The sequence below is a fragment of the Numenius arquata genome, chromosome 27 (assembly GCF_964106895.1).
Source record: "Numenius arquata chromosome 27, bNumArq3.hap1.1, whole genome shotgun sequence".
NCBI lineage: Eukaryota > Metazoa > Chordata > Aves > Charadriiformes > Scolopacidae > Numenius > Numenius arquata.
In genome coordinates this window covers 1141222-1278257 of record NC_133602.1, presented here as the reverse complement: position 1 = coordinate 1278257, position 137036 = coordinate 1141222, and the positions used below count along the sequence as shown (strand labels likewise).

The window sequence follows — 137036 nt, the reverse complement described above, 5'->3', positions numbered from 1 at the left end:
CTTTATCCCATCGTGCACCTCTCTCTATGACACCTCTCCGCCGTGCTCTGGCCCATGCCCAGCTGTGCAACTCCACCGTCGTCCCTCAGGCCACTTGCTTGTCTCTGCAATGACCACCGCCTGGCAGAAGCCTGAAGGAACACCTCTCCTGGAGCCTGCGGGGTTCAACCTTCTTCCTCTGCCTCATGTGTCTTTCTCCAGTCAATAAAACAAGCCTGCATCCTACCCCTGCCTCTGCCTTTTTCCTCACAAGGCCAGCAAGGGCTGCAAGGTTCCCTCACCCTCCTGCAGGACAGGCAGCCCTGGGGTGTTTGCAGGCCTTCGGCCTCCCTGTGCGTGAGCACGGCTGCCCGGGGCTGGGAGCCAGCCAGAAGAAATTTGTGCCGTGGCTCCAGCCCCTTTTGTGTCTCCAGGGCTCGTCTCTTCCCCTGGGACAGAAAGACCCTTCCTCTTCTTCCGTATCCCCTTCATTTTTCTGTCATTCATTCTCTTTTACCTCTTTCTCTCCCTGTTGTTCTTTTCCTTAGCCTTCTCCTTCTTGTCTAACTTGCCTCCTAAAGCTCCTTCCCTTTACCTTTAATCTTCTCCTCATTCCCGTTCATCTTCTCTTCATTTTCTCCTCCTACTTTGCCTGCATTTCTGTGCCTTTCTCCCTTCCCCTAACTCATGCCTTCCCGATTCTCCTTCAACTTCCCTTATTCCTTCCACTTCCTCATTCCCTTCCCTTCTTCAGCACAGACAAACACACCTGATGCTCCTCAGTTCAGTGAGGAAGACACAAAAATCACAGAAATCCTATCCTGATTCTTGCAGCAGGAGACTTTGCAGGACACCTTTTCCTGCTACGCCCTCCTCCAGGGTCACCCGGAGCCAGCTGCCCAGCAAAACGTCCAGATGACTTTTGCATGTCTCCAACGATGGAGACTCCGCAACCTCCCAAGGCAACCTGTGTCAGAGCTTGCTCAACCTCACAGTGAAAACAGTGGTTTCAGGTGTCTAGGGGAAGCCTCCTGTGTTTCAGCTGGTGCCCATTGCCTCTTCTCCTGGCACTGGACACATCTGGAAAGAGCCTGCCTCCATCTTCTTAACACCTAACCTTCAGTCATGTGTGCACCTTGATGAGACCCCAACCGGAGGCTCCACAGCACCAAGAGGAACAGTCCCAGCTCTCTCAGGTTCTCCCCAGACGAGACAGGCTCCATGTGCCTTCATCATCTCTGTGGTCCTTTGCTGAACTCTCTCCAGTAGCCCCACATCTCCCCTGTGCTGGGAAGCCCAGCACTGGACACAGCACCACAGAGGTGAGTGGAGGGCGAGGATCACACCCTTCACCTCCCAGCAACACTCTTCCCCATGCAGCCCAGCACCCCGCTGGCTGCCTCGGCCATAATCCACCTTGCCAGCTCATGCTCACCTCAGTGTCCCCCAGCATGCCGGGGCCTTTACTGACACACAGCTCTCCAGCAATCCATGGCCATTTCCCACGTCCTGGCTTGAACACTGGCTCTGGTCCAGCCTCTTCTGTGCGGATGCCCAGAGATGCTGCCGTGCTTCTCCAGAGCAGAGGGACCTGGCAGACGCGGTGCTGCTGCTGAGCCGAGAAGGCCAGGCAAAGAAGCAGTGCCAGCCCCTCTCCTGCTTTCTGCCCTTTCCCCACCTCCAACAAGGCCCAAGAAAAGCCTCTCTCTCCCTTCCCTGCTGCTTGCATCCACCCTCTCCAAAAACCGCCCACCCTCAACCAGCCTGGGAAGTTCAAGACCAGCCTGTGACCTCACAAAAAAGCTGGTCCCCGCAACCCGCGGTATTCTCAGTTTGGGACAAGGAGCTAGAAAGACATGACTTGTATGCAGGAAAACTTTATTGTACCCAGACAGGAAGGAGAGATTGTCACAGAGATGGTGGGCGAGACCCAGAGACGATGGATGCAAGGTCCAAAGGGAGGCAGAGGGATCTTCCCCAGAGCATGGCTTCTTGCTCCACATGACCCCTCGGTGCAACATTCCAGATCCCGAGGACTTGGCCCATCAGCCGCACACAGCCTTTCGGGGCAAGCTCCTGCCCCGACCAAGAGATGAGAGGAAAGGACAGGGGAGGAGAGAGAGGGCAGGAGAAGAGGGCAGGGAAGGGACAAGGGTGTGCGACACTGCCAGCTGCCCGGGCTTTGGCTGGGGCTGCTCAGCACTACTGAGTGCCATGTGCCCACCAGCTCAGCCCTACATGGGTGCTGGTGGCATTGGCGGTTGGTCTGGGGTCAGTGCCTGTGTGTGGTGTGGGTCTAGCAGGGCCCACAGGTGTCCCAGAGCTTCTTGGTGTAGCGGGGCAAGACACAAGGGCTGCAGGCAGGAGCAGCGTAGGCTCTGCCAAAGGTGCAGAGGCCCCCCGAGCCCTGGGTGGCACCGGCCCCGTAGAGGCCCCCCAGCCCCAGGTTGCCCCCAAAGGCGGGTGCTCCGGAGGAGCCCACCACGGCTTGCTGGGGGAAGGAGCTGAGGATGGGGCCGGGGAAGGTCACCACGACGGGGGGTGGCTGGATGAAGGCCGTGGAGTCGGGGCACTGGCGGGCGCACAGCTCGTTGCAGCTCTCAGCGATGGGCTGAGGGACGGCCACGCTGGTCTTTGGTGGGCACAGGTCGTAGCAAGACATCTTTGTGCGGGATCAGATGGTGCTCTGCAAGAGGGCAGAGATGGTAAGAGATCAGCAGAGGGGAGTGCCCGAGGCAGACGAGCCAGGGCTGCAGAAAGCAGGAAGGAGGAGAGTCTCAGACTTACCTTGTTCCTCAAGGAGAAGGCAGCCAGAGCAGTGGTTGGGAGAGCCTAGCAGAGGCAGAGCTTTTATACTGTCCCAGCCCTTGCTCAGCACCACCTGGGCCAATCTGCAGAGGTGACACTCCCTCCTGCTGAGGAAGATGGGGCTGTCCTTCTCCTGCCCCTCCCTGAGTCAGCATCCCGTCTCCACACCAGCACATCCCGCTTCCCAGTCTTTCCACAACTGTTTGCTTTGTGGGATAAATGAGAGCGGGCAGCACCATGGTGGGGTGTTGCTGTTGAGGCATCAGATGGAGATCCCATGTCCTCAGCACCTGAAGGGATGACCGTGGCCAGCATCATGCCCCAGAAATGGGGCTGCAGGGACACTTGCGAGGGCTTGGCAAGAGCCTGTGAAACATGTTGCAGTGTCCGGGTCTGTGTTCCTTGCACCATGCACCTTGGGGAAGAGCACAAGGGGTCTTTCTCCAGACTTGCAGAGGGCAATTGGCAATGCCTGCAGGCACATAAAGGCCGGTTATGTTGGACTAGCGAGTGATGCATTGTGCTGAGCAGGCAGTGCCCGAGAGGAGTGCCTTTCATTTGGTATTTCGTAACCTTGCATCTCAGCAGAGAATAGCCACACAACGTACGTCATGCAGGAGGCCATCTTCTTGGCTAGCGTCATGACCCTGGACTTCCCTGTATCTCTGCAAAGAAGGCCCGGGTCCACCCTAACACCAAGCCCTTGGCAAAGAGCTATGGCACGCAGGACGCTTGCAGTCAACCTTTGTCACACTGCGTGCCCTCTTACGCAGCCAGAAAATGAGAAGAGAGTGGGGCTCATTTGGCCCATGAGGTGGCAGCTGGCAAGCGCCCGAGCAGGGTAATTGCAGGGGCTGATAGAGCGGGTTGGGGCTGCTGAGGAAACAGCATCAGCAAAAGAGCCCCGTGTGACCCAGGGAGGAGGCAGGGGCTCGGCTGGCGTGGGCCACGTGCCCCCAGCGTGGCCAGCTCCTCCCCACGCTCGCTGGACCAGCATAAAAGCAGTGGCCTCGCTGAGCACTGACATCCACTGCTCCTGCCTCGCTCTGCTCAGGAAAAGGGTAGGTGGGTGCCTGTGGGTCTGTGCCTCCTGTGGCAGGGGCCAGCGTAGGGCCTCCTTGGCCAGGAGAGCTCTGACAGCAGTGGCCGTGCTGGCAACAGCCATGGATGGCCAGCGCAGGCTGATGCACAGCGGGAAGAGGAAGGAGCCCCGTGGCCGTGGCACCGAGAGTCAGGCTCTGCACAGGCTCTTGGGGACGGCTTGTGTGGCCTCTGTGTGTAGAGAAAGGGCAAGGGGAGGGGTGTAGAGAGCAGGGCACTGAGTAGGGCTGGCTGGGCAAAGGGCAAGCAGTGAACAGTACATGCAAGGCTGTGGCTCTGGCCCCTCCAGCTCCAGGGCAGCTCTGGGAACAGGACGCTGCTCAGCTGGGGCACCTCCTCCATGCTCATGACACCATTCCTTGTGTCCTTGTCTTTCAGGCTCAGCTCTCTCACACAAAGATGTCTTGCTACGACCTGTGCCCACCAAAGACCAGCGTGGCCGTCCCTCAGCCCATCGCTGAGAGCTGCAACGACCTGTGCACCCGCCAGTGCCCCGACTCCACGGCCTTCATCCAGCCACCCCCCGTCGTGGTGACCTTCCCCGGCCCCATCCTCAGCTCCTTCCCCCAGCAAGCCGTGGTGGGCTCCTCCGGAGCACCCGCCTTTGGGGGCAACCTGGGGCTGGGGGGCCTCTACGGGGCCGGTGCCACCCAGGGCTCGGGGGGCCTCTGCACCTTTGGCAGAGCCTACGCTGCTCCTGCCTGCAGCCCTTGTGTCTTGCCCCGCTACACCAAGAAGCTCTGGGACACCTGTGGGCCCTGCTAGACCCACACCCACACGTCCCACAGTCCATGGCACAACTCAGCTTCACGTCTTCTCTCCTTTATCCCATCGTGCACCTCTCTCTATGACACCTCTCCGCCGTGCTCTGGCCCATGCCCAGCTGTGCAACTCCACCGTCGTCCCTCAGGCCACTTGCTTGTCTCTGCAATGACCACCGCCTGGCAGAAGCCTGAAGGAACACCTCTCCTGGAGCCTGCGGGGTTCAACCTTCTTCCTCTGCCTCATGTGTCTTTCTCCAGTCAATAAAACAAGCCTGCATCCTACCCCTGCCTCTGCCTTTTTCCTCACAAGGCCAGCAAGGGCTGCAAGGTTCCCTCACCCTCCTGCAGGACAGGCAGCCCTGGGGTGTTTGCAGGCCTTCGGCCTCCCTGTGCGTGAGCACGGCTGCCCGGGGCTGGGAGCCAGCCAGAAGAAATTTGTGCCGTGGCTCCAGCCCCTTTTGTGTCTCCAGGGCTCGTCTCTTCCCCTGGGACAGAAAGACCCTTCCTCTTCTTCCGTATCCCCTTCATTTTTCTGTCATTCATTCTCTTTTACCTCTTTCTCTCCCTGTTGTTCTTTTCCTTAGCCTTCTCCTTCTTGTCTAACTTGCCTCCTAAAGCTCCTTCCCTTTACCTTTAATCTTCTCCTCATTCCCGTTCATCTTCTCTTCATTTTCTCCTCCTACTTTGCCTGCATTTCTGTGCCTTTCTCCCTTCCCCTAACTCATGCCTTCCCGATTCTCCTTCAACTTCCCTTATTCCTTCCACTTCCTCATTCCCTTCCCTTCTTCAGCACAGACAAACACACCTGATGCTCCTCAGTTCAGTGAGGAAGACACAAAAATCACAGAAATCCTATCCTGATTCTTGCAGCAGGAGACTTTGCAGGACACCTTTTCCTGCTACGCCCTCCTCCAGGGTCACCCGGAGCCAGCTGCCCAGCAAAACGTCCAGATGACTTTTGCATGTCTCCAACGATGGAGACTCCGCAACCTCCCAAGGCAACCTGTGTCAGAGCTTGCTCAACCTCACAGTGAAAACAGTGGTTTCAGGTGTCTAGGGGAAGCCTCCTGTGTTTCAGCTGGTGCCCATTGCCTCTTCTCCTGGCACTGGACACATCTGGAAAGAGCCTGCCTCCATCTTCTTAACACCTAACCTTCAGTCATGTGTGCACCTTGATGAGACCCCAACCGGAGGCTCCACAGCACCAAGAGGAACAGTCCCAGCTCTCTCAGGTTCTCCCCAGACGAGACAGGCTCCATGTGCCTTCATCATCTCTGTGGTCCTTTGCTGAACTCTCTCCAGTAGCCCCACATCTCCCCTGTGCTGGGAAGCCCAGCACTGGACACAGCACCACAGAGGTGAGTGGAGGGCGAGGATCACACCCTTCACCTCCCAGCAACACTCTTCCCCATGCAGCCCAGCACCCCGCTGGCTGCCTCGGCCATAATCCACCTTGCCAGCTCATGCTCACCTCAGTGTCCCCCAGCATGCCGGGGCCTTTACTGACACACAGCTCTCCAGCAATCCATGGCCATTTCCCACGTCCTGGCTTGAACACTGGCTCTGGTCCAGCCTCTTCTGTGCGGATGCCCAGAGATGCTGCCGTGCTTCTCCAGAGCAGAGGGACCTGGCAGACGCGGTGCTGCTGCTGAGCCGAGAAGGCCAGGCAAAGAAGCAGTGCCAGCCCCTCTCCTGCTTTCTGCCCTTTCCCCGCCTCCAACAAGGCCCAAGAAAAGCCTCTCTCTCCCTTCCCTGCTGCTTGCATCCACCCTCTCCAAAAACCGCCCACCCTCAACCAGCCTGGGAAGTTCAAGACCAGCCTGTGACCTCACAAAAAAGCTGGTCCCCGCAACCCGCGGTATTCTCAGTTTGGGACAAGGAGCTAGAAAGACATGACTTGTATGCAGGAAAACTTTATTGTACCCAGACAGGAAGGAGAGATTGTCACAGAGATGGTGGGCGAGACCCAGAGACGATGGATGCAAGGTCCAAAGGGAGGCAGAGGGATCTTCCCCAGAGCATGGCTTCTTGCTCCACATGACCCCTCGGTGCAACATTCCAGATCCCGAGGACTTGGCCCATCAGCCGCACACAGCCTTTCGGGGCAAGCTCCTGCCCCGACCAAGAGATGAGAGGAAAGGACAGGGGAGGAGAGAGAGGGCAGGAGAAGAGGGCAGGGAAGGGACAAGGGTGTGCGACACTGCCAGCTGCCCGGGCTTTGGCTGGGGCTGCTCAGCACTACTGAGTGCCATGTGCCCACCAGCTCAGCCCTACATGGGTGCTGGTGGCATTGGCGGTTGGTCTGGGGTCAGTGCCTGTGTGTGGTGTGGGTCTAGCAGGGCCCACAGGTGTCCCAGAGCTTCTTGGTGTAGCGGGGCAAGACACAAGGGTTGCAGGCAGGAGCAGCGTAGGCTCTGCCAAAGGTGCAGAGGCCCCCCGAGCCCTGGGTGGCACCGGCCCCATAGAGGCCCCCCAGCCCCAGGTTGCCCCCAAAGGCGGGTGCTCCGGAGGAGCCCACCACGGCTTGCTGGGGGAAGGAGCTGAGGATGGGGCCGGGGAAGGTCACCACGACGGGGGGTGGCTGGATGAAGGCCGTGGAGTCAGGGCACTGGCGGGCGCACAGCTCGTTGCAGCTCTCAGCGATGGGCTGAGGGACGGCCACGCTGGTCTTTGGTGGGCACAGGTCGTAGCAAGACATCTTTGTGCGGGATCAGATGGTGCTCTGCAAGAGGGCAGAGATGGTAAGAGATCAGCAGAGGGGAGTGCCCGAGGCAGACGAGCCAGGGCTGCAGAAAGCAGGAAGGAGGAGAGTCTCAGACTTACCTTGTTCCTCAAGGAGAAGGCAGCCAGAGCAGTGGTTGGGAGAGCCTAGCAGAGGCAGAGCTTTTATACTGTCCCAGCCCTTGCTCAGCACCACCTGGGCCAATCTGCAGAGGTGACACTCCCTCCTGCTGAGGAAGATGGGGCTGTCCTTCTCCTGCCCCTCCCTGAGTCAGCATCCCGTCTCCACACCAGCACATCCCGCTTCCCAGTCTTTCCACAACTGTTTGCTTTGTGGGATAAATGAGAGCGGGCAGCACCATGGTGGGGTGTTGCTGTTGAGGCATCAGATGGAGATCCCATGTCCTCAGCACCTGAAGGGATGACCGTGGCCAGCATCATGCCCCAGAAATGGGGCTGCAGGGACACTTGCGAGGGCTTGGCAAGAGCCTGTGAAACATGTTGCAGTGTCCGGGTCTGTGTTCCTTGCACCATGCACCTTGGGGAAGAGCACAAGGGGTCTTTCTCCAGACTTGCAGAGGGCAATTGGCAATGCCTGCAGGCACATAAAGGCCGGTTATGTTGGACTAGCGAGTGATGCATTGTGCTGAGCAGGCAGTGCCCGAGAGGAGTGCCTTTCATTTGGTATTTCGTAACCTTGCATCTCAGCAGAGAATAGCCACACAACGTACGTCATGCAGGAGGCCATCTTCTTGGCTAGCGTCATGACCCTGGACTTCCCTGTATCTCTGCAAAGAAGGCCCGGGTCCACCCTAACACCAAGCCCTTGGCAAAGAGCTATGGCACGCAGGACGCTTGCAGTCAACCTTTGTCACACTGCGTGCCCTCTTACGCAGCCAGAAAATGAGAAGAGAGTGGGGCTCATTTGGCCCATGAGGTGGCAGCTGGCAAGCGCCCGAGCAGGGTAATTGCAGGGGCTGATAGAGCGGGTTGGGGCTGCTGAGGAAACAGCATCAGCAAAAGAGCCCCGTGTGACCCAGGGAGGAGGCAGGGGCTCGGCTGGCGTGGGCCACGTGCCCCCAGCGTGGCCAGCTCCTCCCCACGCTCGCTGGACCAGCATAAAAGCAGTGGCCTCGCTGAGCACTGACATCCACTGCTCCTGCCTCGCTCTGCTCAGGAAAAGGGTAGGTGGGTGCCTGTGGGTCTGTGCCTCCTGTGGCAGGGGCCAGCGTAGGGCCTCCTTGGCCAGGAGAGCTCTGACAGCAGTGGCCGTGCTGGCAACAGCCATGGATGGCCAGCGCAGGCTGATGCACAGCGGGAAGAGGAAGGAGCCCCGTGGCCGTGGCACCGAGAGTCAGGCTCTGCACAGGCTCTTGGGGACGGCTTGTGTGGCCTCTGTGTGTAGAGAAAGGGCAAGGGGAGGGGTGTAGAGAGCAGGGCACTGCGTAGGGCTGGCTGGGCAAAGGGCAAGCAGTGAACAGTACATGCAAGGCTGTGGCTCTGGCCCCTCCAGCTCCAGGGCAGCTCTGGGAACAGGACGCTGCTCAGCTGGGGCACCTCCTCCATGCTCATGACACCATTCCTTGTGTCCTTGTCTTTCAGGCTCAGCTCTCTCACACAAAGATGTCTTGCTACGACCTGTGCCCACCAAAGACCAGCGTGGCCGTCCCTCAGCCCATCGCTGAGAGCTGCAACGATCTGTGCACCCGCCAGTGCCCCGACTCAACGGCCTTCATCCAGCCACCCCCTGTTGTGGTGACCTTCCCCGGCCCCATCCTCAGCTCCTTCCCCCAGCAAGCCGTGGTGGGCTCCTCCGGAGCACCCGCCTTTGGGGGCAACCTGGGGCTGGGGGGCCTCTACGGGGCCGGTGCCACCCAGGGCTCGGGGGGCCTCTGCACCTTTGGCAGAGCCTACGCTGCTCCTGCCTGCAGCCCTTGTGTCTTGCCCCGCTACACCAAGAAGCTCTGGGACACCTGTGGGCCCTGCTAGACCCACACCCACACGTCCCACAGTCCATGGCACAACTCAGCTTCACGTCTTCTCTCCTTTATCCCATCGTGCACCTCTCTCTATGACACCTCTCCGCCGTGCTCTGGCCCATGCCCAGCTGTGCAACTCCACCGTCGTCCCTCAGGCCACTTGCTTGTCTCTGCAATGACCACCGCCTGGCAGAAGCCTGAAGGAACACCTCTCCTGGAGCCTGCGGGGTTCAACCTTCTTCCTCTGCCTCATGTGTCTTTCTCCAGTCAATAAAACAAGCCTGCATCCTACCCCTGCCTCTGCCTTTTTCCTCACAAGGCCAGCAAGGGCTGCAAGGTTCCCTCACCCTCCTGCAGGACAGGCAGCCCTGGGGTGTTTGCAGGCCTTCGGCCTCCCTGTGCGTGAGCACGGCTGCCCGGGGCTGGGAGCCAGCCAGAAGAAATTTGTGCCGTGGCTCCAGCCCCTTTTGTGTCTCCAGGGCTCGTCTCTTCCCCTGGGACAGAAAGACCCTTCCTCTTCTTCCGTATCCCCTTCATTTTTCTGTCATTCATTCTCTTTTACCTCTTTCTCTCCCTGTTGTTCTTTTCCTTAGCCTTCTCCTTCTTGTCTAACTTGCCTCCTAAAGCTCCTTCCCTTTACCTTTAATCTTCTCCTCATTCCCGTTCATCTTCTCTTCATTTTCTCCTCCTACTTTGCCTGCATTTCTGTGCCTTTCTCCCTTCCCCTAACTCATGCCTTCCCGATTCTCCTTCAACTTCCCTTATTCCTTCCACTTCCTCATTCCCTTCCCTTCTTCAGCACAGACAAACACACCTGATGCTCCTCAGTTCAGTGAGGAAGACACAAAAATCACAGAAATCCTATCCTGATTCTTGCAGCAGGAGACTTTGCAGGACACCTTTTCCTGCTACGCCCTCCTCCAGGGTCACCCGGAGCCAGCTGCCCAGCAAAACGTCCAGATGACTTTTGCATGTCTCCAACGATGGAGACTCCGCAACCTCCCAAGGCAACCTGTGTCAGAGCTTGCTCAACCTCACAGTGAAAACAGTGGTTTCAGGTGTCTAGGGGAAGCCTCCTGTGTTTCAGCTGGTGCCCATTGCCTCTTCTCCTGGCACTGGACACATCTGGAAAGAGCCTGCCTCCATCTTCTTAACACCTAACCTTCAGTCATGTGTGCACCTTGATGAGACCCCAACCGGAGGCTCCACAGCACCAAGAGGAACAGTCCCAGCTCTCTCAGGTTCTCCCCAGACGAGACAGGCTCCATGTGCCTTCATCATCTCTGTGGTCCTTTGCTGAACTCTCTCCAGTAGCCCCACATCTCCCCTGTGCTGGGAAGCCCAGCACTGGACACAGCACCACAGAGGTGAGTGGAGGGCGAGGATCACACCCTTCACCTCCCAGCAACACTCTTCCCCATGCAGCCCAGCACCCCGCTGGCTGCCTCGGCCATAATCCACCTTGCCAGCTCATGCTCACCTCAGTGTCCCCCAGCATGCCGGGGCCTTTACTGACACACAGCTCTCCAGCAATCCATGGCCATTTCCCACGTCCTGGCTTGAACACTGGCTCTGGTCCAGCCTCTTCTGTGCGGATGCCCAGAGATGCTGCCGTGCTTCTCCAGAGCAGAGGGACCTGGCAGACGCGGTGCTGCTGCTGAGCCGAGAAGGCCAGGCAAAGAAGCAGTGCCAGCCCCTCTCCTGCTTTCTGCCCTTTCCCCGCCTCCAACAAGGCCCAAGAAAAGCCTCTCTCTCCCTTCCCTGCTGCTTGCATCCACCCTCTCCAAAAACCGCCCACCCTCAACCAGCCTGGGAAGTTCAAGACCAGCCTGTGACCTCACAAAAAAGCTGGTCCCCGCAACCCGCGGTATTCTCAGTTTGGGACAAGGAGCTAGAAAGACATGACTTGTATGCAGGAAAACTTTATTGTACCCAGACAGGAAGGAGAGATTGTCACAGAGATGGTGGGCGAGACCCAGAGACGATGGATGCAAGGTCCAAAGGGAGGCAGAGGGATCTTCCCCAGAGCATGGCTTCTTGCTCCACATGACCCCTCGGTGCAACATTCCAGATCCCGAGGACTTGGCCCATCAGCCGCACACAGCCTTTCGGGGCAAGCTCCTGCCCCGACCAAGAGATGAGAGGAAAGGACAGGGGAGGAGAGAGAGGGCAGGAGAAGAGGGCAGGGAAGGGACAAGGGTGTGCGACACTGCCAGCTGCCCGGGCTTTGGCTGGGGCTGCTCAGCACTACTGAGTGCCATGTGCCCACCAGCTCAGCCCTACATGGGTGCTGGTGGCATTGGCGGTTGGTCTGGGGTCAGTGCCTGTGTGTGGTGTGGGTCTAGCAGGGCCCACAGGTGTCCCAGAGCTTCTTGGTGTAGCGGGGCAAGACACAAGGGCTGCAGGCAGGAGCAGCGTAGGCTCTGCCAAAGGTGCAGAGGCCCCCCGAGCCCTGGGTGGCACCGGCCCCGTAGAGGCCCCCCAGCCCCAGGTTGCCCCCAAAGGCGGGTGCTCCGGAGGAGCCCACCACGGCTTGCTGGGGGAAGGAGCTGAGGATGGGGCCGGGGAAGGTCACCACAACGGGGGGTGGCTGGATGAAGGCCGTGGAGTCGGGGCACTGGCGGGCGCACAGCTCGTTGCAGCTCTCAGCGATGGGCTGAGGGACGGCCACGCTGGTCTTTGGTGGGCACAGGTCGTAGCAAGACATCTTTGTGCGGGATCAGATGGTGCTCTGCAAGAGGGCAGAGATGGTAAGAGATCAGCAGAGGGGAGTGCCCGAGGCAGACGAGCCAGGGCTGCAGAAAGCAGGAAGGAGGAGAGTCTCAGACTTACCTTGTTCCTCAAGGAGAAGGCAGCCAGAGCAGTGGTTGGGAGAGCCTAGCAGAGGCAGAGCTTTTATACTGTCCCAGCCCTTGCTCAGCACCACCTGGGCCAATCTGCAGAGGTGACACTCCCTCCTGCTGAGGAAGATGGGGCTGTCCTTCTCCTGCCCCTCCCTGAGTCAGCATCCCGTCTCCACACCAGCACATCCCGCTTCCCAGTCTTTCCACAACTGTTTGCTTTGTGGGATAAATGAGAGCGGGCAGCACCATGGTGGGGTGTTGCTGTTGAGGCATCAGATGGAGATCCCATGTCCTCAGCACCTGAAGGGATGACCGTGGCCAGCATCATGCCCCAGAAATGGGGCTGCAGGGACACTTGCGAGGGCTTGGCAAGAGCCTGTGAAACATGTTGCAGTGTCCGGGTCTGTGTTCCTTGCACCATGCACCTTGGGGAAGAGCACAAGGGGTCTTTCTCCAGACTTGCAGAGGGCAATTGGCAATGCCTGCAGGCACATAAAGGCCGGTTATGTTGGACTAGCGAGTGATGCATTGTGCTGAGCAGGCAGTGCCCGAGAGGAGTGCCTTTCATTTGGTATTTCGTAACCTTGCATCTCAGCAGAGAATAGCCACACAACGTACGTCATGCAGGAGGCCATCTTCTTGGCTAGCGTCATGACCCTGGACTTCCCTGTATCTCTGCAAAGAAGGCCCGGGTCCACCCTAACACCAAGCCCTTGGCAAAGAGCTATGGCACGCAGGACGCTTGCAGTCAACCTTTGTCACACTGCGTGCCCTCTTACACAGCCAGAAAATGAGAAGAGAGTGGGGCTCATTTGGCCCATGAGGTGGCAGCTGGCAAGCGCCCGAGCAGGGTAATTGCAGGGGCTGATAGAGCGGGTTGGGGCTGCTGAGGAAACAGCATCAGCAAAAGAGCCCCGTGTGACCCAGGGAGGAGGCAGGGGCTCGGCTGGCGTGGGCCACGTGCCCCCAGCGTGGCCAGCTCCTCCCCACGCTCGCTGGACCAGCATAAAAGCAGTGGCCTCGCTGAGCACTGACATCCACTGCTCCTGCCTCGCTCTGCTCAGGAAAAGGGTAGGTGGGTGCCTGTGGGTCTGTGCCTCCTGTGGCAGGGGCCAGCGTAGGGCCTCCTTGGCCAGGAGAGCTCTGACAGCAGTGGCCGTGCTGGCAACAGCCATGGATGGCCAGCGCAGGCTGATGCACAGCGGGAAGAGGAAGGAGCCCCGTGGCCGTGGCACCGAGAGTCAGGCTCTGCACAGGCTCTTGGGGACGGCTTGTGTGGCCTCTGTGTGTAGAGAAAGGGCAAGGGGAGGGGTGTAGAGAGCAGGGCACTGAGTAGGGCTGGCTGGGCAAAGGGCAAGCAGTGAACAGTACATGCAAGGCTGTGGCTCTGGCCCCTCCAGCTCCAGGGCAGCTCTGGGAACAGGACGCTGCTCAGCTGGGGCACCTCCTCCATGCTCATGACACCATTCCTTGTGTCCTTGTCTTTCAGGCTCAGCTCTCTCACACAAAGATGTCTTGCTACGACCTGTGCCCACCAAAGACCAGCGTGGCCGTCCCTCAGCCCATCGCTGAGAGCTGCAACGACCTGTGCACCCGCCAGTGCCCCGACTCAACGGCCTTCATCCAGCCACCCCCTGTTGTGGTGACCTTCCCCGGCCCCATCCTCAGCTCCTTCCCCCAGCAAGCCGTGGTGGGCTCCTCCGGAGCACCCGCCTTTGGGGGCAACCTGGGGCTGGGGGGCCTCTACGGGGCCGGTGCCACCCAGGGCTCGGGGGGCCTCTGCACCTTTGGCAGAGCCTACGCTGCTCCTGCCTGCAGCCCTTGTGTCTTGCCCCGCTACACCAAGAAGCTCTGGGACACCTGTGGGCCCTGCTAGACCCACACCCACACGTCCCACAGTCCATGGCACAACTCAGCTTCACGTCTTCTCTCCTTTATCCCATCGTGCACCTCTCTCTATGACACCTCTCCGCCGTGCTCTGGCCCATGCCCAGCTGTGCAACTCCACCGTCGTCCCTCAGGCCACTTGCTTGTCTCTGCAATGACCACCGCCTGGCAGAAGCCTGAAGGAACACCTCTCCTGGAGCCTGCGGGGTTCAACCTTCTTCCTCTGCCTCATGTGTCTTTCTCCAGTCAATAAAACAAGCCTGCATCCTACCCCTGCCTCTGCCTTTTTCCTCACAAGGCCAGCAAGGGCTGCAAGGTTCCCTCACCCTCCTGCAGGACAGGCAGCCCTGGGGTGTTTGCAGGCCTTCGGCCTCCCTGTGCGTGAGCACGGCTGCCCGGGGCTGGGAGCCAGCCAGAAGAAATTTGTGCCGTGGCTCCAGCCCCTTTTGTGTCTCCAGGGCTCGTCTCTTCCCCTGGGACAGAAAGACCCTTCCTCTTCTTCCGTATCCCCTTCATTTTTCTGTCATTCATTCTCTTTTACCTCTTTCTCTCCCTGTTGTTCTTTTCCTTAGCCTTCTCCTTCTTGTCTAACTTGCCTCCTAAAGCTCCTTCCCTTTACCTTTAATCTTCTCCTCATTCCCGTTCATCTTCTCTTCATTTTCTCCTCCTACTTTGCCTGCATTTCTGTGCCTTTCTCCCTTCCCCTAACTCATGCCTTCCCGATTCTCCTTCAACTTCCCTTATTCCTTCCACTTCCTCATTCCCTTCCCTTCTTCAGCACAGACAAACACACCTGATGCTCCTCAGTTCAGTGAGGAAGACACAAAAATCACAGAAATCCTATCCTGATTCTTGCAGCAGGAGACTTTGCAGGACACCTTTTCCTGCTACGCCCTCCTCCAGGGTCACCCGGAGCCAGCTGCCCAGCAAAACGTCCAGATGACTTTTGCATGTCTCCAACGATGGAGACTCCGCAACCTCCCAAGGCAACCTGTGTCAGAGCTTGCTCAACCTCACAGTGAAAACAGTGGTTTCAGGTGTCTAGGGGAAGCCTCCTGTGTTTCAGCTGGTGCCCATTGCCTCTTCTCCTGGCACTGGACACATCTGGAAAGAGCCTGCCTCCATCTTCTTAACACCTAACCTTCAGTCATGTGTGCACCTTGATGAGACCCCAACCGGAGGCTCCACAGCACCAAGAGGAACAGTCCAGCTCTCTCAGGTTCTCCCCAGACGAGACAGGCTCCATGTGCCTTCATCATCTCTGTGGTCCTTTGCTGAACTCTCTCCAGTAGCCCCACATCTCCCCTGTGCTGGGAAGCCCAGCACTGGACACAGCACCACAGAGGTGAGTGGAGGGCGAGGATCACACCCTTCACCTCCCAGCAACACTCTTCCCCATGCAGCCCAGCACCCCGCTGGCTGCCTCGGCCATAATCCACCTTGCCAGCTCATGCTCACCTCAGTGTCCCCCAGCATGCCGGGGCCTTTACTGACACACAGCTCTCCAGCAATCCATGGCCATTTCCCACGTCCTGGCTTGAACACTGGCTCTGGTCCAGCCTCTTCTGTGCGGATGCCCAGAGATGCTGCCGTGCTTCTCCAGAGCAGAGGGACCTGGCAGACGCGGTGCTGCTGCTGAGCCGAGAAGGCCAGGCAAAGAAGCAGTGCCAGCCCCTCTCCTGCTTTCTGCCCTTTCCCCGCCTCCAACAAGGCCCAAGAAAAGCCTCTCTCTCCCTTCCTGCTGCTTGCATCCACCCTCTCCAAAAACCGCCCACCCTCAACCAGCCTGGGAAGTTCAAGACCAGCCTGTGACCTCACAAAAAAGCTGGTCCCCGCAACCCGCGGTATTCTCAGTTTGGGACAAGGAGCTAGAAAGACATGACTTGTATGCAGGAAAACTTTATTGTACCCAGACAGGAAGGAGAGATTGTCACAGAGATGGTGGGCGAGACCCAGAGACGATGGATGCAAGGTCCAAAGGGAGGCAGAGGGATCTTCCCCAGAGCATGGCTTCTTGCTCCACATGACCCCTCGGTGCAACATTCCAGATCCCGAGGACTTGGCCCATCAGCCGCACACAGCCTTTCGGGGCAAGCTCCTGCCCCGACCAAGAGATGAGAGGAAAGGACAGGGGAGGAGAGAGAGGGCAGGAGAAGAGGGCAGGGAAGGGACAAGGGTGTGCGACACTGCCAGCTGCCCGGGCTTTGGCTGGGGCTGCTCAGCACTACTGAGTGCCATGTGCCCACCAGCTCAGCCATACACGGGTGCTGGTGGCATTGGCGGTTGGTCTGGGGTCAGTGCCTGTGTGTGGTGTGGGTCTAGCAGGGCCCACAGGTGTCCCAGAGCTTCTTGGTGTAGCGGGGCAAGACACAAGGGCTGCAGGCAGGAGCAGCGTAGGCTCTGCCAAAGGTGCAGAGGCCCCCCGAGCCCTGGGTGGCACCGGCCCCGTAGAGGCCCCCCAGCCCCAGGTTGCCCCCAAAGGCGGGTGCTCCGGAGGAGCCCACCACGGCTTGCTGGGGGAAGGAGCTGAGGATGGGGCCGGGGAAGGTCACCACAACGGGGGGTGGCTGGATGAAGGCCGTGGAGTCGGGGCACTGGCGGGCGCACAGCTCGTTGCAGCTCTCAGCGATGGGCTGAGGGACGGCCACGCTGGTCTTTGGTGGGCACAGGTCGTAGCAAGACATCTTTGTGCGGGATCAGATGGTGCTCTGCAAGAGGGCAGAGATGGTAAGAGATCAGCAGAGGGGAGTGCCCGAGGCAGACGAGCCAGGGCTGCAGAAAGCAGGAAGGAGGAGAGTCTCAGACTTACCTTGTTCCTCAAGGAGAAGGCAGCCAGAGCAGTGGTTGGGAGAGCCTAGCAGAGGCAGAGCTTTTATACTGTCCCAGCCCTTGCTCAGCACCACCTGGGCCAATCTGCAGAGGTGACACTCCCTCCTGCTGAGGAAGATGGGGCTGTCCTTCTCCTGCCCCTCCCTGAGTCAGCATCCCGTCTCCACACCAGCACATCCCGCTTCCCAGTCTTTCCACAACTGTTTGCTTTGTGGGATAAATGAGAGCGGGCAGCACCATGGTGGGGTGTTGCTGTTGAGGCATCAGATGGAGATCCCATGTCCTCAGCACCTGAAGGGATGACCGTGGCCAGCATCATGCCCCAGAAATGGGGCTGCAGGGACACTTGCGAGGGCTTGGCAAGAGCCTGTGAAACATGTTGCAGTGTCCGGGTCTGTGTTCCTTGCACCATGCACCTTGGGGAAGAGCACAAGGGGTCTTTCTCCAGACTTGCAGAGGGCAATTGGCAATGCCTGCAGGCACATAAAGGCCGGTTATGTTGGACTAGCGAGTGATGCATTGTGCTGAGCAGGCAGTGCCCGAGAGGAGTGCCTTTCATTTGGTATTTCGTAACCTTGCATCTCAGCAGAGAATAGCCACACAACGTACGTCATGCAGGAGGCCATCTTCTTGGCTAGCGTCATGACCCTGGACTTCCCTGTATCTCTGCAAAGAAGGCCCGGGTCCACCCTAACACCAAGCCCTTGGCAAAGAGCTATGGCACGCAGGACGCTTGCAGTCAACCTTTGTCACACTGCGTGCCCTCTTACACAGCCAGAAAATGAGAAGAGAGTGGGGCTCATTTGGCCCATGAGGTGGCAGCTGGCAAGCGCCCGAGCAGGGTAATTGCAGGGGCTGATAGAGCGGGTTGGGGCTGCTGAGGAAACAGCATCAGCAAAAGAGCCCCGTGTGACCCAGGGAGGAGGCAGGGGCTCGGCTGGCGTGGGCCACGTGCCCCCAGCGTGGCCAGCTCCTCCCCACGCTCGCTGGACCAGCATAAAAGCAGTGGCCTCGCTGAGCACTGACATCCACTGCTCCTGCCTCGCTCTGCTCAGGAAAAGGGTAGGTGGGTGCCTGTGGGTCTGTGCCTCCTGTGGCAGGGGCCAGCGTAGGGCCTCCTTGGCCAGGAGAGCTCTGACAGCAGTGGCCGTGCTGGCAACAGCCATGGATGGCCAGCGCAGGCTGATGCACAGCGGGAAGAGGAAGGAGCCCCGTGGCCGTGGCACCGAGAGTCAGGCTCTGCACAGGCTCTTGGGGACGGCTTGTGTGGCCTCTGTGTGTAGAGAAAGGGCAAGGGGAGGGGTGTAGAGAGCAGGGCACTGAGTAGGGCTGGCTGGGCAAAGGGCAAGCAGTGAACAGTACATGCAAGGCTGTGGCTCTGGCCCCTCCAGCTCCAGGGCAGCTCTGGGAACAGGACGCTGCTCAGCTGGGGCACCTCCTCCATGCTCATGACACCATTCCTTGTGTCCTTGTCTTTCAGGCTCAGCTCTCTCACACAAAGATGTCTTGCTACGACCTGTGCCCACCAAAGACCAGCGTGGCCGTCCCTCAGCCCATCGCTGAGAGCTGCAACGACCTGTGCACCCGCCAGTGCCCCGACTCCACGGCCTTCATCCAGCCACCCCCCGTCGTGGTGACCTTCCCCGGCCCCATCCTCAGCTCCTTCCCCCAGCAAGCCGTGGTGGGCTCCTCCGGAGCACCCGCCTTTGGGGGCAACCTGGGGCTGGGGGGCCTCTACGGGGCCGGTGCCACCCAGGGCTCGGGGGGCCTCTGCACCTTTGGCAGAGCCTACGCTGCTCCTGCCTGCAGCCCTTGTGTCTTGCCCCGCTACACCAAGAAGCTCTGGGACACCTGTGGGCCCTGCTAGACCCACACCCACACGTCCCACAGCACAACTCAGCCTCACGCCTCTTCATCTTTATCCTTTCCTCTTACTCTCTACATGACATGTATTTGCTTTCTTCTGGCCCGTGCCCAGATGTGCAACTCCACCATCATCCCACAGGGCACTTGCTTGTCTATGCAACTGCCACCGCCTGGCAGAAGCGTGAAGGAACACCTGTCTTGAAGCCTGGGGGTTCAACCTGCCTGCCTCTGCCTCATGTGTCTTTCTCCAGTCAATAAAACAAGCCTGCATCCAACTCCTGCCTCTGCCTTTTCTCTCTCAAGGCCCCGCAGGGGCTGCAGGGCTCCCTCGCCCTGCCTGTGGTCCCCGCCAGGCATGCCAGTTCAGTCTCTCAGCCTCAGGAGAGCCAGGCCCAGCTGACTTTGGGGACAGCCCCCAGCCCTGCCAGCTCTGGCCACCCATGCTCCTTCAGCTGAGCTCCAGGGGTCCTGCCTGAATGCAGGCTCCTCCCCTTCTGCAGGATATTCAGCCCTGGAGTGTTTGCAGACCATCCAACCCTGCTATGCATGAGATGGCCAGCTCCAGGGCTGGGAGGCAGACAGGATCAATTCCTGCCAGATCTCTGTCCCCTCTGTTTCTCCATGTCTCTGCCCATGCCCTGTGAAAAAACAGATCCTTTCCCTTTTTCCCTATTCTGTTTAACTTTCTTTCCTCTTCTTCATCTCTTCTTCACTCCTTCTTCTCCCTATTCTTCTTCTCCTTCTCATTCCCCTTCTCTTTCCTCCCTATGCTCCTTGCCCTAAATTTTTATCTTCTCCTTCCCCTTCATCTTCCCTCCCTATTCTTCTCCTACTTTGCCTTTTTGTAATCCTTCTGGTTCCACTCTCCTTTATCCTTATTTCATCCCTTGCATCTTCTCCTTCACCTCCTGCCTAAAGTTCTGCATCCCATTGTACTTCCACATCCCCTTTTCACACCCCACAAAGACCAATACACTCAATGCTCCTCAGTTCTATGCAGAAGACACAGAATCACAACATTCAGAGATTAATTATTGTGGCAGCAGCCTTTGCAGGGCATCTTGTCACACTGCCAACTAAAGAAGCATCACCCAGAGCCAGCTGCCCAGCAAAACATCCAGGCAACTTGTATATATCTTCAAGGACTGAGACTCCACAACCTCCCAGAGCAACCTGTGCCATTGCTCGATCACCCTCAAAGTGAAAACATGCTTCGGAATGTTGAGGTGGAGACTCATGTACTTCAGGTGGTGCCCACTGCCTCTTATCCTGGCACTAGACACCTCTGAAAAGAGCTTAGCTCCATCTTCTTAACACCTACCTTTCAGTCACGTGTGCACCTTGTTGAGACCACATAGCCTCCTCAGCAACAAGAGAAATGTTCCCAGCTCTTTGCGGTCTACCAAGAGAAGATATGATCACTGTCCTTTCATTATCTGTGTGGCCCTTTGCTGCACTCTCTCCAATAGCCTCACATCTCTCCTGCGCTGTTGAGTCCAGTGCTGGACACAGGAACACTGGGGTAGTCTGGCCAGTGGGAAGGAGAGGGAAGGGCTCCCCTCCCTTGACCTCCCAGCCAAACTCCTCTCCATGCAACTCAGCACACCACTGGCCGCCTTGGCCACAAGCCACCTTGCCAGCTTATGCTCAACTTGGCGACCCCAAGAACATCCAGGGCCCTTTCCTGATACGCAGCTCTCCAGCAATCCACTGCTATTTTCCAAGCCCTGGCTTGAACATTGGCTCTTGTCCAGCCTCCTCCATGCAGAAACCCAGAGATGATGCCGTGCTTCTGCAGAGAAGGGGGACCTGGCAGAGCTCGTGCCACTCCTGGGCTGAGAAGGCCAGGCGAGGAAGCACTGCCAGCCCCTCTCCTGTCTTTTGCCCTTTCCCCACCTCCTGAAAGCCCCAATAAAAGGCTTCCTCTTCCTTGCCTACTGCCTGCATCCACCCTCTCCCAAAACCGCCAACCCTAACCCAGCCTGGGAATCTCAGGACCAGAATATTTACCCCCTCCCACAGTTTCCAGCCCCCACTCCCTGTACCTATACAACATGGGAAAAGGAGGGAAGGAGACATGACTTGCATGCAGGAAACCTTTATTGTGCCCAGAGGAGCAGCTGAGATTTTCAGAGAGACCATGGGCAAGACCAAGAGATGCTGGATGCCACATGTTGTGACAGGCAGAGGGATCTTCTGCAGAGCATGGCTTCTTGCTCCACATGTCCCCTTGGTGCAGCATTCCACATCCCAAGGCTTTGTCCCATCAGCCCCACACAGCCTTTTGGGTCCAGTTCTTCCCCCAACCTAGAGCTGGGAGGAGAGCAGAGGTCAGGAGCAGAGGGCAGGGAAGGGCCAAGAGTGTGTGACACAGACAGAGGCCAAATCCTTGGATGGCACTTCTCAGCACTACTGAGTGCCTTGTGCCCGCAAAGTCATGGGTGCTGGTGGCGTCGGTGGCTGGTCTGGGGTGAGTGCCTGTGTGTGGTGTGGGTCTAGCAGGGCCCACAGGTGTCCCAGAGCTTCTTGGTGTAGCGGGGCAAGACACAAGGGCTGCAGGCAGGAGCAGCGTAGGCTCTGCCAAAGGTGCAGAGGCCCCCCGAGCCCTGGGTGGCACCAGCCCCGTAGAGGCCCCCCAGCCCCAGGTTGCCCCCAAAGGCGGGTGCTCCGGAGGAGCCCACCACGGCTTGCTGGGGGAAGGAGCTGAGGATGGGGCCGGGGAAGGTCACCACAACAGGGGGTGGCTGGATGAAGGCCGTGGAGTCGGGGCACTGGCGGGTGCACAGGTCGTTGCAGCTCTCAGCGATGGGCTGAGGGACGGCCACGCTGGTCTTTGGTGGGCACAGGTCGTAGCAAGACATCTTTGTGTGAGAGAGCTGAGCCTGAAAGACAAGGACACAAGGAATGGTGTCATGAGCATGGAGGAGGTGCCCCAGCTGAGCAGCGTCCTGTTCCCAGAGCTGCCCTGGAGCTGTAGGGGCCAGAGCCACAGCCTTGCATGTACTGTTCACTGCTTGCCCTTTGCCCAGCCAGCCCTACGCAGTGCCCTGCTCTCTACACCCCTCCCCTTGCCCTTTCTCTACACACAGAGGCCACACAAGCCATCCCCAAGAGCCTGTGCAGAGCCTGACTCTCGGTGCCACGGCCACGGGGCTCCTTCCTCCTCCCGCTGTGGATCAGCCTGCGCGGACCGTCCAAGGCTGCTGCCAGCACGGCCACTGCTGTCAGAGCTCTCCTGGCCAAGGAGGCCCTGTGCCGGTCCCTGCCACAGGAGGCACAGACCCACAGGCACCCACCTACCTTTTTCCTGAGCAGAGCGAGGCAGGAGCAGTGGATGTCAGTGCTCAGCGAGGCCACTGCTTTTATGCTGGTCCAGCGAGCGTGGGGAGGAGCTGGCCACGCTGGGGGCACGTGGCCCACGCCAGCTGAGCCCCTGCCTCCTCCCTGGGTCACACGGGGCTCTTTTGCTGATGCTGTTTCCTCAGCAGCCCCAACCCGCTCTATCAGCCCCTGCAATTACCCTGCTCGGGCGCTTGCCAGCTGCCACCTCATGGGCCAAATGAGCCCCACTCTCTTCTCATTTTCTGGCTGTGTAAGAGGGCACGCAGTGTGACAAAGGCTGACTGCAAGCGTCCTGCGTGCCATAGCTCTTCGCCAAGGGCTTTGCTGTTGGGCTGGACCCAGTCCTTCTTTTGAGAGATACAGGGAAGTCCGGGGTCGGTGTGCTGGCCAAGAAGGTGGCCTTACAAAGGCCTCCCTATTGACTTTATGTTGTGTGGCTATTATCTGATGAGGCACGAGCTTAGGAAATGCCAAATCAAAGGCACTCCTCTCGGGCACTGCCTGCTCAGCACGATGCATCACATACCAGTCCAACAGAGCTGGCTTCCATGCGCCTGCAGGCGTTGGCCATCAATCTCTGCAAGTCTGGAGGAAATAGCCGCCTTGTGCTCTTCCCCGAGGTACATGGTACAAGGAGCACAGAGCTCCATCTGGGGAGACGTGGCACAATCTCGTGCCCAGCTCTTGCAAATGTCTCAGGAACCCCACTGCTGGGGGACGGTGCTGGGCAGGGGCTCATCCTGTGTTACTGGGGACATGAAAGCTTTGTCTGGTGGCACGAACGGAGCTGTCCCAGACTGGGCTGGCCCTGCTGGCTCTCAGGACTCTCCTGACTGCAGGCACAGGGAAGAGGTGTCTCTGCGGGGCAAAGCACAAGGCAGGCAGCGATGAGCTGCAGAATTAGGGCTCTCTCCTGTTGTGCACACCCCCAACAGGGAGATGCCCACTCTCATTTAGCCCACAAAGGGGAAAGGGGAGAAAAAGCTGGGAAGCGGGATGTGCTGGTCTGGGGAGGGGATGCTGACTCAGGGAGGGGCAGGAGAAGGACAGCCCCATCTTCCTCAGCAGGAGGGAGTGTCACCTCTGCAGATTGGCCCAGGTGGTGCTGAGCAAGGGCTGGGACAGTATAAAAGCTCTGCCTCTGCCAGGCTCTCCCAACCACTGCTCTGGCTGCCTTCTCCTTGAGGAACAGGGTAAGTCTGCATGAGCACCTCCTGCGTACCCTTTTCTTCAGCCCCAGCTCCTCCGCCTCACGTGCTCCCCTCTGCTGCCTTCTAACAATCTCTGCCCTCTTGCAGAGCACCATCTGATCCCACACAAAGATGTCTTGCTACGACCTGTGCCCACCAAAGACCAGCGTGGCCGTCCCTCAGCCCATCGCTGAGAGCTGCAACGACCTGTGCGCCCGCCAGTGCCCCGACTCCACGGCCTTCATCCAGCCACCCCCTGTTGTGGTGACCTTCCCCGGCCCCATCCTCAGCTCCTTCCCCCAGCAAGCCGTGGTGGGCTCCTCCGGAGCACCCGCCTTTGGGGGCAACCTGGGGCTGGGGGGCCTCTACGGGGCTGGTGCCACCCAGGGCTCGGGGGGCCTCTGCACCTTTGGCAGAGCCTACGCTGCTCCTGCCTGCAACCCTTGTGTCTTGCCCCGCTACAGCAAGAAGCTCTGGAACACCTGTGGGCCCTGCTAGACCCACACCACACACAGGCACTCACCCCAGACCATCCGCCAATGCCACCAGCGCCCATGAGTTTGCAAGCACGGGGCACTCAGTAGTGCTGAACTGCCCCAGCCAAGGCCTGGGCAGTTGGCAGTGCAGCAGACCCTTGGCCCTTCCCTGACCTCTTCTCCTGACCTCTGCTGTCCTCCCTTGCCCTCTCCTTCCAGCTCTGGGACAGGGTAGGAGCTGGACCCAAAAGGCTGTGTGGGGCTGATGGGACAAAGCCTTGGGATGTGGAATGCTGCACCAAGGGGACATGTGGAGCAAGAAGCCATGCTCTGCAGAAGATCCCTCTGCCTGTCACAACATGTGGCATCCAGCGTCTCTTGGTCTTGCCCATGGTCTCTCTGAAAATCTCAGCTGCTCCTCTGGGCACAATAAAGGTTTCCTGCATGCAAGTCATGTCTCCTTCCCTCCTTTTCCCATGTTGTATAGGTACAGGGAGTGGGGGCTGGAAACTGTGGGAGGGGGTAAATATTCTGGTCCTGAGATTCCCAGGCTGGGTTAGAGTTGGCGGTTTTGGGAGAGGGTGGAGGCAGGCAGTAGGCAAGGAAGAGGAAGCCTTTTATTGGGGCTTTCAGGAGGTGGGGAAAGGGCAAAAGACAGGAGAGGGGCTGGCAGTGCTTCCTCGCCTGGCCTTCTCAGCCCAGGAGTGGCACGAGTTCTGCCAGGTCCCCCTTCTCTGCAGAAGCACGGCATCATCTCTGGGTTTCTGCATGGAGGAGGCTGGACAAGAGCCAATGTTCAAGCCAGGGCTTGGAAAATAGCAGTGGATTGCTGGAGAGCTGCGTATCAGGAAAGGGCCCTGGATGTTCTTGGGGTCGCCAAGTTGAGCATAAGCTGGCAAGGTGGCTTGTGGCCAAGGCGGCCAGTGGTGTGCTGAGTTGCATGGAGAGGAGTTTGGCTGGAAGGTGGAGGCAAGGGATCCTTGCCCTCCACTCAGCACTGACCAGGCCACCCCTGCAGTGCTGTGTCCAGTGCTGGGCTCCCCAGCCCAAAACTGATGTGAGGCTACTGGAGAGAGTGCAACAAAGGGCCACACAGATGATGAAGGCCCATGGAGCCTGTCTCCTGCTGGGAGAGTCTGAGAGAGCTGGGACTGCTCCTCTTGGTGCTGAGGAGGCTCTGGGAGGTCTCAAAGTACACGCATGCTGGAAGGGAAGGCATTAAAACACGGAACCAGGCTCTTTCCTGAGGTGTGCAGTGCCAGGACAAGCGGCAATGGGCACCAGCTGAAGTACATGAGGCTCCGTCTCAACACCTCAAACCACGGTTTTAGTGGGAGAGTGACCGAGCACTGGCACAGGTTGCCTTGGGAGGCTCTGGTGTCTCCATCCTTGGAAACACGCAAAAGTCGTCTGGACGTGGTGCTGGGCAGCTGCCTCTGGGTGACGCTGTATGAGTTGGCAGTGTGACAAAATGCCCTGCAAAAGCTCCTGCCACGTATTCAAGCAGTGATTTCTATGATTTTGTGTCTTCTGTGTAGAGCTGAAAATCATTGAGTGTGTTGGTCTGTGCTGGGGGACAGAAGAGAACGTGGAGCTTGAAGGGGTAAGAGAAGGTAAAGGAGAATGTAAAAGAGGTGAGTTTAGGGGACGGGATATGGGAAGAGAAAGGAAGGAGAAGTAGGAAGAGAAAAAGAAGGGCTGATGAAGGGGAAGAAGGCAAAGGTTCAAGGTAAGGGGAAGGAGCCTTGGGAGAATAGGGAAAGAGACGGAATAGGGTAAGGTAAAGAAGAGGGAGAAGCCCACCAGGGACAAGGAGTGAAAAAGAGGAGGAATGTTAAGAAAGGGAAGGGAATAGCGAAGAAGAAGGGGAAGGTTTTCATTTATCCCAGGGCCTGAGCAGAGCCGCAGAGATACAAAGAGGCTGGAGATGCCGCAGGAATTGCTCCTGCCTGGCTCCCAGCCCCTGGAGCAGCCGCGCTCACGCACAGGGAAGCTGGAGGTCTGGAAACACGCCAGGGCTGCATGTCCTGCAGGAGGGGAGCAGCCTGCATTCAGGCAGGACCCTTGGAGCTCAGCTGAAGGAGCATGGGTGGCCAGAGCCGGCAGGGCTGGGGGCTGTCCCCAAAGTCAGCTGGGCCTGGCTCTCCTGGGGCTGAGACTGCCCTGGCGCGGCTGGCGGGAATCACAGGCAGGGCGAGGGAGCCCTGCAGCCCCTGCGGGGCCTTGAGAGAGAAAAGGCAGAGGCAGGAGTTGGATGCAGGCTTGTTTTATTGACTGGAGAAAGACACATGAGGCAGAGGCAGGCAGGTTGAACCCCCAGGCTTCAAGACAGGTGTTCCTTCACGCTTCTGCCAGGCAGTAGTCATTGGAGAGACAAGCAAGTGCCCTGTGGGATGATGGTGGAGTTGCACATCTGGGCACGGGCCAGAAGAAAGCAAATACGTGTCGTGTAGAGAGTAAGAGGAAAGGATAAAGATGAGGAGGCGTGAGGCTGAGTTGTCCCATGGGCTGTGGGACGTGTGGGTGTGGGTCTAGCAGGGCCCACAGGTGTCCCAGAGCTTCTTGGTGTAGCGGGGCAAGACACAAGGGCTGCAGGCAGGAGCAGCGTAGGCTCTGCCAAAGGTGCAGAGGCCCCCCGAGCCCTGGGTGGCACCGGCCCCGTAGAGGCCCCCCAGCCCCAGGTTGCCCCCAAAGGCGGGTGCTCCGGAGGAGCCCACCACGGCTTGCTGGGGGAAGGAGCTGAGGATGGGGCCGGGGAAGGTCACCACGACGGGAGGTGGCTGGATGAAGGCCGTGGAGTCGGGGCACTGGCGGGTGCACAGGTCGTTGCAGCTCTCAGCGATGGGCTGAGGGACGGCCACGCTGGTCTTTGGTGGGCACAGGTCGTAGCAAGACATCTTTGTGTGAGAGAACTGAGCCTGAAAGGCAAGAACACAAGGAACGCTGTTATGAGCGAGGAGGAGATGCCCCAGCTGAGCAGCGTCCTGTTCCCAGAGCTGCCCTGGAGCTGGAGGGGCCAGAGCCACAGCCTTGCATGTACTGTTCACTGCTTGCCCTTTGCCCAGCCAGCCCTACTCAGTGCCCTGCTCTCTACACCCCTCCCCTTGCCCTTTCTCTACACACAGAGGCCACCCAAGCCGTCCCCAAGAGCCTGTGCAGAGCCTGACTCTCGGTGCTACGGCCACGGGGCTCCTTCTTCCTCCCGTTGTGGATCAGCCTGCGCTGGCCGTCCATGGCTGTTGCCAGCACGGCCACTGCTGTCAGAGCTCTCCTGGCCAAGGAGGCCCTGTGCCGGCCCCTGCCACAGGAGGCACAGACCAACAGGCACCCACCTACCCTTTTCCTGAGCAGAGCGAGGCAGGAGCAGTGGATGTCAGTGCTCAGCGAGGCCACTGCTTTTATGCTGGTCCAGCGAGCGTGGGGAGGAGCTGGCCACGCTGGGGGCACGTGGCCCACGCCAGCCGAGCCCCTGCCTCCTCCCTGGGTCACACGGGGCTCTTTTGCTGATGCTGTTTCCTCAGCAGCCCCAACCCGCTCTATCAGCCCCTGCAATTACCCTGCTCGGGCGCTTGCCAGCTGCCACCTCATGGGCCAAATGAGCCCCACTCTCTTCTCATTTTCTGGCTGTGTAAGAGGGCACGCAGTGTGACAAAGGCTGACTGCAAGCGTCCTGCGTGCCATAGCTCTTCGCCAAGGGCTTTGCTGTTGGGCTGGACCCAGTCCTTCTTTTGAGAGATACAGGGAAGTCCGGGGTCGGTGTGCTGGCCAAGAAGGTGGCCTTACAAAGGCCTCCCTATTGACTTTATGTTGTGTGGCTATTATCTGATGAGGCACGAGCTTAGGAAATGCCAAATCAAAGGCACTCCTCTCGGGCACTGCCTGCTCAGCACGATGCATCACATACCAGTCCAACAGAGCTGGCTTCCATGCGCCTGCAGGCGTTGGCCATCAATCTCTGCAAGTCTGGAGGAAATAGCCGCCTTGTGCTCTTCCCCGAGGTACATGGTACAAGGAGCACAGAGCTCCATCTGGGGAGACGTGGCACAATCTCGTGCCCAGCTCTTGCAAATGTCTCAGGAACCCCACTGCTGGGGGACGGTGCTGGGCAGGGGCTCATCCTGTGTTACTGGGGACATGAAAGCTTTGTCTGGTGGCACGAACGGAGCTGTCCCAGACTGGGCTGGCCCTGCTGGCTCTCAGGACTCTCCTGACTGCAGGCACAGGGAAGAGGTGTCTTTGCGGGGCAAAGCACAAGGCAGGCAGCGATGAGCTGCAGAATTAGGGCTCTCTCCTGTTGTGCACACCCCCAACAGGGAGATGCCCACTCTCATTTAGCCCACAAAGGGGAAAGGGGAGAAAAAGCTGGGAAGCGGGATGTGCTGGTCTGGGGAGGGGATGCTGACTCAGGGAGGGGCAGGAGAAGGACAGCCCCATCTTCCTCAGCAGGAGGGAGTGTCACCTCTGCAGATTGGCCCAGGTGGTGCTGAGCAAGGGCTGGGACAGTATAAAAGCTCTGCCTCTGCCAGGCTCTCCCAACCACTGCTCTGGCTGCCTTCTCCTTGAGGAACAGGGTAAGTCTGCATGAGCACCTCCTGCGTACCCTTTTCTTCAGCCCCAGCTCCTCCGCCTCACGTGCTCCCCTCTGCTGCCTTCTAACAATCTCTGCCCTCTTGCAGAGCACCATCTGATCCCGCACAAAGATGTCTTGCTACGACCTGTGCCCACCAAAGACCAGCGTGGCCGTCCCTCAGCCCATCGCTGAGAGCTGCAACGACCTGTGCGCCCGCCAGTGCCCCGACTCCACGGCCTTCATCCAGCCACCCCCTGTTGTGGTGACCTTCCCCGGCCCCATCCTCAGCTCCTTCCCCCAGCAAGCCGTGGTGGGCTCCTCCGGAGCACCCGCCTTTGGGGGCAACCTGGGGCTGGGGGGCCTCTACGGGGCTGGTGCCACCCAGGGCTCGGGGGGCCTCTGCACCTTTGGCAGAGCCTACGCTGCTCCTGCCTGCAGCCCTTGTGTCTTGCCCCGCTACAGCAAGAAGCTCTGGAACACCTGTGGGCCCTGCTAGACCCACACCACACACAGGCACTGACCCCAGACCATCCACCAATGCCACCAGCGCCCATGAGTTTGCGAGCACAGGGCACTCAGTAGTGCTGAGCAGCCCCAGCCAAGGTCTGGGCAGTTGGCAGTGCAGCAGACCCTTGGCCCTTCCCTGACCTCTGCTCTCCTCCCCTGCCCTCTCCTTCCAGCTCTGGGACAGGGTAGGAGCTGGACCCAAAAGGCTGTGTGGGGCTGATGGGACAAAGCCTTGGGATGTGGAATGCTGCACCAAGGGGACATGTGGAGCAAGAAGCCATGCTCTGCAGAAGATCCCTCTGCCTGTCACAACATGTGGCATCCAGCGTCTCTTGGTCTTGCCCATGGTCTCTCTGAAAATCTCAGCTGCTCCTCTGGGCACAATAAAGGTTTCCTGCATGCAAGTCATGTCTCCTTCCCTCCTTTTCCCATGTTGTATAGGTACAGGGAGTGGGGGCTGGAAACTGTGGGAGGGGGTAAATATTCTGGTCCTGAGATTCACAGGCTGGGTTAGGGTTGGCGGTTTTGGGAGAGGGTGGAGGCAGGCAGTAGGCAAGGAAGAGGAAGCCTTTTATTGGGGCTTTCAGGAGGTGGGGAAAGGGCAAAAGACAGGAGAGGGGCTGGCAGTGCTTCCTCGCCTGGCCTTCTCAGCCCAGGAGCGGCACGAGCTCTGCCAGGTCCCCCTTCTCTGCAGAAGCACGGCATCATCTCTGGGTTTCTGCATGGAGGAGGCTGGACAAGAGCCAATGTTCAAGCCAGGGCTTGGAAAATAGCAGTGGATTGCTGGAGAGCTGCGTATCAGGAAAGGGCCCTGGATGTTCTTGGGGTCGCCAAGTTGAGCATAAGCTGGCAAGGTGGCTTGTGGCCAAGGCGGCCAGTGGTGTGCTGAGTTGCATGGAGAGGAGTTTGGCTGGAAGGTGGAGGCAAGGGATCCTTGCCCTCCACTCAGCACTGACCAGGCCACCCCTGCAGTGCTGTGTCCAGTGCTGGGCTCCCCAGCCCAAAACTGATGTGAGGCTACTGGAGAGAGTGCAACAAAGGGCCACACAGATGATGAAGGCCCATGGAGCCTGTCTCCTGCTGGGAGAGTCTGAGAGAGCTGGGACTGCTCCTCTTGGTGCTGAGGAGGCTCTGGGAGGTCTCAAAGTACACGCATGCTGGAAGGGAAGGCATTAAAACACGGAACCAGGCTCTTTCCTGAGGTGTGCAGTGCCAGGACAAGCGGCAATGGGCACCAGCTGAAGTACATGAGGCTCCGTCTCAACACCTCAAACCACGGTTTTAGTGGGAGAGTGACCGAGCACTGGCACAGGTTGCCTTGGGAGGCTCTGGTGTCTCCATCCTTGGAAACACGCAAAAGTCGTCTGGACGTGGTGCTGGGCAGCTGCCTCTGGGTGACGCTGTATGAGTTGGCAGTGTGACAAAATGCCCTGCAAAAGCTCCTGCCACGTATTCAAGCAGTGATTTCTATGATTTTGTGTCTTCTGTGTAGAGCTGAAAATCATTGAGTGTGTTGGTCTGTGCTGGGGGACAGAAGAGAACGTGGAGCTTGAAGGGGTAAGAGAAGGTAAAGGAGAATGTAAAAGAGGTGAGTTTAGGGGACGGGATATGGGAAGAGAAAGGAAGGAGAAGTAGGAAGAGAAAAAGAAGGGCTGATGAAGGGGAAGAAGGCAAAGGTTCAAGGTAAGGGGAAGGAGCCTTGGGAGAATAGGGAAAGAGACGGAATAGGGTAAGGTAAAGAAGAGGGAGAAGCCCACCAGGGACAAGGAGTGAAAAAGAGGAGGAATGTTAAGAAAGGGAAGGGAATAGCGAAGAAGAAGGGGAAGGTTTTCATTTATCCCAGGGCCTGAGCAGAGCCGCAGAGATACAAAGAGGCTGGAGATGCCGCAGGAATTGCTCCTGCCTGGCTCCCAGCCCCTGGAGCAGCCGCGCTCACGCACAGGGAAGCTGGAGGTCTGGAAACACGCCAGGGCTGCATGTCCTGCAGGAGGGGAGCAGCCTGCATTCAGGCAGGACCCTTGGAGCTCAGCTGAAGGAGCATGGGTGGCCAGAGCCGGCAGGGCTGGGGGCTGTCCCCAAAGTCAGCTGGGCCTGGCTCTCCTGGGGCTGAGACTGCCCTGGCGCGGCTGGCGGGAATCACAGGCAGGGCGAGGGAGCCCTGCAGCCCCTGCGGGGCCTTGAGAGAGAAAAGGCAGAGGCAGGAGTTGGATGCAGGCTTGTTTTATTGACTGGAGAAAGACACATGAGGCAGAGGCAGGCAGGTTGAACCCCCAGGCTTCAAGACAGGTGTTCCTTCACGCTTCTGCCAGGCAGTAGTCATTGGAGAGACAAGCAAGTGCCCTGTGGGATGATGGTGGAGTTGCACATCTGGGCACGGGCCAGAAGAAAGCAAATACGTGTCGTGTAGAGAGTAAGAGGAAAGGATAAAGATGAGGAGGCGTGAGGCTGAGTTGTCCCATGGGCTGTGGGACGTGTGGGTGTGGGTCTAGCAGGGCCCACAGGTGTCCCAGAGCTTCTTGGTGTAGCGGGGCAAGACACAAGGGCTGCAGGCAGGAGCAGCGTAGGCTCTGCCAAAGGTGCAGAGGCCCCCCGAGCCCTGGGTGGCACCGGCCCCGTAGAGGCCCCCCAGCCCCAGGTTGCCCCCAAAGGCGGGTGCTCCGGAGGAGCCCACCACGGCTTGCTGGGGGAAGGAGCTGAGGATGGGGCCGGGGAAGGTCACCACGACGGGAGGTGGCTGGATGAAGGCCGTGGAGTCGGGGCACTGGCGGGTGCACAGGTCGTTGCAGCTCTCAGCGATGGGCTGAGGGACGGCCACGCTGGTCTTTGGTGGGCACAGGTCGTAGCAAGACATCTTTGTGTGAGAGAGCTGAGCCTGAAAGGCAAGAACACAAGGAACGCTGTTATGAGCGAGGAGGAGATGCCCCAGCTGAGCAGCGTCCTGTTCCCAGAGCTGCCCTGGAGCTGGAGGGGCCAGAGCCACAGCCTTGCATGTACTGTTCACTGCTTGCCCTTTGCCCAGCCAGCCCTACTCAGTGCCCTGCTCTCTACACCCCTCCCCTTGCCCTTTCTCTACACACAGAGGCCACACAAGCCGTCCCCAAGAGCCTGTGCAGAGCCTGACTCTCGGTGCCACGGCCACGGGGCTCCTTCTTCCTCCCGCTGTGGATCAGCCTGCGCTGGCCGTCCAAGGCTGCTGCCAGCACGGCCACTGCTGTCAGAGCTCTCCTGGCCAAGGAGGCCCTGTGCCGGCCCCTGCCACAGGAGGCACAGACCCACAGGCACCCACCTACCTTTTTCCTGAGCAGAGCGAGGCAGGAGCAGTGGATGTCAGTGCTCAGCGAGGCCACTGCTTTTATGCTGGTCCAGCGAGCGTGGGGAGGAGCTGGCCACGCTGGGGGCACGTGGCCCACGCCAGCCGAGCCCCTGCCTCCTCCCTGGGTCACACGGGGCTCTTTTGCTGATGCTGTTTCCTCAGCAGCCCCAACCCGCTCTATCAGCCCCTGCAATTACCCTGCTCGGGCGCTTGCCAGCTGCCACCTCATGGGCCAAATGAGCCCCACTCTCTTCTCATTTTCTGGCTGCGTAAGAAGGCACGCAGTGTGACAAAGGTTGACTGCAAGCGTCCTGCGTGCCATAGCTCTTTGCCAAGGGCTTGGTGTTAGGGTGGACCCGGGCCTTCTTTGCAGAGATACAGGGAAGTCCAGGGTCATGACGCTAGCCAAGAAGATGGCCTCCTGCATGACGTACGTTGTGTGGCTATTCTCTGCTGAGATGCAAGGTTACGAAATACCAAATGAAAGGCACTCCTCTCAGGCACTGCCTGCTCAGCACGATGCATCACTCGCTAGTCCAACATAACCGGCCTTTATGTGCCTGCAGGCATTGTCCATCGCCCTCTGCAAGTCTGGAGAAAGACCCCTTGTGCTCTTCCCCAAGGTGCATGGTGCAAGGAACACAGACCCGGACACCGGGTCATGTTTCACAGGCTCTTGCCAAGCCCTCGCAAGTGTCCCTGCAGCCCCGTTTCTGGGGCATGATGCTGGTCCTTCAGGTGCTGAGGACATGGGATCTCCATCTGATGCCTCAACAGCAACACCCCACCATGGTGCTGCCCGCTCTCATTTATCCCACAAAGCAAAAAGTTGTGGAAAGACGGGGAAGCGGGATGTGCTGGTGTGGAGACGGGATGCTGACTCAGGGAGGGGCAGGAGAAGGACAGCCCCATCTTCCTCAGCAGGAGGGAGTGTCACCTCTGCAGATTGGCCCAGGTGGTGCTGAGCAAGGGCTGGGACAGTATAAAAGCTCTGCCTCTGCCAGGCTCTCCCAACCACTGCTCTGGCTGCCTTCTCCTTGAGGAACAAGGTAAGTCTGAGACTCTCCTCCTTCCTGCTTTCTGCAGCCCTGGCTCGTCTGCCTCGGGCACTCCCCTCTGCTGATCGCTTATCATCTCTGCCCTCTTGCAGAGCACCATCTGATCCCGCACAAAGATGTCTTGCTACGACCTGTGCCCACCAAAGACCAGCGTGGCCGTCCCTCAGCCCATCGCTGAGAGCTGCAACGAGCTGTGCGCCCGCCAGTGCCCCGACTCCACGGCCTTCATCCAGCCACCCCCCGTCGTGGTGACCTTCCCCGGCCCCATCCTCAGCTCCTTCCCCCAGCAAGCCGTGGTGGGCTCCTCCGGAGCACCCGCCTTTGGGGGCAACCTGGGGCTGGGGGGCCTCTATGGGGCCGGTGCCACCCAGGGCTCGGGGGGCCTCTGCACCTTTGGCAGAGCTTACGCTGCTCCTGCCTGCAGCCCTTGTGTCTTGCCCCGCTACAGCAAGAAGCTCTGGGACACCTGTGGGCCCTGCTAGACCCACACCACACACAGGCACTCACCCCAGACCATCCGCCAATGCCACCAGCGCCCATGTATGGCTGAGCTGGTGGGCACAGGGCACTCAGTAGTGCTGAGCAGCCCCAGCCAAGACCTGGGCAGCTGGCAGTGCCGCATATCCTTGGCCCTTCCCTCTTCTCTTCTGCCTTCTCTTCTCCTCCCCTGCCCTCTCCTCTCATTTCTTGTTCAGAGCAGGTGCTGAACCCAAGACTGTGTGGGGCTGATGGGTTGAGTCCTCGGGATCTGGAATGCTGCACCAAAGGTGCATGTGGAGCCAGAAGCCATGCTCTGGAGAAGACCCCTCTGACTCTTGGAACATGTGGCATCCAGCTTCTTTGGGTCCTGCCCGAGATCTCTCTGGCAATCTCTCCTGCCCCTCTGGGCACAATAAATTTTTCCTGCATGCAAAACTTGTCTGCCTCCCTCTTTGTCCCAAGTTCAGAAGACCGGGTTGTTTGGTCCAGGAGCCATGAGAGGGGTAAATATTCTGTGCCTGGGATTTCCAGCCTGGTTGAGGTTTTGGCCATTTTGGGAGAGGGGAAAACACAGGGAGCAGGCAAGGGGGAGAAATCCTTTTGGTTCGGCTTGCAGGGGGTATGGAAAGGGCAGAGGGGAGGAGAGGGTTGGCAGTGCTTCCTTGCCTGGCCTTCTCAATCCAGGAGAGGCACCAGATCTGCCAGGTCCTGCTGGTCTGTAGAAACATGGCGGCATCTCTGGGTGTCTGCGCAGAGGAGGCTGGACCAGAGCCAGGGTTCAAGCCAGCGCTTGGGAAATGGCCATGGATTGCTGGAGAGCTGTGTGTCCGGGAAGTCCCTGGTGGTGCTGGCGGACACTGAGGTGAGCATACGCTGGCGAAGTTGATTGTGGGCAAGGCAGGCATCTGTGTGCTGGCCTCCATGGTGGATGGAGGGGATCTTTGCCCTCCTCTCAGCACTGACCAGATCACACCTGTGGTGCTGTGTCCAGTTTTGGTCTCCCCAGCACAGGAGAGATGTGGGGCTACTGGAGAGAGTCCAGCAAATGGACATGCAGATGGTGAGGCACAGGGATCCTGTGTCCTGTGGTGAGAGCCTGAGAGAGCTGCAACTGCTCCTCTTGTAGCTGAGGGGGCCCTGGCGGGGTCTCATCAAGGTGCACACGTGACTGAAGTTAAGGTATTAAGAAGATGGAGCCAAGCTCTTTCCAGAGGTGTCCAGTGCCAGGACAAGAAACAATGGGCACCAGCTGAAACACAAGAGGCTCCCCCTCAACACTCGAAACCACTGTATTCAATGCAAGGGTGATCAAGCACTTGCACAGGTGTCCCTGGAGGTTGTGGGGTCTCAGTCCTTGAAGATATATAAAAGTCGTCTGGACGTGGTGCTGGGTAGCTGGCTGTGGGTGACCCTGCTTGAGTTGGCAGTGTGACAAGATGCCCTGCAAAGGCTCCTGCCACAAAAATCATCAGCCTGGGATTGCTGTGATTTTGTGTCTTCTGCATAGAACTGAGGGCCAGAAGGATGATCCGGGAACCTATAGGCCTGTCAGTCTGACCTCGGTACCAGGAAAGATCATGGAGAGGATCATCTTGAGTGAGCTCTCACGGCAAGTGCAGGGCAGCCAAGGGATCAGGGCCAGCCAGCATGGGTTTATGAAAGGGAGGTCCTGCTTAACCGACTTGATCTCTTTCTATGACCATGTGACCCGCCTTCTTGATGCGAGGAAGGTTGTGAATGTTGTCTACCTGGACTTTGGTAAGGCCTTTGACACTGTCCCCCACAGCGTTCTCCTGGAGAAGCTGGCGAATCATGGCATAGATAAGTGTACTCTTCACTGGGTAAAAAACTGGCTGAATGGCCATGCCCAGAGAATTGTAATTAACGGGGTGAAATCCAGTTGGTGGCCGGTCACCAGTGGTGTCCCTCAGGGCTCAGTTTTGGGGCCAGTCTTGTTTAATATCTTTATTGATGATCTGGATAAGGGGATTGAGTGCACCCTCAGTAAGTTTACAGATGACACCAAACTAGGTGGGAGTGTTGATCCGCTTGAGGGTCGGCAGGCTCTACAGAGGGACCTGGACAGGTTGGATCAATGGGCCAAGGCCAATGGGATGAGGTTTAATAAGGCCAAGTGCCTGGTCCTGCATTTTGGTCACAACAACCCCAGGCAACGCCACAGGCTTGGGGAAGAGTGGCTGGAAAGCTGCCCAGCAGAAAAGGACCTGGGGGTATTGGTGGACAGCCGGCTGAACATGAGCCAGAAGTGTGCCCAGGTGGCCAAGAAGGCCAACGGCATCCTGGCCTGTATCAGGAATAGCGTGGCCAGCAGGAGCAGGGAAGTGATCGTGCCTCCGTACTCGGCTCTGGTGAGGCCTCACCTCGAGGGCTGTGTTCAGTTCTGGGCCCCTCACTCCAGGAAGGACATGGAGCTGCTGAAGCGTGTCCAGAGGAGAGCCACCAAGCTGGTGAGGGGTCTAGAGAACAAGTCATATGAGGAGAGGCTGAGGGAACTGGGCATGTTTAGTTTGGAGAAGAGGAGGCTGAGGGGGGACCTCATTGCCCTCTACAGCTACCTGAAAGGAGGGTGCAGAGAGGTGGGTGTTGGCCTCTTCTCCCAGGGGAATAATGGCAGGACCAGAGGAAATGGTCTGAAGTTGCGGCAGGGGAGGTTTAGATTAGATATTAGGAAGAATTACTTTACTGAGAGGGTGGTCAGGCACTGGAAGGGCCTGCCCAGGGAGGTGGTGGAGTCACCATCCCTGGAGGTATTTAAGGAACATGTAGATGTGGCACTTCAGGGCATGCTCTAGTGCCTGAGATTGTTGGTTTGTGACTGTTTGTGGGTGGGGTGGTGTGTGGTTGTGGGTGTTTGTTTTGGTTTGGTTTTGGTGTTTGGTGTTCTGGGATTTTGGGGGGGGGTTTTGTTTGTTTTTGGTGGTGGGTTTTTTTGGGTTTTTTTTTTTTGTGTGTGTGGGGGTTTTTTTTGTTGGTTAGACTCAATGACCTCAAATGTCCCATCCAATCAAAAATATTCTGTGATTCTGTGTGTTGGTCCCTGCTGGAGGAAGGAATGGAACGTAGAACTGGAAACACTAAGGGTAAAGGAGAATATGGAAGAGTTGAGTTAAGGGGCATGGAGAAGGAGAAGCAGGAAGAGAAAAAGAAGAGATGATTAAGGGGAAGAAGGCAAAGATTAAAGGTAGGAAGAAGGAGCTGTGGGAGAATGGGGAAAAGGAAAGGAGAAGGGTAAGGTAAAGAAAAACAGGGAGAAGAAGGAGTGAAAAGAGGAAGAATAATAAGAAAGGGAAGGAGATAAGGAAGAAGGGGAAGGCTTTGTTTCTCCCGGGGACTGACCTGAGCCATTAAGAAACAACAGGGTTGGAGCTGTAGTAGGAATTGCTCCTGGCTGGCTTCCAGCCCCGGGGGCAGCCATGATCAGGTACAGGGAGGCTGGAGGTCTGGAAACACACCAGGGCTGCATGTCCTGAAGAAGTTGAGCAGCCTGTGTTCAGGCAGGACCCTTAGAACTCAGCTAAAGGAGCATGTGTGGCCAGAGCTGGCAGGGCTGGGGGCTGTCCCCAAAGGCAGCCAGGCCTGGCTCTACTGGGGCTGAGATACTGCTCTGGCACAGCTGGCAGGGACCACAGGCAGGGCGAGGGAGCCCTGAAGTCCCCGTGGGACCTTGAGAGAGAAAAGGCAGAGGCAGGGGTTGGATGCAGGCTTGTTTTATTGACTGGAGAAAGACACATGAGGCAGAGGCAGGCAGGTTGAACCCCCAGGCCTCAGGAGAGGTGTTCCTTCAGGCTTCTACCAGGCAGTCATCGTTACAGAGACAAGTGCCCTGTGCGATGATGGTGGAGTTGCACATCTGGGCACAGGTTGGCGCAAAGCAAATACATGTCATGTAGAGAGGAGCAGAAGGGGATAAAGAAGAGGAAGCATGAGGCTGAGTTGTCCCATGGGCTGTGGGATGTGTGGGTGTGGGTCTAGCAGGGCCCACAGGTGTCCCAGAGCTTCTTGGTGTAGCAGGGCAAGACACAAGGGCTGCAGGCAGGAGCAGCGTAGGCTCTGCCAAAGGTGCAGAGGCCCCCCGAGCCCTGGGTGGCACCAGCCCCGTAGAGGCCCCCCAGCCCCAGGTTGCCCCCAAAGGCGGGTGCTCCGGAGGAGCCCACCACGGCTTGCTGGGGGAAGGAGCTGAGGATGGGGCCGGGGAAGGTCACCACAACAGGGGGTGGCTGGATGAAGGCCGTGGAGTCGGGGCACTGGCGGGCGCACAGTTCGTTGCAGCTTTCAGCGATGGGCTGAGGGACGGCAACGCTGGTCTTTGGTGGGCACAGGTCGTAGCAAGACATCTTTGTGTGGGACCAGATGGCGCTCTGCAAGAAAGCAGAGATGATAAGCGATCAGCAGAGGGGAGTGCCCGAGGCAGACGAGCCAGGGCTGCAGAAAGCAGGAAGGAGGAGAGTCTCAGACGTACCCTGTTCCTCAAGGAGAAGGCAGCCAGAGCAGTGGTTGGGAGAGCCTGGCAGAGGCAGAGCTTTTATACTGTCCCAGCCCTTGCTCAGCACCACCTGGGCCAATCTGCAGAGGTGACACTCCCTCCTGCTGAGGAAGATGGGGCTGTCCTTCTCCTGCCCCTCCCTGAGTCAGCATCCCGTCTCCACACCAGCACATCCCGCTTCCCCGTCTTTCCACAACTTTTTGCTTTGTGGGATAAATGAGAGCAGGCAGCACCATGGTGGGGGTGCTGCCATCGAGGCATCAGACGGAGACCCAGTGTCCCCAGCATATGGGGCTCCCAAAACTCTTTTGAGGGAATTGCATGAGCCTGTGCCACCTGTTTCCATGTGGGAGTACATGTTCTTTGCACTATGCACCTCAAGGAAGTGCAAGATGGATATTTTTCATCCAGACCTGCACAGATCAATGTACAACATTGATCAAAGGAACATGGAAACCGGCTCCGTTAGACTGGCAAGTGATGCATTGTGCTGAGCACGCAGTGCCCAAGAGGAGTGCTTTTCATTTTTGATTTCCTACATCGCACCTCGGAAGATAACAGCCACAAAACATACATCATGCTGCTGGCCTTTGCAAGGCCACCTTCTTGGCCAGCGTCACGGCCCTTGACTTTCCCATATGTCTGAAAAGAAGGACTGGGTCCACCCCAACACCAAGCCCTTGGCAAAGAGCTATGGCACGCAGGACGCTTGCAGTCAACCTTTGTCACACTGCGTGCCCTCTTACGCAGCCAGATAATGAGAAGAGAGTGGGGCTCATTTGGCCCATGAGGTGGCAGTTGGCAAGCACCCGAGCAGGGTAATTGCAGGGGCTGATAGAGTGGATTGGGGCTGCTGAGGAAACAGCATCAGCAAAAGAGCCCCATGTGACCCAGGGAGGAGGCAGGGGCTCGGCTGGCGTGGGCCACGTGCCCCCAGCGTGGCCAGCTCCTCCCCACGCTCGCTGGACCAGCATAAAAGCAGTGGCCTCGCTGAGCACTGACATCCACTGCTCCTGCCTCGCTCTGCTCAGGAAAAGGGTAGGTGGGTGCCTGTTGGTCTGTGCCTCCTGTGGCAGGGGCCGGCACAGGGCCTCCTTGGCCAGGAGAGCTCTGACAGCAGCGACCATACTGGAGCAGCCTTGGACGGTCAGGGTGGGATGAGCCGCGTCAGGAGGAGAGAGCCCTGTGGCCGTGGCACCAAGAGTCAGGCTCTGCACAGGCTCTCGGGGATGGCTTGTGCGGCTTCTGTGTATGGAGAGAGGGCAAGAGGCGGGGTGGGGAGCAGGGCACTGAGTAGGGCTGGTTGGGCAAAGGGCAAGCGATGGACAGCTCAGGTAACATGGTGGCTCTAGCATTGGGGCAGCTCTGGGAGCAGGGCACTGCTCTAATGTGGCATCTTGTCCTGACTTATAACAGCGTTCCTTGTGTCCTTGTCTTTCAGGCTCAGCTCTCTCACACAAAGATGTCTTGCTATGACCTGTGCCCACCAAAGACCAGTGTGGCCGTCCCTCAGCCCATCGCTGAGAGCTGCAATGAGCTGTGCGCCCGCCAGTGCCCCGACTCCACGGCCTTCATCCAGCCACCCCCCGTCGTGGTGACCTTCCCCGGCCCCATCCTCAGCTCCTTCCCCCAGCAAGCCGTGGTGGGCTCCTCCGGAGCACCCGCCTTTGGGGGCAACCTGGGGCTGGGGGGCCTCTATGGGGCCGGTGCCACCCAGGGCTCGGGGGGCCTCTGCACCTTTGGCAGAGCCTACGCTGCTCCTGCCTGCAGCCCTTGTGTCTTGCCCCGCTACAGCAAGAAGCTCTGGGACACCTGTGGGCCCTGCTAGACCCACACCCAGATACTCCATATGTGTGTGGAGTTGACAGTCTAGAACCAGCTAGTCATCCAAAGTGTTGCTACTATTGATATTTCCCTTAACACTTCTCTTTTGCTGTTCTTAATCTTTTATTTTTACTCCAGTTTAACTCTTCTCTTCACTATTATGCTTTTTTATTATATTTTACCTGTCTTGCATTTTCAGGGTTCTTCCACTCCTGTATTTTTTTACGTTTTGAACATTATGTAAAATATTCTATTTAGCTGTTGTTGAATTTTCATCTTGACAGCTGTATGTGTACAAATTTCTAACTTCATTTTTTCATTGCTTGTTTTTCCTCTTGTCTTCCTGTATTTTATATGTATACTCCCATTTATTCAACTTGGTTTTCCAATAAATGTTTCATGCATCAAATTTCTAGTGGTTTTTTAATATTTTTTGCATTCTAAATTTCCTTGAGGATTCACCTCACTTTATACCTCTTTATAATATAGATGTTTTTCTGCTCCACTGCCGTATTCCTTATTTTCTGTTTCCTTCCAATCATGTATTACATTCCATCTTGTTATATTTTCCTGTATCTATCATTTTGAGTAGTACTTTTCATTCATGGCCAATTTAGTATATATTTAGTGGAGAGAGAAGCAGAGTTAAAGATTAAAAACAGCCATTTCCATCCTTTACATATTTTCATTCTCTTACTTTTTTTCTTTAACTTCAAAAATCTTCTCCTGCACCTTATTCCAATAAGGTTTTTTGTATACAGTTGATATTCATTAGCATATAGTTGATGAGAAGCTCAAAAGGAGCCAGCAACATGTGCTGGTAGCCCAGCAAGCCCCCTGCGCCCTGGGCTGCATCCTCAGCAGCATGGCCAGTGGGGCGAGGGTGGGGATTCTGCCCCTCTGCTCCAGTCTGGGGAGACTCCTCCCCAGCTCCACTCTGGGGAGACCCCACCCCAGTGCTACCTCCAGTTCTGGGGCCTCAGCACAGGAGAGACATGGAGCTGTTGGAGCAGGGCCACAGGAGGTCCTGGAGATGCTGGGAGGGCTGGAGCCCCTCTGCTGGGAGGACAGGCTGAGAGAGTTGCGGGGGTTCAGCCTGGAGAAGAGAAGGCTACGGGGAGACCTTCGAGTCCCTTCCAGTCCCTAAAGCGGCTCCAAGAACGCTGGGGGGGGACTCTTGATGAGGGAGGGGAGCGATGGGACGAGAGGGAAGGGTTTTAAGCTGAAAAAGGAGAGATTTAGGTTAGATATTGGGAAGAAGTTCTTTATTTTGAAGGTGGTGAGAGCCTGGCCCAGGTTGCCCAGAGAAGCTGTGGCTGCCCCATCCCTGGAGGGGTTCAAGGCCAGGTTGGAGGGGGCTTGGAGCAACCTGGTCTGGTGGGAGGTGTCTCTGCCCAGGGCAGGGGGTAGAACGGGAACCCAATCCAACCCATTCCATGATTCTATGATATGATTATCAATGTGTTTTCAAATACACAGTGAATTTTCTCTGTTTGATGCTGTTCCTGTTATGGTACAAAATCTTCACTTTCCTCATTTTCCATGAAAATACATTCTAAATTCCCTCCTATGATAAATTTTGTCACACTTCCTTTAGCTTTAAGAGATCCTTTGAGACATTAAAAGATCTCCAGACCAGTGAAATCCTCTGGTCTCTAATTTAAAATGCAGATACTACAATTAATTTCGAAAATAGCACTTTTCAACTCTCTTAATCTTGTCTTTAACATCAAGCTTTTCAACTTCATCCTTTCTGGTTGCTTGAAGTTTTAGAAAGACACTGGAAAGAGTAGGAAGGTTTTATCACAGTTTACCAGGCTGCTGCTGAAGGCAACTGTAGACACTCTGTGAAAGGAGCAGACTATCCTGGATGACACAAAAGGGAAATTAGGGCAGGAATAGACATGGCCAGTCCCAGTGGCTGTGAGCCACCCTCTGATTAGCGGAGTGAGATGACTGACTGTGTCTCCCTGTTTAGACTGATGCTATTACTCACCATTGGGACAGGCGAGTGACATTCTAACAACACAACAGCATGCATAAATCATTAGTCAGTGTTTCTATAGTGCTTTGATATCCTTTGTTCCTGAGTGGCTTGAGAAAATCTGCACTAAGCTCTTTTTTTCCCACGGGAACCCCCCAATAGACATTTTTTATTTGGGGTGCATTTAAATCACAGTGTTATTAAACACAAAGTAACCCTACTAAGTGGAGAGAGGAAATCGAGGACTTTGATGTGGAGAGGGTTTGTTGCCCTGAGACAGAGTAATGAGGCACAATTTGCTCTGACTTGCAGACTTTGCTGTAAAAATGTAAATCTAGGCAAAGAAGCCACCCCCAAGCTGGGAGATATGGATTGCAGTAATTGCCTGGAGAGTGTCTTTTGTCTTCCCTTGCAATAAATGCAGGGCTGTTTTTGTTGGGGAAACAGCCACTTTGGCCAGCTACTGTTTTCAGTAGCCTCCCCAGGCAAAACTCTTCCCAAACTGCATCAATACATGTCAGGGAAAAAAAAAAAAAAGCAACCACAAAACAAATAAACAAACAAAAACCCCAAACCCAGAAACCTAAACATAATTCCTTTATCACCTGAAGAGAAAAGGAAAACATCGGAGTGAAGCCATATCACAAGAAGAAATATCCAGCTTAGACACTCCAGGAATTAAGACATGGTATTTCAGCTCTGGGGTGTCTTAGGGATGACAATGAAAAAGACATGTAAAATGCCTTGGAGATAGGTAAAACCCTAGAAGTTGTAATAAAAGGTACCGACTGTCCTCTGAAAAAGCACAGAAAAGGGGTAAATAATCACACATATATGTAGATTTTTTTTTAAAGTATGGTTTGAAATAACAACATATTTTTACCTGATAAAAATCAGGTAGAAGTGTGACATCTTACACTAACAGAAGATTTGATCAGGAATGATGAAAGGGTTTTTTTTAATGAAAGAAAAGAAGAGCTATGTTAGTATTGACCCATGACTTCCAAGGGCACAAATCATGATCTAATTAAAGTAATGGCATGCACCACCTTGTTTCCTGCACATTAAAGCAAATGTGATTGTGTAACACTGAAGTGTCTAAATCACTCACACATTTTCATACATTAACACAACACCAGACACTAGTTGGGTTGAATACCAACTAATGAATGTTTCTGATATCATTACAAAACACGTTTTTTTTCCAGAAGCCTCAGATGATCAGATTGATAAGAGTTAACGCCTGCAACATCTAGCAAAAAACATTTATCTACTTCTTTGTTTTTCCTCCAAATTGTTACTTGTTTTGGTGGATCATGGGCAGGGGTGGGACTTCATACATTTCTGGGTGGTGGCTTCTTTGACTTCCTAGATCAAATCACTGTCAGCGGAACCATGGGCCCCTTTAAAGCTGAATCTCAATTCCCACTTAAAATCTTTTACTGAAACAAAATGATTTTTATGTAGGATTGAGTTGCCACTCAAAGGACTGTTCCTCTCAATGGGAAGCTGTTGGGGAATTGTCATGTATTGTATGATCCCAGCTCATATTCATGACCACTTGAAATCCATCTTAGGTCAAAGAGGTCTATTTAAGTTAGGGATGGAAAAGACAAATTCCTGGGTAGTCCTAGGATAAGCTGCACTCTGTCTGCAATCAATTTACTAGATAAATTGAAATGGCTGTTAAGGAAAAATGTACATGTCAGCCAAAGACGAGTCTTGCAAAATCTCTGAGCAGACAAGCTTATGACAGCTTTGTAAAGGGAGAAGTAATATGTGGAGTCAGCTTAACGCTCGTGGTAATTCCAGTGAGGTCACTGTAATGATACCAGGAATTACACCAGCCAATTAAGACCCAAGATCTTAATCAGAAAATAAAGATGGTGTAACATGGACACCACATGGTGTGATAATTTGAGTAAAATCATAACCACGATAAAGATAAAACTTTCATCATTCAAAGATATTAATCTGTTCATCAGTCAAACACAACCCCCAGCACCAAGCGAGTTTCAAATCCCATAGGAATGTGAGAAACTCTATATAAGCTCCAGCCCCCAAATTCATCCAGACGCTTCTTTTGGGCTCGTTCGCCTCACTGAGCTTAGTGAGTATGATTTTTTATTTCTTTCTATGTACTTAGTTGCAACCTATATCAGAGTAGAGGAAGAAGATCCCTACAGGTATTCTCAGATTTGGGGCAGCATTAGATTGTTTCTGTCTGAAACTTAGTGAAAGCCGTGGGAAATGCAGGATTTAGAAGACTGAGGGGAGCGCAGAAACTCTGAGAAACTGAGTGTTCTAAACCAATTAGAAGCTTAAAAATCACAGATGAAAATACTGATATTTCACATTATTTTAATACCCTATAACATTTCAGATAAAGAAATATTAAGTGTAAAGATAGCCAACTTTTCAGTGGCATTCTGGGAAAGATAAATAAACCATCCTATTTCAAGCAAAGCCACATCTAACTTCAGTCTGTTTCCCCATTATGGGGAGCACTGTGGTAGATTACACTGAAGTTCTTACACTGTTCTTTGGGACGTGTGTTTGCAGGAAGTGTAAGACACATCCATGCAAGGGTAGAAGAAAGATCCATCTATGGGGTCTGATCATTACTGGGCTAGACCTTATACAGTCAGAAAATTTGGATCCAGGTGCTCAGTTAGTGTTAATCAAGTTGATCAAGGCTGCACATAAAGCACAGGCTGTATCACAGGAAATCACAACAGTGTAATTTCACTCATATCAACATTATGAAATTTATCTCATAAAACTTCTGCCGTTTTTTTTAGTCTTTTCCATCTCTATCTGTTGGAAACCAATCTCCACCCTTGCGAGATGTCTTGCTATGACCTGTGCCCACCAAAGACCAGCGTGGCCGTCCCTCAGCCCATCGCTGAGAGCTGCAATGACCTGTGCACCCGCCAGTGCCCCGACTCCACGGCCTTCATCCAGCCACCCCCCGTCGTGGTGACCTTCCCCGGCCCCATCCTCAGCTCCTTCCCCCAGCAAGCCGTAGTGGGCTCCTCCGGAGCACCCGCCTTTGGGGGCAACCTGGGGCTGGGGGGCCTCTATGGGGCTGGTGCCACCCAGGGCTCGGGGGGCCTCTGCACCTTTGGCAGAGCCTACGCTGCTCCTGCCTGCAGCCCTTGTGTCTTGCCCCGCTACACCAAGAAACTCTGGGACACCTGTGGGCCCTGCTAGACCCACACCACACACAGGCACTCACCCCAGACCAACCGCCAATGCCACCAGTGCCCATGTAGGGCTGAGCTGGTGGGCACGGTGCACTCAGCAGTGCTGAGCAGCCCCAGCCAAGACCTGGGCAGCTGGCAGTGCCACACACCCTTGACCCTTCCCTGCCCTCTGCTCTCCTCCCCTGTCCTCTCCTCCCCACTCTCGGAGAGGGCAGGAACTAGACGAAAGCCATCTGTGGGCTGATGGGCCAAGTCCTCAGGATCTGGAATGCTGCACCAAGAGGCATGTGGAGTGAGAAGCCATGCTCTGCAGGAGATCCCTCTGTCTGTTTCAACACATGGCATCCAATCTCTCTGGGTCTTGTCCACCATCCCTCTGACAATCTCTCCTTCCTGTCTGGGCACAATAAAGGTTTCCTGAATGCAAGTTATGTCTCCATTCCTCCTTGGTCCAAGTTGGGAAGAACCCAGGGGCATGGGCCCAATAGCTGTAGGACTGGTAAAAATCCCAGTCCTGAGATTCCCAGGCAGGGAGAGGGTGGGCTTTTTTGGGAGAGCAAGCATGTGGATGCAACAGCTGGGGAGGGAGAGAGACTTTTCGTGGCTCTTGCAGGAGGTGAGGAAAGGGCAGAGGGGAGGAGAGGGGCTGGCAGTGCTTCCTTGCCTGGCCTTCTTAGCCCAGGAGGGGTACCGGTTCCACCAGGTCCCACTGCTCTTTTATTTCTGGGCAATGGGGAACCCTTTCAGTTACCTGTATGACTTCAAGGCCCCTCTTGGCTATGGGATTTCAGCCATCTCCATGCTCAGCAGCGAGTACTGCAGCCCATACTCCTCACACCAATACAGCCAGTTCCTCCGCAGCAGCTTGGGCCATGCTAAAGGGAGCAGGAGCATCCCTGGTTAATCTCCTGAAAGTGTAAATCTCCTTTCTCTTTGGGTTAATGATCTACATTCTTCCTATCTTGGTTCTCATTTTATGCTGATTGAGGATATTTGTTACAGAGTAATTTAAGAAATGTGGAAGTCTGTCAATGAAGGAGAGATTTGTGTTGTTTTCTGTCAACTTTCATTCTTATTCAGATTCTGCTCTATAATACAATCAGATTTCTGCTTCCCCCAATCCCCTTTGAAGCGTGGCTTTGGTAACACTCTTATAGATTGTGAAGTTCATCCGCTGGTATCAGGTTTCCATCCCCATCACTGCCAGACAAAAGAACTTCACAAACCCTGCAGAAATCCCACTCCTACCTTTCATGGCACTTTCCCCCTCTTCCTTTGGCTACTGTTGTTTTACGGTAAGAAGAACTGAAAGATAATCTGTGTGTGCAATGCGTTTCAACCTAATATCACAAAGACATAAAACTGTTTTCAAGCTGGTTTTAGATCACTTTGCATGGATAGAAAACATGCAGAGTACCTATTGAATACAGTCCTGCAAAAAGACAAAAAACTAAACAGAAACACTTAAGAACTGCATAAAGGGTGGAAACAAAGTTCATTTTTTGTCATGGCTGCTGAGGGACTCTAGAAACTTCTGCCCTGCACAAGAATGAATATTGGTCCAGAAGGAGGCTGAAGAACAAATGAAAACCAAAGAGGTTCTTGTGCAACACCACAGGGTTTTAATGTGAAAGAGAAGCAGAGCAACCCATTACAGAAAATCAAGGCAATACAAGGGGAAACGCATGATGCAGGTGTCACGCTCAGGTACCAGTGCCCTGCTCAGCACCCGGGGGACAGCTGAAGTGATGGAGGAATGCAGGGGGGACCGAGGCTCAGGGTAGTGGGCTGCTGGGCACACATAGCCTCCTTCTGTGCCATGCCAGGGCAGCTGGTGCAGGCTGCTGGTCCCCGTGGCTCTTGTTCTATGTCCTCATGCCATGGTCCTTGCTTCAGGGCTGTTCCTGGTCCTGGGCACCATCCTGGGGGCTTTAGAAAGACCCACAGCTCCCACGGCGGGATCTGCCACACCTCTGGGCACCAGGGATGTAATTGCCCGTGCCACAGGAGGAGAAGCCAGAGCCATAGGACCTCCTGCTATTGCCAAAGCCACTGGACCCATAGCCCTGGAAGCCTCCGTAGCCCATGTTACCTCCATAACCAAGGCAACGGCCATACCCACGTGAGCCCCCGTAGCCTCCAAAGCTTCCTAAGCCAAAGGAGCTCCCATAGCCCTGGGAACCCCCATAACCAGAGGAACACCCAAGGCCCAGGGAGCTCCCATAGCCCCCCAAACCAAAGGAGCTCCCATAGCCCTGGGAACCCCCATAACCAGAGAAGCCCCCAAAGCCCAGGGAGCCTCCGTAACCCCCATAGCCTCCCAGACCAAAGGAGCCCCCAGAGCTCCCATAGCCCAAGGAACCCCCATAACCCCCCAAGCCAAAAGAGCCTCCCCCATAACCCTGGGAGCTTCCGGAACTAAAGGAACCCCCCAACAAGGCTGGGCCGGATGATCCCACAACGCTCTCCTGAGGAAAGGAGCTGAGGATGGGGCCTGGGATTGTCACCACAGCTGGTGGGGGTAAGATGACTGCTCTGGAGTCAGGGCATTGCTGCACACATGGCTCATTGTAGCTCTCGGCAATCGGCTGAGGGCAGGTCACCCCACAGGGTCTGGAGCACTCACTGTAGCAAGACATCATTCTTGTGGTGGATGAGAGTCTACAATGCACAGCAGTAAGGAAGTTTAACGAAAGTAAACAGATACCAGAGTTGGGCTGGAAAGAGGTGAACCAATATTATTAAGCAATGACTCTATGTTTGAAGTATCAGAAGTTAACTGGGAAACAGATAAATTTATACATGCTAACAAATAAAATTCTTGTATCAATTCAACCTTTATCCTTCCTTTCATCTCATCGTGATCACCTTTGTAAATAATTTGATGTGAAACACAAATTCAACACTGGATAAATTAGACAGACACTTCTGTCTGTAGCAACTTGGACCATCGATGGTGCACTCACGAAGTGTACAAACTAGTGAAAAAGAAGCCAACAGAAGTGGAGAGTATATATATTAGTTCAGACTTTTTGAGGTTTAAGTCACCTGAAGTATTTCTATAGCTTGGAGATCTACTTCCTATCCTAATAAAGGACAGAGACATATTTTCATAAGGATATAAAAGACATAAGTCTATAAAAACACATGCAGGAGTCACCTCTGCGATAAAAGTATTGTTAAAGGTAAATGCTAGCAACAGAAAGAATGGGGGAGACCACACTTACCTTGTTCACTGCAGCGACTGAGAGAAGAGAAGTTGATAGAAGGGCTATGGGTGACACGAGCTTTTATATGCTTCTTTCAGGCACCCTTTGTGCCTCTGGTCCTAATTTGTTACAAAACAATCGTGATAGTGGGAGCTTTAATTTTGCCACCTCAGCGCTGTCCCTCCCAAATGTCAGTGTGGGTGTGATACAACTGCTGACAACAATCAGTTATAGGTGATTGTCATTTTAGGGGATTTGGGGAATGTGCAGCTGAAGGTTTGCCATACAGTCATCGACTGAAAACCAGAACGAGAGTCTTGCATCATGTTAGTCCCATTTTCATGTTCAAGGTTGTGCTCTCATGGCATGGAGCCCTTTATGGTGCCATGTGCACAAACCAAGTGAAGGTCATCCAACATGAGCTAGAAGTTTAGTGACGGTTTTTGTCAACGTTGGGTTGACGATTGGAGTGGATGATCTGGAAGGTCCCTTCCAACCTGGGAAATTCTATGATTCTATGGTTTTATAAGTTCTCCCCACAGCTGGGTGGGGATGTATAAATGTTGTTGTACAGCAGAGGAAAGACCTGACATGGTGCAGGCTCACTCCTGATGGGACATCACTATTGATAATAACAGCATGAAAGCAGTGAGCCGTAGCAAAGGTTTTCGCTTGTGCTCTAAACTTTTCACTTTACCCACAATTAACCCAGAAGGGATGATCAAGGTCTGGTTTACTGCACCTGTGAAATGATAGAGGGGAGTGATACAGCTCCATCATCACTAAAAATATTAACTACAACCCAAGTGGAGCTAGAATCAGTCCATTAAAACCTCTCCCAACATCCATCTCAGATCTTCTGAGACAATTCAGATGCCACCAAGTTAACAGAGGAATGACACCCCCAATCAGGCAGAAAAGGCCTTCTTGATAGAGCCACAACTGTTGAGAGTCCCTGCCTAAAGCTAATACCAAAAATTTCAAAATTTCTTTTGAAATCCCTGCTTCTAAAAGTTCAGTTAGAAATATATTTTTAAGCCATCCTAATTTTCTTCCTCCTCCCCGCGCCAACCCCTGAAGTACTGAGCACTTAAGAAAAAGTGAGAAATTAAAAAGGATATATTTTAATGGGATAATTCTGTAGCATCATACAGTTATTTGCAGATCTCTTGTTTTATAATTTTACAATATTGCAAAAGATAGGCTATAAATTGCCTCTAAATTGTAAGGTAGCTGTGCCTTTGAAGTGTCATCAGGATGCACTGAAAATAATGAGAGGCACCTGGAAGATAATGACTTTAAGCTGCTTCACAAAGACTCATTAATACTTAGTGCTTGCAATTTCGGTTATTATCATATTAAATGAAGAAGGGCCGGATTTAGAAGCTCCCTTGTTATGAAACAGCATCATTAAAAAATATGACAACCAATGGCACTTCTTCTGATTCCCTAAACAGACTGTGATTCAGAACTTCAACGCTTGCAATGACTTGATTTTCATTCATGATATCAAGTTCTTTATTTTATTATTACTATGTTTGGGGAGATTATGACATGTCCATGGTACAGACTATAGCCAGTATTTTGCTAACATGCCTGAAATATTTATTACCTTAAATTCTAGGGGAGGGAAAAAAGGAGTCCCATTAAAAATTATCTGATTTTATCTGAAATTATCTGAATTATCTGTCCTGAAAAACAAGGGGTTTCAAATTGCTGTCCTGAAATCTCTACCTTAGACTTTCCAGATTGCTTGCTCTCACCTCTAAACAACTCCCTCTCTTCTGCATGAAGCTGTACCTAATGACACAGAGCACTTCAGTCACACGTCTCTGAACTGATGCACTTGCACAAGATTTTGCGTGCTGACAGTTGGGTGTTTGTGTATAACAATGGTACAACACATCAAATATGAATTTTTGGTAGGTGTTTGTAAAGCCTCTTATCATTCCTAGGGGGATCTGGAACATCTCTGAAGCGTTAGTGCCTCCATGACACTTCAGAAGACAGCAGTAAAAATAACAATGGAGTCCACCTGGTAATTAAAAAGTAATTAATGGTATTTGATCAGCAAATACAGAGGTTAAAAACCCCATTTCTGAACTACATGCAAATACCTGAAATTCTCCCTCTTCCTATTATCTTTCTCCCTCTTCTTACCCAGCTTGCACATATTTTCATGGTATTCATTTAAATGGCACTATTCTTAAAAGACAGATAACTTGAATTGATCCTCACTCATCCACCCTAAAGCTCAAATTTACTAGCTTGAAGCTTAAAGTGGAATTAAATAGCAGATGCTCCAGTGCTGGTGCTGGGTACCAGATGTCTGAATGATCTCATCATTCACCAGGCCAATGCCCACAAATTGGTACTGACATTGTGTCGCGCTTGGTTTTGTGGGTGGGGAGTGGCAGTGCAAAGCAAGCAAAATTAAATCCCTCAATGGGAAGGTTGTTTTGTTACTATGTAGGACCTGAGGCACAAGGGGTGTTTGAGAAAGGTATAAAAGCTGTCTCCACTCCAAGCCTCTCTATCCACATCTCCTGCCTTATTCTCCTTGGTGAACAGGGTAAGTCCGATTTGGCTCAATCTCTCTCCTCCTCAAGCCTTTTCCTCTTCGTCAGAAGGTGTTATCCTTAGAACAAAATGGGAAGTTTTACTCTGCCACTTTGAATAACCAATTCCCAGGCATTTCAATTCCGATTCAGGATCTACATGCAATATAAAATTTAAAAATATCAGCGATCATAATATCTACCACCTTGTAGTAGTAACCCCATCAGGACAAAGATTCCTATTTGGAAGTTGAGTGCACCTGGGGAGGCAATAGGAAGCTGTAGAAATAACTGGCTCTGATACTTTTTTTCATAACTTGCTGTAAATACCATACTTCAGTCTGTTCCAGATGGTCTAACAAATTAGATTCTTCATGCTAAAAGCAAGAGCACTGATATCAAGTGTAGGACTCGCCATACATGACATTAGATGGCTGCATCTGTGCATGCCATCTAGGGGATCTTGACAGAAAACAGAGTCTAGGATGTGATGTACGTGACCAGATGTAGGAATACTTTGCAAGATAATGAACTCTGGGCTGGCACAATTTCCACAAACTATAAAGCAAGCACAGGCATTTAGAGTCAGGTAAAACTTTCTGCATCTGAAAACTCCTTCCTGCTCTGCATTGCAGATTCACAGCCACCTCAAGAACGATGTCTTGCTACAGTGAGTGCTCCAGACCCTGTGGGGTGACCTGCCCTCAGCCGATTGCCGAGAGCTACAATGAGCCATGTGTGCAGCAATGCCCTGACTCCAGAGCAGTCATCTTACCCCCACCAGCTGTGGTGACAATCCCAGGCCCCATCCTCAGCTCCTTTCCTCAGGAGAGCGTTGTGGGATCATCCGGCCCAGCCTTGTTGGGGGGTTCCTTTAGTTCCGGAAGCTCCCAGGGTTATGGGGGAGGCTCTTTTGGCTTGGGGGGTTATGGGGGTTCCTTGGGCTATGGGAGCTCTGGGGGCTCCTTTGGTCTGGGAGGCTATGGGGGTTACGGAGGCTCCCTGGGCTTTGGGGGCTTCTCTGGTTATGGGGGTTCCCAGGGCTATGGGAGCTCCTTTGGTTTGGGGGGCTATGGGAGCTCCCTGGGCCTTGGGTGTTCCTCTGGTTATGGGGGTTCCCAGGGCTATAGGAGCTCCTTTGGTTTGGGGGGCTATGGGAGCTCCCAGGGCTTTGGGGGTTCCTCTGGTTATGGGGGCTCCCAGGGCTATGGGAGCTCCTTTGGTCGGGGGGGCTCTGGCAGCTCCCGGGGCTATGGGGGTTCCCAGGGCTATGGGAGCTCCTCTGGCTTAGGAAGCTGTGGAGGCTATGGGGGCTCACGTGGGTATGGCCATTCCCTTGGCTATGGGGGCTCCCAGGGCTATGGGGGCTCCCAGGGCTATGGGGGCTCCCAGGGCTGTGGGGGCTCCCAGAGCTATGGGGGCTCCCAGAGCTATGGGGGCTCCCAGGGCTATGGGGGCTCCCAGGGCTATGGGTCCAGTGGCTTTGGCAATAGCAGGAGGTCCTACGGCTCTGGCTTCTCCTCCTGTGGCACGGGGAATCATGTCACCAGTGCCCAGAAGGAGGGCAGGTCCCGCCGTGGGAGCTGTGGGTCTTCCTAAAGCCCCCAGGATGGTGCCCAGGACCAGGAACAGCCCTGAAGCAAGGACCATGGCATGAGGACATAGAACAAGAGCCACGGGGACCAGCAGCCTACACCAGCTGCCCTGACATGGGCACAGGAGGAGGCTGTGTGTGCCCAGCAGCCCACTACCCTGAGCCTCGGTCCCCCCTGCATTCCTCCATCACTTCAGCTGTCCCCCGGGTGCTGAGCAGGGCACTGGTACCTGAGCGTGACACCTGCATCATGCGTTTCCCCTTGTATTGCCTTGATTTTCTGTAACGGGTTGCTCTGCTTCTCTTTCACATTAAAATCCTGTGGTGTTGCACAAGAACCTCTTTGGTTTTCATTTGTCCTTTAGCCTCCTCTGGGAGCAAAACTCCCCGTTGTGCTGAGTTACCTTATCAAACAATCTGCCCTACTCAATGTCTCCTTAAAATGTGGAATGAAAGTTTAATTGGGATCCTTAAGGCATCCACAGCACTGTGTTGATGAATGTTTGTTTAGCAATTTAGCAGTCATTATCTTCCCCAAGATTCAGAGGCGGCTGGTTAATTGTTATTGCTCTGAAGATTTCTGGTGACACCCCAAAGGCCCCCAGATCACCACATAATTTAGCAACCAATTACTACCTAATTGCAGCATTCCTATACTAATAAGCCAACAAAGGAAGAATTATATGTATTTTTTTTCTTTAATTTGTTGATTTTTAAATGTTCTTCCTGGTATTTACTGCTGTTCTTTGTTAATGGGAAAATCTTCTTCATAATCTAAAAAGTGAATATGAAAATAATAACAGAGATTACTGGGATTTTATGAGCTCCAAGGAATTGGAATACCAAGAAATGAAGTTATATATTGCCTGTAAGACAGTGTGTGCGTTCCCACCTCTTTCACCCCATTGACTCTGAGCCAGGAATGATTATTTTATATTGTACTTCAATAAGTGTGACTAAAGGAAAATATACCCTCTCAAAAAAAGGGGTATTACTCATTGCTTACATTTATCTAAGATTACCTCCTTACTAATTGCCATGGTATGATTTAAATGAAGGTCTGCCTGGTACTGACAATTTATGCACAGGCAAATTTCTCCCACAGAAAGCTCCAAAGAGGAAGAACTTTGCAAGACACATATTATGATGCACCATAAATTTAATGGGTGAGTAGAATCAAAAAAAACCAAAAACCTAAAACATACAGCATAAGAAAGCAGTAGGGCTGAATATGGATAAAACTAATCATCCATTTCAAGGCAATGCTTTACAGCTGGACACCCAACTCCTACATGCAACAACAAAAGTTACATTTTTCACCTCACTGATAACAGAAAAAGGCATTATATGAGAAATGCCAAGCTCCTGCAGTCCCATTAGCTTAGGGAGAAGCTGAGGGTGGTCAGCAAGCACACGGCCATGATCATCAACTCAGTCCTGCATCCGGATCACACTCTTAAGTTTCTGGTTGTTCCTTTGTGTATTTTCCCCCAAGGCTTTATCACGGCCCGCACCGGTTGTAACGACGGTAGGATCTCCCAGAAAGGCCACCAAGACCTGAATATCCAAGGCTCCCAAGTCCCAGGGAGCTGCCAGAGGAGATAGGAACCCCCCCAACATTGAGAGCATCCCCTACAGCTGCAGATGCTGAGGATCCCACCGTGGTATTTTGTGGGAAGGAGCTGAGGATGGGGCCAGGCAGGGTCACCACCACAGGAGAGGGCTGGATCACGTACGTGGAGTCCTGGCACTGCCTGACGCAGGGCTCATTGCAGCTATTGGCCAGTGGGGTTGGGCCACAGGAGGTGGGAGGACACAAGTCGTAGCAGGACATGGCTGAGGGATGGGAGTAAGTCTGTAACACAGGGAAGAAAGTAAATACAAGAAAGAGTTTATAGTCACGTAATTAAGCTGCTAGACGGAGAGTGCGAGAAACTAACAAGAGACTGTGGAGAATGGAATAATGTGTTAGTCTTAGGTTTAAAGGAGACTTCAATGAAACCCAAACTCCTCTAGACTACTGAGGACACCTCAAGGGGTGAGTCCACCAGCTCCTGGACAGTCTTCAATATCTCAATTCCCACAACACTCCTGCAGAGTAGGTGCAGCCTTGCAATAGGTGGGAAGTGAGGGACAAGGCTTATGATCTCCTGTATGATACAGCAAGGAGAATCTTCCTCTGGTGACAAGGAGAAGAAAAAAGTTCCTCAGCCGATAGAAGTGAGGAGCATAACCTGATAATGTGACACTCACCCATCAAAGGGAGCTGGTACCCTCCCAGAGATGGGCTTGTCTCTTAAACAGCAAAAAACCCAAATATTCTGCCTAATTCTTATTTAATAGTCCCCCTTTCTTTCTGCTTAATTCCTCCTACATCAGTTTTACAGAGATCAACTTTCTGCCTGTTTCTGAAGAGGAGGGTGGGGGGAATGGAAGTTGACGGTGTCCAAAATCATTTGATAAGCAAATAGAACAGGTGGCAGCTTTACTATTGATATTTCAGCTACAGGTTACTGCCAAAGTATTCAGAGCATTTTAGAAGAAGATGATTCAAATCTTTCTGGTCCCAAAGTGCTTAGGAACAGAGAAGGATTATTTTCATGGTATCCTGGTGCAAGAAGGTATGTACTTCCAATATTGCTCAGCACACTTTTGAAAATTTGAGCCCACTTACTTGTTTGTCTACAGAAAAAGCTCCTAGAAAGCCAAAAATCTCTGCACAGATTCTCCACAGCCACTTCTAGTTGTTGAGCAATCCCCATGCAGAGATTTGAAGCACTTGGAACGGAATGATCCAGTGACACAAATTTAAAATGATCTGAGGTCCTGTGTCCAGCAACTGCCGCCCTTCAACGAGCAGCTACCATCTTTAAAGAGCTACTTGCAGGTCTCACACACACAAAAAAAGAGCATAAACCTTAGACTGCTCTAGATAAGACAGTGTAAAAATAAAGTACAATGAAGGCAACAATTCAGGACATTGAAAGAAAGTGAGAAGATTCAAACTTACCCTTTCCAGCAAGAATAAAGCAGGAGAAGAGGACGGCAGCAGCTCTCCCTGTGCTGGCTTTTATACCATGTCCTAGAGTGCCTGAGGACCTAAGACATGCTTTGTGCATATAGCTATTTACCAGCCAATTGCTAAAGACTTCTTGTATGCAAAATATTCCCAGCCGATGATTTACTTTTTCCTCACTGTTTGTACTTATTGCCCTGATTTAATTTCCTCACCATAATATATGCATTCCACCATAGAGGTTTCTTTTATCTTAAAATCTTCTGAGCCCAGTTAATTCCTGGTCAGATCAACTGATTCATCTCAGTTACTAAAGAAATTATTTTGCATCCTAAGGAAAATATATGCAATGTACATCATTTGACACAGATGAATATATATATATATATATATATATTAGGAATGACATATATAACTCCCCTGTGAAATACCCCTTCATGTAGAGCACAAGCTTTTGACACATCTCTTTCTGAAAAAGCCAGAAGTTACTGTTTCTGACTCTGAATTGGACTGGAGGTTTGCCAAATTCCTCTCAAACAGCCAGACAAAAATCAGAAAATAATATTGCTACAGAAAGCACTCTGATGAAGTGCAATCAGCTCTGCAGTCTCAAAGGTACTTACTGGGAAATAGATATATTTGAGGAACCATATTATTTTACTTTCCTGACTCAGGAGACAGGATGAAAGGGTATCAGCAGTCTCATCTATTCATTTTAATATTAAACTACTACACTTCCGTGAAGGAATTTGAGACACAGCTCTTCAATTTGGGAGCTGAGTGTCAAAGTCCTTAATCTAAGGAGTCTGCAGTTTTAGCTTTCTTCCTACATCAAACTCCAGGAAAACAATTTGGGTCAGACTGAGGATGTACATGAATCTTTGGCTAGTCAGAGACACTGGTACTCCGAGTCTTGCACAAGCTTCCCAATGGGGTCATTAAAGTCACCAAAGAGTTTTACATTTGCCATTAAATTATTATTTTCCCCTACTGCGTATTATACAAAATTATACGCCAAATTAATGGTAGCTACTTAGAGAAGTTTATAAGAGTCTTGTTCTTTTTTCCTCTTTTGAAAGCAAATAGCGTTGTCTTCGTTTTGCATGGTCTTAAAGAACATCGCAACGTACTATAATTCAATTTCTTTTTCAAAGACAATTTCTAGATTAAAAAGGAATTGCATACGATGTCTAAGAAGAATTTAGGAGAGGAGAGATTGAAATACTGATCCCCTCCCTAATGTTTAAATCGCTTAGCTAGAGACATGCAAATTGTCTCTGAACTGCGAGTATCTTCAGGAAGATCTCCTGGGAAATAAATGCTGATTGCACACTTTTGAAGAACAAAAGGCTTCAAAGTTCACAACACATCTTCATCAATGGCTCAGGCACGCAAATAATGCATTATCAGAAAATGTGAGGGTATGTGACACTATTTGAACATCATCAGCGCTTAAAATTTTTGGCCAGGATTCCTAATGAATCTCACAAACTTCCTCACATTATATGGTGCCATAAACAGGAGTCTTTTTATTTTTTACTTAAAATACAAGTATTTGCACAAAATCCCATGTTAAAACCCCCAACTCCAATCAGCAGTCACTGGACATCCTTAGGTATGTGATGACCCCCATCGGTGACACTACTGACTGAACCTCTCCTGTCCCTTGAGATTCACTGGTTTTTTTTCCCCAGTGCTCTGACCAACACACACACACAGACACACTACAGCAGGATCAAAATGTTAAAAACCATATTTTTTTACAGCAATAACCATCTATTGACCATAAGACAACTTGTGGTTTTGAAAACAAACTCAGCAAAAGGTGTCGTGATGAGAAAAAGAATCACAAGTCTTCTGCTGAAGGTGATCATATGTCAGGTTGGCCTGGCTGGCTCAATTTCCTCATCCCAGGAGCTAAAAGCTTTGGGATATCACTCATCGGAGTATTACAAAGAGTAGTGATCCTAAATCTCACAGTCACTTATCAGGGATGAAATTACACATTCAGGACCTAAATTAAAAGCTCTTGCTGTGACAGCAGGTGGTGCTCCCATGGGCCAGTGTGACCAAAATGCTAAAGAGCAGAAAAAATTCCTAAGCAAATTGAATTTTGACTCATCCGCATGTTGGGAAGGTGGAGTCGGTATAATGGAGCCAAGAATATTTAATGGATGCAAACCAGAAAGATGAAAGAGACACCACGGATCGTGGTTTTCATCCAACGCCAGGATAAGTCCAGGCAATAAACATAAACAGTAAACACAACAATTTCACTAGTGGGAACCAAGCCATATGCAAAAAAAATTTAAAAAAATTATGCAGGAACTAGTTAGTAAATGTGCAAGAATGTCTCAGATCCTCCAGGCAGCCTGAGAAAGCTATAAAAGCTCTTGCTCTTCAGAGCCTCCCTGCCTCTACACTTGTCTCCCTATGCACAGCAGACACTATAATTCTGGTTTCAGCTTTACAAAATTTGGTATTGGAATACATTTTCACTGACAACAGCAGCAAATACTTAGTGTCCTGCAAAACCAGTTCATGTTATCCTTTTCTTCTATGGGACCAACTTGTTCCGGTTATTCAGCAATAGATATTAACAGATGTAAGTTTATAAATTGAGAAAGAGAACATAAGAGTTCTTTCGCTCGGAGCACATGTACTCTACCATGCACCGGGTTTTATGCCGTTGTTTTATTGTCTGGTACTATGTGTTATTGCACATGGGCTGCCTGATTACGTAACCCACAGTCTATCATGCTACGACATTTCCAAAGCCAACACAATAACAACTTGAGAGGCAGCGCCTGGGCTTGTCTTGCCTACAGAATTCTCTCTGTAACACAATAAAGTAGTTCATATTCTGCAGCAGTGAATAAAACACTTTCTGACTATCTACAAAACCTTTTCCTTTGAGACTCTACTTGTTGCTACGATAAGTTTTAACTCGAAGGCAGTTTGGGACCAGATTAAGGGGAACAATGATGCTTGAGGATTGGTTTTGCTTCTTATTTTGAAGTGAGCTGCACACCAACCTTTCTGCTACAATTTCTGAATGCCTAAAGGAAAGACCCCAACTTTGGAAAGAGTGTACATGCCCAGGGGTTACCTCTGCAGAGAGGTTTGGTGCATTTGGTTAGAAGAAAGCTTAGCAGAGAATGGCAGAAGGGGATTGCAAGAGTAGGAAAATGTACTTTGTCACGGGAAATGTCATTCTCTGTCCGCCTGAAAACGTTAAAGACACCTTCACTGCAGTGCCTCAGCCATAAATCTTTCCAGCCATATCAATACCATGGAACTGTAACTTCTCTGCTGTGTTAGATACATTAGATACTCTCTCCATAAGAGAAAACTATTTTGCAACAACTGCAAAAGAACGATGACTCCTTTGGAATGCATCCGCTTTGATCAAGCAATAGCTTCAGTTGAGATGGCAAAAATATATTACACATTTAATCCAGACCAACCTTCTGCTGTATTATAATATCAAACTGCTAACTTTCCATTCTCTTCTGTTGCGCATTAATAAAACCTACTCCTTAAAAATTATTAATTCTTTCATGGATGGAACTGATGTACCGCCTTTAATTTAGCTCCACTAATGACTGTAGTCAGTATAACTTTGTCAACAGCTTTCCCTGGCTTTAATTACAGTTCAGCATCAGGCTGTACAGACACAGACAGAGACTCCAAGCCAGAAATTTCCCAGATATCAGGCTGTGAGCTGACAAGACACTGGATCATCCAGAGCCTTCAAGTAGAACTTTTCAAACCTTTTCCCTTTGGAGACTAAAGCTCCCAGTCTCTAAACATGACATTTATTGCAACACAGATGATCAAGCCAGAACAAAGCAATGCCTGATAAAGTCCACATCTACTACGCACGACAGGTAGGAGTCAGTTTATAAAGACGCACTGAGAAAGGGCTGGACCTTAAAATCTTTTATTCTCTTTCTCCTAAATGTACTTTCCAGGCCTGCAAGTTTTAAAAGTCAATTCCTTTGCCAAAACACCACAAAACCTTCTCTTCCTCCCCTCCAAGACTTACCCAAGCCTGCTATCAGCTACCAAGAGGTTCTGCACCCATGAGAAAGCTCCACTCAAAGGTCTGCACCAGCTTCTGCCTCTCTCCCACCAACTCTGCCCTGAGTAAGCTCAGCTGTGCTCAGGAAAAGCATCATCTCCCCCTTCTTTCAAAGGGGTCTTCCTAAGTATCACAGAGAGGGTAAAGAAAGCCACGATCTTCTTCCAGGTTGCCCAGGTAATAGCACATGTATCCCATTTGTGCAGCAAGCTGAGAACAGATGAGTGGAGTTAGCGCTTCAGAAAAAAAGGGTTATGCCTATAATTTCTAGTGTTCCTCATGCCCCTGTAGATTTTCCTGCTGCATCTCTCTTTCCTCTTTTCTGTGTAGACACTTTTGTCTATTACATCTACAGAAGGATAAGGAGAAACAGTGTTCCCCTCAGTGAGCTTTTCCCTGAAATTAGGCTATTCCACTTCTCAATGAAGGGGAGCTAATTCCCCTCCTCAAATCAGCTTATTGCCCCATTCTCATCCCTCTTCAAAAACACCCATCTCAAAACAAACACTTTGTCATAAAAAAGCAATATTAAGACAGTTAAAGGGCCTTTTTCTATCTCCATGGTACAGTAAGTAAAGGGTCTTTAAAGTGTAAAGAGAAGCATCTCCCTTACTTCAAGATTTCCTGCTTATGCCACAGCAGGAGATGCACCCATTGCAGGTGAACATCGTCTCTTTCTAGCTTTTGATAAGTTGTTTTGGGCTGGATTTACCATGTTTAGACAAAAGAAAAACTTCTTCCACAATTGAAATCAGACTCATTCTCCCTTGGCAATTGGCATGAAGTTATTTGCACAGTGTTTTCTGGAACTGATGACTTGCAAAGGGACCTGTTTCACCACAGACAAGCTGGAAAGTGGGCTGGAAGAAGAAAAAAGTAAAGGCAGACTCAGAATATGATGCAGCACAAATTTAATGAGGCTGAGGAATGGGAGGAAGCAATGTAAAGTGTAGGGAATACATTTCCATGGTCCACTAAGGACAGTACCCACTCAGCCCTCTCACAATGACACACTCAGTAAAAAGAGATCTTCCTTCTTCATTGTTTAAGTGGACTGTACTAATTCAGTCATGCAGAATAATTTCTAATAATTACATATTTTACCTAGTCATTGTCAAATACAAAAAAAAAAAGCATAAGAGAACAAGACATTTGATCAGAAATATAAAGTAAAGCATAACAAAAGTAAGACAAGCAAAGGCCTGATTTTAGGAGATGCCGAGCTCCCACAGATCCACTAACTTCAGATTGTGGGTATCTAACATCGCATCTGAAAACCATGGCCATGAGCTCAGTCCTGTGTCAGGTCGTGCTTCAACATTCCTGGTCATTCCTTCTGCTTGCTCCTCACGCTTTAGCATGGCCCATAGAAGCCACTGCGGTAGGTGTTGTAACGACGGTAGGGCCGGCTGTACCCACTGCCCAGGCCTGGATACCCAAAGCTCCCGAATCCCAAGGAGCTGCCAGAGGAGATGGGGACCCCTCCTGCACTGAGGGCGGTCCCGACGGCTGCAGATGCTGAGGATCCCACGGCGGTGTTCTGGGGGAAGGAGCTGAGGATGGGTCCAGGCAGGGTCACCACCACAGGAGAGGGCTGGATCACCACGGTGGAGTCCTGGCACTGCCTGACGCAGGGCTCATTGCAGCTATTGGCCAGTGGGGTTGGGCCACAGGGGGTGGGAGGACACAGGTCATAGCAGGACATGGCTGTGGGGTGAGAAATCTGAAACACAAAAAAAGAAAGAAATGCAATATAAGAATTTAAATACAACTCTATTTGTACAGCTGAAATTCTCAGATAAAGGGGAGTATATAGCAAACTAACAAGAGATTCCATGAGGAGCAAGAGGACATTTTTCACCAGATCCACAGGAATTACTTTGCAAACAGGGTTGAGCCTGCATCTTCTTTAGGAGACTGCAGGAACAGTAGCCCTGGTGCATCTCAGTCAGGAACTTACCCTGAAGCCTCCTTGGTTAGTCAGCTCACACAGGAACCAGGGTACACACTGGTGCTGGAAACCTCTTCCTTCCCGTTGCAGAGTGCCCTAACCGCATACATAACACTATGCCATAACACTGCCCTTGGGAAAAGGCACTTCCAACACTTCCCCTTGCAGTTGTGGCCGCACACAGGAAAACTATTAGGGTTCTGTGTGTCCTAGAGAAATGGAGGTTGACTCTGTAGCCTCCAGATGAAGGTGCTCTGCTGGAACAGGTAAGACTCAGCTTGTTATTCCTGATCCAAGGCTTCCCTCTTTGCTAAACAGTCAATGATGACAAACATGCTACCTAATGCTAATACAGCAAATAACCTTTCCCATTTTGTTCCTATTGCTTCCTCTCATGCACGCTCCATCTTGGAGGTCCCTTCTCCCAATTTTAGAAAGTGAAAAATAGAAGCTTAAGCACTTAAAATCTGTTCAAAACCTGTTCTGAATTCAGGAGCACTTCTATTTTTGTGTATTGCTATTAATATTAAAATCAAGAGCAGATCTCAGAAGCTACAGTACAAATCTGTACACAGTTGCTTGGAGGATGGAGAAGCAACTGGTTAAAGGTCACTCCTTGTCTGTGGAAGACCTACGAATTGCATTTAAAAGGCAGGCATGGGCTGATGATTGTTTTCTACATGAAGATCTGGTGACCCAGGACTGCCAGTATTGGCCAGTGTCCCCATATTCTTCTCATCTCCTGGCCTGAATTTTCCGCAGACCATCACACTACTCTGAACAGACTCAAGAATTCACTGCAGATATTTTATACTCAGCTGCAGGACCTGAAAACCTGACCAGATTCTAGAGTTGAAAAAATAGACTTAACTGGTTAACTTGTGGCTAGTTGCCCCATTCAATTATTTTTATAACTGACCACGAACAGAAAACCTCCTCTTTCATATGAAAACCCCTTCCTCCTTCAGAGAAAAAAAAAATAAAAATGAATGCACTACAACATTAGTGAGGAAAAGCTACAAAAGCATCAAGGCAACAGTTCAACACATAAAGAGACAATAAATGGGCTCAGACTTACCTGATTCACTGAGGCAAAGGCAACAAGAGAAATGGATGGAAGAGCCTTGGGTTGCTCAGGTTTTTATACCAAGTCCCAAGTTGCCAAACAACCTAGGACATTCTTTGTGCACGAAGTTATTTATGAGCCACTACTGATTACATGTTTTTTTGCCTCAGTATTTGTGTTTATTACTGCCTTACTTCCTTATCTTGTGGCATGTATATCTGACCACAGGTCTCTTTCATCTTAAAATACTCTGGGCCAAGTTAATTTCTGGGAACACTAGAATGATTAATTCAGAAGAATTTATTCGGCCTTCAAAACCCTCTTGGATCTACCTGGTGTCATTAAAGGAGATTAAGCATAATTTACATAATGCAGTCCCTTGTACTCTCTTCTGCAGGGTAAATGCTGTTGGAAATCATGAAGAATTTCAGCTTTTGGAATCCAACCCATGAGCATTTGTAGTTTGGGGATTCAAGCTGCTTTTAGGGAAAAGAGGAGAGCTTTGGTTTTGGGTTTGATTTTTTTTTTTCAGAAAATGATGAGGAATACACGCACAATTTTCACCAAACTTCAGCCCCAAAATGAGAGAAGCAGCACAAATATTGTTAAAAGGGAAGGACGCTGAAGAATTCTGTGAGAGTCGGGGGAACTGAAAAGTGTTATGGACAAAGGCTGAGCTATAACTAGTAAAACACTGAAGATACTGCATCTTTGACATGGAAAAAGAAACAAAAAAAAAGGATTAAATGTCCAGTCTAATGAGATAATAACAAATGATAGCACTTCTGTGGAAAAGTCTGAAGGACACATTTTATTAATACAGGATCTTTCCTGGCTGTACCTAATTCTGAGCCTGATCTCTTAGTTCTTTATCTACAGAATCCACAAATCCACTTTTATTCTTATCTCAGCCCTCAAAACTGTTTTTAGGGTAATTTCCACATGCATAAATACGTTGCATTTCATGGTGACGTTTGTTCTCAAGGAAGAGTTCTGCAAAAGATAAGGCTTTGCAAGACACAGCTGCGGAGGCAGAAGAAATCACATACAAGAATTCTTCCTCTCCTACTGCAGCATTCATTTCCCTGCTACAGACGGGTTAGAGACCAATGGGAACCAGATGGAGAAGTCTCAAAAAGATATAGAGTGTCAATAATTTCAATAATCGACTTGCTGTTGATTTTTCTGTCACTTTAGAGCAGTCTTTGGATGCACAATGACATGGAGCCTCATCTACAAGGGGGGGTTGCAGGGTGAATAGTGAAGGGGTAAAATGCAGCTGCAATCCTAGACACAGAGATTAGTACTGAGGGTTCTGCTCTCCCAGCGCTTTAACTACTGAGACATGTAAATCAGCGCTAAATTAGGAGTCTCTTTGGGAAGATCCCCTGGGAACAGAAACTCGTTTGGCTTGGTCAGAGGTTCCAGAGAACTTCAAAGTTTATCAGAAGCTTTTATTAAAGCACTAGGCATGCAAAGCACCACATTATGTGCAAATTTAAGAGATGTGACCCATATTTGAATTCTCCTATCACTTCTGTAATAACATATTATTAAGATTTGGGTGTGCAGGTCAGTCGTTGGATTCTAAAATTAATGTCATTGTTCCTGGCTGCAGGAATTACAGCGATTTTAGCTTTAATTAAAAAAATAGCTCAAGGTTTGGTTTAAGCCATCTCATATTTCAAGGAGATTCTAAAATAAAATGCCATTGCCTTTTTTATCTTCACCAACCTTGGCCATTCCTCAGTACTTCATATTCTAAGGGATTAGCAGGCTTTTTTGAAAGTCATTTCTGCTACAACAGCTATTTGAGGAATTAATTTGCATAACAGCATCCATAGATTATTTTCATCATTTTTTTTTATTCTTCCTTCATCTGCTTGGAAAACACAAAATACTTTTAAAATCAGAATATGAGTGTGAAAAAAGGATCTAGCAAACATTTTTGTTGTGGATGCCCCATCCCCAGAAGCATTTAAGGCCAGGCTGGATGGGGCTTTGAGCAACCTGCTCTAGTGGAGGTGTCCCTGCCCATGGCAGGGGGGTTGGAACTCAATGATCTTTAAGGTCCCTTCCAACTCTAACCATTCTATGATTCTATGATTTTCAGAGACATCTACAGCCTTCCCTGAAAATAATTACAATAATTATTGTTCTAATCCCAGCCACTTTATTGTACAGTCAGAATGACTTAATGGCCTGATCTTTGAGATGAATTAAAGTGAGTGAATCAGAAGTTAACAGCTTTTTTTTGTATAATCAAGGACTGACCTATATATTCAGATTATAATGAAAACTTTTTGCATAATAATTCTGTGATTCAGTAATATGAGAACATCCTCCTGAGACACCTGTGAGTGACTAAATGTCTGAGGAAAAATTCTTAATCGAAGTGGAACTGGAAGGTTACTCACAGTAATCCCCACACAATGGTTCCAGACACAAATGTGACGCCAAAAATCTGTGCATGGAGAAACAGACATACAGAAAATGGAAGTTTCCCTGGCAAGAAGAGTGCCATCTGCAATAAATTCTGAATTGTAATTAATTAGCCCATTATAAAGAAATGGATGCCTCAGAGGCTTCAAGCAGTTGAACAAATCTGTAGAAGTTCTTGCAGCTCAGAACCCTCCTATGCCGTTCCCTTTTCTCACCTTTCACACCAGCTCTGATTGCTGCTTTTATCTGAGACCTCATTCTTTGCTAGTTGTGCTAATATAGATGTTTATTGGCAGCATTAGTGACAGCCTATGTATCCTACACAGCCATTTGGGGTTCACACAATGATCTAGGGCACCTGACTCCTCATCACTGAGAGTGGACTCTGCTCATGCCCTTAAATTATTAACAATTTATGGCTTGTTGCTTTAACCATAAGATTTATCTCTAGCTTAAGGTGGATTGTTTCAGTCAGACTGGCTGCCTCTGCGTGGCACCGATGCTTTTATTGCAGCCACCCTGCTGTGATTTGGGGTTTGGCCCAGGCAGCTGAGTAGTACACGGTGTCTGGTTAATCTGAGTGGCCTTTTGGTGTAGGCAGAGCCTCTGACTTCAGCTTCACAACCCCAACTCCTGCTGCTCAAATAGCTCCCCTGAAGGCAAAGGCGTTCAAACATCGCTAGATATGTAGCCCTCAAAGTTCATACCTTAACACTGCTATTCTCACTGTTAATGCTATTCAAATACTCTTATGAAGAAATTTAAAATTTGAGGTTTGCTTTTACATCTTACTGTGGTCTAATAAGTTTAAACAATTTATGTTGCGATTTCCCTTTTTGTCAAAAAATAAATGTAACTAACTACTGCATACAGATCTGTGGAGTATGGCTGCAGAGTGCCCAGTGTAGTGGGGTCGTTATGCTGGAATTCAATGGGGAAGAGCAGAAGAAAACAACAACAGAAATTAATTTATGCCAGAGGGAAGAAATTATTTACTCACCAGAACCTCTGCAAAAACACCACGCCCAAAATGGGTGGGCTTGAGTTATTTTTTAAATACGTTTGAATAATTTTTCAAATGCAAATTATAATTATATTTCCAATTGTAAGAGTGCAATTAGTATTTCTCTAGCCATGGCCCTATGAGTCAGACCCACCTTACTTGCAGAAGGATGTCTTGGTGCCACCAAGGCTGATGAATGTGTATGAATAATCCACCACCTTAGAGCAAGGGACTGACTATAATCATTGGCATAAACCCTTTTCACAAGGCAGTATTTCTTTCTGCTGAGGGTTACATGAGTTATCACTCACCTGCATTTTGCTGCAATTATGTGCTGATTCCCTGATTTCACATTTATTTCCATTAGTCATTTAGGAAGGAAAAAATCACAGCCCACTTGTTTGGAGCTGGAGACCCAGGATTAACACACATTCATTTAAAGCTTTTCCATCCCAGTAAGAAAAGAAGGGGTTTCCCCTTGAAATAAACTTTGAAATTATAGACTTTTGCATGGGGTGGAAATTCAGCCTTTTGTTTAACCCCACTGATGCCTCCAACCAGAGAGCACACACAAGTACCTCTGCAAAACCCAACTGTGTCAGCACCAGCCCATGAAGGTCCACACAGAGGCACCAGGAGCTTGGTTTACAATGCAAGTTCCAAATCTACATTTAAGATAGCTTGGCATTAATTACAAAAAATACTCAATATAATTTTTGGGTGGAGCAGGTCTCCTCTTAGAGCATTCCCCAAAAACTCCCTGAGGTCTTTTCTCTTTGGGGTCCGGCTTTGCTCAGACCACAGCCACCAGAGATGCTTTCGGATGAACAAGAGGAATTTAATAACAAGCACTTTAAGTGAAAGTTTAAATCTGACCCCAGTGATGAAAAGCCAGAGTAAGGGAAGGAAATGTAGCAAATCAAAAGTACAAAAGTAACAACTTGTAGACAAAGTAACAACTCTGTATCTAGTTTCTGCTTTTCTACAATGTATCTAATCAGGGTCCACAATCAGCCTCTAATTTGACTGCACAAAGGAGATAATTTGTATATATAAAGTAGATACTTCGTAACAATATTCCCAAAGATTTGTGGCTGTAAACCGATTTCTTACCATAGAGGTCATCAGCCAAACCCTTATTTCTAGTCAAGGTGAACAAAAAGTAGCTTTCAATTAATAGAACAGAGGAACAGTAAGAAATTTTACAAAAAGGCTAAAATTCCTACAAACAAACACCAGGAGCCTTGGATTGTGATGCTGCATAACTTTATTGAGAGCAAAAAGCAGAATAAAAAAAGTACAAAGTATAAGTATACATTCCTAGGATTCAGAAAGACAACAGCTAATATGTCTTCTCATCCTGGGTTTCTTTTCTCAGTGCTGCTGTGAACTGGGATAATAAAGTCCCACTTACAGCAACAGAAAAAAAAAAAATACGTTTCATCAGAAGTATGATGTATTCAAAGAATAAGACAAGCAAAGGCCTTATTTCAGGTGATGCTGAGCTCCCATAGCTCCATCAGCTTGAGCTGGGGTTGTGGGTATCTAACATCACATCTGAAAACCATGGCTGTGAGCTCAGTCCTGTGTCGGGTCATGCTTCAGCGTTCCTGGTCATTCCTTCCGCTTGCTCCTCACGCTTTAGCATGGCTCGCTAAAGCCACTGCGGTAGGTGTTGTAACGACGGTAGGGCCGGCTGTATCCGCTGCCTAGGCCTGGATACCCAAAGCTCCCAAATCCAGAGGAACTGCCAGAGTTGATGGGCACTCCCTCAGAGCTGAGGGTGCTTCCCACAGCTGCAGAGGTGGTGGATCCCACAGCAGTGTTCTGGGGGAAGGAGCTGAGGATGGGTCCAGGCAGGGTCACCACCACAGGAGGGGGTTGGATCACATACGTGGAGTCCTGACACTGCCTGACGCAGGGCTCGTTGCAGCTATTGGCCAGTGGGGTTGGGCCACAGGGAGTGGGTTGACACAGGTCATAGGAAGACATGGCTGTAGGATAGAGGGAAGTCTGAAATGCAGGCAAGAAAGTAAATGCAATGTAAAAGCTGTATTAAATTTATAAATTTCAAGTAATAGGATAACATATGTGAAAATACCTAGAGAAAGTGGTTAGATAGGACGAGGGGTAATGGGATAGGATGAGCCGTAATGGTTTTAAAATGAAAAATTGCAGATTTAGATATTAGGAAAAAATTCCTTCCTATGAGGATGGTGAGACACTGGCCCAGGTTGCCCAGAGAAGCTGTGGCTGCCCCATCCCTGGAGGCTTGGAGCAACCTGGTCTGGTGGGAGGTGTCCCTGACCAGGGCAGGAGGAGGGTGGGAAGGTCTTCAAGGTCCCTTCCAACTTGAACCATTTTGTGATTTATTAGATCAAAATCCACAGAAGAAAGTCTGAAAATAGCATAGAGGTTTCTCTTGGTTTCTATAAGGCCACTGGAGGATGTCCCCACTCGGCAACTGGCCTATGAACTAAGGTGCCAGCCATGGTAATGTTTGCCCTAACCCTTATCAGCAAAGGCATTTCCCATTCTTTCTTTGAGAGTTTCCTTTCATACTCTCTCTCTGGAGAAGGTGCAGTTGTGACTGTAGTTGTGATGGAGACCAGTAGCTGGAGCTCTCATTGGGCAGGGAAAGGGGCCCTGAGCTGAACATTGACACATAACTGGCTTTAGTGCCTTAACGCTGGAACTTAGTCACTAACAGCCCAACCAGCATTTGCAGAACTATAAAAAAGCGTCTGAGAAGCATCCTTTGCTCCCAAATGTCTTTCAACCAAAACAGCCAAACTTGGAGTGGGAAGAAGGATAAAATAATCCTTCCTTGGGAAAATACCCCATCAGAGGTTTCTGCCTTGATTTGAATTCAATATACCAGAGTCTACTGGAATCCCTGCCCATCTGCCTCTGGAAAACAAGACGTGGGGATAGATCCTGCTACTCAGCACATTTATTTTTTTAATTTATTTATTTTCCTTTTTTTTCTAGTCCCAGTTTCTTAAGATGAGACTATATTTCCAACTGGGTTCATTGTCTAGCTACTCCCTTAAACATTGGTCTCTGAAATGGAGCATGAAGCTGCTTGTTTTGAGAGACAATATTGCCAGCACCCTCTAAGCCCTGTCTCATTACACCCTGCTCCACAAGTAAATAAAGCCTTTCTTTTTTGATAGAAGTGAGCCTTTCTAATTTTCCTTCCCAAAAGCAAAAAAAAAAAAAAAAAAAAAAAGCTAGTAATATTTATCCAGAACTAAGAATAACAAAAAAACAAAACAACAACAAAAAAAGCAGTCATCAAAGTAAGAGTTTAGCATTTAAAAAGGCGCTGGGTAGATTCAGACTTACCTGTTCACCTGGGCGAATAAGGCAAGAGATGTGGATGGAAGAGCCTTGTGTTCTATAGGTTTTTATACCATGTTCCAGACTGCCTGCAGACCGGAGACATATATTATGCATGAAATTACTTAATGATCCGTACTTTCGCATGCAAAATCCCCCAAACTGATCAACGCCATTTATTTTTTTCCTTTCAAAATCTCTTTTACTATTGGGGTATTTTTACCCCTCCCCTTATTACCTCCACATTCCAGTATATACCAAGCTTTCATCTTCACCAATGGGCACCCACTTAATTGCTTGGAAGACTGTGGTGACTCGTTTGAATTACAGCAGTAATTATGTTGCCTCCTAAGGCCAATGTACATTTTATGTTTCATTTTAGTCATCAAGACACTGCTCAAGGGGAGTGTATGCCATGAATAGTCCTTATTCAGGACTTCACTCCTTTAGGTGAATAATCATTTAGTTCTGAGGTGGGGACCCGGGTTCAATTCACAAGTATTTCCATTTCAAGGACTCAGCTTTACCACAAGACAAGTTGTATATTAAGTATTCCCAAATTTTGCACTTGTGCACTACTGCAATCCCACACAAACACACAGCTGAGACGAGCAGCAAATTTCCATCAGCATTGAAAAGGTTAAAGAAAATTAAGACCGGTGAGAATTGCTGACCAGAGACAATAATACACATTCTAAAATTGCTTGGGTTAACACACAGTTTTCCCAGTTTGTCTGAACACAGCTAATACAAACACATATAAGTCTGCTTTTCTTTATCCAATCGTAAATTTTGACTTCATTTTCCATGCCTGAGTCAAAAAAATCATACTTTTAATGAAAGAGCTTGATTACTTGATCTCATTGCTCTGTGACATTCATTAACTACCTCTAATTCTCGACAAGATTTCTGCGCAGTCTCTCATCTGAGGAGTCACCATTGTTCCTACCTGAAATCTCAGCAACTCACCTGGATGCACAGCAATTTTCACATAAATTTAAGTATGAATGCACATGTTAAAGATTGCTTTCAAGTACTGGTTCTTAAGGCAGTGCTCTGCCTGAGCCAAATTGTGCCATCAATAGAAGTCACACCCAGGAGTTCTCCATTACATTTATCATTACATGAATTTTTTCACCTCTGTGGCCTGTCCTGGCTTCACTCCAACCTGTTTCCTGGCTTCACTTCCTTCACTCCTGTCCTGGCTTTCCTACTTCCACAGATGGAAAATATGGAAAAAGCAGGACTCGGGCCTTTCCTCTTAACACCACCATCCCCCAACAAGAGATAGGAATGAATTCTAAATGAAGAGTGTCTTTATACACAGGTTGGTCTTGGTCTTCAGAAGAACAAAGGACTTCAAAGTTCAGAACAGCTTCTCACTAATGGCTCAAATATGCAAAGTTTCATGCTACCTAATGCTTGAGGTACGTGACAAGATCTCAGCATCATCTGGATAATAACCTAATTTCAAAGTGTGTGAGTCAAGATCACTCAAAGGACTTCACAAACTAATTCAAGGTAAACGCCTTCAGAAACTTTAATTATTCTATTAAAAATTTTCTAATTGATTAAAAAAAAAAATAAAGCCAAACCTTCATCTTCTGTAAAATCCTATAACTCTACATATTTTAATGATTCTCCACAAGAAAATTCTCCTCTTTTTTTCTATAAAAGGAGAGAGATGTTTTTCTTCCCTTTACTCACAATCTTTAGTATCCAACTTACTACCTGTCATCTTTTTATATATTTTAAAAAATTATTTCCTTATAGTGGATGAAAACAGTCACTCACCTGGAGAAATAATTCCCCTTTCATCTGTAAACTGAGATAGCCAAGGAATGCTAACTTCTCCTCACTCTTCCCTCTAGGGACATAAACAGTTTTTCTTGGAGGATATATAATATTTTAGAAACAGACTCATTAACAGCCTGGAAATGTTTTCATTGATATTCTGCCAATTTAGTCTAGTTAGCACCTAGCGTTCACCCAAAAGGTTGAGAGCCTTTGGATCTTGCTTTTTAGGGATTGTTATGGCTGATGAAGCAGGACGTAACAGCTCTCACTTATGGGTCAGTGATGGAGTTTCATGTTCCACGCACTCAATTAAAACCCTTTGTGTAAGAAGACGGTGCTCCTATGACAGGCTGGTGAGCTGCCAAATTGCCAAAGCACTGACAAATTACTTACATCAATTGGAATTTGTATCATCTTTATGTTGACTTCAGAGGCTTGAGTGCGCTCGTACAAGGCATTCAAATGACCCGTAGGTCTCTGAGATGAAAGGAGCTTTGAGGGAGGCTTTTCATCGAAAGCCAGGAGGAGACCAGACTGGTACATAAACCATAAGCAATTTAACTACTGGGAACAATTTAACTACTGGGGACAATTTAACCAGCTGCAACAGAATTTATGTAACTGGAATTATTTGAATGGGTCAAACCTTCCCAACATGAGAATCTCTTCGATTTTCCCCCAAAATCTATTATTTTAGTAGCTTCAGTGCAGATCTGGTTTAAATCTCAGGTCCCTCCTTTCAGCAAAAATAGTTTACTTGCGAGGATTTCTACAGGTTTTAATGCCTAAAATTTCCTGTATTTATTTGATGTGAGCAAGCTTCATTCCTTGACACGAGCTTTTAGTTGGAATTCTGTAGGGCCGCAGCCAGGACAGTCAGGTTTTTATAAGGAGCCCTAAAACGCACAGTACTTCTGCAGTAAATAGCAAGTAAATAGATCAATTAATTTTGTGCTCTGTCCCAAAAAGCTATGTGTATACCTCCTTGGAGATTTCTGCTGCTGTTCATGTTTTACTTCACCAATCCAAGCATTCAAGTGGTGATTTGATGGTAAAAGAATGTAAATCTTTCTCTGCACCCTGCAGCTCCAGGTCAGAGTTACTGAGAGTGTGAATCACAACAGGATTCCTTAAAACAAATATCATTATACACTAGATCAGATACCCTGCCGTTCTGTTAGATCATAAAACGCTTCCAGCCTGGAGAATAATTTCTTGGCAGAGACGCAAAAAAGCCAAGTATTATGATGAGTCAGTGTGGAATCAATATGCATTTCAGCTGCAAAATTAATTATTTTCTTGATCTTGAGCTCTAAACATATGTTCTTCACTAATTAGTGGCCCCAACAGCATTCATATCATGTCTGTGTCTGGTAGTGATGATCTATGCAGTTTCAAAGGAGGTAGGAGGGGAAGGGAAAAATAACAATAGACTGGAGATATGATAAAAGCATAACTTTATTAATACCAAGAAGTGGATTAAAATACTGCAAAGCAACAGGTTTCAATGTGGGAAGAATGGCACATCTCATGGTGATGTATTCCACAGATGGAGCTCTTCTTTCAGTGTAGCACCTTGACAATCAAGTCCCATCTACTGTATAATTTAGAAGTTTTACACCAGGGAGTATCAAATACAGTGACGCGCAGCAGAACTACATACTTGATCAGAAATATAAAGTAGTATAACAAGAGAAGGGGCCTCATTTTAGGGAATGACTAACTCCCACAGCTCCATTAACTTGAGCTGGAGTTGTGGGTATCTAACATCGCATCTGAAAACCATGGCCATGAGCTCAGTCCTATGTTGGATCGTGCTTCAGCATTCCTGGGTCATTCCTTCCACTTGCTCCTCACGCTTTAGCACGGCCCATAGAAGCCACTGCGGTAGGTGTTGTAACGACGGTAGGGCCGGCTGTACCCACTGCCCAGGCCTGGATACCCAAAGCTCCCAAATCCCAAGGAGCTGCCAGAGGAGATGGGCACTCCCTCGGCACTGAGGGCGGTCCCGATGGCTGCAGATGCTGAGGAACCCACAGTGGTGTTCTGGGGGAAGGAGCTGAGGATGGGTCCAGGCAGGGTCACCACCACAGGAGAGGGCTGGATCACCACGGTGGAGTCCTGGCACTGCCTGACACAGGGCTCATTGCAGCTATTGGCCAGTGGGGTTGGGCCACAGGAGGTGGAAGGACACCGCTCGTAGCAGGACATGGCTGTGGGGTGGAGGGAGGTCTGAAATACAGGACCAGAAGTGAATGCAATGTAGGAGTCTTATTGCACTTACATTTGCTCAGCTTAGGTATCAGGACAACGGGAGCTTTCCAGGAATCCTTTTAGGAGTTGAGAGAAGGAAATCAAATTCTTAAATACCCTACAAAAAGATGGAGGCTGAAATAATCCTCTCCCTGTTGTTGGTGATCCAGCAGAATAGCTGGCAGCAGAACAAAAGGGCACATACCTGTATCATTACTTTAATTTTAGTTTTTTGATTGGCTGTATGTCTGGAAAAACACCACTGAGATTCAGGCCCAGGTATTCAGAGCATTGTAGAAGTAGTAATTATGAGTAATACCAAGCCACAAATGTACTTACAGAGATAATTCAATAGGCAGCTGGAAAATGAAATGAAGAATTATTTTCCAGGTTGCAACTTTGCCTAGGAAGAGGTACAAATTTCAATCTAGTTAATCGTACTCGAAGCTGAGGTCTTTGGAAATCTCTCCCAGACAACTTGTCCACAGACCTCCCACCCATGAGACAGCCAGGAGTTCCCCGCGTACTCCCCATGTCTGGTTCCAACACACCAATAAACTCAAAGTCACTGTTTCCTATCCTATTGCCCATCTCAGTCTGTCGGGTGCTCAGCCCTCCTCTATTTTTGCTTTTCTTTCCCCTCATCCTCACAGTCCCTGAAACCATTTCTCTAAACTTCCAGCTTTCATTGCACCCTGGAAGATCATTTCAACACTGTAAGACACCAAGCAGAACATTTTGATGATGTCTATCATAGTGAAGTCCATGGTGACTACTACAGCAGGAGAAGGTTGAGGATGTGTGATTAGAGCCAAAAATCTTGCTGAACTCAGTGTGATTCTTCCTTTTAATCTCAATATACAGCTTCATTTTGTCTCCATTTAGAAAGTGGCATTTAGAGCTCAAAAGCTTGTGGTTCGACATAATTGATTTTTAAAACCCATGAACTTCTGCTTTAAATCTTCCTAGTTTCCTTGCTCTCCAGCTGTTTCTTTTAGTATCTCATTCATTTTACCCTCTTGTTTCCCACTGAGCCCAGTAACAAATCCATCATACCAGAAATAGGAACACTGGAGAAGCCTCTAATGGAATAAACAGCAAAGAAAAGGATTTTTCTGGATGACTTTTCTGAAGATACACACATCCACATCCTTTGCAACTACTGTTGTTTTCATACCAACCCAGCTGAAATTTCAGACATTACAGAAGATGGATAAGAACCTTAAAGCTATGAAATGTATATTGGAACTTGAAAGATGACTGAGCACATTGATCTCTGTAATCATAGAATGGTTTGAGTTGGAAGGGATCACCTTTAAAGATTACTTAGTTCCAACCCCCTTGCACAGGTCTTCTACCCATTCAGTTTGTTATTCTTTATTATTATTACTATTATTATTATTAATTAATATTATCTTCTAAGTCACTTAGCATGTCTGAAAGCCCACATTTAAACAAATTTCTATCACCATTTCAAGGATCCACACGGCCAAGTCGGGGCTCCAGAAACACCTGCAATTCTGACAGCAAAACACAACTATCTAAAGAGAAAGTCTTCCCCCCAACCAAATCCAGCAACTAGCAAAATACTGCAGAGAAAAAGAACAGCAATCAAATTATTATGAAGGTAAGAATTCAGCAAATAGAGAAAGAGAAGTAGAGTTGAACTAACCTTGTTCACAAAAGAGGAAAAAAGTAAGAGAAGTGGTAGGAAGGACGTTGAGTTGAGTTGGCTTTTATACTGCATCTCAGATGGCCTGAGGACCACAGACATCCTTTGTGCATGAAATTATTTACCGACGAGTATGTCCGGAATGCAAAATGCTTCCAACTGATTAAATGTCTTTTCCTTACTGTTTATTACAGTGTTTTCATTTTCTTATCTTCTGACAGACATTCTGTCATACGAGTTTCTGTCATCTTCTGGTATTATGGACAAAATTTATTCCAGTGCCACCTTTCAGTCACAACAAAATTTATGCTTTAGTGTATATTTCACTTTAGTCATAAAGAAGAACATTCAGAAAAATTTATACAATACATAATTCATCATTGAAAGGTGTTCTTTTATTAAGAATATGAGTGTAAAACTTGAATAAATTCTGGTCTCCGCCAGTGTTTACAAAGCTCTGACTCCAGCCAAGCATAAGAACAATTTAGACAGAACTTCTGTGTGCAAAAAAGCACCTGAAATCCCACTGAATCCAATTAGAAAGAATCGGATCCCTGTGTGAAATTCAGAGAAAAAATACTATTATATTATATCAAATTTGGATAGTATCACCCTATTACACCTCCATAACGCAGTTTGAGGCACAGCTGCTGGCACAAGGGGACACTGAAACTTGATTTATCAGTTCTTTTACAAAGGGAACCTATAACTCCCCTCTGTACCACCTCAGACCACAAATATGAATAACGTTTCACAAGTCATCTTGAGGACACATATGAATTTTAAACTATTTTTAGGTATTATCCTTGCACAAGCTTAACTGTGCAGTCATTGGGGGAAAAAAACACACAAGGACCTGTTTGCTATTGTATTTTTTTCCCTCACTACAGACAGCAACACAACAGTGATTCCACTCCAGATTGACGGAAATTTATTGCATAAGTGGAATGTATATACAAAATTTTAATACGTTTTTTTTTTTTGACTTTACTTTGCAATCTCTCCTGTACAAGCTGCAGGGCTTGAACCTCTCCTTGGAGAAGAGTTATTGAACATTGGGCATGAGAATTCATCAATATCTGGGACAAAAAATTTCTTGGTCTTAGGATCCTAAAGAAGAAGGGCTTCAAAGGGCTTCAAATTCCTTCAAAATTTTCATTGACAATGTGCATATTCACAGAATTATCGAACTGTTCATGATGTATGATGAGGTTTTAATACCCTCATCATATGGGATGCCTTCAAAACCTCTGAACCAAGAAGTTTATACCTTCGCAAAGTGAAGCTTTTTGTATTTTAAGACCATGGAAACCAACCCTGAACAATTCTTTAAAGAAAAAAATCAACCTTCTACAAATTCTTAAACTGCTTCTCATATGCAAGTAATATTACCTAAAGTGGCCCACCTACACTCTTAAATATTTCCCTTCCTTTCCAGACCTAAACAATGCTTCCAACCCATAAACATGTGCAGTTTTGAAATACAAATTCATCTGTAGCATTGGGTGCTTACTGGCAACGTGGAGAATTATTTCTCCTGTAAAAATTGCAACAACAGCCACACAAGTTTTCAACACCTATGTTCTGCTTCTTTCTATTCATCCAAGAGCTTCTATTTGAAATACTACCTCATATTTTAAAAACAAACTCATCAGAGATCACTCCAGTATGTTCAAAAAGACTCCTGATCTGTCTCCTGACCATGGCTCAAATCCAGATTGGTCTGATTGGCTCAAAGAACTCATCCAAGAGGCTTGAAGCCCTCCTTGGAGATCTCCTCAGAGATGTCTTTTTTTTTTTAAAGGTAGTGCACAAATTACCTGTCAATTGTTCTAAAGTGGGTCAGGCAGGGAATGGCTCACAAAGAGCTTTAGTAAATGTCTTCAATGTGATTGAAGATTGTGCTCCAAAGACACCCCCAAGCTAACAAATTGCTGAGGAGCTGAAAAAAAAAAAGTATTAGGCTGGGCTTGGAATAAGTTCATATTGACACCAATAGAGTCAGTATAAAAGTACCAGAAATTCAAAGTACTCAGAAATTGTGAAGATGAAAGAATTTTTAATGGCTAGAGTATGCTTCTCATGCAATTCCAGGGTGAACCTAGACTGGAACAGAAAGCAAAACAATTTCATTATCAAGAAAAGATTCTACCTGCAAAAAAATGTATGTGGGAACTAATCCATGCAAAAAAGGAGGCCTCAATAGTCTCATAAAATTGTCAACATCCATATGCATAATTATTGCACCCATTTCTCCAATCTTAACACACAAAGGAGACATAGCCTTCAAATTAATGTTCACATTCTCCAGGATCTGCCTCTCTAATGATACTTTAAATAAAGGCTTCAACATGCTGCACAAACACTCTATGATGCCACGTTGTCTCAAGATGGTTAGTTCCAGGACACAGCTTTGCTTTTTCAAATGAGGAAGCATAGACTTAGGCACTTACAGCAGAGAATAGTTCTCCAAGCCTTTTCTTTCACAACAAACACCACGAACATAGCTTTCAGGACATGTTGTTGTTGGACACAGGCCATTTAACCGGACATTTCACTCTCCTAAAATTCCTTTCTGTGCTCTTTGTGCTCCCTGTCTATTTGCATCACAGAAAGACGCCTTCTGCCACCAAGAACGAAGTATTCTTTGATGTACATCAGAGTGCAATCAGTGATTCCTCACAGATCTGAGTGAATAACTAATTACTTTAGTCATACCGGTTCTGTCAACAGGGCACCATGTGCTTGTGTAGACACCCCAGTCCCTTCAATTATTTGTTTAAGAAAATACTCATGGAAACCAATTTTTACACAGAGACTCCACTCAGTCTGGTATCTATTGATTTACCATCTTTCATACTTTGCTTTTACTGCCTCAAGCCACTGCCTAAAAGGGGACATCTTCTCTCTAAACTATTTTTTCCCTTACATCGGTAACTTTGCAAAATAAGTGTAAAACATTCGAAAAAAATAAACCTACCTCTTTTCCCCCCCACTGTCTGGGCACTTGGACCAGTTCCAGCACTGAACATGAATGCCAAGGACCTTCCCTCTGCTTCCCCCACTATTTCTATCTCAGCACTATGATACTTTAATCTTCACATAGATTTTAGTGGGCTTTAAAAGAGAGATAAAACCCTGCACGAGGCAGAGTCATCAGAAATTACACAACTGTCTTGTTGCTTTTCCTGTGCTGTGTCCTGCTGGACCCCATGTATCTCCAGCGGGAGAGCAAAGGAGTTGACACAATTAAAAACTTGGATAAATTTCTCAAAGCTTATGTACCTACAGACAAGGGTATTCTTTGATGTCTCTTAGTTGCACACAATGTGCTGAGTTTTAACATCGTCGAGAAAAATTACTAGATAGAGAGAAGCAGGATAAAACCCAAACTCTTCTAAAGGGAAATACCTATTGCCATTTGTTTAGTTCTTCACTCATGTAATTCTTCCTCTATATTACAAGAGTTCTTTTGTGGATTAGCCAAGGAATAAGATTAATTGAATTTTCTTTAATGTGTGAAGAGAGGACATCAAAACCCATCATAAAAATTTATTAATGATACAATCATATAAAGAACCTCAGTACTCTGATGAGATTTGAATACTCGCTTCACCTTTGAAGCCTTGAGTTGAGATCACTCAAAGCGTGTCATGGTTCAAGCGTCGGAGTCTGGTAGTGTTCAACCTAACCAAAAATAGAAACCCAAATACTCCTTCTGAAGAACCTTATTATGCACTTTCAAATTCTCAGAGTTTCAGAGGTGCCAAATAGGTGATAAGACCAGAAATCTCTCAACATGAAATATCAAAATTTTACTTTTACACACATGTTGAAAAAATTTTAGAAAAAAATAACAAGAGATATATATATGTAAAACTGTTCAGTGCTTCACAAGTGTGTAAACAACAATGAAATTTTTATGAGGTTGATTCTGGTGGCTATTCAATTCACATTTTCTGTGGAGAAGGTACTCTACATAGATTTTCCATACAATGACACATTCCTCCCCAAGGGAATGAAAAGAGGGAGAATAAAACCACAAGAAAACTCAAATTGAGATGCAACATCAGTTTAATGATAAAAAGTCAAGTAGCATTCCGCAAAACAAAAGGAATATATATATTTATATAAGGGAAAGAAGCCATTTAAATGATTCCAACTGAAAGATAGCAAGACTCCACTTCTCCTTAATTCCTGAATAAAACCCCTCTACTGATTATTTAAAAGTACAGCATTATACCATGTCAATGTGCAACTCAAAATAACAGATGCAAGCAAAGTCATCAAAAGCAGGAATTTCAAGAATAAGACATCAGTTGGCCATGTCTCAGACAGACCTTACTTCCCTCCTTTGCAGGAGGACATGAGGGTGACTCAACACATTTGGAAACCATGGCCAGTAGTTCTGTCCTCAGACTGGAAACTGGCTTTGGGCTTCCTGGTTGATCTGCTGGACACCCAGCCCGGCTTTAGCAGGGCAGGCACCTTCTGCCGTAGTAGCGGCCACCAAGGCCAGAGAGGTTGAAGCCCCCGGAGCTGATGGGCACTCCTTCTTCACTCAAGATACTGCCAACAGCAGCAGATGCAGAAGATCCCACGGCAGTGTTCTGGGGGAAGGAGCTGAGGATGGGTCCGGGCAGGGTCACCACCACGGGAGAGGGCTGGATCACCACCCGGGAGTCCTGGCACTGCCTGACACAGGGCTCGTTGCAGCTGTTGGCCAGTGGGGTTGGGCCACAGGGACGGCACAGATCGTAGCAGGACATGGCTGTGGGATGGAGGTGCACCTGGGAGAGAGGGCACGGAAAGCACAGGCAGTGTTTGAGGTGCAGCCTGACAGCCTGCTCGGTGAGAGAAAAGACAGAGGCTGGGGAGCAGGGACAGGGTTTGTAGGGAAGAAGAGAGTATTAGGAGCCACAAGGTCCTGAAGGAGCCCCTGCTAAATCAGAGAATACTTACTCCCCTCTCCCCACTGTGGAAAACAAGAAGAGAGACAATGAGAGCAGGATACAAGTTTAAGGTGTTCAGCAAAAGCTTCAACAAAGCCAAAAGACAAAGAAAAGAATAAGGGAATAACACGAGGCAGAGGTAGTTGCAGCTCACCTTGTTCACCGAGGAGAAGGTGAGAGAAGTGGATGAGGAAGCCTACAGTTGGACTGCCTTTTATACTGGTCCAAAACCGCCCCAGGCCCACAGGCACCCTTGGCACATGGAATGTGTTTACCAACAAGCTCATCTTGCATGCAAAGTATCACAATTAAAGAAATGGGAACACTGCTTATGTTCCCTGCAACGCTGCCTTTTCATTTCCCTGTTCGTGATGTGCCTGTTCCGCCACACAGGCTCCTTTCAAGTGACTGTATTAGAGACCAAAATGTTTTCAGGGAAAATGACACAGAAGTAAATGAAGAATTATTCCAATGTACAGTACCTGAGCAAGGAAAAATGCAGACAGTAGACAGAAGCAGCCCAGAGTCCAGCTCAAGCATCAGGTTCATGGTGATGAAGCAGGACATGGTGATCAAGCAGGGCAGTCAGCTCATAGCTCAGAAGATCCAATGATGGTCACCTGGGTCAATAGAGGTCAACTGATTGCTCACCAGAGCCAGAATGACCAGACAGAACCAAGGAGAGGCTGAGAAATCAGTGGGAAACTTAGGCTCCAGATCCATGGGGCCCATGGTCAGGCAGAGGGAAACCTGCAGAAGAACAGGAGCCTTACACTCCTGCCAGCCACCTGAAGAAAGGGTCAATACCTCAGGACAGAGCTTAAATAGAGCCCTGGGTCAAGGGGAAGAGGGAGGTGTGAGAGACCCCAGGTGAGGCTCATCAGGGCCATTGGGCCTGTTGTTGCTGCACTTAGGCCACTGATGTGCAAGAAGAGGAAATCTGTGCCCTTCAGACACAGGACACCAGCTCCATCCATCACAACAAAGTGAGGAAGGACTTCACAAGGGCAAGTGTAGGGTCCTGCAGCTGGGTAGGAATAATCCCATACACCAGTACAGGTTGGGGCTGACCTGCTGGAAAGCAGCTCTGCAGAGAGAGACCTTGGAGTCCTGTTGAACAACAAGTTGCTCATGAGCCAGCAATGTGCCCTTGTGGCCAAGAACTCCAATGGTCTCTTGGGGGCATTAAAAAGAGTGTGGCTAGCAAGTGGAGGGGGGTCATCCTTCCCCTCTGCTCTGCCCTGGTGAGGCCCCACCTGGAGCACTGTGTCCAGTTCTAGGCTCCCCAGTTCAAGAGGGACAGGGAACTACTGGAAACAGTCCAGTAGGGGGCTAGGAAGATGATCAAGGGAATGGAGCACCTCTCTTATGAGGAAAGGCTGAGAGACCTGGGTCTGTTTAGCTTGAGAAGACTGAGACGGGATCTTATCAATGTTTATAAATATCTAAAGATTGGGTGGCAAGAGGATGGGGTCAGGTTCTTCTCAGTGGAGCCTGGTGACAGGACAAGGGGCAACAGACACAAGCTGGAACACAGGAAGTTCCCTCTGAACATGTGGAAAAAATTCTTTCCTTTGAGGATGCCAGAGCACTGGAACAGGCTGCCCAGAGAGGGTGTGGAGTCTCCTCTGGAGATACTCAAAGCCTGCCTGGATGCATTCCTGTCCAGCCTGCTCTTGGTGACCCTGCTTTGGCAGGGGCTTGGACTGGATGAGCTCCAGAGGTCCCTTCCAACCCCTACAATTCTGTGATTCTGTGACTTCTTCCTGCAAGAAAGAAGCTTACCTTTGTTTCATAAGTACAAAATCTGTCTTTCCCTCTGAGGCTCGTTTCAATCACGTTCCCGCCCCAGACAATCCACAGTCAGAGTATCCTACTAGACTGTGATACTCCCTCAGTCAGTGCCTAAGGTGGGCACCTGCTAAAGGCTCCAATGCCCTGTCACTCCCTGCTCCCTCTGATCACATCTGCAATTGCTGCCTTCCCTCTCTGGTACGAGCTTTTCACCCTACCACGCTTCTGCTGCCAGCTCAGCACAGCTCATGAGTGAGGATAGAGAGTGTGTTTCCTGAGGGCCTTCTCCTGCACAGCAGGACACATGGGGTTTGCTGACAGCAGCTGGCTTTCAGCGTAGATGGGAATTTAGCTCTGGGGAGTGGCACTGTAGGGGTTCCCACAGAGTACGGGACAGCACAGGAGGTGCCCATCACTCTACCTGAAGAAGAACTAGGAGGAACAGGGTAAAACATCACCTGTGGAGGACAAGAATATGTAGGAGGAAGGGAGAGGCAGCTTGTCCTCTCCTACATCCCCTGTGGCAGGAGCAACCACCATGTCCCAGTGGAGTTTACCACTCCAATTACATGATGACTCCACAAACAAACAAGGTTACATCCCTCCCTGATGTCTGTGGTCTTGCAGTTGAGGGCAGAAAGGCAGGAAGAGTCAATGGCTGCGTCCTGGAGGGTTCCCCTCTCTCCTTTCTCTGTTATTCAAGGGAGAGACAGAGACTTACTAAATGCCCTCACATCAGTGTCATGGGCCACAGGTCATGCAAACTCCCCAACAGTGACTGTGGTGCTCTGCCAACATTGCTGAGACGTTCAGAAATGGGCTTAGGGAAACAGAGAGACATCAGATCTCAGATCTTAGGTGAGAAGGAACACGAGGAGACATCAAGCTACAATGCAGCATAAACTTTAATGAGTCTAAAGAGTGAAATAAAGCAGCACATGGTGGAAGGGACACGGTCCAGGCTGCTACAAGGGCAGCTGGTAGTCAGGCACCCCTTCACAGCAATGGGACACATGGCTTCCTCACACACACGGAGAGTGGAAGATCAGCTGGATGGCTCTTGACTTGCTTCAGGATGAACCCATGGCACAGGACAGCAGGAGACAACAGGGACTCATGATGCGGAGAAGAAAGCAGGAGGAGTAGAAGACATCAGTTGGCCATGTTTCCAGACAGCACAGGCTGGCACCTCGCTTCCCTCCTTCCTTTGCAGGAGGACACAAGGATGCTCAACCCATCTGGAAACCACGGCCACCAGCTCCATCCTCAGTCCGGCACCTGGCTTTGGGCTTCCTGGTTGATCTGCTGGACACCCAGCCCGGCTTTAGCAGGGCAGGCACCTTCTGCCGTAGTAGCGGCCACCAAGGGCAGAGAGGTTGAAGCCCCCGGAGCTGATGGGCACTCCTTCCTCACTCAGGATGCTGCCAACAGCAGCGGAGGTGGTGGATCCCACGGCGGTGTTCTGGGGGAAGGAGCTGAGGATGGGTCCGGGCAGGGTCACCACCACGGGAGAGGGCTGGATCACCACCCGGGAGTCCTGGCACTGCCTGACACAGGGCTCGTTGCAGCTGTTGGCCAGTGGGGTTGGGCCACAGGGACGGCACAGATCGTAGCAGGACATGGCTGTGGGGTGGAGGTGCACCTGGGAGAGAGGGCACGGAAAGCACAGGCAGTGTTTGAGGTGCAGCCTGACAGCCTGCTCGGTGAGAGAAAAGACAGAGGCTGGGGAGCAGGGACAGGGTTTGTAGGGAAGAAGAGAGTATTAGGAGCCACAAGGTCCTGAAGGAGCCCCTGCTAAATCAGAGAATACTTACTCCCCTCTCCCCACTGTGGAAAACAAGAAGAGAGACAATGAGAGCAGGATACAAGTTTAAGGTGTTCAGCAAAAGCTTCAACAAAGCCAAAAGACAAAGAAAAGAATAAGGGAATAACACGAGGCAGAGGTAGTTGCAGCTCACCTTGTTCACCGAGGAGAAGGTGAGAGAAGTGGATGAGGAAGCCTACAGTTGGACTGCCTTTTATACTGGTCCAAAACCACCCCAGGCCCACAGGCACCCTTGGCACATGGAATGTGTTTACCAACAAGCTCATCTTGCATGCAAAGTATCACAATTAAAGAAATGGGGACACTGCTTATGTTCCCTGCAACGCTGCCTTTTCATTTCCCTGTTCATGATGTGCCTGTTCCGCCACACAGGCTCCTTTCAAGTGACTGTATTAGAGACCAAAACGTTTTCAGGGAAAATGACACAGAAGTAAATGAAGAATTATTCCAATGCACAGTACCTGAGCAAGGAAAAATGCAGACAGTAGACAGAAGCAGCTCAGAGTCCAGCTCAAGCATCAGGTTCATGGTGATGAAGCAGGACATGGTGATCAAGCAGGGCAGTCAGCTCATAGCTCAGAAGATCCAATGATGGTCACCTGGGTCAATAGAGGTCAACTGACTGCTCACCAGAGCCAGAATGACCAGACAGAACCAAGGAGAGGCTGAGAAATCAGTGGGAAACTTAGGCTCCAGATCCATGGGGCCCATGGTCAGGCAGAGGGAAACCTGCAGAAGAACAGGAGCCTTACACTCCTGCCAGCCACCTAAAGAAAGGGTCAATACCTCAGGACAGAGCTTAAATAGAGCCCTGGGTCAAGGGGAAGAGGGAGGTGTGAGAGACCCCAGGTGAGGCTCATCAGGGCCATTGGGCCTGTTGTTGCTGCACTTAGGCCACTGATGTGCAAGAAGAGGAAATCTGTGCCCTTCAGACACAGGACACCAGCTCCATCCATCACAACAAAGTGAGGAAGGACTTCACAAGGGCAAGTGTAGGGTCCTGCAGCTGGGTAGGAATAATCCCATACACCAGTACAGGTTGGGGCTGACCTGCTGGAAAGCAGCTCTGCAGAGAGAGACCTTGGAGTCCTGGTGAACAACAAGTTGCTCATGAGCCAGCAATGTGCCCTTGTGGCCAAGAACTCCAATGGTCTCTTGGGGGCATTAAAAAGAGTGTGGCTAGCAAGTGGAGGGGGGTCATCCTCCCCCTCTGCTCTGCCCTGGTGAGGCCCCATCTGGAGCACTGTGTCCAGTTCTAGGCTCCCCAGTTCAAGAGGGACAGGGAACTACTGGAAACAGTCCAGTAGGGGACTAGGAAGATGATCAAGGGAATGGAGCACCTCTCTTATGAGGAAAGGCTGAGAGACCTGGGTCTGTTTAGCTTGAGAAGACTGAGACGGGATCTTATCAATGTTTATAAATATCTAAAGATTGGGTGGCAAGAGGATGAGGTCAGGTTCTTCTCAGTGGAGCCTGGTGACAGGACAAGGGGCAACAGACACAAGCTGGAACACAGGAAGTTCCCTCTGAACATGTGGAAAAAATTCTTTCCTTTGAGGATGCCAGAGCACTGGAATAGGCTGCCCAGAGAGGGTGTGGAGTCTCCTCTGGAGATACTCAAAGCCTGCCTGGATGCATTCCTGTCCAGCCTGCTCTTGGTGACCCTGCTTTGGCAGGGGCTTGGACTGGATGATCTCCAGAGGTCCCTTCCAACCCCTACAATTCTGTGATTCTGTGTGATTCTGTGACTTCTTCCTGCAAGAAAGAAGCTTACCTTTGTTTCATAAGTACAAAATCTGTCTTTCCCTCTGAGGCTCGTTTCAATCACGTTCCCGCCCCAGACAATCCACAGTCAGAGTATCCTACTAGACTGTGATACTCCCTCAGTCAGTGCCTAAGGTGGGCGCCTGCTAAAGGCTCCAATGCCCTGTCACTCCCTGCTCCCTCTGATCACATCTGCAATTGCTGCCTTCCCTCTCTGGTACGAGCTTTTCACCCTACCATGCTTCTGCTGCCAGCTCAGCACAGCTCATGAGTGAGGATAGAGAGTGTGTTTCCTGAGGGCCTTCTCCTGCACAGCAGGACACATGGGGTTTGCTGACAGCAGCTGGCTTTCAGCGTAGATGGGAATTTAGCTCTGGGGAGTGGCACTGTAGGGGTTCCCACAGAGCACGGGACAGCACAGGAGGTGCCCATCACTCTACCTGAAGAAGAACTAGGGGGAACAGGGTAAAACATCACCTATGGAGGACAAGAATATGTAGGAGGAAGGGAGAGGCAGCTTGTCCTCTCCTACATCCCCTGTGGCAGGAGCAACCACCATGTCCCAGTGGAGTTTACCACTCCAATTACATGATGACTCCACAAACAAACAAGGTTACATCCCTCCCTGATGTCTGTGGTCTTGCAGTTGAGGGCAGAAAGGCAGGAAGACTCAATGGCTGCGTCCTGGAGGGTTCCCCTCTCTCCTTTCTCTGTTATTCAAGGGAGAGACAGAGACTTACTAAATGCCCTCACATCAGTGTCATGGGCCACAGGTCATGCAAACTCCCCAACAGTGACTGTGGTGCTCTGCCAACATTGCTGAGACGTTCAGAAATGGGCATAGGGAAACAGAGAGACATCAGCTCTCAGATCTTAGGTGAGAAGGAACACGAGGAGACATCAAGCTACAATGCAACATACATTTTAATGAGTCTAAAGAGTGAAATAAAGCAGCACATGGTGGAAGGGACACGGTCCAGGCTGCTACAAGGGCAGCTGGTAGTCAGGCACCCCTTCACAGCAATGGGACACATGGCTTCCTCACACACACGGAGAGTGGAAGATCAGCTGGATGGCTCTTGACTTGCTTCAGGATGAACCCATGGCACAGGACAGCAGGAGACAACAGGGACTCATGATGCGGAGAAGAAAGCAGGAGGAGTAGAAGACATCAGCTGGCCATGTTTCCAGACAGCACAGGCTGGCACCTCGCTTCCCTCCTTCCTTTGCAGGAGGACACAAGGATGCTCAACCCATCTGGAAACCACGGCCACCAGCTCCATCCTCAGTCCGGCACCTGGCTTTGGGCTTCCTGGTTGATCTGCTGGACACCCAGCCCGGCTTTAGCAGGGCAGGCACCTTCTGCCGTAGTAGCGGCCACCAAGGCCAGAGAGGTTGAAGCCCCCGGAGCTGATGGGCACTCCTTCCTCACTCAGGATGCTGCCAACAGCAGCGGAGGTGGTGGATCCCACGGCGGTGTTCTGGGGGAAGGAGCTGAGGATGGGTCCGGGCAGGGTCACCACCACGGGAGAGGGCTGGATCACCACCCGGGAGTCCTGGCACTGCCTGACACAGGGCTCGTTGCAGCTGTTGGCCAGCGGGGTTGGGCCACAGGGACGGCACAGATCGTAGCAGGACATGGCTGTGGGATGGAGGTGCACCTGGGAGAGAGGGCACGGAAAGCACAGGCAGTGTTTGAGGTGCAGCCTGACAGCCTGCTCGGTGAGAGAAAAGACAGAGGCTGGGGAGCAGGGACAGGCTGCACAGGGAGGAAGAGAGTATTAGGAGCCGCAGTCCACAAGGTTTCTCTGCAAAGAGAGCCCAAGACTTTCTCCCACCTCCCCTCACGGGAGAACAAGGAGACAAGAGAGATGATGGGAGCAGGATCAAGCAGCAAGGATGTCAGCAAAAGCTACATCAAGAAAAACACTCAATCAAGGCCAAAAGACAAACAGGAGAAAAAGGAGAAAGAGAGCAAGAGGCAAAGGCAGTTGGAGCTCACCTTGTTCACCGAGGAGGAGAAGGCAAGAGAAGTGGATGAGGGAGACTGCAGTTGGACTGCCTTTTATACTGGTCCAGAACACCCCAGGCCCTAGAGGCAGCCTTTGCACATGGAATGTGTTTACCAACAAGCTCATCTTGCATGCAAAGTATCACAATTAAAGAAATGGGGACACTGCTTATGTTCCCTGCAACGCTGCCTTTTCATTTCCCTGTTCATGACATGCCCGTTCTGCCACACAGGCTCCTTTCAAGTCACAGTATTAGAGGCCCAAACTTTTCCGCGAGAAATGACACGTCAGCACAGGCAGATGATGCAGGCAGTGATGAGGAATGTCCCACTTCACCAGGTGATGCCATCCCCTTGCCCTCCAGGGCCTCCCTTTGAAGTGTTTCCTGATGAATGGGACAGGTCTCCTCACAGCCCTGAGGCTTCAGCCTGGACATGCACACACAAGGGTGGGCACCATCACTCGCTCGCTCTCATGCTCTGCTCACTCACGCTGCACTAGGCATTGCCTCTCCAGGCAGGGCACCTCTGCTCTTGGGTTTCAGAACTACTGTCTCTGAGACTGAGCAACGTTCTCAGCAGGAGTTTTCTTGTCTCCTGTTCTATCTTCCTTTTCCCTTTCATCCCTTCCTGCCTTAAACAGCGACTCCAGTGGTTCCGAATGAAGACTATTCCTCTCTGAACACTCTCTGCTGGCCACGTCATGCAAAGTTGGAGGCACCCCAATGACCAAGGCACGTGCTCGCCAATCGATACACGTCCTCCTTCCTGCCCATGTCTTAGCCACAGCTGCAGCTTGGGCCACCAGGAACCACCATACACTTGGCAAGATTTCCACAGGACACCCAACCCTACTCAGCAGCGAGCAGGGTCCGTGACTCTTTGCAAGGAGGAGCAGAGCACAAGGGGTGCCTCCTCCTCTACCTGAAGCATGACCAGAGGAGCAGGACCAAATTACTGCTTGTGGAGGAAAAGGGGTGGGAAGGAAACGGAGAATAGAGCTGGCAGGGTACCACTCCCCAGCTTGAGGCCCGCTTGGAGGAACAAAAGCATCACTGCTTGGGACCTCTCCAGGCACAGCCCAAGTGGGGTTTCTGGAGTGTTTGCTGCATGTCTGCTCCAGAGTCATGTCCCTTCAGGACACAGTGACACGCACAGAAGGACTCCGCAACACTTAATGCTTTTGACCACAAAACTGCTCCACTGGGGGCAAAGATGCTTTTCCTGCTCCCTTGTAGCCCTCCAGAGAGTTTCTAGGACATGTCACTGATGCTACCCATCACTTTCAGATGAGGGAGGATAATCCCTGTGTGTCCATCCCCCTTCCTTACCTATTTTACACACTCATAACCACTGTGCCACACTCAAACCATTGTGCCAAAAACTAGCAGAGGGCTCACATCGCCCTTTACACAGTTGCCCTGCTGGCAACATGTCCCTTCAACCCCTCCAGTTCCAGGGTTTGGAAGGAGTGTTTGGGGGAGAGAAACGCAAGGACACATTGCAAGTGGTAACATGTGATCAGAGCCTTGGCCAGGTGGGCATTAGCCTGCAGTAAAATGTCTTGCAGGAAGTCAAAGGCTTGCCTCATGAACTGGAAGCCAGTATCCAACCTTGCTTACTAATAACATGTCCTTTGGGGGAAGTTCCTGGCCACTCTGAGCAGACTCATAGAACTCCATACGCCCCTCCAATATCCCATGTTTTTTTGTATGATCAAGGCCCTTGAGGGCTGCCAGCACCTCTGGGCACAGCAGAGATCGAACATTCAGTCTTGCCTGCCCACCCATTCCCCCTTCTCAGCATCACATTTCTGCCTGGACAGCTTGGCTGGGCTACTCAGGAGGGAAGAAACACGAGGAGACATCAAGCTACAATGCAGCATAAACTTTAATGAGTCTAAAGAGTGAAATAAAGCAGCACATGGTGGAAGGGACACGGTCCAGGCTGCTACAAGGGCAGCTGGTAGTCAGGCACCCCTTCACAGCAATGGGACACATGGCTTCCTCACACACACGGAGAAGAGGGGGTGAGAAGGTCCCCCCTTAACTTGCTTCAGGATGAACCCATGGCACAGGGCAGCAGGAGACAACAGGGACTCATGATGCGGAGAAGAAAGCAGAAGACATCAGTTGGCCATGTTTCTAGACAGCACAGGCTGGCACCTCGCTTCCCTCCTTCCTTTGCAGGAGGACACAAGGATGCTCAACCCATCTGGAAACCACGGCCACCAGCTCCATCCTCAGTCCGGCACCTGGCTTTGGGCTTCCTGGTTGATCTGCTGGACACCCAGCCCGGCTTTAGCAGGGCAGGCACCTTCTGCCGTAGTAGCGGCCACCAAGGGCAGAGAGGTTGAAGCCCCCGGAGCTGATGGGCACTCCTTCCTCACTCAGGATGCTGCCAACAGCAGCGGAGGTGGTGGATCCCACGGCGGTGTTCTGGGGGAAGGAGCTGAGGATGGGTCCGGGCAGGGTCACCACCACGGGAGAGGGCTGGATCACCACCCGGGAGTCCTGGCACTGCCTGACACAGGGCTCGTTGCAGCTGTTGGCCAGTGGGGTTGGGCCACAGGGACGGCACAGATCGTAGCAGGACATGGCTGTGGGATGGAGGTGCACCTGGGAGAGAGGGCACGGAAAGCACAGGCAGTGTTTGAGGTGCAGCCTGACAGCCTGCTCGGTGAGAGAAAAGACAGAGGCTGGGGAGCAGGGACAGGCTGCACAGGGAGGAAGAGAGTATTAGGAGCCGCAGTCCACAAGGTTTCTCTGCAAAGAGAGCCCAAGACTTTCTCCCACCTCCCCTCACGGGAGAACAAGGAGACAAGAGAGATGATGGGAGCAGGATCAAGCAGCAAGGATGTCAGCAAAAGCTACATCAAGAAAAACACTCAATCAAGGCCAAAAGACAAACAGGAGAAAAAGGAGAAAGAGAGCAAGAGGCAAAGGCAGTTGGAGCTCACCTTGTTCACCGAGGAGGAGAAGGCAAGAGAAGTGGATGAGGGAGACTGCAGTTGGACTGCCTTTTATACTGGTCCAGAACACCCCAGGCCCTAGAGGCAGCCTTTGCACATGGAATGTGTTTACCAACAAGCTCATCTTGCATGCAAAGTATCACAATTAAAGAAATGGGGACACTGCTTATGTTCCCTGCAACGCTGCCTTTTCATTTCCCTGTTCATGACATGCCCGTTCTGCCACACAGGCTCCTTTCAAGTCACAGTATTAGAGGCCCAAACTTTTCCGCGAGAAATGACACGTCAGCACAGGCAGATGATGCAGGCAGTGATGAGGAATGTCCCACTTCACCAGGTGATGCCATCCCCTTGCCCTCCAGGGCCTCCCTTTGAAGTGTTTCCTGATGAATGGGACAGGTCTCCTCACAGCCCTGAGGCTTCAGCCTGGACATGCACACACAAGGGTGGGCACCATCACTCGCTCGCTCTCATGCTCTGCTCACTCACGCTGCACTAGGCATTGCCTCTCCAGGCAGGGCACCTCTGCTCTTGGGTTTCAGAACTACTGTCTCTGAGACTGAGCAACGTTCTCAGCAGGAGTTTTCTTGTCTCCTGTTCTATCTTCCTTTTCCCTTTCATCCCTTCCTGCCTTAAACAGCGACTCCAGTGGTTCCGAATGAAGACTATTCCTCTCTGAACACTCTCTGCTGGCCACGTCATGCAAAGTTGGAGGCACCCCGATGACCAAGGCACGTGCTCGCCAATCGATACACGTCCTCCTTCCTGCCCATGTCTTAGCCACAGCTGCAGCTTGGGCCACCAGGAACCACCATACACTTGGCAAGATTTCCACAGGACACCCAACCCTACTCAGCAGCGAGCAGGGTCCGTGACTCTTTGCAAGGAGGAGCAGAGCACAAGGGGTGCCTCCTCCTCTACCTGAAGCATGACCAGAGGAGCAGGACCAAATTACTGCTTGTGGAGGAAAAGGGGTGGGAAGGAAACGGAGAATAGAGCTGGCAGGGTACCACTCCCCAGCTTGAGGCCCGCTTGGAGGAACAAAAGCATCACTGCTTGGGACCTCTCCAGGCACAGCCCAAGTGGGGTTTCTGGAGTGTTTGCTGCATGTCTGCTCCAGAGTCATGTCCCTTCAGGACACAGTGACACGCACAGAAGGACTCCGCAACACTTAATGCTTTTGACCACAAAACTGCTCCACTGGGGGCAAAGATGCTTTTCCTGCTCCCTTGTAGCCCTCCAGAGAGTTTCTAGGACATGTCACTGATGCTACCCATCACTTTCAGATGAGGGAGGATAATCCCTGTGTGTCCATCCCCCTTCCTTACCTATTTTACACACTCATAACCACTGTGCCACACTCAAACCATTGTGCCAAAAACTAGCAGAGGGCTCACATCGCCCTTTACACAGTTGCCCCGCTGGCAACATGTCCCTTCAACCCCTCCAGTTCCAGGGTTTGGAAGGAGTGTTTGGGGGAGAGAAATGCAAGGACACATTGCAAGTGGTAACATGTGATCAGAGCCTTGGCCAGGTGGGCATTAGCCTGCAGTAAAATGTCTTGCAGGAAGTCAAAGGCTTGCCTCATGAACTGGAAGCCAGTATCCAACCTTGCTTACTAATAACATGTCCTTTGGGGGAAGTTCCTGGCCACTCTGAGCAGACTCATAGAACTCCATACGCCCCTCCAATATCCCATGTTTTTTCGTATGATCATGGCCCTTGAGGGCTGCCAGCACCTCTGGGCACAGCAGAGATCGAACATTCAGTCTTGCCTGCCCACCCATTCCCCCTTCTCAGCATCACATTTCTGCCTGGACAGCTTGGCTGGGCTACTCAGGAGGGAAGAAACACGAGGAGACATCAAGCTACAATGCAGCATAAACTTTAATGAGTCTAAAGAGTGAAATAAAGCAGCACATGGTGGAAGGGACACGGTCCAGGCTGCTACAAGGGCAGCTGGTAGTCAGGCACCCCTTCACAGCAATGGGACACATGGCTTCCTCACACACACGGAGAAGAGGGGGTGAGAAGGTCCCCCCTTAACTTGCTTCAGGATGAACCCATGGCACAGGGCAGCAGGAGACAACAGGGACTCATGATGCGGAGAAGAAAGCAGAAGACATCAGTTGGCCATGTTTCTAGACAGCACAGGCTGGCACCTCGCTTCCCTCCTTCCTTTGCAGGAGGACACAAGGATGCTCAACCCATCTGGAAACCATGGCCACCAGCTCCATCCTCAGTCCGGCACCTGGCTTTGGGCTTCCTGGTTGATCTGCTGGACACCCAGCCCGGCTTTAGCAGGGCAGGCACCTTCTGCCGTAGTAGCGGCCACCAAGGCCAGAGAGGTTGAAGCCCCCGGAGCTGATGGGCACTCCTTCCTCACTCAGGATGCTGCCAACAGCAGCGGAGGTGGTGGATCCCACGGCGGTGTTCTGGGGGAAGGAGCTGAGGATGGGTCCGGGCAGGGTCACCACCACGGGAGAGGGCTGGATCACCACCCGGGAGTCCTGGCACTGCCTGACACAGGGCTCGTTGCAGCTGTTGGCCAGCGGGGTTGGGCCACAGGGACGGCACAGATCGTAGCAGGACATGGCTGTGGGATGGAGGTGCACCTGGGAGAGAGGGCACGGAAAGCACAGGCAGTGTTTGAGGTGCAGCCTGACAGCCTGCTCGGTGAGAGAAAAGACAGAGGCTGGGGAGCAGGGACAGGCTGCACAGGGAGGAAGAGAGTATTAGGAGCCGCAGTCCACAAGGTTTCTCTGCAAAGAGAGCCCAAGGCTTTCTCCCACCTCCCCTCACGGGAGAACAAGGAGACAAGAGAGATGATGGGAGCAGGATCAAGCAGCAAGGATGTCAGCAAAAGCTACATCAAGAAAAACACTCAATCAAGGCCAAAAGACAAACAGGAGAAAAAGGAGAAAGAGAGCAAGAGGCAAAGGCAGTTGGAGCTCACCTTGTTCACCGAGGAGGAGAAGGCAAGAGAAGTGGATGAGGGAGACTGCAGTTGGACTGCCTTTTATACTGGTCCAGAACACCCCAGGCCCTAGAGGCAGCCTTTGCACATGGAATGTGTTTACCAACAAGCTCATCTTGCATGCAAAGTATCACAATTAAAGAAATGGGGACACTGCTTATGTTCCCTGCAACGCTGCCTTTTCATTTCCCTGTTCATGACATGCCCGTTCTGCCACACAGGCTCCTTTCAAGTCACAGTATTAGAGGCCCAAACTTTTCCGCGAGAAATGACACGTCAGCACAGGCAGATGATGCAGGCAGTGATGAGGAATGTCCCACTTCACCAGGTGATGCCATCCCCTTGCCCTCCAGGGCCTCCCTTTGAAGTGTTTCCTGATGAATGGGACAGGTCTCCTCACAGCCCTGAGGCTTCAGCCTGGACATGCACACACAAGGGTGGGCACCATCACTCGCTCGCTCTCATGCTCTGCTCACTCACGCTGCACTAGGCATTGCCTCTCCAGGCAGGGCACCTCTGCTCTTGGGTTTCAGAACTACTGTCTCTGAGACTGAGCAACGTTCTCAGCAGGAGTTTTCTTGTCTCCTGTTCTATCTTCCTTTTCCCTTTCATCCCTTCCTGCCTTAAACAGCGACTCCAGTGGTTCCGAATGAAGACTATTCCTCTCTGAACACTCTCTGCTGGCCACGTCATGCAAAGTTGGAGGCACCCCAATGACCAAGGCACGTGCTCGCCAATCGATACACGTCCTCCTTCCTGCCCATGTCTTAGCCACAGCTGCAGCTTGGGCCACCAGGAACCACCATACACTTGGCAAGATTTCCACAGGACACCCAACCCTACTCAGCAGCGAGCAGGGTCCATGACTCTTTGCAAGGAGGAGCAGAGCACAAGGGGTGCCTCCTCCTCTACCTGAAGCATGACCAGAGGAGCAGGACCAAATTACTGCTTGTGGAGGAAAAGGGGTGGGAAGGAAACGGAGAATAGAGCTGGCAGGGTACCACTCCCCAGCTTGAGGCCCGCTTGGAGGAACAAAAGCATCACTGCTTGGGACCTCTCCAGGCACAGCCCAAGTGGGGTTTCTGGAGTGTTTGCTGCATGTCTGCTCCAGAGTCATGTCCCTTCAGGACACAGTGACACGCACAGAAGGACTCCGCGACACTTAATGCTTTTGACCACAAAACTGCTCCACTGGGGGCAAAGATGCTTTTCCTGCTCCCTTGTAGCCCTCCAGAGAGTTTCTAGGACATGTCACTGATGCTACCCATCACTTTCAGATGAGGGAGGATAATCCCTGTGTGTCCATCCCCCTTCCTTACCTATTTTACACACTCATAACCACTGTGCCACACTCAAACCATTGTGCCAAAAACTAGCAGAGGGCTCACATCGCCCTTTACACAGTTGCCCTGCTGGCAACATGTCCCTTCAACCCCTCCAGTTCCAGGGTTTGGAAGGAGTGTTTGGGGGAGAGAAACGCAAGGACACATTGCAAGTGGTAACATGTGATCAGAGCCTTGGCCAGGTGGGCATTAGCCTGCAGTAAAATGTCTTGCAGGAAGTCAAAGGCTTGCCTCATGAACTGGAAGCCAGTATCCAACCTTGCTTACTAATAACATGTCCTTTGGGGGAAGTTCCTGGCCACCTTTTGCAAAACTCCAATACAACCCACCAACGTCCCATGTTTTTTCTAACAACTATGGCCCCTGAGGGTTATCAGTTCCTCTGGGCACAATAGTGTTCTACCATTCACCCTTGGCCACCCATCCTTTTCCCCTCCACAGAACAAGAGGAGACATCAAGGTACAATGCAGCATAAACTTTAATGAGTCTAAAGAGTGACACAAAGCAGTGCATGGTGGAAGGGACACGGTCCAGGCTGCTACAAGGGCAGCTGGTAGTCAGGCACCCCTTCACAGCAATGGGACACATGGCTTCCTCACACACACGGAGAGTGGGGACCCTCTCAACTTCCTTTGGGATGAACTTATGGCACAGGACAGCAGGAGACAACAGGGACTCATGATGCGGAGAAGAAAGCAGAAGTAGAAGACATCAGTTGGCCATGTTTCTAGACAGCACAGGCTGGCACCTCGCTTCCCTCCTTCCTTTGCAGGAGGACACAAGGATGCTCAAACCATCTGGAAACCACGGCCACCAGCTCCATCCTCAGTCCGGCACCTGGCTTTGGGCTTCCTGGTTGATCTGCTGGACACCCAGCCCGGCTTTAGCAGGGCAGGCACCTTCTGCCGTAGTAGCGGCCACCAAGGCCAGAGAGGTTGAAGCCCCCAGAGCTGATGGGCACTCCTTCCTCACTCAGGATGCTGCCAACAGCAGCGGAGGTGGTGGATCCCACGGCGGTGTTCTGGGGGAAGGAGCTGAGGATGGGTCCGGGCAGGGTCACCACCACGGGAGAGGGCTGGATCACCACCCGGGAGTCCTGGCACTGCCTGACACAGGGCTCATTGCAGCTGTTGGCCAGCGGGGTTGGGCCACAGGGACGGCACAGATCGTAGCAGGACATGGCTGTGGGTTGGAGGTGCACCTGGGAGAGAGGGCACGGAAAGCACAGGCAGTGTTTGAGATGCAGCCTGACAGCCTGCTCAGTGAGAGAAAGGACAGGCTGGGGAACAGGGACAAGCTGCATTGGGAGGAAGGGATATTAGAGATCCCTGATCCCCAAGGTTTCCCTGCAGATAAAGGCCAAGACATTCTACCATCTAAGCTGCACAGAGAGTAAGGACAACAGAGATTATGGGAGCAGTATGAAGGAGTAAGGTTCTCAGCAGAATCTACTTAAAAAAAAAGACTCAATCAAGTCCAGAAGACAAAGAGGAGAATAAGAGAAAGAGAAGAGTTAGGCAAAGGAGATTGTAACTCACCTTGTTCACCAAGGAGAAGGCAAGAGAAGTGGATGAGGGAGACTGCAGTTGGACTGCCTTTTATACTGGTCCAGAACACCCCAGGCCCTAGAGGCAGCCTTTGCACATGGAATGTATTTACCAACAAGCTCATTTTTCATGCAAATCGCAATTAAAGAAATGGGGACGCTGCTTATGTTCCCTGCAATGCTGCCTTTTCATTTCCCTGTTCATGACATGCCCAGTTCGCCACACAGGCTCCTTTCAAGTGATAGTATTTGAGGCCAAAAACGTTTCCAGGGAAATGACACAGCAAAGAAGGAAGAAGATTAGACAAAGAGAAGGAGATGGCCTGGCTCGCCATGTAATCACAGCCTCTCACCCTCCTGGGGCTTGTTTTGAGGTTTTGTCTTAATATATGCGTCCTCATTTCCTTCCAAACCTATCATTAAGAACCAGACTTCCAACAAGGTTCCTATGTGAGGACCAGCCACAGCCTCAGCTGTCCCTATCAACCAGCTTAGGTTGTCTCAGACACCAGTTTTCCAAGCAAGTCAGCTCTGTCCTTGGGCTTTAGCTCTTCTGTGATAACGAGCATTGTTCTCCAGAGTAATGAACCAGGCTGTTTACCCTCTTCCAATGCCCCCAGACACCAGCATGGGAAAGTTTCAGGAAGAAGGACTTTGCTCTGCCACAACCAAGTATTCCTTTGCCACCCCAGTTAAACTGGGATGGCCCCCACAAAGGCACAGACAGGGGACCAAATACATCTGCTTTCCTCCTCCCCACGGTCCATACCTCAGCTTCTGCTTTGGCTCTACACACTGACAGGACAGCAAACACAGTTCCAAAGACTCAGCAAGATTTCCATACAACAATCCACTCTCCCCAGAAGCAAGGGAGGGCTGTGCCAGCAAAGACAGCCCGGGGAGCAGTAGGTGTCAGGATCTCCCCAGAGATGCGTGCCAAGGGAAGGATTCCCTTGCAAGGATTCAATGCTTGGCAATGCATTTCCTGGGGCCAGACAGGGACTAAATGTCCCCAAGAGGAATGACAGCCCTGCTTAGGGCACCACCTGCACTCCTCTGACACCCCAGCTAGGTCCTCATTTCAAAGGGTGGAAAAAAGCACCTTCCCCCATTAGGTGCTCCACCAGAGACAGACAACTGTCTAATCACAGAGGCCAAGGCCAAATTCCTCATTTAAGATGATAAGAGAGCTTAGAAAGCACACAGTGTTAACCTGATGATGACAGGAAAAGTCCATCGAAACAGAAATGCTGGCAGAGCTCAGTGAGAACCAACTGCTCCCTGCAGGGTGGGAGCCAGGACATGAGCATGATTACAGGGCAAGGAGGGCAGCAGCCTCACTAGCAGTGACCCCATTGCACCGTACCTGAGCCGGGAAAATGCAGACATGGTAGACAGGAGCAGCCCAGAGTCCAGCTCAACCATCAGGTTCATGGTGATAAAGCAGGACATGGTGATCAAGCAGGGCACTGAGCCCGCAGGTCAGGAGCCGATCCAACGATGGTCACTTGGGTCAAGAAAGCCCATTGATTGCTCACCAGAGCCAGAATGACCAGAAAAAAAACAAGTAGAGGATGGGAAATCAGTGGGAAACTTAGGCTCCAGGTCCAGGGGGCTCATGGTCAGGCAGAGGGAAACCTACAGAAGAACAGGAGCCTTACACTCCTGCCAGCCACCTGAAGAAAGGGTCAATACCTCAGGACAGAGCTTAAATAGAGCCCTGGGTCAAGGGGAAGAGGGAGGTGTGAGAGACCCCAGGTGAGGCTCATCAGGGCCATTGGGCCTGTTGTTGCTGCATTCAGGCCGCTTATGTGCAGGAAGAGGAAATCTCCTATGCTGGGACACAGGACATCAGCTCCATCCATCTCAACAAAACGAGGAAGGACTTCTTCCTGCAAGAAGGAAGCTTCCATGTATTCACGAGTGCAAAATCTGTCTTTCCCTCTGAGGCTCCTTTTAATAACATCCCTGCCCCAGACAATCCACAGGCAGAGATTCCTATCAGAACTTGATACTCCCTCAGTAGGTGTCTATGGTGGGCATCTGCCCAAACACTCCAAGGCCCTGTCTCTCCCTGCTCCCTCTGATCACATCCACAGATGCTGCCTTCCTCCCTGGTACAAGCTTTTCACCCCACCGTGCTTCTGCTGCCAGCTCAGCACAGCTCATGAGTGAGGATAGAGAGTGCGTTTCCTGAGAGCCTTCTCCTGCACAGCAGGACACATCGGGTTTGCTGACAGCAGCTGGCTTTCAGTGTAGACAGGAATTTAGCTCTGGGGAAAGGCACTGTAGGGGTTACCACAGAGTACGGGACAGCACTGGAGGTGCCCATCACTCTACCTGAAGAAGAACTAGGGGGAACAGGGTAAAACATCACCTGTGGAGGATGAGAGTATATGGCAGGACAGGACAGGCAGCTACATCCCCTGTGGCAGGAGCAACCACCACCTCCCTGTGGAGTCTACCACACCAATTACATAACAACTTCACAAACGAAGAAGGTTACATCCCTCCCTGATGTCTGTGGTCTTGCAATTGAGGGCAGAAAGGCAGGAAGACTCAGCGGCTGCAACCTGGAGGGTTCGTTTCTCTCCTTTCTCTGGTATGTAAGGGACAGTGAGGGACTTGCTAAATGCCCTCACTTCAGTGTCATGGGCCACAGGTCATGCAAATTCCCCAGCAGGGTCTGTGGTGCTCTGCCAACATTGCTGAGTAGTTCAGAGAGGGATCTGCGGGATACAAGACTGGTCTGGGAAAGAAGTGAAGGGATGCAACTCCTTGGGCATCTCTCACACACCACACACATGTCTTAGAGCCATAGAAAGCATCACAGGAGATTGCTGAGAGTCACAAGTCTGGTATTCAGGACAAGGGCATGTGGGTGACTCTGGATTGCTTTGTCGTTTGTAAAGGACAGTCCACTCCAAATGACCATTTCAGTGAGACTCCCCTCCTCTGAGTCCCACAAGAAACACACAAATTCACCACATCCCTTCAGCCACCCCTTTACTCTTTGTAGGATCTCATTTCCACCTAGACAACTTGGCTGGGCTTTTCAAGAGGGAATGAACACGAGAAGACATCAAGCTACAATGCAGCATAAACTTTAATGAGTCTAAAGAGTGAAATAAAGCAGCACATGGTGGAAGGGACACGGTCCAGGCTGCTACAAGGGCAGCTGGTAGTCAGGCACCCCTTCACAGCAATGGGACACATGGCTTCCTCACACACACACAGAGAGTGGGGAATAAGCTGGATGTCTCTTGACTTCCTCTGGGATGAACCCATGGCACAGGACAGCAGGAGACAACAGGATGTGGAGAAGAAAGCAGGAGAAGTAGAAGATGTCAGCTGGCCATGTCTCCAGACAGCACAGGCTGGCACCTCGCTTCCCTCCTTCCTTTGCAGGAGGACACAAGGGTGCTCAACCCATCTGGAAACCATGGCCACCAGCTCCATCCTCAGTCCAGCACCTGGCTTTGGGCTTCCTGGTTGATCTGCTGGACACCCAGCCCGGCTTTAGCAGGGCAGGCACCTTCTGCCGTAGTAGCGGCCACCAAGGCCAGAGAGGTTGAAGCCCCCGGAGCTGATGGGCACTCCTTCCTCACTCAGGATGCTGCCAACAGCAGCGGAGGTGGTGGATCCCACGGCGGTGTTCTGGGGGAAGGAGCTGAGGATGGGTCCGGGCAGGGTCACCACCACGGGAGAGGGCTGGATCACCACCCGGGAGTCCTGGCACTGCCTGACACAGGGCTCGTTGCAGCTGTTGGCCAGCGGGGTTGGGCCACAGGGACGGCACAGATCGTAGCAGGACATGGCTGTGGGATGGAGGTGCACCTGGGAGAGAGGGCACGGAAAGCACAGGCAGTGTTTGAGGTGCAGCCTGACAGCCTGCTCGGTGAGAGAAAAGACAGAGGCTGGGGAGCAGGGACCAGCTTCTTAGGCAGGAAGGAGGATTAAAAAGCCCTGATCCCTGAGGTTTTCCCTGCAAAGAAAGCCCAAGATCATCTAATGTCTAAGCTATATGGAGAACAAGATAGACAAAAGACTATGGGAGCAGTATGAAGGAGTAAGGCTCTCAGCAGAATCTACATCCAAACAAAGAAAACCCAATCGAGGCCAAAAGACAAAGAAGAGAACAACCAAAAGAGAAGAGTGAGGCAAAGGCAGTTGGAGCTCACCTTGTTCACCGAGGAGGAGAAGGCAAGAGAAGTGGATGAGGGAGCCTGCAGTTGGACTGCCTTTTATACTGGTCCAGACCACCCCAGGCACAGAGGCACCCTTTGCACATGGAATGTTTTTACCAACAAGCTCATATTTTATGCTAAACATCCCAGTTAGGCAAATTGGGCGGTTGTTTATGTTCCCTGCAATGCTGCCTTTTCATTTCCCTGTTCGTGATATCCCCATTTTGCCACAAAAGCTCATTTCAAGTGACACTATTAGAGGCCAAAATGCTTCCTGGGGTATTTACAATAAAAATCAGGCAGATGTTTCAGCCAACTGGGCAGAGTGGTGCTGTATTTTCAGGTGATGTCAGCATCTCACCCTCCCGAGGCAAGCTTTTGGCCTTTGTTACAATGACTGCAGTTTTTTTCATTATAAACCAATGATTAAAGGGCAGAATTTCTTTACATGGGGACTGACCAAATCCATTGCTCTCTGTGCCTCCAAGGCCTTTTAAGCTCTGTTAGACATCATTTTTTCATAGAGGTGAATATGTTGTTGGGTTTTTGAACTTTCTTTGGTATCTCGCATTGCCCTTAGAACAAATTAGCCTGTCTGTTTTGCCTCCTCACCTCCTTCAGCATTGCCTGGAGTTTCCCAATCACCAGAACAAGGATGTTTCAGAAGGAATGACATTTCTTTCTCACAAGTAAGTATTAGTTACCCACTAACTAATCTTGCAGAAACCACTCCCTAACCAGGACGTCTTCTGGCTTCAAAAGTCCATTCTTCCATTCCTCATGTCCATACCTCCACTTCTGCTTTGGCTCTACACACTGACAGGACAGCAAACACAGTTCCAAAGACTCAGCAAGATTTCCATACAACAATCCACTCTCCCCAGAAGCAAGGGAGGGCTGTGCCAGCAAAGACAGCCCGGGGAGCAGTAGGTGTCAGGATCTCCCCAGAGATGCGTGCCAAGGGAAGGATTCCCTTGCAAGGATTCAATGCTTGGCAATGCATTTCCTGGGGCCAGACAGGGACTAAATGTCCCCAAGAGGAATGACAGCCCTGCTTAGGGCACCACCTGCACTCCTCTGACACCCCAGCTGAGTCCTCATTTCAAAGGGTGGAAAAAAGCACCTTCCCCCATTAGGTCGTGACTCCACCAGAGACAGACAACTCTCTAATCACAGAGGCCCAGACCAAATTCCTCATTCAGGAAGATGAAGGGAGCTTTTAGGTTGACAGGAAATGTTGACCTAATCAAATCTGCATGCAGAAGGAATCCCCAATGTGACTGCAGCACATCAGCCCTGCATGTGATGGATGGACTTCCTTAAAACATAAGAGTTTTCATTACCCTCAAACTATACTGCAGCCCAGTTTCCTACCCATGGCACCTCCACTTAAAATCTTTCCACAAGCAAAACATTAAATGCAAAGAAACCATTTCCCACCATCTTTCCATTTTCCCCAACTCAGCCCCCCATGCTGTGGGTCTACGTAAAGGCTCAAGCATCCTGACACAGCCTGCTCCCTCAGAGCATGTACTGAAGATGTTCTCTTCCTTCTCCAGTTTGATCTTGACCTTGCTTCTGCTAATGGCTCAGTGTGGCTTACTGATGGGAGTGCATTTCTACAGGACCTACCAGCAGATAAAGTCCCAGTGGTGTTTTTGCATGGACAGATTTCTTTCAGGGAAGACAAGGTAACCATCTGGTACAAACATACACTTTTAGCCCCAGGATAGTGCACAAAGACTACTCTTGTGCAACAGCTGAATGGAAGGGCCAGGGGCAAAGCATTCCCCATGGAGAAACATGAAGACTACAGAATGGAGGGAAAGGGAAGAAAATTCAAAAAGAGAACTCATGTTTCCTTTTACACAGTTGCCCTGGATGCCACGTGGCCCTTCAATTCCTTTGGGACTTCTTCCCTTTGGAACTCCATGGTTTGGAAGAAGTTCTTGGGGAAGTGCAGGGACATATTGCAAGGGGTAATGTGATCAGAGCCTTGGCCAGGTGGGCGTTAGCTTGCAGTAAAATGTCTTGCAGTAGGTCAAAGGCTTGCCCTTTCAACTGGAAGCCAGTATCCAACCACAGTTGTTACTCACATGTCCCTTGCGGGGATCTTCTGGCCACCCTTTTGCATAATCCAACAATACCACATAGCTCCCACCACCCCATGTCTCTTCCAATGACCATGGCCTTTGAGGGCACTCAGCTCATCAGGACACAACAGAGGTCTGCCATTGGCCCTTACCCACCCACCCTTTTCCCCTCCACGGGATCACATTTTCCCCTGGACAGCTTGGATGGGCTTCTCAGGAAGGAAGGAACACGAGGAGACATCAAGCTACAATGCAGCATAAACTTTAATGAGTTTAAAGAGTGAAATAAAGCAGCACATGGTGGAAGGGACACGGTCCAGGCTGCTACAAGGGCAGCTGGTAGTCAGGCACCCCTTCACAGCAATGGGACACATGGCTTCCTCACACACATGGGGAGTGGAAGATGAGCTGGATGGCTCTCGACTTGCTCCAGGATGAACCCATGGCACAGGACAGCAGGAGACAACAGGGACTCATGATGCAGAGAAGAAAGCAGGAGAAGTAGAAGACGTCAGTTGGCCATGATTCCACACAGCACAGGCTGGTACCTCGCTTCCCTCCTTCCTTTGCAGGAGGACACAAGGGTGCTCAAACCATCTGGAAACCATGGCCACCAGCTCCATCCTCAGTCCGGCACCTGGCTTTGGGCTTCCTGGTTGATCTGCTGGACATCCAGCCCGGCTTTAGCAGGGCAGGCACCTTCTGCCGTAGTAGCGGCCACCAAGGCCAGAGAGGTTGAAGCCCCCGGAGTTGATAGGGACTCCCTCAGCACTCAGGATGCTGCCAACAGCAGCGGAGGTGGTGGATCCCACAGCGGTGTTCTGGGGGAAGGAGCTGAGGATGGGTCCGGGCAGGGTCACCACCACGGGAGATGGTTCAATAATCACCCGGGAGTCCTGGCACTGCCTGACACAGGGCTCGTTGCAGCTGTTGGCCAGTGGGGTTGGGCCACAGGGACGGCACAGATCGTAGCAGGACATGGCTGTGGGATGGAGGTGCACCTGGGAGAGAGGGCACGGAAAGCACAGACAGTGTTTGAGGCGTAGCCTGACAGCCTGCTCGGGAAAGAAAAGACAGAAGCTGGGGAGCAGGCACAGGGTTCGTAGGGGAGAGTATTGGGAGCCCTGGCCCTATAGTTTCCCTGCAGATAAAGTCCAAGACCTTCTCCCATACCTCTCCAGTGTGGCAATAGAGATGCTGGGAGCAGGATAAAGGACCAAAGCTCTCAGCAAAATCTATACCGAGGCAAAAGCTCAGTTGAAGCCAGAAGAGAAAGAGAAAAGGAGAAAAATAAGAAACAGGCAAAGGCAGTTGGAGCTCACCTTGTTCACCGAGGAGGAGAAGGCAAGTGAAGTGGATGAGGGAGACTGCAGTTGGACTGCCTTTTATACTGGTCCAGAACACCCCAGGCCCATTGGCACCCTCGGCACAGGTAATGCGTTACCAACAAACTCATCTTGCATGCAAAGCATCCCAATTACAGAAATGGGGACACTGCTTATGTTCCTTGCAATGCTGCCTTTTCATTTCCCTGTTCATGATGTGCCTGTTCAGCCACACAGGCTCCTTTCAAGTGACTGTATTAGAGACCATAATGTTTCCAGGAGAAATGACACGTCAGCACAGGCAGATGATGGAGGCAGTGATGAGGAATGTCCCATCTCACCAGATGGTGCCATTCCCTTGCCCTCCAGGCCTTCACTTTAAGGATTTTCATAATGAATGGGGCATGTTTTCTTCCAACTCTAAAATACAGGGCCAGACTTAAAAAGAATTTTCTGTGACAGGATTCCCCATATCCATTGTGTAACCTAATACCTAACTCCATCAAATTTAGTTATAAACTTCCCGGTCAACTTGGATATCCTGTGAAGTTTTAGTTCCATTAATTTAACTTCAAGAATAATTCATATACTCTTTGCACTTCTACATCTTATCTGGGGAGCCTCTGGGAGCTTTCAATCAACAGGAGTAGGATGTTTGAAAAGCAGGGACACTCCTCTCCAACACACACTAAATCTACTCCCCCCACCCTGCTCCAGCACCAAAGGTCAGTGTTGGAGCTTCCCAACTGTTCCTTCTTCATCCTCAAGGCTACCAGATGCTTCTTCTTTGAGCCTACACACTAACTCAATAACAGGTGCTGCAAAAAGCTTGGAACGCTTTCCATGAGACATCAAAACTCATCAGAAGTAATCATGATCCGAGAATGTCAGCAGGAACATGCTGGAGGCAAGTAGACATCAGGCTCTCAGTGTCCTCCTCCCAAGCATCTCAGCACACTCAGACAGGCAGTTCCCTGCTGGCCCATTCCGGTCTCGCACTCAGCACCTGTAGTGAGGGTATGCCCAAAGGCTCCAATGTCACTCCCTGCTCCCTCTGATCACGTCCACAGATGCTGCCTTCCTCCCTGGTACGAGCTTTTCACCCCACCATGCTTCTGCTGCCAGCTCAGCACGGCTCATGAGAGAGGATAGAGAGTGTGTTTCCTGAGAGCTTTCTGCACAGTTTGCTGACAGCAGCTGGATTTCAGCATAGACAGGAATTTAGCTCTGGGGAGTGGCACTGTAGGGGTTCCCACAGAGCACGGGACAGCACAGGAGGTGCCCATCACTCTACCTGAAGAAGAACTAGGGGGAACAGGGTAAAACATCACCTGTGGAGGACAAGAATATGTAGGAGGAAGGGAGAGGCAGCTTGTCCTCTCCTACATCCCCTGTGGCAGGAGCAACCACCATGTCCCAGTGGAGTTTACCACACCAATTACATGATGACTCCACAAACAAACAAGGTTACATCCCTCCCTGATGTCTGTGGTCTTGCAATTGAGGGCAGAAAGGCAGGAAGACTCAGCGGCTGCAACCTGGAGGGTTCGCTTCTCTCCTTTCTCTGGTATGCAAGGGACAGAGAGGGACTTGCTAAATGCCCTCACTTCAGTGTCATGGGCCACAGGTCATGCAAACTCCCCAGCAGGGACTGTGCTGCTCTGCCAACATTGCTGAGTCATTCCAAAAGGGGCCTGAGAGATACAAAGAGATGGTCTGGGAGAGAAGCAAAGTGATACAACTCCTTGGGCATCTCTCACACACCACAAACATGTCTTGGAGCCATGGAAAGCATCACAGGAGATTGCTGAGAGACACAAGTCTGGTGTTCAGGACATAGGGATGTGGGTGACTCTGGATTGCTTTGTCACATGTAAAGGACAGTCTCCTCTTGGTGACCATTTCAGTAGGGCACCCTGAAATGGGGCACCTCAAGAGGATACAAGTACACCACGTACTTTCAGCCAACCCTTTACTATGTATGGAGTCATATTTACTAATGTAGCTTAATATCGTACCCTGGGCTTCTTTAGACAACAGATTTCCAGCAGTTTGAAGGAGTCGAACCTTCTCCTTCACTCTGCACCTGTGAGGACACACTGGGAGCACTGTGTCCAGTTCTGGGCTTCTCAGTGCAAAGGAGACATGAACATACTGGAGAGAGTCAAATGAAAGACCACGCAGAAGATTAAGGGACTGGAGCATCGCACATAGAAGAAAAGACTGAGAGCTGGGAAGAGAAGGCTCAGGGGAGGAGTGCCTCATTAATATATATAAATCCCTGAAGGGAACTTGCAATGAGGAAGGATTTAGGCTTTTCTCAGTGCTGCCCATTGGAAGGACCAGAAACAATGGGCAAAAATGAAACACCATATGAACATCAGGAAACACTTTTTCACTATGAGGGTCACCAAGCACTGCAACACTTTGCCCAGGGAGATTATCAAGTCTCCATCTTTGGAGATATCCAAAAAACATCTGTACCTAGAGCAACTGGCTCTAGGTAAAGATCACTGAGCAGGGGGGTGTACCAGAGGACCTTTAGAAATCTCTTCCAACCACAATCAAGCTATTCTTCTGTGATTTCCCATTGAGCAGCTTTGCTGGGTATCCCAGCAGGGAAGGAACACAAGGAGACATCAAACTACAATGCAACATTAACTTTAATGAGTCTAAAGAATGAAACAAAGCAGCACATGGTGGAAGGGACACGGTCCAGGCTGCTACAAGGGCAGCTGGTAGTCAGGCACCCCTTCACAGCAATGGGACACATGGCTTCCTCACACACACGGAGAAGAGGGGGTGAGAAGGTCCCCCCTTAACTTGCTTCAGGATGAACCCATGGCACAGGGCAGCAGGAGACAACAGGGACTCATGATGCAGAGAAGAAAGCAAGAGAAGTAGCAGACATAGGTGGCCACATTTCCAGACAGCACAGGCTGATACCTCGCTTCCCTCCTTCCTTTGCAGGAGGGAACAAGGGTGCTCAACCCATCTGGAAACCATGGCCACCAGCTCCATCCTCAGTCCGGCACCTGGCTTTGGGCTTCCTGGTCAATGCACTCACTGGACGTCCAGCCCGGCTTTAGCAGGGCAGGCACCTTCTGCCGTAGTAGCGGCCACCAAGGCCAGAGAGGTTGAAACCCCCGGAGTTGATAGGGACTCCCTCAGCACTCAGGATGCTGCCAACAGCAGCAGAGGTGGTGGATCCCACGGCGGTGTTCTGGGGGAAGGAGCTGAGGATGGGTCCGGGCAGGGTCACCACCACGGGAGAGGGCTGGATCACCACCCGGGAGTCCTGGCACTGCCTGACACAGGGCTCGTTGCAGCTGTTGGCCAATGGGGTTGGGCCACAGGGACGGCACAGATCGTAGCAGGACATGGCTGTGGGATGGAGGTGCACCTAGGAGAGAGGACACAGAAAGAAAATGCATTATGTGCAGCGCATCCTGATAGCCTGCTTGGGAAAAGACAGAGGCTGGGGAGCAGGGTCAGGCTGCATTGGGAAGAAGACAGCCTTGGGAGCTGCAGTAACTGACAGGGCCCTGCACACACAGACAAGACTTTCTCGCATCTCCCCTCAGTCTGGAAAAGAGAGCAGAGACAGGTGGCAATGGTCTCACCAAAACATGGCTGAGACAAGGAAACAGTTGAGGCCAGAAAAGAAAGAGAAAAAGGAGAAAGACAAGAAACAGGATAAAGGCAGTTGGAGCTCACCTTGTTCACCGAGAAGGAGAAGGCAAGAGAAGTGGATGAGGGAGACTGCAGTTGGACTGCCTTTTATACTGGTCCAGAACACCCCAGGCCCACAGGCACCCTTGGCACATGTAATGTTTTTACCAACAAGCTCATCTTGCATGCAAAACATCACAATCAAAGAAATTGGTGCTTTTAACTGTGCCCTGCAACACTGCCTTTTCATTTCCCTGTTCGTGACATGCCTGTTCCACCACACAGACTCCTTTCAAGTCACAGTATTAGAGGCCAAAATGTTTCCAGGAGAAATGACACGTCAGCACAGGCAGATGACGCAGGCAGTTATGAGGAATGTCCCACTTCACCAGGTGATGCCATCCCCTTGCCCTCCAGGGCCTCCCTTTAAAGTGTTTCCTGATGAATGGGACAGGTCTCCTCACTGCCCTGAGGCTTCGGCCTGGACATGCACACACAAGGGTGGGCACCATCACTCGCTCGCTCTCATGCTCTGCTCGCTCACACTGCACCAGGCATTGCCTTTCCAGGCAGGGCACCTCTGCTCTTGGGTTTCAGAATATCTCTCTCTGAGACTGAGCTTTGCTCTTGGCAGAAGTTTGCCTGGCTCCTTTTCCATTTTCCTTCTCTCCTTCAACCCTAACTGCCTTAAGCAGCGACTACCAGTGGTTAAGAATGAAACCTATTGCCCTCCTAACTCTCTACTGGACACGTCTTGCAAAATTGGAGGCACCCCAGTGACCAAGGCATGTGCTACCCAACCGATACATGTCCGTTTCCCTGCCCTTGTCTTTGCCACAACTGCTGCTTCGGCCACCCAGGCTGCTGGCACACCGGGCACCACCATATACTTGGCAGGATTTCCACAGGACCCTCAATCCTGCTCAGCAGCAAGAGTGGCCCACAAGTCTTTGCAAGGACAGTGGGAGGAGCAGAGCACAAGATGTGCCTCCTACCCTACTTGAAGCACAACCAGAGCAGACAACCAATGTATTGCCTGCATGGGACAGAGGGACTGAGAAAAGAGCTGGCAGAGTACCACTCCCTCAGTCTTCGCACCATGGGGCCCGATTGGAGAGACAAAAGGATCAGTGCTTGGGACCTCTCCAGGAACAGCCTGCATAGAACCTGAGTGTGGTTTCTGGAGGATTTGCTATATGTCTACGCCAGAGCCACTTCCCTTCAGGACATGGCGACACACAGAGAAAGTCTCCGCAACACTTAATGCTTTTGACCACAAGACTGCTCCAGTGAGAGCAAAGATGTTTTTCCTACTCCCTTTTAACCCTCCAGAGAGTTTCAAGGACACGTCACTCACACTGCTAATCTCTTTCAGATGAAGGAGGACAATCCCTTTGTGACTATGGCCCCCCCCTTATACATTTTATACACCTGTGATCAACCCATCCCCATTGTGGCAAAATCTAGCACGGGGCTCACATTTCCCTTTACACAATTGTCCTGGCTGCCACATCTTGTGCAAACATACACTTTTAATCCCAGGATAGTTGTCATGGTTTTGGCCGGATTGGCCAATCAGAATGACAGATGGCCCCTCCCACCCTCTCTCCAAAGAAAGGAGAGGAAGAGATAAGGAGATTTACAAATTTAGAATGAACTAAACTACTTTAATGAAGTATTAATATTAAAATCAAAAAGGAAATAATGAAACAGATACAATATATACAAAACCAGAACAAGTTGGTTCTGTTTCAACTCAAACCAGGACAACAGTTCACAAGAATAGTCTTTGACTCTGTCAGCAGCAGAAGTTCAGTACCAGACATAAAGCATTCTCCATGGAACCATGAAGACTACAGAAGGGAGGGAAAGGGAAGAAAATTGAAAAACAGAACTCATATTTCCTCTTACACAGTTGTCCTGGCTGTTGCAAGGCCCTTCAACTCCTTTGGGACTCCTTCCAGTTCCAGTCTTGGAAGAATTGTTTGGAGGAGGGAAAGGCAGGGGCACATTGTGAGTGGTAACATGCGAACAAAGCCTTGGCCAGTTGGGCATTAGCCTTCAGTAAAATGTCTTGCAGCAGGTCAAAGGCTTTCCTCATGAACTGGAAACCAGTATCCAACCTCAGCTGTTACTCACATGTCCTTTGGGGGAAGTTTTTGGTCACCCTTTGCATACTCAGGCAATACCACACGTCCTTATGTTGTCCCATGTCTTTTCCAAAGGCCCTTGATGCACTCAGCTCCTCTGAGCACAACAGAGGTTGACCATTAGTCCTTACTCGCCCACCCTTCTCACCTCCACAGGATCACATTTCCCCCTGGACAGCTTGGATGGGAAACCCAGGAAGGAAGGAACACAAGGAGACATCAAACTACAATGCAGCATAAACTTTAATGAGTCTAAAGAATGAAACAAAGCAGCACATGGTGGAAGGGACACGGTCCAGGCTGCTACAAGGGCAGCTGGTAGTCAGGCACCCTTCACAGCAATGGGACACATGGCTTCCTCACACACATGGGGAGTGGAAGATGAGCTGGATGGCTCTCGACTTGCTCCAGGATGAACCCATGGCACAGGGCAGCAGGAGACAACAGGGACTCATGATGCAGAGAAGAAAGCAGGAGAAGTAGAAGATGTCAGTTGGCCATGATTCCAGACAGCACAGGCTGATACCTTGCTTCCCTCCTTCCTTTGCAGGAGGGAACAAGGGTGCTCAACCCATCTGGAAACCATGGCCACCAGCTCCATCCTCAGTCCAGCACCTGGCTTTGGGTTTCCTGGTCAATGCACTCACTGGACATCCAGCCCGGCTTTAGCAGGGCAGGCACCTTCTGCCGTAGTAGCGGCCACCAAGGCCAGAGAGGTTGAAGCCCCCGGAGTTGATAGGGACTCCCTCAGCGCTCAGGATGCTGCCAACAGCAGCAGAGGTGGTGGATCCCACAGCAGTGTTCTGGGGGAAGGAGCTGAGGATGGGTCCGGGCAGGGTCACCACCACAGGAGATGGTTCAATAATCACCCGGGAGTCCTGGCACTGCCTGACACAGGGCTCGTTGCAGCTGTTGGCCAGTGGGGTTGGGCCACAGGGACGGCACAGATCGTAGCAGGACATGGCTGTGGGATGGAGGTGCACCTGGGAGAGAGGGCACGGAAAGAAAGGCATTATGCGTGGCACAGCCTGACAGACTGCTCAGGAAGAGAAAAGACAGAGGTTGGAGAGCAGGGACAGGGTTTGTAGGGAAGAAGAGAGTATTACAGGCCCTAGCCCCATGGTTTTCTTGCAAAGGGAACCCAGAACCTTCTCTCACCTCCCAGGAGCAAGGAGCTTAGAGTCTGGAACAGGACAAGGGAACAAGGATTTCGGCAAAATCTACACCGAAGCCAGAAGACAAAGAGAAAATTGCCAAAGAAGAGAGACAGGCGAAGGCACTTGCTACTTACCTTGTTCACCGAGGAGGAGAAGGCAAGAGAAGTGGATGAGGGAGCCTGCAGTTGGACTGCCTTTTATACTGGTCCAGACCGCCCCCAGCCCAGAGGCAGCCTTTGCGCACATAATGTCTTAGCAACAAACTCATCTTGTATGGAAAGCACTCCTTGCTACGGAAGCAGGCTTTGATTTGGTACCTGCAATGCTGTCTCCCCATTTTCTTGCTAATGGCGTCCCCATTCCACCCTAGAGCCTTGTTTTATGTGACATAATTAGAGATCAAATGAATGCCATGCATAGTGCTCTTGATTCAGGTAATTTAGGCATATATGGTATTCTGCTTGGAAAGCAATGTATTTTTCCTCCTCTCTCTGCATTTCTGTCACTGGCTTGTCTTTTACAGGGTCATTTACAAATTAGAATGATGTGAGACTCATCTGAGATAGTTACATACTTGGAAAATTTGCATGTTTTGTGCAGATATTCTTCCCAGTAATTTTATCTCTTTCTTAGGATTTGCCACATCTCTAGTTTGAATCTCTAACTAAGAGTGAAATATTTTTTTTAGATAAAAGCCTAATTAGGTCACATACCCTGCACAGTAGCACATTTTTGGTTTGTCAGTCATCATTAGCCATTTTATTTCAGAAATCACACTGTGGTTGATAGCTTATTGTGTCCCTGCCTTCTAATCTTGTGGAATCTCCAGCTACTTTTAATTCCCATCACAAAACATGAGAATGTTTAAAAAATATTAGAACTTTAAAAAAAAAAATCAGAATGTTTAAAAAAGTGTGTTTTCCAAGCCAACTCAACACTTCAAGCCATATTTAGAAACAATTTGCCCCTTGACCAGCAAAGTAACTTCTGTAAAGGCTCAAAGAGTGCTTTTTCCTTCCCTTCTTCTAATAGTAAGCTGAGGTCTGCCTGGAGGATGTGTAATCTTGTTTTCTCACATGGAGTCAGGAAATGGAGCAAGTATTTGTAAGGAGAATCCTCTCCTGACATCAGTTCGACTGTTTGGCTTCTACCTGCCCAGATACTGAATTGCACCTTCAGGATATCAACTAAAATCCATTGTGCAACATCGGACAGTCCAGACACCTACAAAGTACAGACAAAACTCTTCTCACACCAGGACTTTGAATCATCCGTGTACTGACAACAGTGAAGACTGGGATAGTACAAGATACAGAAACATCCCATCAAATGTTTGAGATGAAACTCGATGGAGAGAGTGCTGCAGGTGTCGAGAGATGCTGATTTCAGAATTCAGCACAGCAAATCAGTGGGCTTTCAAAAGCAAACCAGAATCGTTCTACAAAGCTTTTCTCAGTGGAAACACACTGTTCAGCATCTGGTGGTGGATATGGGCTGTTGGACAAGTTGTTTCCCTGGTCTTATTAGGGGTGTAATATGCTAAGGTTGTATGCACTGGCATAACAATTTAGTAACCAGAATGTCCACTTATAGTATTCAGACAACTCTCCTGTAGGAAAGAAATTAAAGCAATTGAGAACACATGAGAAGGTGGCATCAACGCAATTGCTTGGGCACATACTTTCAGTCAATTTATTACCATACCCAAACACAGAAAACCAAATGCTTGATTCAGGTGGTGTAGCAAACAATCATTTATATGACATTCAAATAATTTGAGTTGGTAATTTTGGCTAACCAAATGAAGAAAGACCAAAATTTAAATTTTTACACCATTGCATGAAACATTTCTGAAGAGAGAAATGTTTAATTTCATTCATTAAAACATCATGACCATAGTAAAACAAAACCATAGTAAAACAAGAATTAAACTGACTGTGATGGATTAAAATTATCCATGCAGCAGAGGTCCCACAAAACATCCCACCCAGTACATAGAAAAACCAAATTCATCCTGTCGTGATCATCGAGGTGGAATAAGCGACCGGTTCCAGGATGAATGGAAATGTTTTTATAAAATATTCTTCCATTCAAAAAAGTATATTTCACTTAAAGTTTTCTACTCAGCAATATCAGAACCTTGATCTTTTATTTACCTCCATTACATATTTAGAAGCTACTGAGGCGTGTCTGTCTGCAGATCCCTTGGGCTGCATAACAATATTGAAGCTTCTCCTTTGCCTTCTTGAAAGGAAAGAACTTCAAAGTTAGTCCCAGATATTCATTAATGGTTGAGACATACAAAGTGTCTATACTATGTAAATATTGCAAGTATATGACAAAATTCAAATAGTTATGTTACTTGGGTAATAACATCACTTTAAATTTGAGAGTCATGGCTACTCCCTAAGCAGGCAATATTTAATGGCTTCAGAAACCAGGTTTATTAATTTTTTCATTAAAAAGTAATTTTGTGTGTGTCATAATAATAACCTTTTATAGAACTTCTGGAGCAGATCCACAGCCACTCTAAATTCTTATGACTATATAATGCAGCAGCTCTGGGCAACAAAATAAGGCTGGAATACGGACTTTTTGGAAATCACCAACACAAACCATCCACTTTCTCAGGCATTAGGCTACTGCCACAAGTCCTGTGCCTGTCCCTGCTGTTACCACAAAAATGTATTTTATATAAATCCTAAGTTATTGCTTCTCTCCCTTTATCTTTCACAGCATGCCCTTCTCAGCCAAAAATAATTTCCTCAGCTCTGCAAGGAGGATGCCTAGAAGTGGGCTCCTTCAGGCTGGACCAGGAAGGTTCCGAGTCTTGCTATGACACTTTATTGCACTGAATCACAGAATGATATGGGGTTGGAAGGGACCTCTGGAGATATCTAGTCCAACCCCACTGCCAAAGCAGGTCCACTTAGAGCAGGTTGCACAGGAACGTGTTCAGGCGGGTTTTGAACATCTCCAGAGATGGACACTCCACCACCTCTCTGGGCAGCCTCTTCCAGGGCTCTGCCACCTTCAAAGTAAAGTTCCTCCTCATGTTTAGATGGAACTTCCCATGTTCCAGTTTGTGCCCATTACCTCTTGTCCTGTCACTGGGCACCACTGAAAAAAGGCTGGCCCCATCCTCTTGACACCCTTCCTTTAAGTATTTATAGGCGTTGATCAGATCCCCCTTCAGTCTTCTCCAGACTAAAAAGACCCAAGTCCCTCAGCCTTTCCTCATATGAAAAGACCAGTATAGTGTAATCACTTCTATTTCGATGTGCTGTCCAGGCAGAAATAGATATTTTTTCTTATCCTTTAGAAAAGGACATTTCTGGCCATTTTAACCCTTTCTGTCATCCTGTGTCATTCTGCACTCAAGCATTGTTTGTTCCCTGGAACACCTATTTGGGCATCAACCCTGATTGAAGGGTCTGCCAGTAAGAATAAGGGTGAAAAGCTGCAGCCACCAAGATGACAAAGACATTTTTGTTCCCACGTAGCTCGTCTTTGGGATATTGTAGCAAAAGCTGTAAAGCTCACAGGAGGAACGAGTCAGGGAAAGTGTCTCTGGTACCCTGAGATCTGCCCTTCCCTACAGACAGATTTCCTGCCTGGAGTTGTTTACCTGCTACTTGTTTGCTTCTCTAATAGAGCAGTAAAAATTCTTCACTGTAAATCCCTTCTAAATTATGAGGTGTGTTTGAGGCATCCCTAGGGCAATATCTCTTATCAGGATGCTCTGCGTCCTCCTTGGATGAAATGTCATATCACAAGCATTCATTAATGATTTATGCATTCAGAGTGCTGTGTTATTATATTTGAAGTGTGGTATTGGCTTCAGACACCCATGAATTGAGTAATAATATCCTTTTAAAATAAACAGATCAAAGTCACGAATGTCATTCCACTAATCTGCTCCTAAATCAGGTCATGATTCCTTGCCTCATAATGTGCTTTTTTTTTCCCTACACTGCATTTATCATAGAATTATAGAATCATGGAATGGTTAGAGTTGGAAGGGACCTTAAAGATCATTGAGTTCCAACCCCCCTGCCCTGGGCAGGGACACCTCCACTAGAGCAGGTTGCTCCAAGCCCCGTCCAACCTGGCCTTAAACACTTCCAGGGATGGGGCATCCACAACTTCCCTGGGCAACCTGTTCCAGTGCCTCACCACCCTCACAGGAAAGAATTTCCTCCTAATATCTAATCTAAATCTCCCCTCTTCCAATTTAAAACCATTACCCCTTGTCCTGTCACTCCATCTCCTGACAAAGAGTCCCCCTCCGGCTCTCCTGTAGCTCCCTTCAGATATTGGAAGGCTGCTATGAGGTCTCCCCGGAGCCTTCTCTTCCCCAGGCTGAACAACCCCAGCTCGCTCAGCCTGTCTTCATAGGGGAGGTGCTCCATCCCTCTGATCATCTTCGTGGCCCTCCGCTGGCCCCGTTCCAACAGGTCCATGTCCTTCCTGTGTTGAGGACTCCAAAGCTGGACACAGTATTCCGGGTGGGGTCTCACGAGAGCAGAGTAGAGGGGTAGAATCACCTCCTGCGACCTGCTGGCCACACTTCTCTTGATGCAGCCCAGAATCCGGTTGGCTTTCTGGGCTGCCAGTGCGCACTGCCGGCTTATGTTGAGCTTCTCATCCACCAATTTATATGAGATCCCACTCACCCCTTACAGTCTCAGGTGACCCTGGACCCTAGTAGATGCAAATAAACTCCATTCCATCGATCTGCATGTCATTGCAATGATTTCTACCATGAAGGATAAAGCCTTATAGTTTTAATCAATTTTTTTTTCAGGAACCAAATCATCTCAGTGACAGATTATTTTCATAGAATCATGGAATAGTTGGGTCGGAAGGGACCTTAAAGACCATCTCGTTCCATGCCCTGTCCTGGGCAGGGACACCTTCCACCAGACCAGATTGGTCAAAGCCCCGTCCAGCCTGGCCTTGAACATTTCCAGGGAAGGGGCATCCACTATTTTTTCTTTTTCTGTGAGTGTATTTCAAGAGCCGGTTCCTCTTCAGTGGCACAACTGCTAGGGTTTTTGGTTGGCTATATGTCATCGGCCTAATGATCTTGTTCCCCAGTCATCTTTCCCCTCAAATCATAGTTAGCTGTGATACTCCTAACGACAGAAGACAGATACGATGGGACCTGGAATGCGTTGCTTGGAAAGCATAAGCAGATTTTCAAAACTACCAGTTAATTCTGGCTTCAAATTTGGAAAAACTCTGATATGCCTCACTTTCAAGCCAAATGATTTCTAAAAATCTATGTCATTCTTTTGGCAATGAAATCCCACCATTTTTCTGTGGGAGTGAATCTTGGCTTTTGCTGTGAAGCAGGAGTGGTTTGGGTGACTTCTTTTTAATTCTGTCTCCCTGGATGTCCCTCACAGCTCACCCAGCTCCGAAACCAGACTCACGGGGATCTCAGAGGAGGGATTACATGAAGCTCAAAAGATCACAGCTATTACCTTAGCGACCTCCATCATTGGCAATACCCAAGGAGCTTGCACGCTTCGAGAGAGCGAGTTCACATTACCTGATATGTAGGGAGAAGGAATTTATTTCTCTTTGCTCCTTAATTTTACTGCTCCTATACTCCAAAGAAGCCTGGTCCTATTCTCAGAGAGGTGATATGATTTTGCAACAGACAGCCTTAGCAGTCAGCTCTTTGGTCAAGGTCAATGAGCAGCAAAGAGGACTCTCTCTCTCCTCTAATGCTGAAATTACGTTTGTAGCTGGGTGTAAAAAAACCTCCTTTTGCAGGTTAAATGTACAAACTGCTGTAACTCTGCAAAGAAATCTCTTTGGGCAAGGGGCTGCCACTGCTGGGAACCATCTTCTCTTGTGGAAGATTTCAGTATAGAAAGAATTCACCCTCCACCACCTTTCTCTGAAAACTATTTCATTGTCTTAGCTGTGAGTATTTTCCTCTTTTTAGTAATTCATTTAATATTTGGTCCTTATCCTCTAAATAATTCCTGTAAAGTCAATGTTTCTCTAAAGATCCCAAAGCATTGACAGTCATAGGGAACAGCCTGCGGAAGCTTCAGATTAAAGGATTTCAAAGCACTTTGCAAACTCTCATTAATGATTTATACATGCGAAACACTTATTATCATATTTTAAGTATCCAGCCTGATTGCAGTGTTTTAAAACAGAGTTACAAAGTCACCCTGAAATATGTGTCAAGGTTATTAACGTACATTCTCTAGTTATGTATTAAGGAGCTTGCATCATACTACATTTTTGTTTGATTTTCATTAGAAAACTGGTTTTGTACTGCTGCCAGATTTCTCAGAACAAGCAACAGATGAAACTTGTTGCAGAGAAAACCTGAACCTTCTAAGACAGTACTGATTTCTCAGAAATTGCACAAACACAGGCTTGCTCACAACCTGTGTGTGAAAACAGAGAATATATGTATAAGCAGGCATGACCTCCACATTGTGCTTAATTTTGTTTGCATTTAGGGGAGGGAGCTCAGAAAGAGCTGAACTAAAGACCCTTTATTAAGACCCTCCATAAAGACTCAGCAATCTTTTCAGAGGAGTCAGGAGATTGATTTAAGCAAAGGATTAGGCTCCTGTCCGTCTCTAAGGAAAGAACATGAAAGAATGTGAAGGACAGAAAATGTGCAAATCAGGCTGGTGTGACACACGCAGACAGTATGAAGAACTTAGTCTTGGAAAAAAATCCAGACAACTGGGTAGCTAATTAGGACCTCACGCACAAAAGGCTTCTTTAAGCTTTCAATCAGTTTAAGAAAGTTCCCACAACACAGGCTTATTTCTCTTATTCTTTCCTTTATTTCCTTTCTTCATTTTTCCTTCTTTAACTGTTCTCTTCAGAAAAGTAGAAAAATCCATCTTGAGCCCATTGTTCCTCAGCAACCAACCATTACCTAAGGGATGATTTTTGATGTAGAATTTTAATTTAAAGGGTGTTATTTTTTTAACAAAGATCATTACTCCATCATTAGTAATTTGCAGGTAATTGCAAATTTCTTAAGAGGCAGCTTAGGTTTCAAAATACATAAATGAAGCCGTGGATTTTAACTAGGGATGGTGTCTTGGATACTCTAAACAGCTTTGAAAAATTTGGTATTTTTTTTCTGGTTTGTGGAGAGGAAAAAAAAAAAAAAAATCAATGTTTATTATTTATTTATTTTAAATAGGGGAAAAAAAAAAACCCAAACCCACAGTTTGAGAATTTCTAGCCCTGTTGAATTGCTATGTTTTGTTCAGACTAAGTGGATCCTCCACTAGGATTTCTAATCTCTGGATACTTATATCTTCAGATTCCATTGCAGGTCTCTTATCCCTCCTCTAAACACAGTTGTCCCAGAGGAAAGGATGTCCCGGGGTCCAAACCACTGGCTCAGTCACGGTTGTGCTCAGTCCTATAGACTGAGCTGTGACACTAAACCTGTGGTTTATTGTGGAAACAGCACTGGGAGAATATGAATATAATGGGTACTCTTAAAATTAAATAATTTACTGTAACTCAGGTCTGTGTTTACTTCCTGACTGCCACAGATTTCCTATGTAAAACTGGAGAAGTCGTTTCAGGACATATCAAAAAGTGCTCGCTGTCATTTTCCACATTGACAGCCCCTCCCTTAATCCCCGTGCATTAATATTGCATTCATAAAAGAGAGAGCAATCCCTTCTCTTTTGTTTCTCAGGTCTAATCAGTTCAAATGCTTGTTGTTCGGTGTGGGGACTTGCCCTTTGTTTGCCCAATGCAATGCAATCTCAGTTAAGACTTCAAAGAGCTGTTGGAATTCAAATTATAAATAATATGATAAATGCCAATGAGGAAAGCCTCTTTTACTCCAGGCTGTTCCATTTGCTCACCAAGTGACCTCTGACAATTCATTTAGCCACTGTGCTTCACTATTAAACCTAGATAATAACTAGAATTAAAATTTGCCAAAGGCAATGAAAAATTCAGCTGCAAGGGAAGTGCAAGGCAGCATTTTATATAGTGCCCAAAAACTGCAAAAGGAGTAAAAGTCTCAAAGAGTCCCACAAGGTACAAGGGGCTGTAAAAAGAGGGTGAAATGAACACAAAGCACTGTCTCTGGGACAGTATTTAGAACAGGGAAGGAACACGGGTTATGCTAAACCTGGATTAGTGACACAAAAGGATTCAACTACAGAACATGAGCGTAGTTGGGAGCTAAGATTTTTCCTGCCAGGCATTTCCAGCTACATTCCTGTAGTGTTTGTTAAAGATCGTATTCGATTTGCGGTTGTGGGAAAGCCTCCGTGGGGCATTATCCTGGTTCAGGCGATGTCCAGGGCCACTAAGCTCACCTGGGCGCAGGGAAGGAACTGCCACCCCAAAGCCATCACTGCTCCCAGGCTCCTTCACACCAACCCTTCCGCTGCCAGGCCCCACGCCTGGACCATCACCAGGTGTCTCCCTGCTTTGTCTATAAAACTGAGCTACTGGGGCAATCCCAGTAATTAAGGGATCTACTGCATGTGGTAGCTTTCCTCCCCAAGAACAGTGCCTGTGGTGATTTACAGCCAGTAAAAAATTGGATTTTTTTTTTTTTTTTATCTACAAGTTTTTCAGGTTTATCTTCACTTGGCTTGTGAGCACCATGTTGTGTGAATTTTATGCTGATATAACCCATTGTTTTCTCTCTCCGTGATTAAATTGCAAGAACCAGAATCTTACTAAATGATTTCTGAAAGAAAATAAACATACATGAATCTCCATATATATATATGAGACTCTTCAGCCAAATGGATCCTGCAGCACGGCTTTAATGTTACATAGCTCCTTAGTGGCAGAGCAGCGTTTAGGCAGATTAATTAGACTTAAATCTTAGGACATTCCCATCTGCCTTTACTCCCCTTTTGCTTGGGGCCCTGAAAAAGGTCTACTTTAATCAGAAAACTGTACTCATTTTCCCCGTTTCTTATTTCAGCCCTAAAAATCGACCTGGTCGAGGTTTCACTCAAAAAAGAGAAGTCCAAACATCACTAAGACTGAAACACAAATCCACCCTATTACTGCAGACTCGGGATTTTTGGTCACCTTCTGGCAAAAAGTAAAGAACCTATTTCATTCCTTGGGGTTCCCCCCTAGATTCACACGCTCAAAATCAATATGAGACAAAAGACAGAGCTCTTAATTTGTAAAATAAAAATAATTTGCCTCCCTGAAGCACAGCTGCCTCCAGTGAATAGGAAAGGCTTTATCTGATGTATCTTATGCAGAAGGAATAGGTAATTTTTTTTTTCCCATTGCTCCAAGCAGCCTGATTTCATTTTGAAATATTTTAGACAAATCCGTGTAAACGCTCTGGTAACCCCCCAGAAGGGTTGAAGGCGTGTGGATGCACAGGAAGGAGCACAATGCATCCAGCAGGCAGCCTGAACGTGAATTTTCCAAACCAGGACAGAGCAAAGAGAGGTGGAAAAGGGACCAAAACACAGGAAAAATCAGCTACAAATACATTACACCAACTTGCACCAGCCTTGGCTCCAGTCATTCTGTGGGGCTGGGAAGTTTTAATGAAATTCTGTATTTCAGCCTTAGAGCTTTACCTTCTCCAGAAGAGCCGGTGCAACTCTGAAGAGGGAAGTCCTCACTGGAGTCCTGTCACCTGGGTACCTTTTCTCAGTTACACCAGTCCCAAAAAGCTTTTTAGTCCCACACTGAACTTCACCGTCTTCAAGCAACCATCAGGCCCCAGAACCTCATGGCAAAGACTATCAAAACTGTTATTTCTTTTACATATTCAAAGTGAAGGGCAGCGACTGTGCGGTGCTCGGAAGATGTCATCTTCCCTTCCTTGCCTTGCGAACTGGGAGGAAGGATTCCTTTGTTCATAATTATTACTTACATAAAATTTTCCTTCATATCACAAATTATCTGTAGCTTGGGAGGATGTTAGCAGGGGTCCTAAGGCAAAAGCATTTATGGGAACTTGTGAGCAGAACAAAAGCTTTCAAGCTGATTCCCAGTCATTTACGTAGATAAAGCGTTGTGCCTTGGGTGAGCTAATGCAACACAACGAGCTGTACTGTACCTGTATTGTCCCCAAATATGTAAGTGATCCCTATCCCTGGCATTACAGTAAGATTTTAATTAAGAATACCTTTTTTGTATTAAAAAAAACTCCCTCTGTTTTATAAGCTGGCACGTCACCCAAAAAACTCCTGACTGCACTAACTGGTGGCTTTTTCAGAAACCTATTTCCGCTGAAATAGATTTCCCTGAATCCTGATTTCCCTCTCCGTCTTTAACATGATATCTCTGTGATACTGATTTCCTCTTTAAAGGGTTTATAGGAACATTTTTAAATCCACATGTCTGGCTCATTCATAAAAATCTTGACAAACTGACAGCCCTCATTTTCTCCAATTCCTTGGTAGTCTTACATTAAACTTACATCTCTCATTTGTGTTAAATTAAGTTCTCATCAGGATAGACCTATTTCTTGTGTAATTTTTTTCCCTCCCCAGTCTTCACCTTAGTAGTGTCACGGAAAACCACAACCTGGATGGAAACACCAGTTTCAGGGTACAGTCCATTGCAACCTTCTCTTTCCTATGAGATTGTCCTTTTCAACCCGGTGAAAATGCTGGGAGGAAAAAAAGAACCACAAATAATAATAATAAAAAAAAGCTAACCACCAACCCAACTGTGTGATTCTCTGTGACTCCACTTTGAGTCAGTGGCAGAAAAACGTGGGTGGCATCTACCTGCCTTTAATTGCAACACAGTCAAACCCTGCAAAGACACCTGAAACAAATCCACATGCTCCACTTGAACCCCATGCAAGCACTATTTGTAAAGCCCGAAGTGGATGTTAGATAACGCTGAGCTTTCTCCCGAGGAATCCATCCTATGGGAGATGGGAAAACAGCTACGAATCTATTGAGCTGTTCTCCTCATCCACCAATATTCACTGGGAGGGTTAACAGCTGTGGTTATGTTTAATGCCCTGTAAGGCATTTCAGAGGAAAACTCTCTTCTATTCCACATTTGGGAAATGACATTCCAGATTTGGGAAATGAAAATAAAACCCTGTTGCCTGAGAGCAAACAGTGCTACTGGTGCTCCCTTGAATCCCTTTCACAGACTGAATTTGAAGGAGGGGAAAAAAGCAACAAATAAAAGGAAGCTTGATCAACTGCTGATATAACTGAAACATGGTTAATGAAGTATATCAAGTTCTTTTCGACCCATGAGATGTTAAAGTGAATCCTGCCTGCAGGGTGTAGGATGTATTTAGCATGCTATGTGAGGATCCAATAGCACACAAACACAAACAGCGAGCAAAACAGTTTCATTACTTGCAGAAGTTATGCATGCAGCAAAGTTTGTTTTGCAACTAATTAGGACTTCATGCAAAAAGGGTGTCACATCCTCCAGGCAATTTGACTAAGTGTATAAAAGCATTTGCTACATAGAACTCTTCTAATCACTTTTCTTAAACTCTTCTCCTTGGTGATCCAGGTAAGTCAATTTTGAATCAATTACTTATTGCTATCTAAATATTATCAAATGATAGGTTAAACTTAGGAAATGGTAAGGGGGTATTCTTCCAGAAATATACTTTCTATTGTCCTTCAGTTTTAAGCCAATTTAAGTTTTACACTTCAGAGGTGAAAGCTGGCATTCGCAAACGACGCCGGTGTTCAGGACAGCAGTTCATTTACACCAGGGACGGCATATAAAACGCCCTCAGAACTCTAAAGAGCCTCAATAGTTTCATACTGGCAAGCATTCTTTTCATATTATAAAGACTAGGTTTCATTAAAGAAATTATAATTTTAAAAAAAATTTTTTTTTTATTATGTTCTCACCCTCAGCTCTCTCCAAGGAAGCTACCGTGTCTTTTAACAGTTGGAGAACTTGTCCTAAATATTTTCAAAATCCTAGAGACTGGAACTCAGGCTTTTCTTACTAAAAAGCCACTTTACTACTGATTTTGTTTAAAAACTACTTATAGTGCTGAATTCCAAATCTAGAAGGAATGCATAAGAAGGAATGATCCTCCTTCACCTCTTTTCATGAGGACTAGGATGAACTCTGACAAATTGTCTGTCTGCGTTGGACCACTTGAGGATCTCTACCCTTAAGGCTGATCTATGGTAGCAATTCTTTTCCCAAAGGCAAATTTAGCCCTTTCCGATCTAGCTCTTTAGCTGGTCAAAATGTTCTGTTGTTGCCTTTTTTCTTACCTTCAAGTCAAAGGCATAGGATCAATTGGAAAAAGCTGAAGGTGCAGCCCTGAGGACTGGAGAAGGCAATGATGGCGTGCGGTTAAAATGAGATGTTTAGATGGAAACACAAGAAATTTGCCCTGAATTTTCTCTCTCCTGCAGACTCCTGGGGTAAATGGTGGGACTCATTTGGGAAATCACTTCAAGCCCGTCCTTTATGCCAGACCTTAATCTCTTCCACATCAGTTTCACACTGATAAAGTGAAGAAAATTATCACTTCTTCCTCACTCTGTTTGCCTCGCCTAATTAGTGTGGGCACAATTCAGGGCAAGGACAACTTGTTAATCTATAATTATAAATGCCCAGGAAAATCTGGCCTTGATATCAGTTACAGTTTTAAAGAGCTGTGTGATTTCAATTATGAGATAATGTAATCAAGGTGATATTTAATGAGACTAATAAAAGATGGGTGGATCTCCATCCCAGCTCATACTGTTCCAATTCTAACCAGGTGAGATGAGGTAACTGGCTTCACCCCCATGTTTTGGTTTTGCCAGCTCTGTGAGGATTAAAATTGAAGTTTAAAACATGGAGTTGAGTTGGGGTTATGGCAAGGTTTGACTTGGCAATAGGAGTGAGACAGAGCAGCACAACACGTTGAAAATCCTGGGAAGAGGAGAAAAGCAGCAATAGCATAAGAGCATTTTAGGATAAAAATAGTGGTGATATAGAAAATATCATCAGATATTGAAACAATGAACTTCAAAAGGGTAACTTAGGAAAGAGAAGAGTTACCGGATGGGAAAAGGAAACTGGACAAACATTTAACTATCACCTGAGCTATTTGCACCTTGTAATTTCCCCGCTTGCCAGCAATCGCAATATCCAGCACGCAACCCAATCTTCCCAAAATCTCGATTTCTACTGTGTAAGCATCTTGCTGGACTAATGACTGCCTTTTCTCCCTTCCTCCTGTCTTTCAGGTTTGGATCTCTCACATGTCTCCCTACGAGTGCTGCCTGCCACCGGGGGTGATATGCCCCGAGCCGTTTGCCCTCACCTCCAACGAGACCTGTGTCATTAAATACCCCGACACAATAGTGGACATAGTGGAACCTGACTCGCCACCTTATTCCGTGATATATCCCGGCCCAACTCTCACCACTTTCCCTCAGCAAACTATAGTGGGATCTACTGCACTGTTCGATATCAGAAACTTATTCAGTTTCAAGGGATCTCCCGGTTTTAGGGGTATGTGTGGTTCTGGGACAGCGTGTAATTCAGGATTATCATTTTATGAGACAGGAAACTTTAATCCTTTTTCTCCTCACTTCTCCAATCCATTTTTTTATAGAACTTGCAGGCCAACCTAATTCCAACATGGATATCTGTGGATAAAGGGAAAAGCAGAACTGAACAGTAAGACAGATCACGGCTAAGTCTATGGATAATGGATTATAGAAGTGCTGAGCTCCCACAGTTCCCAGTGGAGTCCATTAAAGCATGGCTTCCTGACACTAGACCTGCATGAGGACTAGAATTTCCAATCTGCAAGAAATTGAAATTCCACTATTGATCTCATTCACAATTAGGATAAAATAAAAATAAAAAAAAAAAAAAGAATTTTACTAAGAAACAAGATTTTCAAAAATATTTTTTTTGGTTTGATAAAAATGTGTCTCTCAATAAATTTTTTATGCCAACATTGACTTTTTATTATCAATTTGTCTCAAAATAAAACACAAAATATTTCAAAAATTATATGACTGAAAATCTTGGGTTCCAAAATGAAACTTTATCAAATTTCATATTCACTTGTGTATTTTGCTGAACCAGCATTTACCATTAAAAAAAAAATAAATCAGCTCTACTTGGCATTTCTTAAAATTAGGCATTTGTAAGTCTTTCTTATGCTTTATATCTGCTTAGACCCATGATGTGATGGTTTCCCAGCTTATTTTTCTGCCTATATCTTGTTTGATTCAAGCCAGGGCAAAAAAAAATAATAACTTCAAGCAATTGTAATAGTAGATTTCTCTGTAAAATACATCTGATCAAAGAAGAACAATTATGCAAAATCATGGAACTGGAGATTCATTGTAGACCCTCATGAAGTCCTGGAACTCTTCTGATTATATCCTATCCATCTAATTTTGCGCATGTATATTCAGCTTCTCATTCCCATTAAATACTGTCATGCAGCACGCAGGTTTTGGGTTTCCTTTTTTCTCTACGCTTCATTTTTGAACCCTTGTGAGTCCCACCACAGGTGTCATTGTCACCTTCCTGAGGCTCAACACCTACGCTGACATTAACTAATCACCACCCAATATTTATAACGTCAGTATTTTTCAAGAATTCATGCAAACTGCATTTCTGCATGCAAGAAAGACGCTGCTGTTCCCTGCCTAGGGCAGTGCCAGTCCACCTCCAAAGAGGTTCACAGAAACCTGCATGGAGCACCATCAAAGCTCCTCTACACTCCTTCCCAGGCCGGTTCACACACAACAGATGGAATTTTTTGGATTAATTGAAGTACTAGAATTAATTTCACAGCCTGCTCACAAGGCTATTCCCCAAAAATAGGATAAAAATCGTTGACCGAGCACAGAGAGGCAGCAACAGGGCACTATAACCCTCTCTCTGGGTCACGTCATTGGGACAACTTGCGCAAGAAGAATCTGCAATGTGGATACGTGCAACTTAAAAGTGTGAAGCAAGTATATATATATATTGGCCAACACACGGCAATAGCTAGGACTAATGAGTTATTAGGCTGAGCATTAGTGTGCTCACGTTCCCCCCCCCAGAAGAGACACTACGGGCCCTGCAGAGGAGCGATTCTGCTTTTAATTATCTATGTTTCTTGACTCAGAAGGATCAATCACCTCTCCCCCTCCCTCAGTATTCTGTGCTTTCAAATTTTATTTTTTTTAAAAAAAGGACAAATATAAGTGGACCACTTTTGGCTGGGTCTATAGCCGTATATCCATGAAAAACTACATCAAAGTTCACACCCTTAAGTCAGAGACAGAAGCTGTTGCCTCACAAGATTTTAAAAGACCTTTTCCCCAGTGTAATTTCCAGGGGACTCTGTTTCCAACAGCCTTCCCCATCCCCCAGGATATTTTCCCCATCCTAATCTACTCAAGATCCTGAAGTCTGCAAATTAAATCTGCAACGTCTTTTTCCATAAATCAAATCCAACTTCAGATAGCTCCTGTGTGATCCTTTCAGTAATAACAAATACGGTTTTCAGAATGCTTCATAAACATTAATTATATTTATACACGTGCAGAGCATTGCAAAACTAAGCTTCTGCCTTCAGATTTAGACATCCAAATGTTGAGCAATACCTACACTTTAGAAATACTTGTATGAGGATTCCAAGCAGCATTTTTCAGGTGAGATCATTATTTTGCATTTTTTCCCTAAAAAAGCTTTTTTTTAATTTTAAGCAAATTGCCCCAGGCATAACCCAGTGTTTTTTAAAGTGCGTGGGACAAATCCCAACACAGCGGAAGCCAAAGATCTCTCTTCCCTTCAGCAATCCAGTACGCATCATGCTCAGTTTGCCTTGTGCATGAAGACATAATCATAGAATGGTTGGGTTGGACGGGACCTTAAGGATCATCTAGTTCTAACCCCCTGCCATGGGCTGGGACACCTCCCACTAGACCAGGTTGCTCAAATATATTCATGTATTTTAAATATCAGTACCCTGTAACAGTCTAACCCTGTGAAGGTGTCTCCAGTAGTGGTCTACTTAATAACAGATCAGCAAGTCAATCATTCGTAGCCACCTTCCACCGCTAAAGACACCCCAACGTTTACCACCACCTCATCTGTCCTACGGATTTAACCACAACGCTTGTCCTAGTGCCTGCGGCGGAAGATCCTTCCTCATTTGGACCAAAGCCTGCAACCAGAGGATGATGTCTGTCCTTTCTTTCTCCTTCCCCAAGGTTCTGTGGAAAACCTGTGTTGGTCAACATTACCATAAGTGACATTACATATAAGACACAGGTAGTTTTGCTGTGAATACCCTCAGCTGCAATGTGGCCCAGGCCTTTGGGCAATAGCCATGCTATAAAGGAGGGCACATGGCACTGGTGTGAGCACTGGGAAGCTCCATATGGCTGTGGTCTGCAGGAAGGGGAAGGACCACTCTGGCTCAGATTGTGTACTAAAAGTCTGTTCTCATTCCCTTGCACAGATTCCATACAGCCTGGGTTTTGATTTAATCAGATTTCCACTCCCAACTGCCTCTAGCAATGGGAAGTGCCTCTCTGAGGGTCGGCTGGGGCAAAGTCATTCACTGGGAAATCTCCAAGTGTCCTCCAGGAAAGAGTTTCGAAATATTTCTTAAGTGCTTTGTATTGATTTACATAGGCAAAGTGCCTATTATAAAGTTAATACCAGGTAACTCAATTTACAGGTCCTGGAATCAGATCTTTACTGTCAAGCAGCTACTCATCTGGCTCAGGAGCATCTGATAATAAGCCTTGAATGTGCAAAGGCATTGTTCATCACTTCCAAAACTTTCCCATGCAGCAGACTCTCTATTCCCGGTTCTCCCAAACACCCTTCTCTTCCCCTCTCCAGTTTTGGAGAGCTTCTCTGATGTGCAGGACCAGGACAGACTGCTCTCACCATTTACATTCTTGTTCTTTCTTTATTTCTTAAGTTTGCAACTTCTTTTACGTTGTTCATACCAAGTTTTTGGTCTGCCCTCTCAAGGAACTTTTGAGCAACACCTACCTACAGTTACTTAGTAAGAAACAAGTTGAAAATCCTCATGTCAAACATGTTTTTACTTTTCCTGCACAGAACATTGGAAGAAATGACTGGGATGAATCAAACCATATCTTATCAGACTCCTTACATTCAAATACCAAGTAATAACATCATTTTAAGTTATGCATAAAAGTTTCATTCATGATACTTTGTCAATATATAATTAGTTCTAGCCCTTGAGCTTTGAGCACTTCAGTGCCCATTAGAAATCACCCTCCCAGAGTGTGTGGGAGCAGAGGTCCGAGTGCTGGGCAGCATTTCTCACCCTCTAACCATCCCAGGTCTGCCAGGGAGGACATGGGATGACTCACATCAGATTTAGTTGCCTCACCCACAGATTGCTAAAAATACTTCGTTCATTCTCCTGCATAATGTGTTTACATTCCTGTGGTTTGTTCCTGATTAAATAACTTCAGGTTTCCATGCCATAAATTGTCTTTAAAATTTGAAATGAATGTGTGGGATTCCCCTGGGGGGAAAATTCACTTGTTAAATATATCCTGTTGAAGGCTGAGCGCTAATACTTTCAAAGAACTTTGGGAAGGCTGCACATCATCTTCTACAGTATTATAAATCAGTCTTTCAGCAAGCTCTGATGCCACACAACGGAAAACTATCCTTCCTTTTTATATGCCAAGACGGATGCTGTATGTCGTCTACTCATTAAGGAACAACTATACTTTAAAGCAAAGGTTCAGATCTGCACATGACATTTTAGATAAAATGACTTAAAGTGATAGAGAGATGTTAAAGCTTGATAAAGCAAACCCACACCAGCTGAAGGTCTAGTTCTGTATTTCTAACATTTTCTTAGGTCTCTCATCTCAACCTCTTGTTCAAAACAGGACCAGTTATTAATTGAGGGTCCCCTTTATGGGCAGTTATTTTTTTCTTTCTTTCCCCCCCCCTTTAGGTCAATCTGAACCTCTCATTTCAGTTTACACCCATCACCTTTCATCCCCTGCCATACACCTCCACCAATGGCTCAGCTCCATCTTCTCCTTAACTTGTGCTCGCCTGGAATGACAGTTCAGCCTTTTACTTTCCTGCATTTGTTCCTGATCTATAAAGGGTGACAACAGCTCCTTCCCCCGCCTTCGACAGGTCAGACAGATGATCCTAGATGTAATCCCATTCAGGGACTGTCCCTTATGTTGGTATTTCATAGCCAACGCAATGTAGCCTTCATTTTGATTGTGACATTCCAGGTAATATAAAGCTGATGTACATAGTTATAGAGTCTGGTCTGCTCCTCATCTAACTCTAGGGAACCAACCAGCATCTTCAGCATCAATATTTATATACATATTGAAGAAAGATAACAATTCACTTCAGACAAGGGCTGAGCACCTCACACTCAACAGAAGGAAACCAGTTTGTTACCTACACGCTGCTGCCTGATGCTGTAGTGAAGACCTGAGGTGGGTGAGAAAAAGGAAAACTCAAGACTGAAATGGAAAATGAAGCAGGTTGTGTAATACTGTGTGGGGCGACCAGAGGGAGCTGTGGAGACCAAACATGACAGAGTTAACTCAGCATCTTGTGTCCACATGACTCTGGTTTCCACCTACACAGCAAGAAACAGGATTAAGCAACAACAACAACAACCAAAAAAAAAAAAAAAAAACACACACAAAACACCCACACACCCCAACATGCTGGGATCAGGGAGAGCATGCAACATAGGTATAAACCAAACAGATTGCAGGTAATTTAAATAACTTAATTTGCTTTCCTGCCCCGAACAAACCAGCATTTTAATTTTATGGTATTGTGATATATTTCAGTACGGTTCTGGTCAGCACATGGTGAGGGAGATTTCTTCTACGCCACGTCCTTAATTCCCTTTCCTCTGTGCTCCTCCAAAAATTATTTCCTCTAAGCTTATAATGTCATCCAATATTCTGTGGACAGTTCTTTGTTATTTTTCTGTATTCAAAAATCTAGTTTAACCCCAGCTAGAAGTAAACAAAAAAGTACAAGTCCTGGGTTCTCCTACTGCATTCAGGGGTTTTTCACTTCTCTGCTAAGCCCTAGAAATGTGTTGGTAAAGACAAAGAAAAGCCAGTGAACCCCAGCCCCCCAAACCTGTGGGAGTCCTGACAAGGCTGGAAAGCAAGAAGCCAGCCAGCATACACCATGAGGCCATCATACCAGAAAATCTCCCCTTTTTACCCACCAAATCTTATCAAAAGACCTTCAGAAAAGGGTCTGTCCTCTTGATCTGTCAAATACAAGACCACCCTTCACCCTGTCATATACCCAGTCCATGGATTTATTTTTTTTCCAGTAGCTGAAGAGATTTGTTAAATCATGCCCCTTCTGCCATCAATTAGGATTTATGAGGTGTTTCTGGAAACACCCTGCATAATTACACACCATGGGAATGTTCTGAGGACTGAAAATGTTTCACAAACACTTATTAATATGTTGTCTATGCAAATAGCTGCATTATGATAATAGGTGGAGATGACGCCTAGTGTTGGGCAATAGCATCACCTTTAAGGAGATATCTCAAGGTCGTTTCTGGCATTGTCCTAATTATACTGTGATTCATTGCCTCAAACTTCGGATTATTCAACTTTCACTTGTAGTTTGTATAAAAACAGAGAGCCACAGTTTCTGATAGTGTAAAAAAACAGTGGATCTATACACTAATACATAATTAACTCTTGCTACCGATCTGCACCTATACTTCAGTTTATACTTGCCTAATGAGCAAAATTCTTGCTGATATAATACATGTTGAGATGATGTAAGCAAGTAGAGCCTCTTTGAAGTGAAGAGAATGAATGTTGCAGACCTGCATCAGCAGAGCATCCATCCCCAAGCACTTTTCTTTGATTATTTCTTCATTAGCAAGCGCTCCTGACTCAGCTTTACAAACAAAACTTCTGTGCTCTGAAGTTGAACAGAACTGGTTTGGCCACATAAACCATATCTGAGCAAGGCAAGAGGCATTATTGTCCCATCCCTGCCTTCCACAAGGATATAATTTTCTAAAACAATTTAAAATTAATAGGCGCTGACAATATTAACATTCTATATTGTGGTGTATGCAGTCTGCATTACTCTTTGCCCTTTATTCCCTTTGTTAGTCACTCTAGACAAGACAAAAACTGGGGGGGGGGGGGGGGAAGAAAATTCTGTATAGTTTTGCTACATTATAGGAGAATTTTGAAGAGTTAATTATGTTGTAGTTTAGGGACTGCATGTTAATATGACAGTCAGGATTCAGTTCCTAGCTCTGTCAGGGATCTCCTAAATGCCACAGAGATTGAGAGGAAAATCCAGAGCGTGGAGCTAGAATCCTTCTGTAGGGGGGAATTTCACACTTGTTATATATGCTTCAATATCCATGTTTTGAAACAGCAATTTTTGGGTGCATCCTTGGAGGGGAGTGGTCTTCCAGTTAGGAATTACCAAAGAGAACCAAGAGATACCGAAAACTTAGGGGGGAGGAGAAGAAAAAAAGAAATCTATAGACTATATTTTTTCAGCTGAATTGAGAACTCCTCTGACATATATGACATTCATCCAACCTTCCTAGGACCAACTCATGAAAACCCGAGGCTGCCTCTGCACCTTCCCACAGGCTGAGCACTGCCCCAGCCAGGACTGAGGGATTCAATTCTGCCCCTGTGCGCAGGGAGGTGCTGTGTGTGATGGGAGGCTCCATGGACACAGAAGCTCCCATGGACACAGAGGCTCCCTCCAGTGGCAGAGGCCACCAAGAGGACCTTGTCCAAGTGCACATGCAGCACACCCATTTTCCCAGAAATCAATTCACTCTTCCCTCTGGAGGGAAGAAAAAGGCAGGCACATTTAAATGCATGTGTTTATGACACAATGCATTGATGGCACTAATTATTCTTATTTTATGAGGCACCCCTAAAGATCCCCTGGGCTGTGGAGCTTATCAGGAATATTCTGGAGACATCAGGAAACGAGATTTCAAAGAAGTTCACAAACATCTGTTAGTATGTCATACATGGAAATTATTTTATGTAAATAGTAATAACATCCTAGTGGATTTAGACTGCTCTGACCTCATGCAGAATGAAATATGTAAAACATTTATTTAATCAACTCCTCATTTTAAGCCTCATAACTGGAGATGGCTTCATTTTTCTTTAAAAGATAACTCTGTGACAGTTTTGCTCTTTAAAGTTTCTGCACCAGATACTTCCTCTGGCGTAGGCAAGAACACATCTGTATCCTCATTAACGTGCTATCAGATGAAAAACAAGCCCTGTGTTTCTAGAGATTAATCTCGGCCAGGAGAGAAGCGCTAGATGATAGCTGGTATTTCCAATAAGGAAAGTAAATCCTGTGTGTGCTGACACACTGTGCCGCTGACATTTCGGAGACTCCCTTTAGCAAACATTAAGTCCCCAGAAGTCTATGAATTCTCAGCGTATTTTTAATCCTTAATGAAATCAGTGGAGCAAAACCAGGAAATTTCAAGATGAAAAGAACCTGCAAGTTCCCATCTGCATTTTGGATTATTACCTAACTCAGCTCTAGATAATCATAAACAGTGAGCAAAACAATTACTGCAACTACAGGAGTAATGCATGCAACAAAGTTTGCTTCATAAGTAATTAAAGTCCTTTACACAAAGGGTGTCTCAGCTCCTCCAGGCGATCCAAGAAAGGGTATAAATACTCTCTCTCGCGCAAGGCTTTTCAAGCTACTTCTCTTGACTTGTTCTCTCCGGTACACTGAGTAAGTCTGATTTGACCACTATAAAAACCTTGAGTTTAATTTTGCTTTAGCATGAATTTTGTTAAAATCGGGACTAAATCCAGCATAAAAGTTCTGACTGTCAGAGACATTAGTAAGCATCTTTCTGTAGATGCTTTCTATGCTGGTTAAAGGATGTAAAAATAAAAGCAAGGGCTTTTCAAGACTGCTTCGGGCTGTTAATTTTATGGCAAGAATTAGGAATTTCAATCTCTTAATTCTGAAAAATTTTCAGAAGGGCTCAGAGAACAGATTTCAGCATTGGTTTTGCATATATGGCATGATACGGGGATTCAGCAGCTGTTAGGTGGGGGGGATGTCATAGATAATTATCCTATGATTCTATAATTATTGAAGTAAAATCCTTGCTGGAAGTCAGTTCTGTGTAGGTATGGACATGCAGTGTTGCTGCTGTTCATAATCTACCCATCCTCAGCTAATTTAACTGGAGTCGCAATGAGCTACACCAAGTGATTATTAGATATTATTACTTAACGTAACTGGAAATAAGCTTTCATGTCTAACTATTAAAACTTTGCTGGTATTTCAATGTGTTTTGACAGAAATTAAATTAAGCATTTTTTCAGATCAAAGCTACATTCTAACCTAAGGGTGTTTGGGGGGAAATGCTATGCATGGGGTTTTTGCCTTTTTTTGTTTTGTTTCCCCAGAATGATGCATTTAAGGATACTTTTGCTTTCCTCTGAATATAGTTGAGACAAGTAAATAGCCCAAAAAGCTCATTGCCTTGCCCATTCCCCTGTGCCGACAGGTTGCTGGCCCCAGGGCAAAACAGCACTGAGCTCCTCAAGTGGAGGAAAGTCACTTTCAGGATATTTTTACTTGCTGCTTGGCAATGTAATAGTTTATTTATAGAAAGTGTTGCTGGCTGCATATTTTAGGATCCTGTATACTACTCCTCTGTAGATAAGACTTACTGATTTCAGAGGTTAGCTCCAACTCACCCACCATCTGCCTTAAAAACATTCTGCATTTTCTGTTTGCTTATTGTAAGGATCCTGCAAAGCTACCATCTCCGCTAGTCCTCATCTTCCACATGTTCCCAAGGACGGCATTTCTAGTGCCTGCAGCACACGGGACTTAACTGAGAATAAAATGATACTTTTGCCTTATTCCTCGCTATAAGCTACCTTTGATTTACAAATTTTTTTTAAAAAGCACAATGCTATACCATGGAGAACTAGCTTTTATGCGAAGGTTTAATCTGGAGACAGAAATAAACACTATTAAATGCATATACTGTAGCTGAAGCTGTGATTTTCTCATTTGGGTTGACAATATCACCACAACATATATATTTCAAGTGAAGTGTCTTACTTATTAAACGAGTATTTTTAACCCTCTGTTTATTCTTAACCTTTCACCTTTTTGTGTTTTAGTGGAACATTTTAATGCCTGATAATAACAGGCATCCGCAAGGAAAAAAATGTAGGAAATTAAGCAGGCTGCTAAACAGATTATTCAACACTTAAATCTATTAAAAATACAGATTTTTTTTTTTTTCCTCCCTCTCTCCCTTACACCCCAGCTGTAAACCACAGACGCTGCTCTGAGAAGCTGCGTGTAGGAGGAAGGGAGATGCTGTGGGAACTAGTTCAGACTTGTCTCCAGGAAATATCACATGGGACTGTGAGGTTTCAGAGCAGACAGCTGTTTGGGAGGCAGCACACAAAGAAAGGGGAGGATTTTTGCTCTAAGAGGAAGAGAAGCAAAAACAGAAAGCTTAAAGCAGCAAATTAGAAAGGACAAATAGGTGCTGGCTAAGTAAAAGGTGGTGGATACAAGGAAAGGAGCTCAACTGCTGTCTTTATCCAAATTATCTCTCTCTAAAGATCTCTTAGAGCCAAGCTTAGAAGCGTCAATAACAAAGTGCATGTTTTTGAGGTGGGTTGGGTTTTTTTTTTCTCCTAATTCTGCACATAAATTGCAGGCACGCCCCTACCACAACCAGGTGATGGCCTCCGACCAGCTGGCATGCACCAACCCCTGCGAGGCAAAGTGTCCCCAGCCCCTGGCCACCAGCAGCAACGAGCCCTGTGTGGTGACCTGCGGTGACTCCCGGGTGATTATCTACCCACCACCCGTTGTTGTCACCTTCCCAGGGCCCATCCTCACCACCTACCCGCAGCAAACTGTCGTGGGAGCCTCCGAGCCCTCCGAGGTGGCCCTGGCAGAGCCCCCCGCTGCGGCACCTCTGCCAGCAGAGGTGACAGGGAGGCTGGAGGCAGCAGCAGAGAAACTTGCCCCCAAGATCATCGCCCGACCTGAGCCACGGTGTGCCCCAAAATACTCCTACACCTATTCTTCTCAATGGACACACCCATGCAATTCGTACCGCTCTGGGAAACGGTGGACATACTAAAGCTCAGCTGTGGTGTGCACAGAGTAATTTAAAGAAGCAGCAAAGGAAACTCAAGATGTAAATTGGGGGTGGAGCTCATAGGCACCAGCCCCAGTGCTGGGTGCTGCCTGGCTCCAGCTGAAAAGAATGAGAGATGTAAATGCTCAGCACCTGGGAAAGGCAGGCTCATGTGTGCATTTTCTCATTTTGCCTTTAGTTTAGATCTGTTAGCCTTTGGCTTTCCAGTTTAGTCATCTGCTTACATTGTGCTTTGTCTTATTTCAGTTATATTATTGGCACTGGTGACTTAGGATGCTAGAAATTGCACACAGCAACTGCACCAAAGGAGAAAAACAATTTTTTATAGACTGTAACACATTGACCCTGGTGATTAGCCAGAGCCTCACTGAACCCGTGGAAAGATGATCTTTATATTCTGTACGATTTTGTTCCAGAATTGTAGAAAAGCTGTCTCTTTCCAAATAAATTTTCTGTACCAAAGTATGTCTTCTAGTTTTCATTACCACATAATCATTCTCTTCTTTATCAATTGAATTTGTGGAATATTTATCCTCAGTCATAGGTATTCTGTGTTTCTTCTTTGAGTGCAAATGTCACAATCACAGGAATACTTTTCTACGCAATGTCATTAAACACGTGCTGAACAATTGACACTCCTCAGGACTAAGCTGAGTCCCTGGCAGTTGCCGCTTGTAAGAGCAGTCCCTGCAAGTGCTTGGGCAATGCTCAGCTCCAAATTTACCATGTCCATCCCAGTACAGAACAACTTTTCAGCTCTTTGACCCAAACCCAAAGCAAGACATGAATACCTGGATGCAGCTGGCAGGGTGGGGAAACATGCAGCCCATGCAGGACCCTCTGACACATAGAATCATAGAATTGGAAGGTTGGAAGGAACCTTTAAGGTCATCGAGTCCAACCATCAACCTAACACTGCCATAAACACCACTACATGGTGCAGAGCTTCCCTGAGGTCACAGGGGAAGGATGCCCTCAGGCTACCTAAAGGTGGCAGCACTGATGAATGCACTGGCTACGTTGCAGGGTGCAAGCTCTGTGCATCACCCGGAACATCATCACTCTCCAGTGGGAACAGGGTGTGGAGTATGAATGGGAAAGAAAGAAGCCACGAATTTAGCTTTCATTCCTCTATAAACCTCACATAACAGAAAGTAGTACTTCACCTTTGAAATCTGTCTGTGGTAACAAAGCTAATCATTTGCTAGTAACTCCCCTACCTTGAAGTTCAAAAGCTTTTTCCGAGAGAAATTCAGAGCTTCCACAAATGTTTTTAGCAAATGGATTGCTGTCTAGGGGTCTGGACACAAGTCTTACGAGGAGCGGCTGAGGGAGCTGGGGGTGTTCAGCCTGGAGAAAAGGAAGCTGAGGGGAGACCTTCTCACTCTCTACAGCTCCCTGAAAGGAGGGTATAGCCAGGGGGGCGGTCAGTCTCTTCTTCCAAGGAACAGGCGATGGGACAAGGTGAAAAGGCCTGAAGTTGTGCCAGGGGAGGTTTAGGATGGATATTAGGAAAAAAAATCTTCACTGAAAGGGCTATCAGACATTGGAACAAGCTGCCCAGGGCAGTGGTAGAGTCCCCAACACTGGCTGTATTTAAAAGCCAGGCAGACATGGTGCTGAGGGACATGGATTAGTGATGATTTTGGCAGTGTTGGGTTGATGGTTGGACTCGATATGAAAGGTCCCTTCCAACCTCAACCGTTCTATGATTCTGTGATTCAGTCTGACATTTCACATCATTGCTCACTTCTTGACATAATTGCAGGCAAAGTGAAGAACAAATTCAGACCCACAAAAATTGTTCATGGAATGCGGATTCTTTAATGTAGATGGAAAATGCAACAGACAGTGACAGCAGGAAACAAAACAACACAGAAAAAATGAATTGGA

At 49.1% G+C, this 137036-nt stretch overlaps 22 protein-coding genes across 23 annotated transcripts; 6 read left to right on the top strand and 16 right to left on the bottom strand.

The window, feature by feature from the left end:
• Window positions 1-2275: 2275 nt before the first annotated feature.
• Window positions 2276-2641, bottom strand: LOC141475826 (feather keratin 4-like). Its single transcript, XM_074164369.1, has one exon. The coding sequence runs from the start codon at window positions 2639-2641 to the stop codon at window positions 2276-2278; it is 366 nt and encodes a 121-aa protein (XP_074020470.1).
• Window positions 2642-3398: 757 nt separating this feature from the next.
• LOC141475853 (feather keratin 3-like) lies at window positions 3399-4653 on the top strand. The gene is made up of 3 exons (XM_074164398.1): window positions 3399-3446; window positions 3705-3848; window positions 4267-4653. The coding sequence occupies exons 1-3, from the start codon at window positions 3399-3401 to the stop codon at window positions 4651-4653; spliced, it is 579 nt and encodes a 192-aa protein (XP_074020499.1).
• A 12870-nt stretch (window positions 4654-17523) lies between these two features.
• Window positions 17524-18778, top strand: LOC141475852 (feather keratin 3-like). Its single transcript, XM_074164397.1, has 3 exons — window positions 17524-17571; window positions 17830-17973; window positions 18392-18778. The coding sequence occupies exons 1-3, from the start codon at window positions 17524-17526 to the stop codon at window positions 18776-18778; spliced, it is 579 nt and encodes a 192-aa protein (XP_074020498.1).
• Window positions 18779-28485: 9707 nt separating this feature from the next.
• LOC141476030 (feather keratin 4-like) lies at window positions 28486-28851 on the top strand. The gene has a single exon (XM_074164646.1). The coding sequence runs from the start codon at window positions 28486-28488 to the stop codon at window positions 28849-28851; it is 366 nt and encodes a 121-aa protein (XP_074020747.1).
• A 2496-nt stretch (window positions 28852-31347) lies between these two features.
• On the bottom strand, window positions 31348-32602 carry LOC141475851 (feather keratin 3-like). The gene is made up of 3 exons (XM_074164396.1): window positions 32555-32602; window positions 32153-32296; window positions 31348-31734 (listed from the first exon to the last, which is right to left on the bottom strand). The coding sequence occupies exons 1-3, from the start codon at window positions 32600-32602 to the stop codon at window positions 31348-31350; spliced, it is 579 nt and encodes a 192-aa protein (XP_074020497.1).
• Window positions 32603-33349: 747 nt separating this feature from the next.
• Window positions 33350-33715, top strand: LOC141475985 (feather keratin 4-like). Its single transcript, XM_074164570.1, has one exon. The coding sequence runs from the start codon at window positions 33350-33352 to the stop codon at window positions 33713-33715; it is 366 nt and encodes a 121-aa protein (XP_074020671.1).
• Window positions 33716-37702: 3987 nt separating this feature from the next.
• Window positions 37703-38068, bottom strand: LOC141475980 (feather keratin 4-like). The gene has a single exon (XM_074164566.1). It carries the CDS (start codon window positions 38066-38068, stop codon window positions 37703-37705), a length of 366 nt encoding a protein of 121 aa, XP_074020667.1.
• A 6804-nt stretch (window positions 38069-44872) lies between these two features.
• Window positions 44873-45238, top strand: LOC141475891 (feather keratin 4-like). The gene has a single exon (XM_074164444.1). It carries the CDS (start codon window positions 44873-44875, stop codon window positions 45236-45238), a length of 366 nt encoding a protein of 121 aa, XP_074020545.1.
• A 770-nt stretch (window positions 45239-46008) lies between these two features.
• Window positions 46009-47870, bottom strand: LOC141475850 (uncharacterized). The gene is made up of 2 exons (XM_074164394.1): window positions 47213-47870; window positions 46009-46106 (listed from the first exon to the last, which is right to left on the bottom strand). Exons 1-2 carry the CDS (start codon window positions 47868-47870, stop codon window positions 46009-46011), a joined length of 756 nt encoding a protein of 251 aa, XP_074020495.1.
• A 3785-nt stretch (window positions 47871-51655) lies between these two features.
• On the top strand, window positions 51656-52597 carry LOC141475849 (uncharacterized). Its single transcript, XM_074164393.1, has 5 exons — window positions 51656-51923; window positions 51996-52092; window positions 52129-52184; window positions 52290-52386; window positions 52465-52597. The coding sequence occupies exons 1-5, from the start codon at window positions 51656-51658 to the stop codon at window positions 52595-52597; spliced, it is 651 nt and encodes a 216-aa protein (XP_074020494.1).
• A 1496-nt stretch (window positions 52598-54093) lies between these two features.
• LOC141475892 (feather keratin 4-like) lies at window positions 54094-54426 on the bottom strand. The gene has a single exon (XM_074164445.1). The coding sequence runs from the start codon at window positions 54424-54426 to the stop codon at window positions 54094-54096; it is 333 nt and encodes a 110-aa protein (XP_074020546.1).
• Window positions 54427-61046: 6620 nt separating this feature from the next.
• LOC141475876 (feather keratin 1-like) lies at window positions 61047-61397 on the bottom strand. Its single transcript, XM_074164423.1, has one exon. It carries the CDS (start codon window positions 61395-61397, stop codon window positions 61047-61049), a length of 351 nt encoding a protein of 116 aa, XP_074020524.1.
• Window positions 61398-73153: 11756 nt separating this feature from the next.
• On the bottom strand, window positions 73154-73504 carry LOC141475828 (feather keratin 4-like). Its single transcript, XM_074164371.1, has one exon. The coding sequence runs from the start codon at window positions 73502-73504 to the stop codon at window positions 73154-73156; it is 351 nt and encodes a 116-aa protein (XP_074020472.1).
• A 6186-nt stretch (window positions 73505-79690) lies between these two features.
• LOC141475829 (feather beta keratin-like) lies at window positions 79691-79987 on the bottom strand. The gene has a single exon (XM_074164373.1). The coding sequence runs from the start codon at window positions 79985-79987 to the stop codon at window positions 79691-79693; it is 297 nt and encodes a 98-aa protein (XP_074020474.1).
• Window positions 79988-83288: 3301 nt separating this feature from the next.
• On the bottom strand, window positions 83289-83585 carry LOC141476036 (feather beta keratin-like). The gene has a single exon (XM_074164653.1). It carries the CDS (start codon window positions 83583-83585, stop codon window positions 83289-83291), a length of 297 nt encoding a protein of 98 aa, XP_074020754.1.
• A 3311-nt stretch (window positions 83586-86896) lies between these two features.
• Window positions 86897-87193, bottom strand: LOC141476035 (feather beta keratin-like). Its single transcript, XM_074164652.1, has one exon. It carries the CDS (start codon window positions 87191-87193, stop codon window positions 86897-86899), a length of 297 nt encoding a protein of 98 aa, XP_074020753.1.
• A 2671-nt stretch (window positions 87194-89864) lies between these two features.
• On the bottom strand, window positions 89865-90161 carry LOC141475928 (feather beta keratin-like). Its single transcript, XM_074164499.1, has one exon. The coding sequence runs from the start codon at window positions 90159-90161 to the stop codon at window positions 89865-89867; it is 297 nt and encodes a 98-aa protein (XP_074020600.1).
• Window positions 90162-92832: 2671 nt separating this feature from the next.
• On the bottom strand, window positions 92833-93129 carry LOC141475933 (feather beta keratin-like). Its single transcript, XM_074164508.1, has one exon. The coding sequence runs from the start codon at window positions 93127-93129 to the stop codon at window positions 92833-92835; it is 297 nt and encodes a 98-aa protein (XP_074020609.1).
• Window positions 93130-95739: 2610 nt separating this feature from the next.
• On the bottom strand, window positions 95740-96036 carry LOC141475923 (feather beta keratin-like). The gene has a single exon (XM_074164492.1). It carries the CDS (start codon window positions 96034-96036, stop codon window positions 95740-95742), a length of 297 nt encoding a protein of 98 aa, XP_074020593.1.
• Window positions 96037-99921: 3885 nt separating this feature from the next.
• Window positions 99922-107834, bottom strand: LOC141475946 (feather beta keratin-like). 2 transcript variants are annotated; one of them, XM_074164526.1, is made up of 3 exons: window positions 107771-107834; window positions 100588-100628; window positions 99922-100242 (listed from the first exon to the last, which is right to left on the bottom strand). In XM_074164526.1, exons 1-3 carry the CDS (start codon window positions 107832-107834, stop codon window positions 99922-99924), a joined length of 426 nt encoding a protein of 141 aa, XP_074020627.1. The 2 variants fall into 2 exon arrangements, with proteins under 2 accessions (XP_074020627.1, XP_074020628.1); XM_074164527.1 differs by having other exon boundaries at window positions 99922-100247; window positions 100593-100628.
• Window positions 107093-107389, bottom strand: LOC141475947 (feather beta keratin-like). The gene has a single exon (XM_074164528.1). It carries the CDS (start codon window positions 107387-107389, stop codon window positions 107093-107095), a length of 297 nt encoding a protein of 98 aa, XP_074020629.1.
• A 2660-nt stretch (window positions 107835-110494) lies between the features above and the next one.
• Window positions 110495-110791, bottom strand: LOC141475921 (feather beta keratin). The gene has a single exon (XM_074164486.1). It carries the CDS (start codon window positions 110789-110791, stop codon window positions 110495-110497), a length of 297 nt encoding a protein of 98 aa, XP_074020587.1.
• Window positions 110792-137036: the final 26245 nt, after the last annotated feature.

Bases quoted from the DNA above. Each gene is read 5' to 3' on its own strand.
- LOC141475826 (XM_074164369.1), bottom strand. From the start codon at position 2,641: ATGTCTTGCTACGACCTGTGCCCACCAAAGACCAGCGTGGCCGTCCCT.
- LOC141475853 (XM_074164398.1), top strand. From the start codon at position 3,399: ATGCAGGAGGCCATCTTCTTGGCTAGCGTCATGACCCTGGACTTCCCT. The intron at 3,447-3,704 runs GTATCTCTGCAA...CGTGTGACCCAG, and splicing joins TCATGACCCTGGACTTCCCT to GGAGGAGGCAGGGGCTCGGC. The intron at 3,849-4,266 runs GTAGGTGGGTGC...CTTGTCTTTCAG, and splicing joins TCGCTCTGCTCAGGAAAAGG to GCTCAGCTCTCTCACACAAA.
- LOC141475852 (XM_074164397.1), top strand. From the start codon at position 17,524: ATGCAGGAGGCCATCTTCTTGGCTAGCGTCATGACCCTGGACTTCCCT. The intron at 17,572-17,829 runs GTATCTCTGCAA...CGTGTGACCCAG, and splicing joins TCATGACCCTGGACTTCCCT to GGAGGAGGCAGGGGCTCGGC. The intron at 17,974-18,391 runs GTAGGTGGGTGC...CTTGTCTTTCAG, and splicing joins TCGCTCTGCTCAGGAAAAGG to GCTCAGCTCTCTCACACAAA.
- LOC141476030 (XM_074164646.1), top strand. From the start codon at position 28,486: ATGTCTTGCTACGACCTGTGCCCACCAAAGACCAGCGTGGCCGTCCCT.
- LOC141475851 (XM_074164396.1), bottom strand. From the start codon at position 32,602: ATGCAGGAGGCCATCTTCTTGGCTAGCGTCATGACCCTGGACTTCCCT. The intron at 32,297-32,554 runs GTATCTCTGCAA...CGTGTGACCCAG, and splicing joins TCATGACCCTGGACTTCCCT to GGAGGAGGCAGGGGCTCGGC. The intron at 31,735-32,152 runs GTAGGTGGGTGC...CTTGCCTTTCAG, and splicing joins TCGCTCTGCTCAGGAAAAAG to GCTCAGCTCTCTCACACAAA.
- LOC141475985 (XM_074164570.1), top strand. From the start codon at position 33,350: ATGTCTTGCTACGACCTGTGCCCACCAAAGACCAGCGTGGCCGTCCCT.
- LOC141475980 (XM_074164566.1), bottom strand. From the start codon at position 38,068: ATGTCTTGCTACGACCTGTGCCCACCAAAGACCAGCGTTGCCGTCCCT.
- LOC141475891 (XM_074164444.1), top strand. From the start codon at position 44,873: ATGTCTTGCTATGACCTGTGCCCACCAAAGACCAGCGTGGCCGTCCCT.
- LOC141475850 (XM_074164394.1), bottom strand. From the start codon at position 47,870: ATGTCTTGCTACAGTGAGTGCTCCAGACCCTGTGGGGTGACCTGCCCT. The intron at 46,107-47,212 runs GTGCCCAGAGGT...TGCTCCCTTTAG, and splicing joins CACGGGCAATTACATCCCTG to CATGGCCCAAGCTGCTGCGG.
- LOC141475849 (XM_074164393.1), top strand. From the start codon at position 51,656: ATGTCTTGCTACAGTGAGTGCTCCAGACCCTGTGGGGTGACCTGCCCT. The intron at 52,185-52,289 runs GTTATGGGGGCT...CCTCTGGCTTAG, and splicing joins GGGCTTTGGGGGTTCCTCTG to GAAGCTGTGGAGGCTATGGG. The intron at 52,387-52,464 runs CCAGGGCTGTGG...GGGCTCCCAGGG, and splicing joins TCCCAGGGCTATGGGGGCTC to CTATGGGTCCAGTGGCTTTG.
- LOC141475892 (XM_074164445.1), bottom strand. From the start codon at position 54,426: ATGTCCTGCTACGACTTGTGTCCTCCCACCTCCTGTGGCCCAACCCCA.
- LOC141475876 (XM_074164423.1), bottom strand. From the start codon at position 61,397: ATGTCCTGCTATGACCTGTGTCCTCCCACCCCCTGTGGCCCAACCCCA.
- LOC141475828 (XM_074164371.1), bottom strand. From the start codon at position 73,504: ATGTCCTGCTACGAGCGGTGTCCTTCCACCTCCTGTGGCCCAACCCCA.
- LOC141475829 (XM_074164373.1), bottom strand. From the start codon at position 79,987: ATGTCCTGCTACGATCTGTGCCGTCCCTGTGGCCCAACCCCACTGGCC.
- LOC141476036 (XM_074164653.1), bottom strand. From the start codon at position 83,585: ATGTCCTGCTACGATCTGTGCCGTCCCTGTGGCCCAACCCCACTGGCC.
- LOC141476035 (XM_074164652.1), bottom strand. From the start codon at position 87,193: ATGTCCTGCTACGATCTGTGCCGTCCCTGTGGCCCAACCCCGCTGGCC.
- LOC141475928 (XM_074164499.1), bottom strand. From the start codon at position 90,161: ATGTCCTGCTACGATCTGTGCCGTCCCTGTGGCCCAACCCCACTGGCC.
- LOC141475933 (XM_074164508.1), bottom strand. From the start codon at position 93,129: ATGTCCTGCTACGATCTGTGCCGTCCCTGTGGCCCAACCCCGCTGGCC.
- LOC141475923 (XM_074164492.1), bottom strand. From the start codon at position 96,036: ATGTCCTGCTACGATCTGTGCCGTCCCTGTGGCCCAACCCCGCTGGCC.
- LOC141475947 (XM_074164528.1), bottom strand. From the start codon at position 107,389: ATGTCCTGCTACGATCTGTGCCGTCCCTGTGGCCCAACCCCATTGGCC.
- LOC141475946 (XM_074164526.1), bottom strand. From the start codon at position 107,834: ATGTGCCAAGGGTGCCTGTGGGCCTGGGGTGTTCTGGACCAGTATAAA. The intron at 100,629-107,770 runs GTCTCCCTCATC...GTCCAACTGCAG, and splicing joins TAAAAGGCAGTCCAACTGCA to GCTCCCTCATCCACTTCTCT. The intron at 100,243-100,587 runs CAAGGTGAGCTC...TGCCCTCTCTCC, and splicing joins GCCTTCTCCTCCTCGGTGAA to CAGGTGCACCTCCATCCCAC.
- LOC141475921 (XM_074164486.1), bottom strand. From the start codon at position 110,791: ATGTCCTGCTACGATCTGTGCCGTCCCTGTGGCCCAACCCCACTGGCC.